At 38.1% G+C, this 144,179-nt stretch overlaps 2 protein-coding genes across 2 annotated transcripts; one reads left to right on the top strand and one right to left on the bottom strand.

The window, feature by feature from the left end:
* The first annotated feature begins 8,520 nt into the window (after positions 1-8,520).
* On the top strand, positions 8,521-60,603 carry lpar1 (lysophosphatidic acid receptor 1). The gene is made up of 3 exons (XM_033976228.2): positions 8,521-8,887; positions 34,833-35,587; positions 54,039-60,603. Exons 2-3 carry the CDS (start codon positions 34,849-34,851, stop codon positions 54,356-54,358), a joined length of 1,059 nt encoding a protein of 352 aa, XP_033832119.1. The 5' UTR covers positions 8,521-8,887; positions 34,833-34,848; the 3' UTR covers positions 54,359-60,603.
* A 5,574-nt stretch (positions 60,604-66,177) lies between these two features.
* Positions 66,178-113,402, bottom strand: musk (muscle, skeletal, receptor tyrosine kinase). The gene is made up of 17 exons (XM_033975897.2): positions 113,315-113,402; positions 105,130-105,256; positions 104,885-105,036; positions 103,705-103,832; positions 103,486-103,627; positions 102,619-102,743; positions 96,880-97,039; positions 95,073-95,079; positions 92,141-92,404; positions 90,957-91,150; positions 90,416-90,439; positions 90,253-90,341; positions 78,020-78,188; positions 75,577-75,760; positions 74,664-74,855; positions 71,643-71,791; positions 66,178-66,971 (listed from the first exon to the last, which is right to left on the bottom strand). The coding sequence occupies exons 1-17, from the start codon at positions 113,394-113,396 to the stop codon at positions 66,226-66,228; spliced, it is 2,934 nt and encodes a 977-aa protein (XP_033831788.1). The 5' UTR covers positions 113,397-113,402; the 3' UTR covers positions 66,178-66,225.
* Between the last annotated feature and the right edge of the window lie 30,777 nt (positions 113,403-144,179).

Here is a 144,179-nt window from a genome sequence, read left to right on the forward strand (position 1 = left end):
ATTGTAAATTGCTTTCCAAAGTGTTTCTGCATCCACTTAATGTCAATTTAGCTTTGAGTAAGGAATAGTTTATATCACTTCGCTCATGTTAACTGTTAAAATGAAGTCTTTTTTTGTTATTTCAATCTTACTGAAAAATACACAAGTAGCCTGGCAGTTTGTGGCAGAGACTCTAATGAATGGTACAAGTACTTCAAGATAATTATTGAGCTCCCATGGATTATTGCTGTAATTATGTGGGCTTGTTTATTCGAAACACCTTCGTAAATGTTCTCAGATGTGGCACAGGGGTGAGGGTGTAACATTTCAAAGAACACCAGATTTGTATATAACTGTTCGTCTATGCTCCTCGCTTGGGCACGATTGATGAATGGCAGATAATCAGGGAAACACGTTAATTTGGTATAGTTAAAATATTGAGGAAAAACATTGCTCTTAAGATAAAACATCCCAGATAAAAAAAAAAACAAGTTGATTTTTGGCACATGCACGTTAATGGTAGCTAAACAATGAAATGCTGTGATAATTTTGAGTAAAAATACCATGATTAATGACGTCATGGCCAGTTAAATCTGTTGTGTAATATGGTGTGTTGTCATGTTCATGAACTCAAACGTCAAGTCAATTAATGTGACAAAAGTAGGTATCTAAAAAGCACTTGAGATTGGTACGAAATGACCTAATTTTGCTTCTAACATATGTTTTTCAGTTCTTAAGAGTAACCAAATAACTCATTAAATGCACTGTAAATGGTCAATGGTCCTAGTACGCAGACACTGAGGGCAAGGTGGGTTAATTGTCCCGCCCAAGAACACGACAACAGCATTCATCTGTGGGACCTCAACCAATGATGTTTACGTTGAGAGCGGGATTTGAACCACCAACCGTCCGGCACCTAATCTTAACAGCTGCAGAGGTCCAAAGTTATTGCTCACTTACCTTAGGCACTCCGAGTATCCTAATTATTCACCATGACGAGTTTATAAATGCTTTTCACAACTTTCAGAGAAGAGTTTTGTCATCACGTTAAAGCTAACAGCAACTAGCATGCTAACTGCCAACTTCCCGATTCTCTGACAAGTAAATGCTTTATAATTAGATGCAGACAGTACACAGTGGACTCATTTTGACCTCAAGAGCTGCTTATACAATGTATCTGTACTGGTTTAAGACAGATTTTGTATGGATACATGGTAAAATTTGAATAAAGGCTCTTGAATTAAGTAACTGAATAATCTTGACATCCCTATTTTTGGTGATACTACCCAACAAACAGATAACCTCTTATTTGGGTATCCTATAGGCCTCCAGTCTATACTTTTAATTGCTAAGATAAATTAATTTGGTTTAGAAGGATATTTCAGATGCTGGTTGGGGAAAAAAAGTCAGAACATTTTGTGTAAATGAGTAAAAATATGTCAAAATTATGCTCAAGGTGCAGTTTTAAATAGCAAAATAAATAGCTCAACCTTCAGGTGGGAGCTAGTTTATGAGTTTTACATATAGTCTGGCCTGAGCGTCTATGTTTACATCCAAATGTGAGTGGGGCAGTGTTAGCTTGACTCCCCCCCTTGTATGCTAACGTGGTAGGTGGGATTCTCCTCTGGCACACGCTCCATATTTGCTTTCCATTGTGGCGCACCACAGTTTAAATATGGCCTGTTGAACGTGCGCGAAACAGAGAGACTTCTATCACAACAAGAGCACAAACGGAGCTCGGTGGTTCCTCTCACGTTTTGACAAACCACTTTAGCAAATAGAGTTCACCCTCACTGGGATATGCGGTTCTCTGCTCCAGTCTGCCCAATACTACGCTGCAAGAAATGGAAATCTAGTCCAACAATCTCGTCTTTTTTAGAATGCTTATCTTATTGGGCGACATTACCTCAGTTGGTTGGGTGTTTGTCCACTGATCTGAAGTCTGGCAGTTTGAGTCCCGCTCTCGACATAAACATCATTGATTGAGCGGTCAAATCCACTGACCCAAAGGTTGCTGGAGCGATTCTTGCTCCCACAGATGAATGTTATCGTTGTGTCCTTGGGTGAGACACTTAACCCACCTTGCCTCCGGCGTCTGCGTACATTTGTGTGTTTGTTTGTGAATGGGTGAACGGCTCCCGAATGATGCCAACGAGCCAAGCGGCAACCACACATCCAGCGAAAACGGGAGCAGAAGGCAAAGACGTGCTATGCTCTTAATGTAAAATGCTTCGAGTGCTTTGAAGGTAGAAACACGCTTATATAAAAATGTGACAATTTACCATTACTAATATAACCGAGATCAGGGGTGTCAAACACATTTTCCCCGAGGGCCACATCAGCAAAATGGTTTCCCTCAAAGGGCCGGATGTAATGTAAAATAAAAGCAACTACTTGCAACTTGTTAATTAACTGTTTCTGAATCTATTACTTACTCAAGTTACAAATATTGCATATGTATTTCCATAGATGTAAAAAAAAAAATATGACTGTGCAACTGTGTATCTCCTGGTAAACTGACATTTTATACCTTTTTATTTACCTTGTCACGGGCCACATAAAATGACATGGCGGGCCACATTTTGCCCACGGGCCTTGAGTTTGACACATGACATAGATCGTCAAATTTCACTCAAAAAATAATGCTGATAATAAATGTCCCACGCCTTTGTTTTCATCAGAAGAACATATTGTGCTAAATTGACTTTTATGAGCTTTTAAAACATGTTGCGTAATTTTCTTACCAAGAGTTGTATGTTCATGCATATTTGAGTAATCCTGTATCAGAACATTTCTGTTTGCACCTACCTCACAAACTCACTCACAACTCTGTACTTACTTGGTGTTCTTTGTACATGTAACATTCCAAAATAGAAACAGTATAAATGGGAATCCTTTGCGTGCTACAATGAAAAGCCAAGTTTAGTTCTGAACATGAAGTCAATGAATTTAGATGCTAAATCAATGTTATGGTGTACATGGAATGAAATGTAAATTAATGTTCTATGAATGTGATCATTTATAACTAAATACAAATGCGAAAAAAATGTCATAAAATCCCCAAATTTGCTTCTGAATGACATAAAGCATAAAGGTTCAAAAATACATTTATTTATGGGGTAGCTTCAAATAATTAGTAATATTTCGAAACACGTCAGAAATATCTTCAAACAAAAGGCTACTCTAGGCTAACTAAGCTAATTCAAATCAGAATAATTATTGAAATGAACTCATTTTGAAACCATTAGATACACAATTTTTACAATGCACCTTTGATGTATTTTTTTGATTTATTTACATATTTTTCCCCTATTCTAAAAATAAAAAGAGATTCTTGTCTTTTGCACATGTTGTACTTTCCAAATTGAATATTGGGTTCAAAAGGATGTGGTTGTCAGTTGTATGGGAACTGAAAGTCTATGTGTGCGGTGGAGCGACTTGAAAGATAATACTCCGTTCTTATTGGCTCTTGCAAATTATAAGTTATAAGCAGCCGCATGTCCAGATACTGCAGCTGACACGTCAAACTAGGTGGTCGTTTTGAGTTGAAATCCCACTGTTACTTGCCAGCAGACATGTCAATCAACCCCACAAATCGCTCTCCCAGAATTCTTGGGTTCATGGGTTGAATAGGACAAATATCATGTTCTCTGTACCAGCCTAAGCCAATTTTAGTGTTTATGTTAGAAGCAATCAGTCAGGTTTAACACTGTTTTGGCTGATAATATGGGGTAATGACACAGGACCTTGACAGTCTATAGGAAGGAATAGAGTAGAACGAAGTAATGTGATGCCATATTGGTGCACTGTGTTTTTTGTTGCCTGTAATATTCCACACTATGGCATTAAACCACAGACTGTATAAAGAAGTGGACTAAGTAAGTATGACGTCACCCATAGCTTTAGGTTCGAGCCAAATGAAAATCACCGAGGCTGCCAGTCACAGGGGCAAATTTAGAGCCGAGTTCCATATTTGGAATTCCAACCGCCAGTCGCATCCAAAACACTGATCTGGAGCGAGGCTGTCCACACCGCTGGTTTGGCAGGCGCTTAGCAACACTGTCAATCAAACCTGTTGCTAATGCTAGCGGGAGTGACCTCGGGGAAAGAAGGCGCCTGTCTGCTATTAATGTTCAGATTTTAATTTACAGACACAATATTAAATGTATATACAGTATATCTCCGTGGAGACAAGCAGGTGTTGCCCTCAGGCCAAGTTACAGGTCAGATCACTGTACAGGTGACCCCACACGTTAGGATGGTGTTCAACATTTTTTTTCAACAACAGAATTGGCTGACATCGAATACATACATATAACTTTAGGGGCATGCTGTGTCACATTACAGGCAAAGTTTGTCAATGGAGACCAGCGGATTGAGGACGACACGCTTGAAAAGTTACACAGTGCACCTTTGAAAAATGTCAAAATTTTAAGGGCCTATATTACATTGTTTTCTGGTCTATGTTATAATGTTGTTTCTTCATCACAAACAGACCTCGTGTTGTGTTTCATTCACAAATGTTTAACACACAAACCCTGCATATTTAGGCTTAGTTCTTCTCAAGCAGAAAACACTCTGTTCCATCATGTGATAACACAGGATGTGCTCCACTGTGTTTTTAAACTCTATCCACCTTCACTAGAATCATGATGATGACTGGATGATTTCAACCCTGGAATGGCCAGTCTCTACTGAACTAAAGGTAAAAGGTAGTGGTTAACTTGAAAACTTCCACTACATGATATCACAAGGTGGAATAGAGCATTTTGAGCTTTGGAGATGTAGATAGAGTTTAGGGCTTTAAGCATCAGCAAGACAGGTACATAATTTCATATTTAACCAATTTCTCCAAGCAAGATTGTCGGTTTTATATGAAAAGGGAGATTCCATAACGTTGCAACTTAAAAGAAAATTGCTTTTTAGGAACTTCACCATAACCCTTTTTTCTCATTTTTGTTACTTTGTTATTAGACCCAAGTTGGTTTTCCTTCTAACCACTGCTGTGATCTCTACTTGGCCTTACAAAAACATACCAGTTTGAGCAACTGCTAATTTTTCCAGCCAAAGTTTTCAAGCCACACAGTAAAGCCTATCTTTCATATTTGTTCTTTTTGTTCATTTTAGTATATTACCTTTGGCTTGGTAAGACTTTCACATTTGTACCAAATCTTCACAGTCATATTATCTTAAAATATCTATGACAGCACTGTTTGCAGCTACTGGATCCACATTGCTATTACTGGCAGCCACAATAAAGTTCCTTTCAATGGTGGAAGGTAACGAAGTAGAAGTAGTAAAGTACTGTATTCAAGTAGATTTTACAGCTGATAGTTTTTACTCTTACTTCACTACATTTGAGAGCAGGTATCTGTACTTTCTACTCCACTACATTTTTTAACTGGACTGAGAAGTAAGTACTTTTCATATGATTTGAGGGATTATTTTGATCATGTTCGTGGCAACATCCTGACTAAAGTTTGAACAAACAAAAGTAAACACATTAAATTCATGAGAAAAATTAAGAAATGGACTTGTAGTGTTACTGTTGTCCAAAATATGTATCATTTTTGAATCAGCATCACCACATTTAACATTTGAACAAATTAACAACACTTGGGTGAAATAGTTTTACTTTTTACTCTTTAAGTACACTTAAATGGATACTACACGATACTACTACTTTTATTTAAGTAGACTTTGTCATGTGATACTTTTACTCGAGTCACTTCTTACCTCTATATCTGCACCTTTACTCAAGTAACAAAATTGAGTACTTCATCCACCACTGGGTCCTGTGTACTCGTTTGAATTGTGATCTCAGACTGTTTTGCTATTTAAAATGTATGGAAAACATCTTACGGTTGAAAAAATATCTATTTTGGATAGCTTTTGACATTTTTATTCAACCGCTTCTGTTTTATATCCTTACTATTGCAACACCACAGTTTCTCCATTGGGACAAATGTTTTTCCTATATGATTTAGTGAACTAGAACATTCAGTTTCACAAAAAATGAAGAATCTTGGACTATGTTTTTCTACTTGCTCCGTGATTACAACAGAGATGAGTCTAGCTCTTCCAACTTTACATCCAATTTAGGTTTATGGCTTTTGTCAAATTGGCGTTAATAGATACATAGATCATAGTGAATACAATTTAAGCAGGAGACTAGCTTAGTTGGTACGTGTTATGTGCTCATTCTCTGATCAGAAGGTCAGAGGTTCAAATCCCACTCTTGACATAAACATCATTGACAGAACAGCCAGATCCACTGAACCACAGGTTGACGGTCCAATTCCAGCTCCTACAGATGAGTATTGCTGTTGTGTTCTTGGTCCAGACACTTAACCCACCTCGCTCCCAGTATCTGCGTACACGGGTGTGAATGGGTGAGTGGTTCCTCGATGTAAAGCGCTTTAAGTGTCTTGAAGGTGGAAAAGCGCTATATAAATGTGACCATACATTTTTTACACTGCCTGGACTTTTTCGTAGTAGTACTGTGATAATACTGAAATTTTAAACTTGATTTCGATGCTACAGAATCAACGTGATACTCCATAGCGATTCTGACACCATGAGTATAATAAAAACAATCTTTCGATAATAGAATGTGATTTTCAACGTTGAATCATGGTACTTTATTTTACATGACCTTATTATCTGTGGCCTTATATCTGCGCAATCCCTCAATCATCCAAGTAGGTTCCATAGTGATCCATGGGCGTATACTAGTCTCCGTGGGCTTAAACTTGTTCTGATACAGCTCAAGATCATTCAGGAAACGTTCATTTCTCTCCTGTGAATGTGACTTTTTAAATATCGATACCTGCTCAAATGCGTATGTAGTTTCGATACTGGTTTTAGTATCGATTAGTATCTGATTTTCTACTTTTCACACCCTAGAGCCAATTCTTTACATAGAAAGCTTACACCGATTGAAGTTTTGGAACCCATGAAATGAAATGGCGTGATTCAATGTGTCACTGTTGTAACGCTCCATGGCCTCCCCAGCTGCAGCGCTTGCTTAGCTCCACACACCTCGCTAAGTGTTCACAGATGGACCCAAAATGGCCGCCTCGAGTGTCCCGGCTAAATAGTTTCTCATCACCGGAGAAGGTGCAGGAGGGAGGACGCTGGCAAAAGGGCAGACGGGAGGCACATATTTCCGATGCATTATGGGAAGGTTAATTAGTTAGGAATACAATATGTCTTTGAGTGCGGGGGTGTCAGTCTCCTGCCCTCCTCCTCCTCTACTCCTTCATCTCTCACTCCACCCCTTTCTCTCTTCCTGTCTCTCTCGTAACAAGTCACTGAAAAAAAAATGTGTTTCCAATTAGCCACAAGGACCAAACAAGAACGGCACACTCCAGGAATGAGCAGAGGGACGACTTTAGGAAAATGCAAAGTGCTAAACTAGATAGGTGAATTTAAATATATAAAAAAAAAAAAAAAAATGAAGCAATATTCTTTCTTGTTTGGTTGTTTATTTGTTTGTTTATTTATTTATTTATTTAGTGGACTGATATTTATCATGTGTGAAATTGATGGTAACATCTTCCTGTTCTTAAGTATTGTGCTTTTATATTCCATCTTTTACATAGAAATAATCTAATCTTATGTAATTTAGAGTAAAATTTCTGGCAGTACATCATAAAAAATTAAAATTAATAATAATAATAATAATAATAATAATAATAATAATAATAATAATAATAATAATAATAATAATAATAATAATAATAATAATAATAATAATAATAATAATAATAATAATAATAATAATAATAATGGTCTATTTGTATAAGGTGATTTATTAAGGACACTTTATTTAAGTAATTGCCCAGAATGTTCAAAAGCATCATTTGGACAAAATCTCATTGACATAGATCTGTTTTATGTCATACTGTGAATTATTATAGCCAAAGGAACAACATATCCATGGAAACAGGCAGAAGAAGGTCATCCTGCAGCCCAAATAACTCAGTTTTGTGGAGTGATAGGATGCATGTTTTTCATTGTTTTGGTGCAATAAAAACAGACTTTTAAAAACAGGGCTGAAAGTTAGACAGTGGGGTTTTAAATACGCATTTTATTCATTATCTACTATGTACTCTTGACCATGAAGGTAGAGCTTATGTTTTGGATAAGGGTCCATGGGTGCTCCACTGGGCAGCCACTGCTCCAGACAGGCTACCCCAGATGACACTGAATTGATGAATCTATTTGTGTGTAACGTCTTGTTTAACAGAATACGATTTTTGAAAAGGAATCTCATACCCACCTTATACCCACATTTACAAAATAACCTGGCAGCTGTCTTATCTCACAGTTAACATAGTCATAGTCATAAGATTTAGCCTCTGACTTATTAAAAGACACCAATCCAAACTTAATCAAATGTTTACGAATGGAGATAGACCATAAACACGCTTCAATGCCACTCTTTGTCATTTTCTGCAGCGCGAGCAGCCCAGCCGTTCGTGTGTGCGTGAGAGTGACGTCATGCGCAGACAAAGGTCCTCTCGTGTGCGGAGAAGCGGGGAGGCAGTAGTGAGAGTGAGAGAGAGAGAGAAGGGAGAGAGGGAGCGGAGAGCCAGCGCAGAGCGGCACTGACGGGACATCATCTGGACCAGCCAACCAACCAAACAAACCATTCCAACTCTTCTCCAGCGGGGGGAAAAAGCGTGAGAGCGGATTGGATTCACGCACGGACCTACAATGAAAGGCTTACCTGGCTGTGTTTTTGTGGCGTTTTCTATCACACCAATCCCGCTTTGACACTGCGCTTTGATAACTTTTTTCCTTTAGTTTTCTTTGGAGGAATTTTGGGGACAGCAAGTCAAAATCATCAGACATTTACAATCAAGTTTTGGACTAATCTGCTCTACTTGTTTGGATAAACGCTGTAAGTACTTGCACTGTTTTTGTTTTAACCATTTCCTCACACTCTGCTCCATAAATGCTTAGAATCACATGCGTAAAGTGCTGCAAAGTGTGCATCTTTACATAATCCAAGTATATACCTGCCACGTAGACGCACAAGTAGGGCACCGGTTGCAGATAAAAACGCGTTGATGGGATAAGCGGGTGCGCCTTCTGTGCGTCCCCGTGCCGTTATTTGGATAGGACGCGCACCGTTAATTGTGCGTAAAGAGAGGTTTACGCCTAGGACGCAGCAAAGCCAGATAGGTTATTGCGCCACGGTTGGGTCTTTTTTCAGGCATTAGGATGTTGACTAATGTTTGTAGAAGCGAGTAGTGGAAAAAGCAGCGCTGTGCAAAGAGGGAAAACTTTCACATGCGTCTTCATTTGAGTTTGAATGAGCTCTTCACTCCGGCACTGACCCCATCTGGTTCACTGCTGTTCTGGGTTAGTTACCGAGGAGGAGACAAACTGTGACTTGGTCCTTTCTTAGGTTGCTTTGGTTCTAAGTTCAGTATTAAGTCTACGTTAAAGGTGGACTGTGTAACTTTTCAGTGTGAGGGTCTGCCACCTGCTTGTCTTAAGGGAGATGTTTTTGCTTAGTCTGGAATGCTCCACAGTATGAGATAGAGTCTAGCCAGCTCACAGTTAGAATACCTGCTTTTCTATGCGTTTTAGGTAAGATGTTTAAGTTCAATGCCATACTGTGGAACATTCCAGGCAAAGTAAGCACGCAGACAAGCAGGTAGTGAACCCTCTATCTGAAATGTTACATAGTGCAACTTTGTAACTAGATTAGTACCAGTGTTGACCAAAAGTACTGTAAACATAGCTACTTGATCTATTACATTATTATTCTATAAACCTGCCTTGGAACCATTTCTGCTTTTAATCACAGTGGTTTTAAATCCAAGACTTAAGACCCGGATTAGTGAGCCCCAGTTTGTACTTGGTCTTTATTTTCCCTTATAAATAAACATATTAATCTTTCAATAAGCACTTTTTTTTTTGAGTCATTCTCCAAAAGTAGTAGTAGTAGTAATAGTAGTAGTAGTAGTGATGGTGGTAGTAGCAGCAGCAGCAGCAGCAGTGGTAGTAATAGTAGTGGTAGTATGTGTATTATTGTGAAGAGTAGAAATGTCTAGAGGATTTGGACTTGAACTTTATTTCCCCATCTTAATAAACACATAAATCTTTGTATGAGCGCATTTTATCTTGATTCATGTAGTAGTAGTAGCAGTAGTAGTAGTAGCAATAGTATGGTTAAGAGAGGAAAGTATTTTTTATTAATAGTGTTCAAATATTTCAAATGGATATGGACTGGCCCCAAAGTACACGCTTTGACGCTGCTTACTATGACTAGAGTCAATACCCCGTGCTGAGTTCTGGACATGCCTGTGAACATTGGACAACTATTTTATGAACTGGTGTAATTTTCCACTGGTTCGGATTTGACACAGTGAGGTCTGGGGATGTGGTAAACAAACTAACGTATAAAGATACATTATGGTAAAGCTGCACTGTGTAACTTTTCCGGTGGAGGGTCTAAATGGAGATCGTATTGCTTTATCTGCAATGTTCAACCGTATGTATGCCAGAAGGTCCAATTACAGGTCAGGTTTGTGGAGAGGCGAGCCCACTCACAGTTAGATACAGTGGTTTTGCATTGTAGTTATTTTGTCAAAAGAAACCACAGAACCATAGATACCATAGAAAACAAAACATGCCTCCTTATGCTGTGGGCTCGCCTCTCCACAAACCAAGAAACCATAGAACCATAGATACCATAGAAAAAACATGCCTCCTTATGCTGTGGGCTCACCTCTCCACAAACCTGACCTGCACTTGGCCTGGTGGCAATCCTCCATGGAATTGTTGTTCCTTTGGCTATAACATCTCACAATATGGCATAAAACAAATCTTTCTCAATGGAGAATGTTCCAAAATATGGTTTCAACTTTCTATTTCCACGGAACTTGACTCTAAGCCTCCAGAAAGTCACATACTAAAGTTCTGCATTTATATTCATGAATTAGGTATTGAACTGATTTGAAGCTGATTATGAGTGTTGGCTAATCTTTCTTACGACCTCATAACTATTGGATTAGATGTTGAATTGTAATATTGTGTGGTCATAAAAGAAGTATTTTCATTGAGCAATGGAAAGAGAATGAAACACACTGCGGTCAAACATGGCTGACATGAAAACACACATGAGGGAGGCTGTATTTTGGGAATATCAAGTACACACATGCGAGTAAATACATTCTTGCTTTTCTGTTTTAGCAACATAGACACAAGTTCTTTTTTAGTTGGTAATGACTTTATCATGATGGAAAGAGCTACATTTAATTCCCCTAGTTGTGTCCTTGAGCAAGACACTTTCCACGCCTCATGTGAAACTGGCAGGAGGGAGGTGTTACTATGAGAAATTGTTAATACTATTACATGCAGTATTTCATCAACATGCAGGCAAGGTGATTTGGTTAGTAATGAATATGAGTATGAGTCCTGCTTTTAGTTGCGTCCTTGGGCAAGACACTTCTCTTTCCTTGTGTTATTTTTGTTGGATTGGATAGTGCGATACAGTGAAGGGAGGTCAAACATAGTCATGCTTCTGTCAATCTGTCCCCGGGCACCTATTTTTTAATGTATTTTTTATTTATTTATTCTTTTTTTTTTTTTTTTTTTTTTTTTACAATATTTGTTAGTTTCAAGTACATCCAACCTTGATATTAGTTGTGCTTTGGACTAAAACGTGTCACAAGAATTTACATTTGCCGTAGTTTGTAACTGCTATACATGGGTTTCAGAATGATGAATAAGTAGGATTGTTGCTATGGCACCGGTGTCCAAACTTTTCTCATTAAGGGCCACATATAAAAACACAGACAAACCTGAGGGCCGATTGAGGGCCACAGACTTGTCACCAGTACAGTGAATACTTCAAATCTGTGTTATTCTTACAAGTTAGACTGAACCACTAGACCTTTATTCATGCTTACATCCTCAATGGGACACATTAAATATTTGATATGGGCTTTTTAAAGTAGATTTTCAGAAATGTACAGTAAAAAGTACTGTTTAAGGTAATATGGGGGAATTCACCTCGAAACTTGAGAGCCAAGAAAAATTGGTCTTAGGGCCACAGGTTGGGCAAGTATTACATAAACACATATTTATTGAATGCGATAAAAAAGTCCTCAAAATGTAACACATAACAGGAACCTGAAAACAAATATACTAAACCTCCTATTACTTATGCAAATACTAATATAACTACACCGCTTCTCTGCTACAAAACTAAACCAAACTAAATCAAAATGCAAATTATAACTTATTTTCCCTGTGTCCTCTTGGTTCAGCTTTTGGTAGTGCGGCCATGTTTCCCTCGCCGTAGCATTGCCTTTATTTGATGTTTTGACCTAACCCTCCAAACTGCTGCTGTAGTTGGTGAAGTTGACAACTGTTAAATTAGAATAAGTTTTTTGTCATTATAACTGGACCAAAATTCACAAACTAAGAATATGCTTTGGCAATATGGTGCAACATAACACAATGAATAATAATAGTCGATTCAAGCTATGTTAAAATAAAATAAAAGCATGCAAACGATAAGGAGAAATAGACTAAGACTGAATATAAACACAAAAGACACATTATGCACAGAACAGTGAATCAGCTTGTTCATCTTTTCCTATCATTAATTCTAACGGAAACACTCAATACCCAATTTTATCCTGTGAATTTGAGCACAATTTCAGATATATATCGTGGGCTTATAAGCAGCTTCTGAGGTCAAAATATGTCCGCTGTGTGTTTTATTATCCAGGAATCAGGAAGTACATATTACCATGCTAGTTGCTGTTAGCTTTACTATGAAGGCAAAACTCGGTACTGGTCTCTGAGAGCTGTGAAAAGCACTTATAAACTCATCGCGGTGAATAATTAGGATGCTTGGAATGGATAAGGTAACTTAATAACTTGCAAAATGAAATAGTTTTGTTTTTCACATTTTTGAAGACAGTGAAACCTATGTTCAGTGCCTGGTTTGTTTCTCTGCTACGGCTCCCAAACGAATTGAATTGCAAATTATAACCCCTTTTGCTTTGTCCTCTTGGTTCAACTTTTGTTTTAGCGGGACGACGTTGCATTGCTGTTTTGTTGCTTTCTTACTCTACACTGCAAAGTCACACATAGCTGGTGTGGTTATTCATCAGTGTTACAATTTATAGAGCTGTGTGCTTGGGTTTATTTGTGTACCGGGGTAAAGTGAGAACAGTGTTTACCTGTGACCTACTGCCACAGACCGCAGGGGTGCTTTGATGATACAGGTCAGTGTGAAACCCATTTGCACTTCACTAGACCAGGTGCTTTCATGCTGTTTGCTTTAATTACATTTTACATAATATCTAATGTTTACCCAAGAGACTTTGACAGATTTAAGATTTAATTATTTTTTAGTGTTTTAGTGTCAATTATGCCAACTGGACCAAAGTTTTGCCGCTTCTTCAGATTTCTGGTGGACGCTGCCTTATCTGAAGGGAGGAGTTAACTACATTGAAACTACCAAACCAATTTGAGCAGTTTCTGTTTGTTAGCAAGATCTATTAGGCTACCTTCAGTGAGTGTTATATTGGAGAAATAAATCAGACATGCCATAAGAGAATGTACCTCCACCGTTACGAGAGCACCCTGGGACCCCAATCTGCCATCTTAAAGCCACTAACCACTCCTTTGAAGATAGTGAGGTACTGATCTTAGCCAAAGTAAAGAAATGGTTTGAGAGGGAAGTTAAAAGGTGATTTTTGTCAGGAAAAACAATTCATCTTTGAACAGGAATGGGGGCTTAGACATAATTGATCTCCTATTCATAACTCCATCCTCAGACCTAAATCAAAGAAGGAAAACAATAGTATTAGTTAGTATGCTAATAGGCGTGACAGCGCCCATTAGGGAACTGAATGATTATATGCTAAACATGACTCACACATGTAGTTTAATGTTAGTCAGTTAATTTTAAACGATTTGCAAATGTATAAACACTTTTCACTGGTCAGAGACCAGAGTGAAGTTTTGCCATCACGGTGAAGCTAACAACAACTAACATGCTAATGTGCACTTCCTGATTATTGGACAATAAAATGCTCTATAATTAATACCGACAGCATGCAGCGGATATATTATGACCTCAAGAGCTGCTTATACAATATATCTATACTGGGACAAACATTTTGCTCAGACACATGGGAAAAATCAAAGGCAGGGCCTCTACGTGTAAAAATTGTGATTTGTCTTCATTTTGGGGCGTTTCTCTCACTCACAAGTATTATGCAACAGAGAACAACAATAATCCTCAGAGAGCTGTGATTTGGGATAGCACTTAACCCAAAGCAGATCTTTTTGAATCAGAGAGAAACACAAATTGGAAGCATGCATATTCATGCATGTGTCACACATATGTCATGCATGTGTCATGCATGTGTCAATGGGTTAAACTTGGAACTCACATAATCACTTAAGCTTGTCCATAAAGACTGTGTTTTAATTCAATTTAATTCAATTCAGTTAATTTGCCTTAATGAGAACAATCAGTTCATACAGGCCAAGTTACCATGCAGATCTGTGGAGATCCTGCTCACAGTAAGAATACATGTTAGAAAGACCCTTCATTGATGCATGCAGATACATGTAATGCAATTCTTTGGAATAATGCAGGCCAAACTATAGTATGTACATGGTGGCAGATCCTCCACTAGAAAAACATTTACATAGTACAGCTTTAGCTCTCTTTTTTGGTGATGCACTGACTATGGCTAAGATTAGATTCAGCTCAAGATAATATCAGAAATACTGTGCTGTATTGTATATAGGTAGAAAGTAATAAAATTGCTGTGTATCTTAAGCCAACATGCTTCACCTACTCCCCATGTCTCCAAAGTCACTCAGTCCAAACATGAACAAGTGTAAGGTCACATTCCACATTGGGTCACCCATTTGCAAGCCCAATATTGACTGAATCAGTCATGAACACTTTATAATATTTATACTTACTTTTTATACTTACTTTATACTACACTTTATAACACCGGTCATTTTAATAAGTCATGTCTGCACTGTTGTTCTGATGCTGCTGTTGTATATATTTTCTACCTTTAAGTATTTTATTTGATTTTTAAGCATATCTTTTTTTTTTAATCTTCGTGCATGCCCTTATTTGTATTTGTATTTATTCAGTGTGTTTTATGTTGCACTTTATCACCAAAATAAGTTTCTAGTTTGAACTGTGGTCACAAACGATGGCAATAAAAGGATTCTGATTCTGATTCTGATCATGTATCACTGTAGACAATACTGACACCAAATTAATTACTTACATTGTCAGAGACGTGGCTATTCCTAACGCTGATTGTGCACTAGCCACTTAATATTCATGTTATAAAGTAAAACATTTTTTTTTTACCACAGTACAGGAAGATTGTAAAACCAGGGTCTTAAGTTTAAAATGAGGCTGTTTATCCTCTGCGAACCAGGAAGTAGCAACAGTGCATTGTTAGTATGTTGGTTGTTGTTAGCATTAGAGTGACTGCAAAACCCCACTCTGGTCTCTGAAAGAAACTCATGAGTAATTAGGATGCTAGTAATGCATTAAAGTGAGGAAAATATTTGGACCACTGCAGACTTATCAAAATGTTTTAAGATGGTAAGAAACAGGTACTGCACCTTTAAGAATATGTTTGAAAATACTGTATAAAAAAACTTAATGAGTGATATTATTTACATAATTTCAGAATATTCTACCTAATTTGTAATTGAATGAACAAATAATTTAACTCATGATTGAAATGTATCTTATGATTAATTGCACAGCCCTACATCCAGGTATTTGTTGATGAAAAATCGGACCAACAGTCTTAAAAAGATAAAACGCTGACCCACAAAATATACATGAAATCTTGGGCCACCCTGGAAGCACCCAAATGCCACCCATCACCCATTCCAAGGCCCATTGTAAATACTCCACGCTTTACGCCTATCTGGACTGCACAAACATCGCAATAGTGTAATTTAGTGTCCCTGCTAAGAGCACATCGATCTGTCACCATGGCTATGACGCAGCACCTCTCCAAATACTGGGATTGTTCTCAGGGTCTCTGCGGTCGCCTCGGTAACCAGGAAGACCAGTGAGCCCAGACTAATAAACACACTTATCCTAGCAGTCATTGTACGGCTTTGGGCCATGCTTGGGAAATCCATCACGGGATGAAAGTGAAGTGAAGGGAGAGGTGGCTGTTCCTGACTTTTTGACCTTTGGAGTTAAACCTAAACTAAACTTCGTGGACTGAGACATATGGGTCTGCCCTGAAGATATAGCGGCTTTATGTTGTCCTACTTGAGCTCTGACATCCATCAAAAGGGAAGGGTCCTTGGAACATCTGTATCTCCCCCACGTCCAGACCCTCCTCCCAGCGCGACCAACGATCTGCATTCCTGCCATTCCTTTAGACTGAAGGTCAGGTCTGTGCGGCAGCAGTCAGGGCAGGTAACTGTGTCACTCTTATACAGGCAATAATTCATGGGTCGATTACTTGGAATGATAGTGATAGCTGACTAATAAAATAATCGTAAATGTTGTTTTTGTTAGATAAATTCAATTTCTGTGGTATACTGAGAGCGTTTACTGACAACTCACTCCATGTTATCTTAGATTGTATCATAAGAGGTATAATACTCCCTACAATGGAAGCGTAGCCAGACTGGACCATAGTAGACTGGATTGGACAACACTATCATAATGTCATCATCAGGTGCAGGGTCCTCTAAATACACTTGCCCTGCGTTATAACTCTAACATCATGCCTCTTCTCTTCAATTCTTGGGTTACAACAGTTTATTCTACGACTGTTTTGATAACCGTAGTCATTATCTGGACAGTGCAGACTCTAAAATACATGCCAAGTGACGTACTATAACAAAAACAGCTGCATTATTAAAAAGCACAGTACGCAACTTTCTGGATGTGGCACTTCACCAGCATGATTACACGGAAATTGAAAGTTTAAACCATACTTCAGAACATTCTACATGGAGATACATACCGGTGGAAGGTTATAGCCAAACAAACAAACAAACAAACAAAAATTCAATAGAAACAAGCAGGTAGAAGCCTTCTTCCAGGAGAAGCAAGTCAGGTTTGTGGAGATGCAAGCCCACTCACAGTAAGATTTTTTTTCATTTTTCAGAGCAATAAACGACCAGAATGAATTAAAATTAGCTAAAAGTTAAAAGTTAGTTTAAGTTTAAATCAAAATGTCAACAAAAATAAAGCAATTCTGATTTTCTTTTCTGTCGCCAAGAATGTTGCACAGTATGGCATTAAGAAAAGTTACTGGTATAGCAATGCCAAAATGATTCGTAATTATCATCAGGCATGAAATAAAGGGGAACTTTCTGACCCATCCCACCAGTTCTTGACTTAAGCCTTAAGTGGAAGTTTCATTACTTTCTAAAGAAATATTTGCTACATAAGTTAGTGCCACACCCAGCTTTGAGCCAGTGTTGTGGACAAACGTTACGCAGTATTAGAAAATGAAGTTTGACACCATCGGATAAACTTTAACAGTGTTTTGTTTTGCAAGATAAGAGGAGCGATGTGATGTTTAACGTGCGATTTTTATGGTGTTAGAAATGTAAGAAACATAGTTGTTACTTCGTTTGCAGAATCTTATCTCCAAATGTAATCAGTGCATGACAGAATGAATTGCTGAGAAGGTCAATACTAAACTTTTCTTTTCTTATCTGCCATTCTGCTCTTTGGTATTTGCTGGCCTCTGGTTTGGGGTAATCAGGAGTTGGTCACATTGAGCAGTATGTCCAGTCTCATGCTTCAGGCACAGATTCGATGTGTGGGTTTTTAATAAACTCTGCAGGCTAATGTGAGACTGCGCAGAACTGAGGAAGTGACAGTTTGGTGTGTGTTTTCTGCTAAATATATTTAGCTGACAGAGACTGTTTCTGAGTAGTGTATTGCATTTCAAGTTTCTCAAATGTAATTTATTATCCTTATGCAAGAAGGTCCATGATTAGGCTCATGGAAGACTCTTGACTTTCTGTGAGGAGTTTGCATGTTCTCCCCGTGTCTGAGTGGGTTTCCTCCAAGTACCCCCAATACCCCCACTTTTCCCCATGATCCTATAAGATGCACAATAAGCTAATTCTAGACGAAGCCTAAAATTCAAGATCTGGACTTGAGCACTGCTGTTGCCTTCTGCTCCAGACAGGTTACCCCATTTGCACTGAAGGATGGGTCAAATGCAAAGGACAAAAGTCTCTACAGAAATAAAGTTAACATTTGCACAGGCTCCATTTTTGAGTTACTGATTATTGATCAGTTATTGGATACGTCTGAACTTAATAATGTGTTTTTTATATTGATTGACTGCAAATTATTTTATTTTGTCTTATTAAAAACAAATAAAATGGCTTTCAGTATCCACTTTCTGAACATAAACTATACCAACCTTTAGTAAATGACATTTGTTCCCAAAACTATTGCTTTTACTGACAGAGGTTTGGCTGTGAATCTCTCGAAAGACCCAAATTGAGCATTTCATTAAGTTTCCCAAATGGAATTCTGTATTCTTATTTAAAATGTCTTTGTAGTACTTTGTATGTGTAGTACTTTGTAGTAGTGTGGACGCACTGCAAAAATTTCAAACTTGATTTCACTACTCAATACTGATTTTGATGCCTCAGTGATAGTAATAAAAAAAAAAAAAACAAGACACTTTTTTTTTTTTTTTTTTTTTTTTGAAAATAGCATGTGATTCAATTAAATAGTAATTCCTTTTATATTACCATGTGGTGTTATATCTATGTAATCCCCCAGTGGTCCTGGTAAGTTCCGTAGTGATCCATGGGCGTATACTAGTCTGTGGGGTCTTAAACTTGTCCTGATGCAGCTGACACGTTATCACATGAGTATTTAGTTTTGGTACTGATTTTAGTATCACTTAGTATCTGATTTTTGATACTTTTGACAACTCTACTTTATATACTTTTGCTCATTTCAGCATAGGGCTTTGTCCAATATTAAGCAGACTGGGTGGGTTTCCTCCAGGCACTCAGGTGTCTTCCATTAACCTAAAACATGCACAGCAGGCAAAATCTCCCTGATAATATATCCCTGACTGAGCCAAGTTCAATATCTAGAGATGATAAGTCAAACGTAGAGGACAAATGTCTCTACGGATACATAATTTACATCTGTAAATGCTCTGTTTTTGAGATATTGATTTATCGATTTGTGGCTAGTACTGAACTTACAGAGAAGCGTTATATGGAGGACTCCTGGATCACTCTGAAGAATGTTTGATGAGTCAGATCCCAAAAGACCACGCTAACACACTCCCACCCGAGTCTCTGTGCACTGTGCTGAGGTAATAACGCTATCTGTGTCCAATAAAGTGATTTCATCTGACTGCAAACAAAACCACACCCTGCAATAAAGAGCTGAGGCCTTACACATGTGGCACAGCTGTGAGCTCATTGTCATTGTTAGTGGTAGCGTTTGTGAAAGATGTTTAATGGAACTGTGAACGTTTCAAAGCTTGTGGCACACCCAGCTTTGAGCCAGTGTTGTGGGCAAACGCTGCACAGTATTAGAAAATTAAGTCTTACATCATCGGATAAATAAAAACCTTTTTTAAACAGTTTGTTGCCTAATAAGAGGAATGGCTGGTTGTTCAAAGCGGGCAATGGCGTGTATACTGTGTTTTCGTTTTGAGAAAGAGCTGCTTTTAAAATATATCATTTCTACGGCAAAAACTATTGAGTACAGCCCTTTTAATATTTTCATAATGATCAAAATTTGCCATGTTACACAAAGGTCTAAATTGGCTTTGTAGTTTTGTTAATGGAAAATATTAGTCAAATTAAAGGTATTTTACTATCTAAAACTTGAAAAACAGAGCTAGTTCTTGAAAGTGTTTGAAGTGGTCCAAAGTTGTTCCGCACTTACCTTATGCATTCCTAGCATCCTAAGTATTCACCACGATGAGTTTACAAGGGCTTTTCACAACTTTCAAAGGCCAGGGCGAAGTTTTGTTGTAAAAGAAAGACTAAAAACAACTTGCACCTTAACTTCCCTTTTTGATTATGAGACACTAGACATACATCATTAAACACTTTATAATTAGACGCAGAGAGCATGCAACGGACATACTGTGACCTCAAGAGCTGCTTAAACAATATGTCTATACTGGGGCAAGACAACGTTTGCTCAAATTACACATATAGTTTATTTGTACTGTTTATCTTATAGGCTAAACATGTGAAAGTATGGATTTTCAAATGGATGTGACTATGATGTTTTCTTGGTTTCTTAGAGACAGACAAAATAGATAATATCCTCCATGCATCTAACTGTCAATGACATCATTTTCACGGAAGGAAGGAGGATAAATAAACTAATTTTCCAGATAAAAGTAGCCTTATAGGGCTTAATCTCATCAACCACTGGACGGATTATGTCATTTAAGTTGACATGGGCCTAAGTGATTCACCACAACATGGTAAAGATGTGAAATCCACATATCCTACCCCACCTTCAAGACACTCAAAGCGCTTTACATCAAGAAACCACTCACCCATTTCCGCACACATTCATACGCCATTGTACACAGACAATGGGGGCAAGGCGGGTTAAGCGTCTTGCCCGAGGACACGACGATAGCAATCATCTCTGGGAGCTGGATCTGAACTCTCAACCGATCATGTTTATGTCGAGAGCAGGATTCAAACGGCCAAACTTTGGATCAGCGGAGAAATACTTTACCAACGGCGTTACTGTCAGAAGGGTAAAGTGTGGGTGTCTACTCTGAGGTTGGTAGTTTGACCCCCACTCCTGTCAATATAATGTTGTTGTGTCAGTAAGCAAAACACTTCCACTTCTCATATGAGATTACAGCATTGCAACTGTGTAACTGTGTAATTCTTGTATCATTTAGCACGTGAGACCCACTAAATCGGACATACCAATAGATTTAGTTAAAACTCTGCATACACATGTGCCAGAACTTATTTCTGTGTCGCATTTCTGGAGGATTTGACCGGATTGTCTTCAGATTTTTACCTCCTTAAAACCTCTTGGACTCAAACATGTGGAACAGATCATACATGCTTACCCAACAGACATGTTCTCTAATGAAAGGCTGCGATATGCCACTTTACAGATAATTACCCAGAAACAGGATTTGAGTTGTCAACAGTCGCACTCGAGCCATGATCTCTGGGGATTTATAGACAAATTAAGATGTGATTTATGAGTCTGGCTGTTATTTGGAAATAAAACATTGCTTCCTGTGGTCAATGGACAAACCAAAAGCCAATTGGGAATATGGTCACTAAATTTGCTAAGTGACAGCTTCAAGTTGGTCTTTTTTCCAAGGTACTGTTGAATTCAAAACTGGAACTGTGCCTGATTTTTACTGTCTAAAAAATGTGAAAAACAGCACCATTTCATTTGTTTATTTAATTTTCAGCATCTAGCATCTGCTAACGGTCACGCTTTATAATTAGGTGCACACATATTTTGATCTCAAGAGCTGCTTATACAATATATCTGTACTGGGGCAAGACAAACTGCCAAAACATATGTGAAAAATAAATCTGGTACAGGGCCTTTTAAGATCGAAAATGAGTAAAATGATCAAAATGAGATGTACTTCAACTCTGTGTGGCTCTGTATTCCTGCCCTTTACAAACAAGAACTCTGTCCACATTATATCCACTCATATCAATGCACTTCATTTTCACTTTTTTATGTTTAGTTGTGTGTTAGATCGTAGAAATGTCTGTGTGTAATGCTCAGGCTGCGAACAACTCATTTCAGAATTCAGATGTTTTAGAATATTATTACTCTGATAATGCAACACAAAATTCAAATTCCTCCATGATTGTAAGCTATATGTTTTCTTAAATTATTTCTTCTAAAAATATGACTGCGGGCCATTAATATTTATGAGGAGATTTGTAGAGCATGTGGTCTATTTGATCTAACAGACTCTACAGATTGCAGTGACAGCCCCGGCCTGTTCCAGCCTCAGTGCTCTCCATATGGGCCACTATTACATCCTTTCACCTGCACCCCACACCCCCATCACTCTCCATCACCAGAGCGCACTCGTATGCATATACATATACATTTGTTTGTGAATTAAATGTAAATGAGTGTGGTGGTGTTTGTAGCTGGATGTTGGTAAATTAGGTGCAACTGTCAAGAAGAAATTTGGCTGCTTAAGAACATGTTGTGAATCTGGCGCAGAGTAGCATCTTATTAAAGTTTAAGTTACGGAAATTTTTTTAAAGAAACCATTCATGAATAAGGCCCATAGATTTTTGTTTTCTATTTCTCTGTCTATGACCTCTGCCAAACTGTTCAAGGCTCAGGTTCATTCTCTCTCCATTTGTAAGTTGTTGTTTTTTTTGCCCAGTGCTTTTCATATTTTTATGCATCATTTAAAGTGCTGTATTATTATTATTATTATTATTATTATTATTATTATTATTATTATTATTATTATTATTATTTTATTTTTCCATGTAATAAAATAAAACTGTTTGTCCCCAGTGTATTGTAAAAAATAGCTTTTAGAGTTCAAATGAGACCACTGTGCGCTGTCTGCATCCAATTATAAAGCGTTGTTATCTTCTCGGAACCAGGAAGTAGTGAACTTGTAATAGTTTGCAAGCTAGATGTTTACAGCATTAGTCTTGTAGCAAAACTCAACTCTGGCCTCTGAAAGTTGTGAAATCACTCTGTGGTTACTAATTAGGATGCTGGGAATGTATGAGGAAAATTACAAATAACTTTGGACTTCTGCAAAATAAACTAGTTGAATTGAGTATGAATTAAAAGTCATCACTTGAACAATATGTTAGTTCTTTATAGCAACAGTCAACATTGTCCCCTATACCCCTCATTCTTTTGTGTTGTTAGAATCACTTGGATATTTCACCTTGTTTACATATAACATTCTGTACATACCTTAAGAAAAAGCCACCCATGGTTTAAAAATGGGTTTAAAATGAAACTTTGATGTAATAAGCAGGTTGAATATATTGTGTAGGGTCACACTGGGTGAAGCTTGTGGTCCAGTGAGGTAGAATGGAAACAGAAAGGCCTTTTCTCTCTCTTCTCAGATAGCATGCGTTTGGGATTGGGTGTCGTTCACAGGAAAACAATGACACGGCTGTTGCACTCTGAAAACATGACCCAAGACGAGCGCCACTTAAGTTTGACTTTTGAGCGTAGTTATAACATGGTAAAAAGAAATAGCTTGGTAGGTGTGTGTAGCCTAATTATGAAAAGTCTGGCAATCCAGTTGACTTAATAATCCTCGCTATCCCAGTAGTAAATTTCCTTCCTCTGTATTTAATAGAGACGAGGTCATATAAGGCACTAGCTTTGGTCGTAGTGTGTGGTTGGGCTGCAGGAAAACAGATTGACAACTGTTTTGACCCAGCTCTGCCAGGGTTAGCGGAACTAACAAAAAACAAGATGTTAAAATGGTACAAAGTTGTTATTTAATGAAAAGGAATGTAAAAGATAAGATAACACAATATATAATGGAATATGTGTCAGTAATAACAAGTTCCATAGCTTTATATACAGAAGAAAATTAAAACAAGACGCATAAAGCACAAATAAACAGTAAACTAGTGTCTCAAAACATACAATGCCAGACGCATAAGTGACAGACAAGAAACACGGACTAAATGGCGTACTAGGGAAGGTGGCTGCAGGTGTGGCACAGGATTGGCCAGGCGTGAGCTCGATGCACCAATCAGGGGCCAGAAAGCAGTAGCCAATCAGGGTCAGCAGGGAAATCTATACTCCAATTTATAACAAGGGCTCGCTTAGCCAAGATAGAGAGAAAGTGGACAGGACTTAGCCACACACAAAACATCATGGACATATACTACAAGGGGAAAGAGCTAAGGGCCTGGGACACGACAAACACACCGACAGTCTGCCCCAGGACAACTGTGGCTAAAAATATAGATACACAGCCTGGCCCAAAAAAAAAATAAAATAAAAAAGTCACCACCTGGATTTAACTAAGCAAATAGGTAGGAGCCTATAGGTACGAGTCAGGTCTAGGTTCAGCAACAGTCTGTGCTCAAAGAATGGGGTCAGCTGGCTACAGGAATATACTGAGTGACCAGGTTATTCCATCAATGGATTTTTTTTCTTCCCTGATGGCACGGGCATATTCCAAGATGACAGTGCCAGGATTCCTTGGGCTCAAATTGTGACAGAGTGGTTCAGGAGCACGAGACATCATTTTCACACATGGATTGGTCACCACAGAGTCCAGACCTTAACCCCATTGAGAAACTTTGGGATGTGCTGGAGAAGCTTTGTGCAGAGGACAGACTCTACCATCATCAATGCAACATCTTGGTGAAAAATGAATGCAACACTGGATGGAAATAAGTCTTGCGACATTGCAGAAGTTTATCGAAACAATGCTACAGTGAATGCGTGACGTAATCAAAGCTAAAGACAGTCCAACAAAATATTAGAAAGCTTCACCTTTTTTTTTTTGGCTAGGCAGTGTATATACATATAGCAAACTAGAAACAGTACAGTTGCTGAGAGTGACTGCACAAATGAATGATTCCAAAGTGCCAAAGTCTGAGTTTGAACCAGTGAGGCTTGGATTGAAATGGTTGTGGTGTATCCACTAAACTACCACAAACACAGGAGATGATTGACTGTTGGAGCTCAGTTAAACCACAATCAGTAAGAAAAACAAAACAAAATCAATCAATACGGCAATTTTGAGTGTTTAGAAATAGCACTTTATAAGATTAATGAACGGTCTGAATGGTAAAACTGCAAATATGGAAGATATTTATTGTAGTAAAATGTTGTTGTTTCCTTAGAAAGGCACGCAACAACCCTCAATCAGCCCCTGGGCAGCTGTGGCTACAGTTGAGATGTCGAGTAGATGTTTGTATGTGGCGAAAATCCAGGAGTTTGCCAAAAATTCACAATTTATACAATTAATTTAAATAAACATTAGTGATTCTTAGCTGCTGGTTAGCATTTAGCATTATACCGGAGTGTACATGTGTCGTATGTCTCTAAGCGCACGCAGACAAACTTGTAGCTCATATGTGGAAGTGCTAGCGTGCTGTTTCAGGGCTGCTGCTGTGTGCTATGGCCTGGGAGAGCTGGGGAACAATGGGGGCATTGTACGGAGCTGGCAGAGTGGAGAGTGAGACCCGGGGATACAGGAGGAGCACAGAGAGGCAGTCTGCAGAGAGGGGGGGACCAGCCAAAAGTGAAGGAATTACAGACAGGCGGCAAAGAAAAAACAAGGGATGAAGAGTGATAGATGTAGGGCAGGTAAAGTAGGCAGGGAGCAGGTTAGATATATGGCAGAAAGTGAAATGAAAATGTACTGCAAGTTCATACAAAAATACTAAGATGTTAAGTGAATCACGAGGTCCACAAATGCACAGACAGACAGCAAAGAAAAACAAGGGATGAAGAGTGATAGGTATGGGTCAGGTAAAGTACAGGTTAGATATATGGCTGAAAGTGAAACGAATAACAGACCAAAGTTCATATGAAATCAAAAAGAAAATGTTGTGGTCCAAAAATGCTCATGTTTTACTAAGTGTCTAAAAAAAGCTATAACTGTACATGATGCTACTTGAATTGCTATTTAATGAAGTTAACAACATTATTTTGTTGTTCCTGGCATTCCCAACAGGGTTTTACGTTAGCCAACAAGGCAAAATGCTACTTTGTTTCAAGCTCGTAGCTGAATTAACTTGAGAATGCCCAGTCTCATTAGATAAACAGGGTTGGGTCTGGTTAGTACTTGGGAGAATGCTTGGAATACCAGTGTGCCATGCCCAAGGATACAACAAAATGTATGAAAAGATTAGAATTGAGAATCTACCAACCTACGGAGTGACCATTCTTTCACTTGAGCCGTAACATATAATATAATCCCTACTTTGCTAGAAACATTTAGGATAGAAGGACTCATAACATGAAGATGCTACTTTGCCTAAAAAAGATAACATCAAGTCCTGCATACCAGCGTTTCATTATTATTTGAATGTACACAGAGTAGTTTTTACGTTGTTTATGTTAAGTATTTAAACAGACTTGAAACAGTGCAGATGAGCTGACACTATGGCCTGCAAATTCTCAGTTGAGAGTTAGAACTGCATTGAAGTATGCAGCAGGTAACCCAATCAAAACCACAAGCCAACCTTTCCCAATAAACTTCATACAGTTGTTTTTACTTTTGCCATTTCTACTTTTCCCAGAGCTGTTACCAAGTCTTTGTTTAAGTCAGTCCTGGACCGCTCAGTTTGGGGAAAAAAAAGTGCTTCTATAACTTTCAGATGTGATGGCTTCCACTCAAAACCTGCAGACTTCAAAGTGTGGAAGAGTCCTGGTTTAATATGTCAGAGAGGTAGGACGAATGAGCCGAACCTACGTACAGCGACGGAATACAAATGCAGGTATTGTGCTTTCAGTATAGGGTGTGATCATTTGCTAACAAGTTTGGGGACTTCAGCACTATGAATCATCTTTTGTTGAACCGAAACGTTAGAAAGTCAGAAAAACCAATAACTGGACTAATGTTATGACTTGGGTTTTGCTTAAATCTAATCCTTTCTTCCCAATAAAGTATGTTAATATCACATTGCCAAGATCAAAACTGCTCCAGTACTGGAAGCTGGTTTGTCCAAGACCGAAATGAGTGTAATAAATTATGCATGGATTATTTTTCGAAAAAGTTCATTTTAATGTCAATGTGAAAACCCAGATGCTGTGTGAATAGATATTTTTTGTCATATATTTTTTAGCAGTTGGTCACATAGTACAGAGGAGTATTCTGCTGTTGGGCCCTTGGGCTTCAGCCATCTTTGCTTATGTATGAATGTGTGAATGAATTTGAATTTTTGGACAGTTTCAACATTACATGGTTACTTGATCTATCTACTCGATCAGATATTGTCTTAGTGTAAGCACTAGTTGTCAAGGTATTTTTTCAGAGGTTACAGAGTTCACTTTAACCAACTTAGGTGTGGCTAGTGTAGTGGAGTAGTAAAAGTGTTTCTTCAGTACCACGACCCCTTGCCTGCATGTCCATGAATACACGCTTCCCCAAATATTTACAAAGATTCTTGGCACCGGTTTTATTTCCCCAAGTTCAGATGCATGAATGACAGATCAATTAGCCAATCAGGGACATGCATGATCTGTAAAAACAAACATGGCAGCTGTCGGGGTTTGGCCTTAGACACAAGGGAGGGAGTGGTGTCCAAACTGAGAGATGCACTGTATAGAATATATATAGAAAGAACCAGTCTGGATCCCAGGCTACACGCCCCTCAAAATATCATATTAAATCTTGTCCTGCTAGGTTTCAGATGACATCACAAGTTTCTATAGGCATAAAATATTTAATACAGATGAGGACAGCTACAGTTAATTTTGCTGAATGTTGATTTTTGGTGCAATCTAGCAGTTTCTTGATTGTCTAATATAGGCCTGTTACAATACTTTGTGTGTACTTTTACTGGGAAATATTTGGTTATTTTATAATATTTAAGTCGTTAAAGGTTGAATTAAGGGGAGTGGGCCCCGGGGAAGACCCAGGACACGCTGAAGGGACTTTGTCTCTCGGCTGGCCTGGGAACGCCTTGGGGTTCCACCGGAGGAGCTGGAGGACGTGTCTGGGGTGAGGGAAGTCTGGGAGTCCCTGCTTTGACTGCTGCCCCGTGACCCGTGGCCCTGGATAAGTGGAAGAAAATGAATGGATGGATGGATGTTGAATGAATAACTTCTATGACTCAATACAGACACACACTAAGAACTAAAGAGTTTCATTCTCCTATTTATCTATTGCAGCTCATGATTTTTTGTGGTTTAAATCTGCTCATGGATTTTTGTGTCAGTGCCATAAATTAGTTTCAGTATTTACTTCATCAATATAACGCACTTCAACATGTGTTTTCATGACAGGCCTAGTCTAATCAAAATAATCAGATTCAACATTTGTGCATTTAAATCTTTTATGGCATTGTACAGTGTAATCAACAGGAAAAACTGACTACATCTGGCATTATCACATCATAACCTTTGAGATCATACCATCTGAAAACCATCACTTAGAACAATTTCACAACATATTACCAAGATATTTGGCATTTGTGATCCTTAATAACCCTTAAAATCTCCTGTCTACTATAGAGCATGCAAACTATGATACTATATTGAAGTAAAGTTTGTGCATTTGTCATATATGCTCTACACTCACTACTACAGTTACTACAGTATTTAAATAATCTCACACATAAACTACACTGTGCGTTCATATGTCTCATAGAATTAGCACTTAATCCAACCTAAGTATGTGTGACATGCTCAAATGTATCTCCGTAATCTTAAAATTGGTTGGCTCTTCCTCGGGGCGGACTCTGCAGCTGTGCAACCTCACAGAGCAGGGAGCAGTCTGACACTTGACAAAATAACAAATGTTCACTTAGCACAGACTAAACGCTCCTTGACTGTAAGAATAACATGCCAAACCCTAAACCCACCACTGTAGGGATAAGACTGATTCCTGCAACCACTACAGTCTCTAAGTACCCTTATAAGTCTTTAGCTACCTTTACGTTTAGCCGTAGGTGGGAGTCCTAATGAATACTTATATAGTGTATGGTCGAATGTTATGATGTTATAATATATGGTATGTTAGCAAGTTTAATAATGTTTTTTTCTGCTTGTTTAATGGAGCACTATGTAACTTTTATGGTGGACAAAGATCATTTTGATTGCTTGGAATGTCTGTGTAATGTCTGAGGTCTGAGCCATAGCAAAAAATGTTTAAATCTTAAGCTGAAACTGGAGACAATAGCTGTTTACAGTTTCAGTGTAGTTAGCTCCTCCCTTCAGATAGATATAAGTCAGTGTCCACCAGCAATCTAATCAAAACTGAAGAAGCGGCTTGGATGAGCAGCGAAACGTCTTCACTCTTACAACAATTTGTCCAGTTTATAGATTCAAACTTCGTCCTTTGCTATTTGCTAGGAAAATATTTCACAGTGTGGCATTAAACTGTGCACTTTTAACCACAGGTGTTTTTATAGCTCAGTAATACAATGAAAAATGTGATTTTATAATTTATTGCCTCTTCACACTGTCACTTGATTTAATAGTGTCACTTATTGGTCGCCATGGAGATAAACAATGCTAATGCCATACAGTGTGCTTTTGAACCATGAACACACTCAAAGCACTTTATATCAAGGAACCACTCACCCATTCACACACACACATACATACATCAATGTACGCGGACAGTGGGGGCAGGACAGGTTAAGTGTCTTGTGCCGAGGACATAACCGCATCATTCATCTGAGGGAGCAGGAATCACACCACCAACCTGCGGGTCAGTGGATCTGTCTGCTCTACCAATGATGTTTAAGCCAAGAACAGGAATCAAACGGCCAACCTCTGGATCAGTGGACAAACAGTTTACCAACTGAGCTCATGTCACTTGTCATATTTTAGTACAGTTTCTCAATGTATACTTATGTAGTGGGGGTTAAAGATCAGCCAATTCAATCAGCACTTCAACAGACTGATAAAATGAAAATATATGTACAGAAGGGTAAGAATACGACAAATCCTAGGTTGAGGCTGTTGACATGTTTAATTGTTTAAAAAAAACAAAAAAACTCAGAACACGCAGATGGCCAAATGGACGACTGAGGGATTACACAGATATAAGACCATGTGATAATATAAAAAAGTACTATGATTTAATGTTAAAAATCACATTCAATTGTCTAAATAAAGAGTACTTTTTATTTTCATCGTGGTATCGGGATCGGTATTGAGTATCAAGTCTATTCTTTAGTATCGAAACACTAATAAAGACATTGATGTGCGTTTTCTGTTCAAATTTCTGTTCAGTCTATAAACCATAAATGAATACATCTTCCATTCCCTGCTCCAAATAGCGTCCAGACCCTGAAAACATTCCCAGTGCAGGCTCATCCTAATTGCGAAGTGTCCATGTTAATTAAGCGTGTGTTATGTGTACATACGGATGCCTCCGCGGTGCCGATGTTTGCCTAATGACCTCACTAATGCAGACTGCAGGGTGGTCCTCCCAGAGCCCATTAGAAAAACACACACTCTTTAGTTTGCCCCTTCACACCAGCTAAGTTTATCACACATTTCTCACTCGTGGGGGCTAACAGTGAGCATTTTGTTCTGCACTTAACACTCTGGACACATACACTCCAAAAATGTTTTATAGCTTAGTCGGTCCAACTCTTCCTCACACGCCCAGGTGCAGAAAAAGAAAGTAGAAATCCCCAATTTTCCAGTTCAATCTGTTCCCAGTGAAGTCGCACCCTTGAGTTATTGCACAAAGAATGGCACGCTTTTCCCTCTGCTGGCTTCAGTGTGATGATGACAGTTTTAGGAATGTTCTGAGGCCAGTGACACTTCCTCTACTCTCTAGTAATGGCCTGGAAACAACACTGCATTTTAGAAGCATTTGAAACAGATTTGAACAACTATGACATTTAGAGCGAATCTATTATGCAAAATCGACTTTTCAGAGCTTTTAACCATGTTATAGTCCTTTTCCCTCTCCATTTACTCACCCAAAGTTGTATTTGGAGTGATCTGTGCATATTTGAGCAATCTTTATTCACTTATTTTCAAGACGGCATATTGCTGATCAAGTCCTGTTTTCACCACAACCGGCATACGCCCACTGCTCTGTACTTACTTCGTTCTCCGATTTTATTGTCTTAAATGGTGATGCTCATAGGATTCGGTAGCGCTGTATAAAAAAAAAAAAAATAAAAATCTACACCTATCCATTGGAGGTGCTGACTCTTTGTTGTGGTGAGGTTTATGGAGACCTCAGCTCCCATTGGGCAGTGCAGTTTTCTAACACGAAAGCCGGTGGACATGTTTATGTTTTTATTTTTTTTTTGGTAATTTTAGATGAATATTGTGATTTAATATAACACCATACAACATAATGATCCACAATTTACATGTCAGACCTATGGAGGCGACTGTTCACACAAAGAATACATGCTTTCAATGTAGTTTGGGGGCTTTCAATAGTAAGTTTTCTCCATATTGTGATAAATGTTCAGAGAATGTGATTGGTACTTTTATCCACATGTTTTGGGATTGTAAAGACGTCAATATATTTTGGAAAACTGTACATTCCTATTTAGTTAAAATGTTAAACAAAGATTTTTGTTTTACCCCACTTATCCTTTTGATTAATGATTTTTCGATGTTATCAAATTGGTCCTTTTTTCACAAAAAGATTTTACTGGCAGGGTTGACAGCAGCGAAAAAACTGCTGGCCCTTCGCTGGCAAACATCTAATAACTTGACTCTGAGTCACTGGATCAATACTTTTCGCTACATCATCAACATGGAACTATCAGTAGCTAAAATGCATGGAGCCAAAACAAAAACTATCTCATTATGGAGTAAAACCTTATTGGAGCTGGATAATCTTAAATAATCTTAAATAATCAAGTCTGTGTGTATGTATGTATGTATATGTGTATGTATATATATATATATATATATATATATATATATATATATATATATATATATATATATATATATATATGTGTGTGTGTAAGTGTATATGTAAATATAAGTATAGTAATGTATAGGGGTATAGGAATACACATATAATGTGCATGCATATACATATTGTTTTGTTTGTTGTTGTTGTTTTTTTTTTTCAATCTTGTACATATGGAGCCCAGGGAGGGGGGGTAGGATATCACCATGAGCTCGGGATGTGTGTTTTGTTTTGTTTTTTTTTTTTTTTTTTTTTTGGTTTTTTTTTTGGGGGGGGGGGGATTGTGTTTTTGCTGTTATTATGTAAACAATAAAAAATTTGATCACAAAAAAAAAGTAAGTTTTGTCAGATTTGTGCTGACACCATGACTCTAGCTTGAGATAATGTACTGGTCCTGTTGTTGGTGTTTTGTAAGTTTTGATTTAAGTACATTTATAACAAAGAATATTCTTATATATTACGCACCAAGTTATACCCAAAGCAAACAGTTGTAAGACAAACTGAATACTCATTGAAAAATTGTGTCCTAAATATATTTCTTCTGAGTGAATGTTAAATGGTCTCATTTATACAGTGGTATTCTATATTCAAGGCACTAAATGCGCTTTTCATTAAGGAACATGGGGATGGACATATAACAGTGTTGGAACGTCTTCAAATGAATTTCGATACTAGTTTTAGTTTTGTTTAGTATCTGGGTATTAATTAATTTGCAACTCAAATTTCTTGTATATTTCTTGACATCAAGCCATTGTACTGCTTTGTTGCCTTTTGAAATGGATACTTTTTTGTATAAACACCTTTCCCAAGCTAATTTAAAACATGGAAACAGCTATTAAATAGTAAAATAATGCACATAGTAAGTATTGCTTTGACCTGAGCTGAAAGAATTCTCTAATATTTTGTGCTGTTACTTGCTGTCATGATTTTTCTACATTATGCAACAGCCTTATTTATCATGTATTCCCAAGCTGAACCTAACCCCAATGCTTCCCTGCAGCTGGGATGGAGCTCATGTTTTTTGGCAACGTCTTTGTTGCTTTGAACTTTGACTGGAACTGACAGATTTCCCAGGAGTATCCCTAATTTTTCACATTACTGTTTGAAATGTGAAAGTTTGGACAATACTTCCAAGATTGCAGTTAGGGCTGAGAATCAAAATGAAAGGTAATGATAAGGTCTGTTGACATTATTCTGTAAGTAGCCATGGACGCCGCCATCATCACCTGGGTTGTGTTATTTTGAATGGGGCTGAGGATCTTCACAGCAAATAAATTCTATATGGACTACAGAGCCGTTTAAAGCCTCTCAGAGAATCACTGCAGTGTTGACTTGTTGGTCACATGACCACTGAGCATTTTACAGAAATCAGCTTACTTCATATCAGATTGTTAGCGGCACAACTTTTATCAAATTCTCAGTTGAAATAAATGGGATTCCTGTTCAAACAGAAGTGCCACCAGAAAGAAAGTTTGGTGCATTTAGAGACAAAAGTAGGTGGGGTGGAAGGTCAGTACTCAAATATTACAAAAATAAACATTTAATTAATTTTACTACTACTCCTACTACTATTACAACTAATAATAATAATAATACTAATAATAATAAAAACTAGAAAAAAAGTTTCCAAAAAATGTTGGAATGGCAAAAAGCAACTAAAAGGTTTCAACACTTTCATTAAATAATTGATATACTCATGTTTTTCCATTTTTGTTTAAGGAATTCTAGAAAAGTAAAAAAAAAAAAAAAAAAAAAAAAAGATGGAATGTTTATTTTTTTTATCTTTTTTTTATTTTTAATGTTCCTTTTAACCCCAGCCCTCTATTGATTCTTTCTTTAAAAAAAAAAAAACAGGTGCGCAGACTACCCAATTTGCATGATGGTCTGAAAACCCACTGAGAATATGAATGACCTTACCGCTAGCTAAATCAAAGGAGAAGGGTTACCCAAAAGGCCATTGAACTTTGACCCTGAACTTCTAATATCTCATTCTTCCTCCATATCGGCCCCTCTTTTTGGTCGCTTCCCTTTTAGCTTTTGTTTATCCCACCAGCACACAGACCCACAGTACTGCCTCGGGCCCTGTTTCCGGTCTGGTATGGGCGAGACAGAGCAGCCAATATATTTGCGTCTAGAGACATTGCATCTGTTCTTATGTGCATTGTTTTGAAGTGTTTGGGAGTGTGCGCAACTGTGAATATGGCTAATGGTCTGGTCTGGAGTGGTTCACTAAGTATACCCTTTGTCCTGTTGGTGCGGTTTTCAAATTGGGACAGGTCATAAAGTTTAACCAGATGGTATAAACATGTTGAGTTTCATATCACACTACCCTAGGCAAGTATCACACTAGCCTTTATTCACTCAGGGATAAGTAGATGTGGGCCACAGCTGTACATGCACAAATACTAGCATATGTCAGAGCATGAAAGACAATATGGTTTTGTGCTGAGTGATGCTGCGTGGATTCTTTGAAGTAACAAAGCAACTGCTCCCATTTCATAATAGTCATGTTTTAAATACACAGATGATCATTAATCAGGGGAAAATCAAAGGGAGATTTGTTTCGTCATGCTCCAAAAATCTGGTTCCATCTAGCATTGAATTGTCTGCTGATAAATAAGAGATACGTTCAAGGGTAGAACTGTACCAAAGCCACTTTTTAGCCAAAAAAGATAGAAACTTAAATGAAATCTTGCTTTTTTTTCATTTTGGTTGTGCTTATTCCCTTGAAAAGCTAAGAAAAAACATTCATCTTCCTGACCGGGCTTGCATCTCCACAGACCTAATTCTTATTTAGCTTGAAGAAGCGCCTGATCCTGCTTGTTTCCATGGAAATGTTGTTCATTTAGCCAGTATGACATACAACTTAGCTATCACTGTGAAGAATGTTTCGAAATATGATTTTAACTTTCTATCTCCATGGAATCAAGCAGGTGTCGTGCCACCTCCAGAAAATTACATACTGTGCTTTAATTTGATCATTATTTAAGGAATTCCACAAAGTGTTCTAAAACTTACCCATTCACAGACACATGCATACACCAGTGTACGCAGACACTGGGGTGAGGTGGGTTAAGTGTCTTGCCTAAGGACAGAACAAAAGTATACATGTCGAGAGCGGAATTCGAACCGCCAACCTTCAGATCAGGGGGCAAACACTGACCTACTGTCGCCCATGTATCTAACTGCTAATATCTAACTATAATATTATGCCAAATTAATCAATTGTTTTTCTGTTCCACTTAGAACTCCAGTCGGCACCATGGACGAGGACCAGTGCTACTACAACGAGACCATTGCCTTCTTCTACAACCGCAGCGGCAAATATCTGGCTACGGACTGGAACACCGTGAGCCGCCTGGTGATGGGTTTGGGTATTACCGTGTGCATCTTCATCATGCTCGCCAACCTCCTCGTCATGATCGCCATCTACGTCAATCGCCGCTTCCACTTCCCCATATACTACCTAATGGCTAACCTAGCTGCTGCCGACTTTTTCGCCGGGCTAGCTTACTTCTACTTGATGTTCAACACGGGACCTAACACGAGGAGGCTAACGGTTTCAACATGGCTACTACGGCAAGGTTTGATCGATACTAGCTTGACTGCTTCCGTTGCTAACCTGCTAGCCATCGCCATCGAACGCCACATCACTGTATTCCGGATGCAGCTACACACGCGCATGAGCAATCGGCGAGTGGTGGTCGTTATCGTGATTATTTGGACAATGTCGATCGTCATGGGCGCCATTCCGAGCGTTGGTTGGAATTGTATCTGTAGCCTAAAGTCGTGTTCCAATATGGCGCCTCTGTACAGCAACTCCTACCTGGTGTTTTGGGCAGTGTTCAACCTGGTGACCTTTGTCGTCATGGTAACGCTGTACGCACACATCTTCGTTTACGTGCGCCAGAGGACCATGAGGATGTCGAGGCACAGCTCCGGACCGAGGCGGAACAGGGATACGATGATGTCTCTGTTGAAAACTGTGGTCATAGTGCTAGGTAAGACATAAACAACATCCAATACTCAAGTTTTAATGCTAATTTGCTGTAAAGTGGGGTGTTTTACTGAACATGGGTGGATCAAAACAGCTTATTTCACCAATGTATTTGTTGTAGTTCCTTTAACTTTTAATTTTGTGGAGAACACTGTTTCTAAATAGTTGTAATGGCTACTGGGTTACTGCTCTCGATCTGTTTTGAAAAGTTGAATAATACTAACAGAGCATACTATTTAGATTGCTATGTTACCTTTATTGTTTTAAAAATGCTATATTCCCTAAAAACAACATATGGACATGTTTCACTTTCGCTTTTGTTGCTCTGAGTCTACCCTCCCTGCTGAGCATAAGACAGAATCTTACAGCTAACCAGTGTTTGAAGAGGTGCCAAGGAGAGATCGCTAAATTACTGAAACATGCATGGATGACATGTTTTTGATGAGGGAGCAATGTTTTAACATGGCCTAATACCCCCTCTTTAATGCAGCATTTACTTCAGCGATAAAGGGACAGATTTTGCTTGTAAATGAAACACACCGCAATAATCAGATATAATTATTGGGTTATCTGATTACTCTAGTTATCTGATTTTACTGGTCATGTAAATGTACCCACTGTTATACCATCAAGTCATTCTTTCCCAGTGGTGGAACATAACAAATTTAAGTAGTAAAAGTACTGTACTTAAGTATACATTTTAGGTATCTCTACTTTACTTTCAGCTTTCAAGTGGATACTTTTTACTTTTACTTCACATTTGAGAGCATATATCTGTACTTTCTAATCCACTACATTTTGAACAGGACTGAAAAGTAAAAGTATTTTTATCTGAGACCTGCTGAAAAGGTTGAAGTTTTTGTTGTTGTTTTTTTAGTTTTGTTTTGTTTTTGTTTTTTTTGTTTTTTTAGCACATTTATAGTTTGAGCTAACAAAAATATGCAAATATAAACACCTAGAAAAAATATCAATTCATTTTTTTCAGCACAAATCTTTATCAAAATCAAAATGTCTTATGGCTTTATTAGACCTCAAAATATGTGTGAAATACTTTTACTTTTTACTCTTTAAGGACATTAAGTACATTTTTTCATGTAATACTTTCACTTGAGGATGTTTTTGTCCCGGTATCTGTTCTAAAATTCAGTACTCCACCCTCCACTGTTCTTTCCTCACTCATATGTCTACACACCAACAAAAAATGGAAATAACAAGATATACAATATGCCTCAAAACCTTAACACCAATCTTATGTTACCAATTCTAATTTGTCAAGTTGGCTCTTTGGATTTCACTTCTAAACAGATCAGTCCAACCTTTGCAAGTGTAGGTGGTGTACATGTACTATATAACGTTGCAGTATCACAAGCATCTTCTTATCAACCTTGGCAGGCTAAACGTTGCTCCCGTGGTGGGCAGAAAGTGGAACAAGCTGAGGTCTTCCACAAACAATGGTGCTGTTGAATGGTCAGTCATTCTAACCGCCGGTTTCCCCTCAGACGATAGAGTTCCTCACAGCGATGCCTAGATGTCTCCTGCACTGCTTATACAACCACTTAAGAGAAATATATCTTCACAACTGTATTTACTGGTGTTTTAACATAATAATCATCGTTTCCATGTTAATGTTTACAGAATTTTTAGACTATGGCATCTCATAAATGCTGACCTCTTGTTGTAGGCAAAAGAAAAAACGACTGAGTACTTATTTTAGTACCACTTATAACTGCACCTTTATTAGCCTTATTAAAGCATGACCATGAGCTCCATTCATAATTAACAAACAGGGATGGGGTATTAAAGTAGTAAAAGTAGTAGTAATAGTAGTAATAATTTTTGTCCAGTCAAAAGTTTGGATACACCATCTCATTATATGCTTTTTTTCTACATTTTATACATACAGAAGACAAACATATGGAATAAGATATATGCAATTACATAGTTAAATAACTATATTTTTATGTTATATATGACACTGAATGAGAGGGTGTGTCCAAACTTTTCACTGATGTTGTTTAAACATACACTACCAGTTAAAAGGTTGCACACACCCTCTCATTCACTGTTTACATACATATGGAAGACATCAGATATATGAAGTAAGAATTATGTAGTAAAGAAAAAGAGTTGGCTAGAAGAAGTGTCTGGGGTGAAGGAAATCTGGGAGTCCCTGCTTAGACTCCTGTCCCTGTGACCCGGCCTTGGATAAGCAGAAGAAAATGGATCGATGGAGAAAAAAAGTTATAAGTTTTACCAAAATGTCCATAATAATAATAATAATAATAATAATAATAATAATAATAATAAGCTTATTGTTTCAAACATTTTGTACTAGTTCCTATTTATTTGATATTTTTGCTCGACTTCATGTATTTATTTGACTTCCTTCCCATAAATGTTCATGTTCAAACACAAACTTATTCTACACTTCTATGGATGTAAAGGAGGAAAATTGTTTTTATCTTGAACAAAATTATATCCCTCCGTCACCAAACCCAAGCATCTATCTTTTAATATTGCCGCTCCAACACACAGTTTTTGCTTTAACTCATCTTAAGGAAATAATTTTACATAAAAAGCTCTGCACTATCTGACAGTTTTACTACTTAGGCTTTAGCGTTGATGTGTTTTCCGCTGTTATGTTCCTCAAACTCCCCTCCTCTCGTGCACTATATTACACTATATAGATTTCAGTATTGAGTTAGTTCTTCAAGCACACTTCAGTCGCGCCCTAACAAAGTATCAAGTGTGGGAAAGTAACTTGGGTAATGCCTGAAGGCAGGATGTTTCGGCCCTAGACAAAACATACCAAGGGATTGCATGTGATCTGTCTCCTATGTGCAGTGTTATCTCATCCCGCTGCCTCTGTTGTCTTTGCTCCGTGCCTAACAGAAAGCAGCAGACACTTGGAGCCTAGAGTGTGAATGAATAAGAACAACCTTAAAAGTATGTGCAGGTGTCAAATGGAGGGGTTGGAATCTGAATAGTGCAGTTAGGGTTGGGCAATATGGTGGTAAACATCGCTAGCGCAACCTGCAGCTATCTGTCTGTACCATCTCTTTGTTGTGTCATGACTTGTTTCTTTTATTAAGTGGTTTACATGAATATTGCAATTTAAAATGTGCAAATTAAAACATAATGATCCCCAGGTGTCATATATTATAGCTATGTAGCAGACACAAGCACAACAGGCCTTTGTTAAAACGTAGCTCAAATTAAAGTCTGACTATAGTAACAGAGCTTCACACCCGCAGGGAATGTTGATGACATCAGCTGCAGAGTATCAATACATTGCACCCCTAGAGCATTATACTTATTTCTCTTATTACACTATATTTCTCGAAAGCGTAATATTTGTTGTTGCACACTAAAATCAAAATTCGATAAGGTAATAAAGATTTATAGACTAAACAACTATCAAAAGCCTCTATAAGCTGTACCAGGTGTTTTGGAGTTAGTGATGAAAGATTGGACCCATTACCCAAGAATTTCATTCAAAACAAAAGACTGTCTCTGTTGACGAGCAAAAACATCCTCAAATAGGATTAAAATATTGGACATGTACCGTAAAACATCATTTAGATAACAACCCTATGTTGCCTGCACAATCAAAGTTAATCTGAAATCAGTTCATGCAGCGCAATTACCCGAAATCAGGAGATATTTTGGCGTTCACGAACACAATGGGGTTTTTGGTCCTGCTGCGTAAATGTTTTCCATGTGAAAATGTTAGCATGATGCAAGAGGCATTAAAATAGCTCCCCACTGATTTCCATTCAAAACTTTGTTCACATGTCACGAAACGGTATGACTTGGGCTATCTGTGAGCTGTTTTAGTATCCATTGTGTTCTACTCGTAACGATAGCTCACTCAGGGCCTCGGTTATCGTTCCAGGTGTTAAACGGCAAGCGCAAACTGAAAAATAGCTTGTGCAATTTGTGGGCGCGTTGCATGTGATTTACTATTGGGAAGTGCGTGTATTATTTCAACCGCACAACTGACACATAAATGAGAGCACTGAGCGAGAGCGAAGGAGTGTGTGCCTCTGCGGGATATTGAATTGTTGAAATGTTGTTGAAAATTAATGTTTGTCCCTACTGCTGAACATTCTCGCATAGCATTTAGACTAAGGAGCATCTGACAGGGACCCATTAAAACTTAAAGCAAGTCATTTTCGCTATGGATGCGTGAAAGCCCAGTTTGATGGACAGCTGCTGTGGAACGCTCATAGACTGTATAAAGTAGTGGACTAAGTGAGTGTGACGTCACCCATAACGTTCAGCTCATCAAGACTAGCAGTTATAGGGAGACAAGTTTCATATTAGGGATTCCAACTGTACGTATCATAGCAAACAAAGAGCCAATCCGGAGCAAGGCTGTTGACGGTAAAAGCCTTTCCAGCCCACATCGCTGGTTTAGCAGGGACCTGTTGCTAATGGTAACGGGAATGACCTCAGGGGAAAAAGCAGCTTAATCTTTTATTAATGTTCGTATCTTGAATCACAGCACCAGGCACCAAGCAGCAGGATCACGTAGAGCAAGTTAATACAAACATTTTAAGACCAAAACGACGAGGCTCACTGCAGACATTACAGAGGGAGGGGTGATTTTTTCAATATAAAGAGATTTGAAGCAAGAGTCGATGAAAGAGCACCCATGATCACTTCCTATTTGGAACGTGCCGCTAGCGTGTTAGCTATGTCAATTTATATATACAGTCTAAGGCAGGGGTGTCAAACTCAATTTCACGGAGGGCCGCATCAGCAAAATGGTTCTTCTCAAATTTGCAAAGACATAAAAAATGTCTGTGTAACTGCGTAACTCCTGATGAACTGACATTTTAAGACAGTCATACATTTAAATTTACCTTGTCGCGGGCCACATAAAATGACATGGCGGGCCTTATTTGGCCCCCGAGCCTTGAGTTTGACACATGTGGTCTAAGGGAATGCTCCGATTCAGTGGAAGACTTGTGGGAGTCAAGGCCAAAGTGTCACGGGTGAAGAGTTTACATTTTATTACTGCTGCTTTGAAAGCAACATGGTATTATCTTATCTGTCCTTGTGGGTAATTTTAAAGCATTTAAAATAATTATCAATTGTCCTATAGGTACATAAATTGTAGCAGTATTCTGTGTAAAAAGCTTGCATCTGTTCCTCCAACATACTCTATTAACATGCAGTATTTGCTCTCATAGTTCTGATAAATCTGGCAGCATCAGGTAGACAGCTTCATTTGCATTTTTTGGAGTAAAATTGTGCGGCATCTTTTTTAGAGTCTCTGTGAGAAATTGTGCAGGGTTTAGCTCCACTTTTGGCATGGTAGCCACGTGAGCAAATGCTTGAGAAATGAGGTCCTTAATCCACTGGTGATAATCGATCCAAGTTTTTAAGAGTGAATACATTGAATTTCAAATCTAAGTAGCTTCTTCATTTCTGACAGGGTTCTGATGAGTCACTGGCTTATATATGTCTGAAAAGAGGAGCTAGTTAAAATGAAACTAACACATCTTAGTTGTTTACATTACCGGAAATATATGTAGCCTGTGCACTTACAATCTTAAAACGGCACTACAATCACAAACTGAACCTGGGTTGCCAGTGGCTCAACCTGCAGATAGAGGACAGAAGGTTTTCTCTTTCTCAGTATATAGACAGGCCATGTCTTACGTGAAAGCTCAGAACCTCCAGAACCCACTGACTGAGCTGTAGAGGCTGCACTCGCACTGATTAATGATGGGCTGCGCGCGCTGGACTGCTTTTAGGTTTAAACCAACTAGATGTAGGTGTAAAAAATGGAAACCCAAACGAGATGCTCATGTGAGGCCCAGTTTGCTTTCTGATTGGATCATTGTCGTGACACCAAACTATAACATGGACAACTTGGCCATAATATCCAATGTTTTGGTAATGAATAAATCAACATTATAGTTGTTATCAGTAAAAGCTATATTGGATTTGAACATGTCTACCGCATATCATTTCAAAAAATAAAAATCTTACATACAGTTCTGTTAAGGAGTATCTGTTATTAGTTAAACCCATTAAAGTATGGTGCGAACTGTCACTGAGTCATATTTTACAACATATTCCTTCCTAAAACACTTTCTTTTGCTGTGGACCCTATCTGGAGAAGAGATTACAAAGATAAGTTCTTCAACAGAATTTAATATGTAAATGTTTGTTATCGTGGGTCATAGCCTCAAGACCAACATTTTATTGAAACTATTCATATTTTCCTTATCACTGACATACAGTGATAGGGAGAGAACACTTGGAAATAAGTCTCATAATGAAACGCAAACATCCCACACATTTTGACAGGTGGCTCTATCCAGGAACAGCTGAGGCTTCTTTCAAACTCAAACACATTACGTCACAAACTATCAAAGTGACTATGTGCGTTTATCTCATTTGGTTCATGTTTTCTGAAGTAACTGTCTTGTTGAGAAAGTAGTGAAAATTGGCTGTAAATGAGTCTGGCTGCGCTCTGTATTAATCACCCAACAGCTGTAGCTAATTTTGCAGTTGTTTTAATCGAGTGTTGTGACATTCAGATTCACTCTTTCTGGAGGATATGACTATAAGAAGTACTATGTAGGGGTTTCTGCCAACTGCTTGTCTTCCTGGAAATGTTTTAGCTTTGCACATAAACTGTATAACTGAACTTTAACAGCCACATTACGATTATCGATTAGCCTAATAATCTTGACAGCTCAGATTACGTCACAAGACAACTGTTTTCCTGCGACATAACCATTTCCAGTATGATGGATGCTCATATCTAGGAAGTCTTTGTCTTGTTTTAGCGCTTTAGCCACGGTTTTATCTACTTAATCAGAAATCCAAATGCAGCAGCCTCTTCCTGCCCATGTGCGACCCAGATGACAGTAAGTGCTCCCCTGCTGCCTGCCCATCCTCTTCCCCTGTCTCTCTGAGGACACTGTAAAACCATTTGCCCCGGACATTATTTATTAGCAGTGGTAGGGATGGAACAAATAACACAGGGCTGGTTCCGCACACTTGCACGCACATGTCCACAAGGGTACACATGTGGGCTCGCTCAATCTAACTCCCAGGACTAGTAAAGAGAGTTTCACATCAACTCTTGACATGATGATAATTTGGTCTAATGGTGGGAAAGAGCAACCTCAAAATCCTAAAGTGACAACACATGCACTGTATCCTCCTGGAGGCCTTTATTGAAAACAAACAGCTGTTGGTTTCTTTAAATGGGTATAACTATGTGCTAACTAGACTTGATTATAATCCATTAAATTTAAGGTGCTCTATAAAACGTTCGTGTGATTTCTGGTGGCTGCTACCTACTTGTCTCCATGCAGATGTTATTGGTTTGTCTGGAATGTTCCCTAGTATGGCACAGACCATATCCAATTTTTCAGTTTTTTAAGTGCAGGTGTTTTTATTGCTCAAAACATGCCTCGAAAACATGGATTTTTTTCCATGAGCATCACCTCTCCATAAGTCTGATCTGTAACTCGTCCTGGTGCTGCCATATGCCTGCAGATAGATATATTTTATGCCATACCATGGAACATTGTGGGCAAAGCAAGAACGTTTCCATGGAGATAAACTAGTGACAGACCTTTCTGGAAAGTTATGTGGTGCACCTTTAAGAGAAGAGTTGGATATTTAGTCAGTGGAGATGGTCTACTGAAACACTTCGGTTTTCAGTAAAACGTACAGGACTGTACAGTTAAATATAAAATAATAAAATGTATTAAAAAGAAAAACAATAATATACAAAAGTAGTATACAAATTATCATCAAATGTCAAAGATAAAAATATTCAATATCTCTGATTTGAGCTATTATATTCTTTTCAATTTGAGTCACTTTTGAATTTTGTATCCTCATGACCTTCCATCAGTTCATCGTTCTGTCTGGGCCAGGGCATGGCAAGGTGCCTGGTGCACAGTTTGCATCCCACCTGTTGCCTGTACATTTGTCGGAGCATAGATGAGTGGGGCTGGGTATAAAGTATGGAATGAAACAAGTGATTGTATGTGCTCCAACATCTAGAAACCTTTTACAATGCAGCATCTGTTGTTTTGAGTATCATTCAAGTCTTTACATCTGCCACTAGATGGGTGTGTTTTGGCTTAATCAACTTACATTTGTCCAAAAAATATTCAATATTCCTCTATCTATCATTATGTTGTTTTTTGTATTATTGACAAAACTTAAAAGGTACAGTATGTAACTTTCTGGAGGTGGCACATCACACGCATGATCCGTGAAGATAGATAAGTTTTATGCCATGGAAAGTTCCACAGAATGGCATACAACTTATCCTTCTCCTTGGAGACAAGCAGGTAACACCTAACCTTGTACAGCAAGATGGATTTTTGCAGTATTTATGAGTACCAATCCATAACAATAACAGTATTTATGATAACAATCCATCGTGGCTGGTTGGTGGACCAATGACAGATCAGCTTTGATGTTTGTGCGAAAGCCAAAGGTGAAGCACCCAAACAAACTAAAACAACCATAGCAAAAATACGGTTTTGTTTGTGCATTTGTGGACAGGAGCTTTTGTCTCACCTGCATTTAATGAAAGTTACATTTTTCAGATTTTTTTGTCGCTTAGCCCAATCAGATTCAAATATTTGTCATGACATTCCACCTTTAGGTTTAAAACCATACTGTAATAAAAGATTAAAACCATACAGTGACACATTTCAAGCAGATGGTGGATCACCTTTAAAACAATGTGGCATTATCCAAAACTCAGCAAAACAAAAAAGTAAGTTCATTATAATGTCGGCACTTTAAGAATAACATGGAAGCATTAAGACCACTGGCGTCTGGCCCACTGGCTGTAATTGAGAATTCAAACTTGCCTCGTGTTTATAAATCTCTCAGTGTGCCTGTTGCCAATTCTGTCGCTACAGTGGAGCCTTTATATGTCATTTTAAAAGACACAAATCTTCATTAAAGCCATTTGAATAGGCTTGCTGTACTCCCGGTTAAGAGCCTGTTTCTCTCAACCATTAGATCACAGCAACATTAGCACCACTCCACTGTGCAATACAAATGTTTTCATCAATAACGTCAAACAGGGCTACTGAATGGAATCTGCAATGTGAGAGGGATGATGTGGGAAATGAGAAAAAACAAACCCATTTGTGGATAGAGTGAAAGTCTCCAAGGCATTCTGGAATATGGGTAATATCCGATGGCTAATTTCAGTGGGTTCAACTAATGGTCTGAGGAGGAGAGGGGAACTGAAGACAAGGCTGTTGACAAGCTCATGACAGCTGGGAGGAAAGACTGGAGCCCTAAAGATATATGATATTTCTTCATATATTTTGCAAAAATAAGTGAAATATTTTTGGAAATTTTTTGTCGTCTTCTCAAAGCTGTCGACACCAACTGTATCACTGATTAAATTGGAATTGCTACAACTATATAATACATTTTGAGATTTTTATTTTTATTTTATTTTTTTATTATTATATACATAGTGATAATATTTGAGAGAGGCAATGAGCACAATACATCCCGTTACTCCTTAAACATTCTTTACAATGCATAACCAACAGTTTTTTGTACTATCAACCATATTATAACTTCATGTGGTAACTTAGATTAGAGAATAAAAACAAAATGTATTCTAATGTAGTAACTTATCTACAGTTGTCTCTGTTTTATATACACATAATTATCTTATTCCTTTCTCTTGAGAGTTCAAACACTTGATCACACTGGATGATGTCATCGAGTGGTTTTTCACATCCATTCACCTTGAGCATATTCATTTTTCTCATTCCAGTATTCAAATTCCTATTGTTTGAAGCTAACCAACGTGTTATCAAATTTGAAATCCCAAAGTTAAGGTGTCCCGACGCAGCTGGCATTGTGTTTGTTTACTGATCCGAAGAATGGTTGTACGAATCCCGCTCTTGACATAAGCATCATTGGTAGAGCAGTCAGATCCACTGACCCACAGAATGGCGGTGCGATTCTAGCTCCCACAGATGAATACTGTTGAAGTGTCCTTGGGCAAGACACTGGTGTATGAATGGGTGTGTGAAGGGGTGAGTGGTTCCTTGATGTAAAGTGCGTTGAGTGCCTTGAAGGTGGAAAATCGCTTTATGAAGATGTGACCATTGACCAACTTTATTCAAAATTGGAGCACAACTGTTAGTTTTTATGCCATTTTTTCTATGTGTTGTCTCTAGTTTGAGTGTTATGAAAAATAACATACCCATTTCCTGCAAATTTGCCCTAAATAAACTACCAACAACCACCCCAACTCATTTATCTATAGCGATAACAGTAACATTGAGTATTTGTGGACTACTTCATCCATCTTGCTCGGAGAATGTCGAGAATGCATCATATTCTTGGACATGGTGTGGAAGAGTTGTGAGAAAAAAAAAAAAATTACAAATAGTGCAGAGGAGTCCAGGAAACAGGCCGCACCAGAGGAGGGAGATGCTTATGGAGAGATTGATAGCGCGAGGGAGTGGGACTTGCAGAGAATGAGGAGGCTAATTCAATCGCTAGTGTTTACTCCATTCTTCAACCCTGCATGGGAGAACTGTACATTAGAAGAAACCCAAGCCGTCATTAAGATATATGAGAGATATTAATGATTGGTCTATAGGGAGACACAATGTATAGAGTATACAAATACAAGTGCAAGAGGGACGAGGCTATTTAACAGTGCAGGAAGAATGGATTTAGAAAGTGTTGACGGAAGTGATGACAATATAGCTTTTGTTCTTACCGACATCATGGACAGGAGACTTTACAACCTTCAAAACCAGTTTGTTACTGTTGTATTTTGGCTCAGAGATAGGTCTGCCACCGAATTTAACTCATCAGTGTTACTCACTTGGTTATTTTTATCCAGAGAAATTAGATTTTCACAGCTATCCCTGGCATGATAATTAATATATTGACTTATCGTATATGATAAATGAAACAATACTAATATTTTGAGGATCAACATTTATCATGGGTACTTTTTCTTTGTACGAGCAGGGAACTTTTTAGTATTTTTCTGTTCTATGATAAGGTTTGAGATGTACAGGGTCGAATAAATTTATATGACTCATTATAGATATAACTAACTACTAAAGTGCTTCATTCTATTAACGTTATGCACCTCATGTCTTTTGAGAGTAGTTTTTGGGTGTAATCCTGCTTTAGGGTTATTGTATCAGTGGAATAAATTAGTTTCAATATTATCGTTTATCGTCTATATTGTCTTCACCAATATATCATCTTTCAAAATTTCATATCGTGACTGGCCTGAACGTTTAAGGATGTACAGCATAGCGTAATGTGGACCCTTTATTATTTCATACCATACCAGTTAAGCAATAACATCTCCATAGAGGCAAACAGGAAATTCACATAGTGCACCTTTCATCTTTTTGCTTGTGGGACCCATTGTACTAAAACATCCATATTCACTCCATTCATTGTTTCAGTTTCAACCTGTTGCCTGTAAAAGTCCAGCCGTTGACAGCTCCACTGTTGGCTGTTATCAGACTCATTTGAATTCATGACTTGCTAAAACAACATTGCAATGGAAACTTATCTGCCCCAAATCACCATTGGCAACAGCACATTTTGTTCTCACATCTCACATTCTTTTCTGTTTCACTTTGTAGTAATACAGTCTTTTCTGTAAATACACCAACACAAATCAAACGTAAGTCTTGGATTCAAAGTTAAGGACAAGCTAGTTTTAATATGGATGCAACGTAAGTCTCTCAATGCCATAGTAGTGTTGTTATGATACTAAAATTTCAAACTTGATTTTGATACTAAGGAATAGACTCTATATACTGATCCCGATACCACGATGATAATCAAAAACACTTTTTCTTTAGATAATACATTGTGATTTTTAACATTAAATCGCAGTACTTGCTTTTATATTGCCATGCAGTCTTATATCCATGCAATCTCTCAGTTGTCCAGGTAGGTTCCATAGTGGTCCATGAGCGTATACTAGTCTGTGTGGTTTTATACTTGTTCTGATACAGCTCAAGATCATTCTAAACATATTCAGAACAGGTTCATTTCCGTCCTGTGAATGTGACTTTTATAGTATCGCTACTAGCTCAAATGCGTATCCAGAGTTTATACTAGTTTTGAAGTGTGATTTTCAATACTTTGGACATACCTACGTCATAGGCCTATTTCTATACAGCCAGCATAAAAATAGATACTATGGCAAGGTCGACGACGTTTGATTGATGATGTATTACTCCGTAGGGACAGGACAAACTCAGAGGATTACAGAGAAGCGACTGTTTGAAAAAGGCCCCAAGTGAAGTTGCATTCCTACAACGGCAATTCCCTGTCTAGTTTACATTGTCATGACTGTAATGATAACAATGGGGTAATAGTGTGAAGTGCTTCCTCAACTTAGTCTAAACTTTGTGGTTGGTTCGTCGGCATGTAAGGCTATAAGCTTTATGTCTTTCTTGGGGTACCTTCCTGTAGTCTGGTCCCACTTATTTTGCCAATTTTCTTCTCATAGCTTGAGGTTTCTCCAGAGTATCTGTGGCTAATTCCAACAGGAAACAGAGAATGACTTTTTCGGATGGGTTGGGGGTTGAAAGAAAATAGCTTTTTTTTTGACAATCCTCTATCTGTACCATTTCCCAAGAAAATATGGAAGACATATGGAAGACATCATGAGTTACGGTACTGGCATATAGGAATAACATTTATTTTTATTTCCAAGTGGCATGAACTGTCAAGAGCAGTAGGGACCCCTCTGTAGATCTAGGGGCCAGGATATGGAAGATTACCCTACTATGCTTCTTGTAGTTTGATGGGGAAAAAAGACTACCCTGAGGAAACCCGCTCAGAAATGATGAGAACCAGCAAACCCCACACAGTCTGGGATCAAACCAGAGACCCTCTAGCTATGAGAGAAGACGACAATTGTGCCACCAAGACGCTAACTAATGCTATTGCTAGGTTCCAGATGATAGGCCAATAATATTTAATACGGGAGCAGATAAAATGAGTATTGTTAAAACGCATATTTTTGTTGCAATATAGCAATTTGTACAGTCTAGTCACTAACTGAAATGATCAGGTTCAACAGTTGTGAATTTACCATTTGGATATTTCATAGGGAAATCTTGCTCTTGTCCTCCATCTGGCAGTATGACGTAATCACTTTCTATAATCTGAAAACTACTAATATGTGAAGGCCCGGCTTTATATTTCCAGCCATAGTAGTTATTTTCAACAAGAGTAGCAACCCTGTCTAAAAAAAACACCCAAGTGGTACGGTACGCTCCACACCACTTAGCACCGTGAATGTCAAAGTGCATATCCACTTTTTTCAAGATGTTCTGATTAGATACAGACTATTTATTTACTTTTCCTATGACTTAAGTACATTTTCCACTTGTTGTTGTTTTTTTTGTTTGTTTTTTTTCCCACGTGGGATTTATGAGTAGTGACAAGTGACACCGACTTGCTACCACTGCCCAAAATAACATGTTTGTTCCTTCCTTAAACTTAAACAGTACAAGTCCTGTTTCTCAATGTATGTTTGGCTGAAGCAAGGTCAAGTTGTTGTTTGTAATGAAAGACTGGATGCTGGACTGGATTGTGAATGAGAAAAAGTAATTTCAACTGTTTTGAAAAGACTTCGGGGTCACACAATAGTCACCTTATTCTGGAAGTTGTCGTGGACGGCGTCATCGTCATTTGGAGCTACTGATCTTGACAGCAAATAAGTTCTATAAGGATTACAAAGCTGATTTAAAGTCTTCCAGAGCGTCGGTGCAGTGTTAGCTTGTTGGTCACATGAACATTCTACACAAATCAACGTTTATATCGTATTTCAGTGGTAAAACCTTTTCCCTAGATTCTTCATTGAAGTGAATAGGCTTAACTAGAAGAACCACCACAAAGAAAGTATTGTTTAGTAGCATTTAGGGGCAAAAGTTGGTTGGCACCAGTGGACTGGGCGGGAATCAAACTGCAAACCCTTCAGTTAAGGGAAAACTTGCTCATATTTTTTACTAATACTTAGGCGATGGCACTTATAATGAGATGTCCACTCACTCAAAGGTTGCAAGTTGGATCCCCCCTACTCTCAATGCACAATGCTTTCTATAAAACTGACTAAAATATTGCGTGACATTCTATCTTTATATAAGTAGAAAATGTGTTGAGAGAGGGAATACATCCGGAAAACATGGTCCAGCTGAAATGAGATGTCAGCTTGAGAGACAAATTCTTGGGATAGTTTCTCTGCTGGGTTGCTATCCTTTCGAAATCTATCTAACTGAAGGGTCTGGCTGCATTTTTGGCCAGTGAGGTCAAGCCTATGCTGCAGCTGCCGCCCGCTAAACACTAACAGATAACAGGCCTGCATGTCAATATGGCGTCTCTCATCACCACGCCGGACAAATACCCAAGCCTGGACTGCGCAAAAGACGGCTCCACTGTCTCGTAGTTAATACAAATAGCATCTGTTGAGTGAAATCATCGTGCTTAAATGTGACGTTCGTGACTAATGGCATATTGGCCCGGGACAATGTGCTCGACTTGTTCTAATCAGAGAAATGATGATTCACTGAACTGCAGAGGAGGAGGTTGGAGGGTTGTGAAGATGACAGAATGGATAGAGGAGTTTCAGCGGAAGGTCAAGGTCAGTTCAGTTCAGTTCAGTTCAAGGAAGTCATTCTGAGAACGAAAGTAAATGGGACACTTCCAGTTAAGGCTAAATGATTTTTGAAGGATATATCACTGTAATTTTTGTGACCACTTGAGGGTGTATTATAACAAAATATGTAAAAGACATTTAAATGCTATTAAAACTTCCATGGCAAAAAAAATAAACAAAAAAACAAACAAAAATAAATAAATAAATAAATAAAATCACAATTATTAAAAATAAATAAATAAGAGAACATTTCTTAACACTGCCAAAAATGTTGCAGGTCTATATACATTGCTGCTGTAGAAATGTCTTGAAAAGCTAGTGCCAAAATAGTTAGCACATGTAACAAAGTTTAACCATTATTCTCTTATTGGTAATGAGTAAACACTTGCTTATTTTAAGTTGAAAGTGTGAAAAACTGGTCAGAAAATTATCTTAAAAACATGTCTAAGCTACTAAGCCTAGTTTTTTGCTTGCCTCCTGTGTTCACTTATCACTAAAGCAGACAGTATGAGTCAAATGTTTTTCCCAATTTGTGACGTTCAATGGCCCAATCCTAGCATTCTCATTGCAGGTATGAAACAACAAAGCATATTCTATCCATGTTTTTGTTGGTCTTTGCGTTCTCAGTGAATATCTTTGCATTCTAGGGACCAGCCAACAAAACATTTATTAAGGGCTGGTAGCATCTTGAGGCATCTTGGACACCCTAAATTCTCTCTTTTCTCAGTCTTTTGTTACTAATTTCATGTTTTTCACACTTACAAATTGACACATTTTCTTAATGCAGACAACTTTTACTTGCCACTATTGTTTTTAGAAAATTGTATTTTTATATTTCACCCAACTAACTGAATACTTGTTCATTTGTTGATTATAATAGACCTGTCACGATAAACACTATATCAACTTATCACTAACAATAATTTATATGTTGTGGGTACCTTTTCTTTATACTAGTTGGAAATATTTGGTTAATTTTCTATACCGCGATGAGATTTGAGCTGTAGAAGGCTGAATAATGGACTTCTATGACTCATCATAAACACTAACTTAACTACTTAAGTGCTGTTATTTATTTGTGGTAGTTCACATTTTTTTTAACCAAATTGTACATTTAGAATACTTTTTTGGGAATAATTATGCTTTATGGTTTGGTTTCAATATTATTGTCTATTTACTTCAGCAATAGGCCTAGTAATATAAAATTGGTTGTTGAAAGCAATTGTTTTTTAACTGATGGTATTATTTATTCATGCTCAATATGAACTTGATTGGACTTTAAAGAGGCATTTTCGAGACATTACCGCTTCTGTCTGCCCATGATGGTTTGTTCGTGGCGGCGTCAACCAAAGTTAATTCTGCGCAAGGATAGAACTTGTGAGCTAAAACGTTTCAGAAGTGGTTTGGAGGCTGCAGTGATGTGTTTTTTCCTGTTGACAAATGGTGGTGTGGTTGGCAAGTGATGGTCGTGTGGTTGTCGAGGAATTTTTTCTCTTTCACCATATACACTGAGCACAAACAGATCAAACTCCCAGAAAGTGTTATAAAAATGTTAAAGGAGGATTCCAAATGTAAGAGATCAAACCATGACCTACCAGAGCCTCCTGAACAATGTCTTTCTCCCTAGATTTGATCATTTTGTCATTTTAATTTTAAGTCAATGTTGAATCGTTTATGGAAACAACTATCTGTATGTGCACCAGACTATTTTAGAAACGTCTTCCTGTATTGGGTTGTTTCTAACTGAAAAGTGCTTATTATAGCTATCTGTATAATCTTAGCTTTCCTGCCTTTGTTCAAGTAGAGTGTGTCAATCAAACCATTTCTGTGCAAGCAGTTTGCAGAAAGTCTGAGCAGAGAGTATGGAAAAACTGTGTTGTTATCATAAGGGTGCATTGGTCTAGTTCTAGTCTTGGTTTAGTCCAAAGCATCCTAAATGTTATGTGTGAAATCTAGACATATCCTGAACTGTGGTTAAGATGCAGAACATTTCCTGAGCTCTGTGCTGGCTGTGTACAAAATTATGACTGATCAAGATAAAGGGGTATCGGAAGTGATTCACTTTGTTACGAAACAAATTTGCTAGAAACAACATTCTTATCCTTGAATCAAATCAAACGCAAATGCTTAAATTGGATTAAAAATGTAAACAAAGCCTCCCCTCACTGCTTTTACCGTCAGATTAAATTACATGGCGATATCTAATCATTTGGTACAGTGTTTGGACAAAGGGTTGTTTTCATGTTGGCTGATTCTGAAACAACAGATTGTCTGAATCAGAATAGTTAACAATCCTCATAAATGAAGAAATAGAAGAATAAATCCAAAATTGAATTAGTGAAAGATATATCCAAGGGTCAGAGTGATAAAAATAGCATGGTTGCCATAGCTATCAACAAATCAAAATAAAATATATCTTCTGAATGAGCTAAAGTTCTCAAAATGTCATCAATAGAGGTTATGCGTTGACATAATTTTTTGAGTGTCACTGAGGCAGAACTACGGGCAGCCTAACAGACAAAATGTGTTTCTTTGCTTTTTTTGGTCTCATTTTTATCCATGGAGCTATTTTATTAAGTATGCTTCAGTTCGCCCCACTACAATTAACACACACATGGACTTAGAAACATACATCTTATCTAAGGAGAGAAAGGTTCAGTTCAACTACATCTGATCCCAAAGTCTGTATCAGTGATAAATGTGAGCATAGTCTGCAGTGTCCCTTAACTGGTTTTCTACTACTATTTACTTGATTTTCTTGTTTTAAATGTTAGGTATAAACAAAATATTTAGCAGATTTGTAGATTTTCATATTTGTTATTAACAGGCCCATATTACAGTATTTTCTGATCTATGTTATAATGTTTCCTCATCAAAAACACACAAACCCTGCATATTTAGTTTGGTTATGTGGTAATACAGGAAGTGCTGTGTTTTAAAGTCCATTCACCTTCCCTAGAATCATGTGGATACTTTCAGTCCTGGAATGGCCAATCTCTACTGAACAAGAGATAAAATGAAGCTGTTAACTTCAAAACTACCACTTCATGACATCACAAGGTGGAACAGAGCATTTTGAGCTTTGGAGATGTAGACAGACCAATAATAAAGGCTTACTCAAACATGTGTGAATGAAACAAAACACAACTCCGGGTATGTTTTTGATGAGGTAACAACATTCCAACATGACTTAAATCTCGCAAGAGTCAATTTTATGTAATACCTTTAACCTGTGGCAGCTCTTTCACATTTTAGATGTGTTTGTACTTGAGCTGACAAAAAAATGCCATTACTTACCATTGACACTGATATATTGTTGCTTCTCATTCTAAAGATTGGAATGTTGTGATGTCATCCGCGTAACCTCTATAAACAGGAAGCTGAAACCCATGAATACCTGTAATATGTTGTTATTTTGCCTGCATATTAACTAGGGATGGAACAAGATCTGATGCAGCGCGATCTTACGAGATCAAATTGACACAATATTGTGCACACATGAGGAAAATTATCTTGTGAGATTTTTTCCCCCATGTGTTTACTATTAACTTGGACAATAAAAAGGGTTACACCTCTTGAGAAGCTGTAGTTCCAAAAAGCAGTGCTACAATGTGAGAAAAAATATTAAATAGGTCAAAATTGTGAACTCTATCTGCACAATTTAATCACTTTAAATTATGTCTCATTTTCATGGACGCAATTTCATTCCTTGTCTTGTGGAAGTTTTGTTTCGTCCCATCGCTAATACTAACCCTTTACCTCTCTCCTCCAGGTGCCTTCATCATCTGCTGGACCCCAGGCCTCGTCATCCTCCTCTTGGACGTCTTCTGTTCCAGCTGCAACGTCCTCACCTACGAGAAGTTCTTCCTGCTTCTGGCCGAGTTCAACTCCGCCATGAACCCCATCATCTACTCGTACCGCGATAAGGAGATGAGCGCCACCTTCAAGCAGATCCTGTGCTGCCAACGCCAAGAGAACGCCAATGGAACAGTGGCGGAGGGCTCAGACCGGTCGGCGTCCTCCATCAACCACACAGTTCTGAGCGGGGGAGCGCATCACCACAACCACAACAACGAACATTCGGTGGTATAAAGCGAGGTTACTAAATGGACTGTGAACAGATTATAAACTAAATTTCAGTATCATGATGAAGAGAAAGACCAATGGAGAATCAATAACACCACATGGAATTGAGATTTTAAAGGACTCCAAGAGGCTGTTAGTGTTGTCGTGTTACTGAACTATTTAAGAGTTATCTGTGAAGTGAAGGTTATGCCAGTATTGTAACTTCTAATATCTTGTTTATATTATTCAGGTTAACTTCCAATAGTGTAACATAACATCCGCATTACGTGATTTTAAACAGCTGCCTCGTCTTGTTTGACTACAGATAACAACTAAAATGACTAGTAAAGCTATTCAAATCTTCATATTTTATGTTGGTCAAAGTGAAATTTATAGATTTGGGGTGGTACATTTGCAGCGTTACACACTCATTTCAGTAGGTGTTGATATTCGAATTCTATAGGTTTACTACACAAGTTAGATCACACAATTCTGTGCACTTTTTCTGCCAATGTTCTGTTAGGAATTTTAGTGCAGTTAAGGTTTTGAGTCTGATTTTTTAATTCCTGTTACAATCAGCATGCATATTATGACCAACGATAGGTTTGGGTTTGAAAATGTCGCCCGTGGTAGAGCAATTATTAAGATTATGGCTCTAGTAAACTATTTAAGTTGACACAGTACAGTACGTTTGATTCAAAAGTTGCTATACTTGATGTTTACTGTCTTAAAAATGTAGAAAACCTAGTTAATTTTAAACAGTGCATGCATTTCTAGCATCTGAACTATCCACCGAGATGAGGTTATAAGCGCTTTTCAAAGTAGAGTTTTGTTGTGTCAGGAAAGCTACCAACAACTATGCTAACACACACTTCCTGTTTAAACACTTAACATAAAAACAAAAACAAAATTTACTCAAATACATGGTAAAAAATCAGGCGCAGGATCTTTAAGTCTGGATAAGTGGTATCATGGGGTAGACGTTTTTCTAAATAAACATATCAGCCCTATACTTCACTTCACTTTTAAAAACTTAATAATACGAATCTAAGTATTTGGGTAGAAGAGTTGCCAGATCAACAAACAGCTTAGCAAAATAACTGCCATTGTCTTGTCTGAGGTTGTTGCTCGGTCAGTGGGATACTCGCCTCTATTTAAGATCACATGAGAGACCATGACTGTGTAAACCCAATGTTAACCATGCTAACCTAATTTAGCCCCTGAAGTGAGGAACACTGGTTAGAAGGGAAAATGGACACGAGTCACCACTTAGCAACAATAGAAAAACAGTACTTTTAGTGACATCGAGCGGACTTACTCATTGCACGGTTAAATCACCGTTGTATTTTTAGACCAGCCATCTACTTCATCTGTCATCAGTTCAAAGTAAAATACAAGGAGGATCTGGAATTGTTTATTTGCCCAAAGGAATTAGAGACAGGCTGTCCCGGAGCGTACCGAGACACGGAGGAGGATGTTTGTAGCCTTTTAAATGGAAGATCTTGTGCCACAGTGTCACGCTACGATAAGGTTAGGGTCATATCTGGTGAGCGTTAGTGGGCTTAAGAGATCTTGACTTAGAGCTCGTGTCCTCAGTCGGAGTAGGTGAAAGGGCACAATTGAGAAAGAGCAAAGAAAAGTGTGAGAACAGTTTATGTAAAAATGTCTCCCGGTGACTAGAATGTGGTTGTGTAAACAGAAAAAGCTAGACGTCTTGGCTTTCAGCTGTTGGAAGATTTTAGATTTGTTACATCATGTTTGTACAAGGCTGAAAAAATGAAGTCTGGTGTGGTATGTCCATTTGTAAAAGAAAGTGTTAGTCTCCTTGTATAATTGAGAATTTTGAAGGCTTTTGGGTAATAGATAAGACAAGACAAAACAGACAAGAGGATAACTTGCGCGTTTTTACCTTTGAAAATCGTTCTGATTGGCTGACCGTTGTCACCAAATATCACCTACAGATAGGGTATGTAGAGTAGAATGGGACAAAAAACTCAATTTGGCCAAAAATGTATCTGTAGGACCACGCTAATCGAACCAGTTTCAAGGGAACGAATTTACACTTTACCAATTTTGCAACACTGACACACATTTTGAACTGGTCCATGGTTGTGGTCTGTGCTCATAAAGTTCACAACTAGCCCATCAATTTTAACTCTTGAAGAAAGCTAGACCATGGAATACTTACATTTTCAAATAAGTGTGATCAGATGTTGCTAAGGAGCCTTTTGATACCCTTTATCCAGAGTTCTTCATCGTTCAAGGCGCCAAATTTTGGAAGTAAAGTAAAAGCAATGTTGCAAGATGATTAATTATGACCTGCTAAAAACTAAAATAAACAGATGAAGGCCTTGTTCTCAGTTTTAAACCATGAGTGCAGAAAGCATGTTATAACCCCTTAGTCCTTTCTCCTGATCTTATGTTGAACCATGACAGAGGAATAACCATCTATTACAGTGACATACCAACAATGAAAATAGTGTCCAAGGTTGTTGCTTCTGTATAGTTCTCATCCAACTAAACAATTTCTTTTAAAATGCAATGGTGAGATAGCAGACTCTTTATTTCAAATAGCTGCTTTTACGCTACAGCATGATTAAAAGGGCATGTCACCTGATCTATAACAAACACTATATGTGACAGGAAAAAAATAAATAAGAATGTGTAAACAAAATATCTTGCTTTCCCATAAACATTTAGAACCAAACATGACCTTTTTCGTAGCAAAATGCCCAAATACACAAATATCTCATATACTTCGCAGCTCTAGATAATTTGTACCTCTTGGTAGTAATAGATTGGTCAGGAGAATTCATGGCAGAGTCCAAAAACAACACGCCTGACTTATTAACTGCTGCGTGCACAGAGCCAGGCGTACGCAGCGACTGTACTGCTGAATTCACACTACAGCATCAAAAACGTACCAAATGCTTCTAATTGGACACGTTTTCATTGGAGGGCAGGCGCTTGTAACTCGCTGACGTGCAAAAGTTGAGATTTTCCAACTCTCTCAAGATACGCTTGAAGTACGGCACGGAAACGTTGGATGCGAAAAGACACGCATCGCCCATAGACTTTGCACGTAAATCTGGTCAGAATGTGTAATGTCTGGTTGGGTAAGCTTCAATGAACGTTTCATGAAGTGGGCTAGTCGAATGGTTTATGACCCGAGTAGAGTAACATTGCCCACACATGCCCCTCACCCGACATACTAAATTTGAGTCTAGACATGCCATGGCAAACACTACCAAAAGTCCATCAAAAATGTCAAAAAAAAATGTCAAAAACAACTATGGTTTGTAGCTGTCCAAAGTTATTCCTCACTTCCTCAATCCTAGCATCCTAGTTATTCACAGTGATGACTTTATAAGCACGTTAGGCAATTTTCAGAGCCCAGAGCAGAGTTTTGCAGAATTAGCATGCTAGCAGTTCACTTCCTGATCATAATTAGATGCAGATAGTACACTGTGGTCGACTCTAAGAGCTTATACACTATATCTGTACCTGGGTAAAACACATTTTGCCCAACTACTACTAAAGTACTTCATTCAGTCACTTTCGTTTTCAAACCCATGTAAGAGTAGTACTTGTGGTTAATGCGATGGAGTAATGTCTCATTTCTGTGTTACATCATCACGTCTGCCTAACTCATTGAGAATCATGCTAAAAATAGTCTAATTTAGCGTAAATCCACTTTTCTTTGTGTTTACCAGTCTTTTCCGTATTAATTTAACTGAAGTATATTTTAAATGTCCAAACCAGTATTATTATTATTATTATTACGTTTTTTTGTGCACTCTTAAAACGTCTGGTATTCATTATTGATTTGAAAGTCATTGTGCTGTGACGTACACTGTTAAAAATGCCAGTTGAGTGCTTTGTCGTGACTTGAATCAAAACACATGTTCACCAAATACATGAACGTAGCCCGGAACAGCTGACGGAACAGTACGCAGCAGGGCCAGAGTACAGTGAAGTAAGTCTCTGCAGTGTGTCCAAAAAAATGCGTTCTAGCAGATTTTTGATTAGCCCCATGTGTCATCGCTCATGACGGGGAACTTAACTTCTTTGATCTCGAGAAGGCTTGTCAGAATCAACAAAACCATTTTTAACATGAAGGGAATTCAAATAACCGACTGTGCAAATATGAATGGCATTTTTAAACTTTTGGCTTTGTATATAAATGAAATTAAAACATCTACAGACTTGTACAAGAAAAATACAGCTATTAGTGAATGCATTGTGGTCTCATAACTTTAGATTAATTGTAACAAAACTGCAAACCTGATCAATTACAATTTACTGGTGCCATGACGGCTTGCATTGGGGTGCTTTGACAATTCTTCACTATGTAACTTTTCTGCTGGTCTCCATGGTGATGGTATTGCGTTGCCTGGAATATTCCACAAAATGGCAAGGAGTGACGAGGCGATAAAGGTATAAAGAAATGCAGCTTTCAATGTACTTTTGAACAAATGTAATTGAAATAAATGCAAGGTATGCGTTTAGATTTATTTGATTTAACGCCATAATGTGGAACATTCCAGACGAAGCAGTAATATCTCCGTGGAAACAACAAGCAGATGGCATACGCTGCACCTTTTATAGATCACAATGCATTTCAGTTTAGCGATTTTCTACCAGATTGTGCTAAACATGTGAAGTATACATGTAACCAACTGTTAATGCCTGGGTTGTGAACATTAGCACGTGGGATTAGCATTTGGCTAACATGCTATTTTTTTTATTTTTTATTATTATTTTATTGTCATTTTAAAACAGCAAGCACCACCACAATGCATATACCCAGTCTCTTCAAATCATGTTTTAAACTACATTCACTGTTATCGTGCATTCAGGTGACATCAACTTCATGCAATGTATACCAATGTAAGTATATGTACAGTGTGTGTATATAAATATGTATTATTCCATTATAATCACCAAAGGGAAGTGTTGTGGTCTTGTAAATGTGTGTTGGATGTACTGTAGTGTTGCCCATTTTTGTTATCGTGAGCTCTTTTTGTATTGTGAGCTTGTAAAGAAGAAACTAAAACAAAGTATCCAAGTGTGCAGTGCCTTATAAGTACCTGCCTTAACTGTCTTTACTAACAACGTATTTAATATCAGATGCCTTAAAATAGAGGTACAATTTGTCTCAAAAAACAGTAAAATTGCGCAGGATGTTTTATCAATAAACATGTAATGATAAAAAAAAAACAAGTTATAGAGAGTGTTCAAATATAATGCTTATCCATGTTGTGCCTTTTCATAATACAAACGATGAAATATAATATGTGAAATATGTTTTATCTAAATGAGCCCTTGAATTACTGAGGTAAACATTTTGAGAAAAAAAAAAACACAAAAAATGAAAGAAAATATTCATCAACAAATTAGCAAATTAGCGAAAACTTTGGGAAAACATATTTCTTTTAATGGGACAAACAAAAATATACTATCCATCATCAAGTATTTGGGTCAAGTGCAATGTTTATATGATCTCATGACTGGCTAATTTGCAAAATACAAACAATTTAAAGAAACTGTATGTAGCCTGTACTGTAACAATTTGAAAAAGAAATCACAATCGCATCTGAAGCTGGGTTGCCAGTACCTTATCCTGCAAATAGAGGACGTACACAAGTTTTTCTCAGTGTATGTAAAGAAGGTACCTCAGAGACTGCACTAGCTCTGATTAATGTTTGGCTGAAGGTGCTGGGGTTTAGGTAGTGACGATTCAGAGTCCTTTTAGGTTTAAACCGACTGGATTTTTGCTTTGAAACTGGCAACCCAAAAGAGAGACTTATGAGAGGCTCATTCTGCTTTCTGATTGAATAATTGTCTTGGGAACAAAAATACCAAATTATATTAACATAAATAAATGAGACGCCATGTCCAGTGTTTTGTAATTAAAAATACATCAGCATTAAAGTTTTTAATAAAAGTTATATTTGATTTGAATAGGTCTACCTCATATCTGGGGACACATAGGTCATGTTTATGTAATGAAAAATGTACATACAGTTCCTTTAAATCATATTGTCATTTATCCATAGTCTGAATTCCTCATCTAATCTGACCTCCAGATTAGGACTCAATGAACAGCCACATGTGACAGGGGAAAAATATGTGTAAAGGAGATACCTTGTTTTCATACAAACATTTAGAACCAAACTTTGCTACCAAAAATGACCACATTTTTTCTTGCTCTCTGTAGCACAATGCCCATATCTAATGAAACATGCTGATGCTCCAGTACAAATAAAGACAAATGTAAAATGTATAAATTTGAGAGTTGTGAATCATTTGCTTGACAGACACTTCAACACTGATAATGCTATCTCTGAGATGTTTTGGTTGAGGCGACATGAGGAGCATGAGGACACGAGCTGAGTAAGGACAAACAGATGTGAACCAGACCGATAGTGCACAGTAAGTCCAATGGACACAGGGGTCCTTGGGGAGACCTAATCATCCATGGACCTTGATGTTACTGACAATATTTATACAGCCATGACTGTTAGCAGTGAATGAGTCATCTCATGCATTATCACTTCACATTAAAAAGAAAATTACACTCTCTTTTGCTTTCAGTGGCGCGCTGGATTATTTACCTGAATGACAGATTGATCTCTCTGTATTTTTTCATCAGTCTGGTCACCACTCCCTTCGTCGCCGCTAGAGCCAGATTCAGACAGTAGGATGCAATCAGACCTGTTTTTTTCAGTGACACGTGAAATGAAGGAGCTCATTGGTCACCTATGATTTACAAGTAAAAAGTAAAAAAAGTAAAAAGTTTAGTGCTTTACCCATTGATTCTGCAGAAATCTGTGATGGTTTTCAGCCCCCTGTGATATTTTTTCACCAGTGACCAGACTCACACTTTTGTAAAGTATTGGAGAAGTGAGTATTCTGGATCCCAGGCAACATGTTCTAGTTTAGATCTGTGTATAAAAACTTCATGTTTGTGTATCATATTACTAAAATGCAATGAAGCCTTCACCAACTGAAACCCAGTATACTCAACATTTCCATGGCAATGTTTGAGAAATCGAAACTTTTTCGGCTTTCATCTGGAGGCCACTTTCAATCTGGAGGTGCTAGAATTTATACTCCTAAGGGGATTTTGTTTTTTTTTTTTTTTTTTTTTATTTAAACAGGGACAATGAATGAGAATGCCAGCAATATAAAAAGACAAAATTCACATGGGGTTAGTAAAATAAGTCAACAATAATGACACAGGACAACCATATAAGACAAACTTCTATGGCAGGAAGCACAAAGGCAGCAGTGGGATGGGAGCTGGATTCAATTATTTCCACGGTATTCAATTATTTCCACGATATTGGTTTTAAAATCTACTTTGTGACATAATTGACACATGCATACTTTTAAATACTTCTCCTAAATGTCAACTATAATCCTGACCTTGCTCCTTGTAATCCATCTTCATTACAGAGTGTAACGTTATGCAACAGTTTTAGTGATGTGTGTTTAAAGCTACTGTCTGAGGATCGCGCCACTGTGTTTCTGACATGACAGGACTGAAAGAGCAGACCTAGCAACAAGGGCCAAATGTTTCCTGGAGCTGCATACGTGACTGCAACTATCAGTGTTTTTATAGGAGAGGGAGGCATAAATCAGCTGACACTAAACCAGACAAAACACAGATCATGGTCACTACATAAATTCACTGTGAGTAAAGGTTAAATCATTTTAATAGACTTGACTGGACAAGACTGGAATAGACTAACATATAGTGCATTTTTTTATTTTTTTATTTTTTGTGGTGGGGCAATATGAGTACTCACAACACACTAACCTCACAGGTAGAACATGCAAACTCAACACAAAAAGGCCTATGTCTGTTTGTCCTGGCTAAGTCTGGGAATTAGTCATGGTTTTTGCAGGAATGTTATTACTCAAGTACAAATGGGTCTTGGGCATAAAAGCAGCCAATTTTATTTTGCTATATTACCATTTCTTCCATCAAATTTTCATTTTAAAGCCCCACCAGCTCACATTTTAGCAAAACTGATCGCACTAGAAAATGTTGAAAATATGTCAGGCTTGCATCTCCGTAAACCTGACTCTTATTTGGCCTGGGGGAGGGCTTCCTTCTGCTTGTCTCCACGGAAATGTTGTTCTTTGGCTATAATATTCCACAATCTACATGCTAAAAAAATAAATAAATAAATAAGTACATTTTGCATAATATGTGTCCTTTAGCCAGTGTGTGTTGTGTGCATATTGACTGAACCTTGATGCATTCACGTGCACCCTTGGCCTTGTTTGTTGTTCCACAGCTCTGCATTGCCGGCCCCCAGCTGACTGATATATGGTGAGCTGCTTCCTGTCTCTGCCCTCAGTAGCCAATCATAGCACAGAGCTGGCAAGGCCACACAGGAAGTTCCTCTGGGCCAGTGATGAGTGAGTGGATTGGGACATCTCCGTCATTGCATCAATATAAAAATAATTTATGAATGTTGCAGAGGACTGTTATAAGGGTGTAAATCAGTATGTGTAAAACCAGCATTTTAGCTTTAAAGGCCCTTTTTCTATTTTTTTGAGCAAAATAAGTCTTGCCCTGTAGATATTCATAGGATTGGCCTGTAGACTTTTTTTTAATTTTGTATGGGTTTATCAAGGCAGAAACTTTTGGCATTATTCAAACAACCGTGCTATTGTTGTCAGTTAACTTTTTGACAAATTGGGGGACCCGTATAATAACATGCATTGTCTGTTTTGGATATTCCTTCATCTTACTGCTTCCAGAGTTATATGGGCCTCAGCATGTTGTCAATTGAACCTTTTGTAAAATTAGTTTATCAAGTGTCTATAATCCAGAGAAACCGATGGCCGATAAGCTCTGACAATATTTTTAGGACGATAAAAAAAAAAGATAAAAATACAACATTTATTACAAACTCTGGAGGGAGTTTGTAGTCAATTAATTAATACATTTTTATTCATTTATTTTTATTTTTTTTATCTATTATGTTATTTATTTATTTATTTATTTATTTATTTATTTATTTATTTATTTATTTATTTATTTATTTATTTATTTATTTATTTATTTATTTATTTATTTTAGCTCTTTTATACCACAAACCTAAAAGAGAGCTGTGTAGCCATGTTTTGTGTAGCTATCTCTTTGTATTAAAGTTTTCATATAAAGCTTTGTGTGTATGTGTGTATGTTTGTGTGTATGTTCTAAACAGCCGATTGACCAAACAAAATATTGGCTTATGCTAGAGACGATACGCTAAAACGTCCAAATATCGAACCGATATATCATTCTTTAAAGTCTCTTAAGTGAATATATGAGCTGGTGCTATAAAGTATGCTTCAAAGGGACAGTCTGCAGTGATTGGTCATTCAAAGTGATGAAGTTTGTGAACAGGAATAGGTGGATATACAGGGTTAAGGTTAAGATTAGTAAATGTTTAAGGTTAGAGTTTGGTTATGGTTAGGAACAAAGTGGGGCATATACCACAAATCATTTTCATTAGTTTCAGGCATAAGGATTCATTTGTGATTTTAAGGATTTGGCAGTGCTCTGTTGTTATAGTTATACTTGTTATAGTTGTTATATATATTTTGGATTAGGCAAAATCCTTCAAATCGGGAAGGAATGATTTCCCTGGAATCCATGAAAAGGGATTGCACTTTTGTGTTTTTTTCTCCTGTAATCCTATTCATAATATTTTGCTTCCAGATGTTCTTTGGTCTGTTCATATTGTGTCACTGCTTGTATGTCATTGTGCAAACATCTAAAATATAGTCACATAATTCATTTCTCAATCATAAGCTTTACAAATACTGTAACATCAATCCAATTCTGCGGAAATACCATAAAGTTGTAAAGTCAAATCTGCCTTTTTTATATGTGTCCCTGTCTAAACATCTAAATGGTTGTAAATGCATAGACAGGCGGAGTGGGAGGAGGAAGTGGGAGTACAGTGTGGAGGTGCATGCACAGTTTAGATGTAGCAGAAGACAGATGGAGCGTCACAAGCCAAACTGCGCTCGCCCTTGTCCAAACAGTTTACTCTGGTCATCCCCTGCACACGCACTTACTCAGAAATAAGCATTTTCAACATCGTCCCCCAACAAAAGTCCACTACAGATATGTTTAACGTGTTTGGGTAATGCAGCTATTGTAAGTGTCATGGGGATTCAACGAGGAAAGTAAATACAGTATGGTGTGTGAGTGAGAAATGCAGAGTGCCCCCGAGAGGGAAGTGGAGGAACTGCGGGGGATTACATTGATTGCAACAATATGAATATGAAGTTGTAAAAAAGAAAAAAAATAGACCTTTGAATATCATGACAACATAGTTTAATTCAAACATTAAATATCATGTTATGTCGATGATATAAAATGCATTATTGCCAAAACTGGACAAGCCTTTTCATTTAAAAGAAAATACACAACTGTACAAATCCATTCCCTTTTCAACTATCTGTAGGTAATTATTAATGTAACTTAATTTCGTCAAATGTAATTCAAATACAGACTAATCTATAATGTACAAATGTAGTAATGACACCAACAAATGTTTGTCCAGAATATCATATTTTCAGATAAATACAAACATCATAGATCATTATTAATACACTTATATAAAACAATCAAAGTAAATAACACAATACCCAACGATGGAATCAACAGCAACAATCCTAAAGTGATTGTGTGCCACTTTGGAATCACAAAATGTAGTTATTACGATTTTATAAAAACACTCATAATCACATAATATATATTACATATCAAATAAAGAAATCAGTGAAAGAAAGGATGTGCTTTATTGACCGATATAAGATTACTAGAAGGTTATTTGAAATGTAGTAGTTCGCAATAAAGTCAGATTATGTTACCATCAACTTGAAAAATCTGAGTCATTTCATCACCATCTGAAATTTAAAGGGCCGGTGTCTGATTTTGAACCATGAGTGAAGAACATGGATCAGAATAGTTAGCCCACATAGTTCCTTCTCTTCTGATAATAAACTATAAACCAATATACAAAAGTCTGTCTGTAACAAGTTTCCATTATCAACGTCTCTGATTGGGTTATATTATCCTTAAGGTTCAACAAAAATCCAACGTATAGGCAACATTCAGTCAGTTTTTCCCTCAAATAGCTAGTTTTACACAATATAGAGTAAAAGGGTTTTTTCCTGAGCTTCAAAAAATAAAAGTAAGGTACTGGCCCTTTAAAAAATTTAGAAATGAAGACTTTTTATAAAGCCATGCAAATGTATTGTTTATAGCACAAACTGCACATGCACATGAATGCTGATCACTGTTAAATAAAACTGCTGATGGATTGCATTTCAGTGAGAATTAAAGGTTTAAAAGAGACTAATTAATCCATGGTGAGGCTTAAATGGAGCTTTTCAACAGATATCTAGCAGTCCATGCAGCAATGTGGGAACTTGGAACAGAGAGGTAAAAGAAAAATTCAAATCTGTCAGCTGGACAAGAAGTTGTGGGAGTGAAGACATTTCACTGCTCATCCAAGCCTCTTCAGTGTAATCTGAGTAACTACACTGAAACTAACAAATCAATCGTTTACAGTTATTGTTTGTTGGCTTATTTAGATAGATATAAGGCAGTGTCCACCAGTAATCTGACCAGAACTGACGTCTTCACTCCTACGACGTTTTGCCCAGTTGACAGATTTGAATTTTTCTGTGGATCAAACCTGGAGGACTGAGGGATTACACAGACATCTTTAGCAACAAAAAAGTTTGAAATATAGATCACAATGAATACTGAAATATTGTTGCTCATAACATCAAATTAAAAAAACAATTTCACGAGTATAGATGTTCACCGCTGGTATTTAGAAGTCTTTAAGTGGTCACGTAGCTTTTTACCTTCAGCAGTCTGCCTCCTTCTCAGGGTTTGGCGTCTCAGTACTGATTTTTTCTGTGCTAACTACTTCCGCGTTAGTGTTGACCGTCGTCTGGTACATGCGCTCTAGTATTCGGTGGATACTGCTAAAGCTAGGCCTATCCGCCGGATGAGTGCTCCAACAAAGTCTCATGAGATTGTACAGCTCTACGGGGCAGTTCTCCGGGCAGGATAAAATGTGACCGTCCCTTACGTAGTATATGACCTCCTCGTGACCCATCCCGTAATATGGCTGCATACCATGTGAGAATATCTCCCATAGCACCACCCCGTATGCCCACACGTCCGACTCCGTAGTGTAGCGGTTGTAGAAAATGGATTCCGGGGGCATCCAGCGAATCGGAATAGCGTCGTTTTCGTTGGCTTTGTAGTAATCGGCAGAATAGATGTTCCGAGATAGTCCGAAATCTGCGATCTTCACAACCATGTCTTCCCCGACCAGACAGTTCCGGGTGGCCAGGTCACGGTGCACAAATTTGCGTTCGGAGAGGTAGGCCATCCCCGCGGCTATCTGCTTGGAAATGAAGAATTGTTCGGTGCAGGTGAGCCCGGGACAGTCGGACTCGGAGGCGAAGCTGCGGATGGACATGCTAGCTCGGCTCACGGCGCGACTGGACTGGGTGGGAGCGCGCCGCCTGAGGAATTCGTTCAGGTCTCCGTGGGCCATGTACTCGAACATGAGACACATGGGTTTGCCCACTGCACACACACCTGCAGAGAGGACAAAAGGTGAGGAGTGTTAAGGTGAGGAGCAATGGGGTTTTGCCACCTGCCGTCATATTGGTTCTAGTTGCTAATGTAAACAAAGGTGAAACATGCATTAACTGCGGAAATATAGAAATATATAGAAATAGTATTAAACCAATTTTTAGGAAATTTGAGCTTTCCTGTGTTGGATTAATAACCGGAAAGGCTAATATTATTAAAATGCTATTGAAAAGTTAGATAGTTTTCTAACCTTCTACAGACTACAGTTGCTCCATGCATTTTAATTTTCTGAAAGTGGCGTCTGTAAATTAAAGTGGGACTAAACACCTAAACTCCACTCACATTTCAAATATAGCAGCTAAACTGGGCTGTACCTCGAGGACTAAAGAAAAAAGTGAGGGAGGACGAGGGTTTAGAGCTATACAGTAAGAACCAGTGTGATTGGTTTAACAGGTATTCATACTTCAAACTCCACCCCTGCAGCCAGGTGTTTGACATTTAGACTTTTTTTGACCAGAATGCTGCAAATGTACCTAGACTGCACTAAAGTTGCCAAAAAAGACTAAGAACAATAGTTAATGCAATTGAAACACCATATACACAGTAGTGATGTATTAGGTGTTTAGTTCCACTTTAAGTTTGTTTTGATCAGAGTTCAAACTTGAAACTTTTGTCAATTTGGATAGTCATCAATCGCAATAAATACAACATTAAAATTTGTTGTAAATAGTTGAAGACTTGCGATTGGATTTATTCATAACTAATCAACATTATGGGGTAGCAGAAGTACACCATCTACTTAACACAACTTTTATAGCTGAGCAAAATGTGCCAAACATGACTGGAGTGACTACAATACACTCCATTATGGCTGTAATGACTTAACTGCTTTGTGCTTGGCACCAGTTGATATCAATCAGACTGACTATAAAACCCTTTGGATTCATTAAAATCTCACATTGGGCTGTCGTTCAAAGTTTCAAGACCACACAGCTTTGTTTTAGATTCTAGTCCTTTCTTAAAATGTTGCAAATTCTTTTGCCAAATACGTAAGCTATTTTCCAAATATATAATAAAAGTTTAATACTATTTTAAAGGTGGACAATAAAAATAAAAATAAATAAATAAAAATTGTGTTGATTTTAGATGTTTTATTTTGGTGTGAGGTTTATTTTTCTTTTATGACATACTATACCAAAGGGACAAAGGGGTGAATTTTCAACCTCTAGAGGGCAGTAAAGATGCAATCTACTTACAATTTGAATTCATTAGATTTTATGATGGGCATTGCACTACAGTACATGGGGCCTTGGAAGGCTGAACAAATATCTATCTGTGATTATTCTAACAAGCATTGCAGTTTAGATTTGATTAGATTTTTGTATTAAGTCTGGAATCCAATTCAAAGTTCACACTGTAAACACATCCAGGAGCATTTGAGAGAAGACTCACATATGGACAGCTAAACTAATATGATAATGTAAACGTATAATGAGACTTAAACTACAACTTCTATACATAATGAGACATCATGAGCAACAATGCAATAGCAGTCTTTGCAGTTTGAATGGTCACAATCAGCAAATGACATTTTCGATTCGACAGTGTTATATACTGTGACCTTAACGCCTTTGCAGTGGTCTGACTCCTATGTGCCTTTCATCTTTTATTACACTATACCCTCAAATAACTGTGCTTCATTTAACAGTACACATGTAAACAACTATATTACCACAAATAGCAAAGTTGTAGGTCATCAGTGTTAAACGTCCTTGGGGGTTTGCGTATGTCAGTCCCCCCGGGAAACGCTGTCTAATTATGGTTCCTATGTGTATCTCACGCATGACCAAGAGAAACAAGAGCGCGCTTCAACGGTAGCTGCCTCAACAAAAGGTCAACAGTGGGATGAAGAGTTTTGACCCATCGCTAAAACTGCAAAACACCAAGACTCCATTTTGAGATCTAATAACACATGCTCTGTTGGCTCATGGTGATATTTTTGAGGTGTAGTATTAGCGTCATAATTAGTGTCATAATTGAATCAACTCGTGTGTCACTGGCAGTTTCTAGATTACTAAAGAAAAAAAAATGTATTATTGAGTTACTTGATATTTCCTGTAAACAATCTCGGTTGATTAGAATAGATAGGCTACTAAAAACAGTAACAGCTACAACCACGTTTTTACTAACCTGTTTTCAACCATGCAGATCTCATTTTCTTTGCCTACATCTGTTTTTGCACTTGCCAATGCACTGATCCCGGGATTCGGAGATGCTATATATGTCAAAAGCAGCTGTGTGGGCTGAAGAAATGTTCCTCATATTAAACTAGTTCCAGGTAGGGTTAGGGTTATTCTAAGGGTAGATTGTTGCTACAAATGTTGCTCGATTGAAACAGCATTGACAGATTAATCAAATAAATGACTAAAGGCCTACAGCTCTCGCGATTATGTGAACAATGGTGACCAGTAACCCCGGTAACAATGTCCATCCTGTGTTTTCTTCGTCTGTTTTTACACTTTTCTACACTGGAGCCAATGCACTGATCCAGGGATTCAATGGTGCTATATAAAGGATGTCAAATGCAGCTGTGAGAGGATGAAATTGGAAATAGCTAATTCAGAGAAGGGATTAGATCATCGCAAAATCAGTGTTTTGATTGTGTGGGCTAGTCTACGTTCATGAGACAAAATACTCCAACCAATGATCATAGAATCATTTTTGAGTGTTACTATAGTTACTTTAGTTTTAAATAGGGTTAGGTAATGGGTTGTCAACATTTGTTCAACTGCACTTCAGAATAATTTGGGGGAAAGGATAATTTTCTTTTTTTTAATTTTGTGGAAATTTACTAGTTTTGTGTTGTATAAACTCTTGATTTGTATAAACTTGCTTAAAAAAAAACAAAACAAAAAAAAACTTCTAAAACATAAAAGCATTTATTTAACCAATGTAGTTGCTTCCAAAATAACAATATATTTTTTGATTAATTAAGAATGTATTTTGATATTCTGTTAAAGGTGCTGTACCTGACTTTTACTATAAAAAAAACCCCAAACTAGTTCATTCCAAATGGTTTGCAGTGGCTGAAAGTTATTCCTCCCCTTATTCATTCCAACCATTCTAATTATTCACCGCAATGAGTTTATAAGTGCTTTTCAGATTCAGAGACCAGAGCAGAGTTTTTCCTTGGCAACAAGCCTACCAACAACTAGAATGCTAATGCGCACTTCCTGATTATCGGACAATAAAATGCTTTCTAATTAGATGCAGACATATTTTGACTTCAAGAGCTGCCTATACAATATATCCGTACAGGGACACATTTTTCTCAAAAAACATGGGGAAAAAAACAGTACGGCGCTTTAATGCAGTGAAGTAATATGTATCAATATCCCTTTAATATGTCAATATGGCAACCACAAACACATTTTATGTTTAAAATATACTACTATATATATATACTTGTTGATTACATATAACTTATTTGGTAGTGCATTGTTCAGATTGTTAAATAGCTTACATGTTAAAGGTCCTAAATGTCACACAAAATGCATGAGTTGTGTTTTGTTCTTGTTTCTGTTCTTGTGATGTTATGTAGTGGTAGTTTTCAAGTTAACGTCACCTTTCACCTTTTCTTCAGTCTAAAATAATCCAAATGACCCCAGTGAAGAGATAGTAGAGCACTTCCTGTATTACCACATGACATCACATTTTGAGTTTGACATAAGAACATAGCCTAAATATGGAGGGTTTATGTGTTAAATATGTGTTAATGAAACAAACAAAACTCCAGATATGGTTTAATTCCCTTTAAGTCCCTTTAATTCATTGTTCATCCATTAGGTTTAATAGAGACATTCCAAGACTTTCCATTTCAGTGTGAGGGTCAAGTGAGCTCAAGGTTCAAACCAGTAGCAGGAAGTGCAGTGATTGCTAATATCGTTCTCGTGAGCTTGTCTTGGCAAATATTTATGTCTTTAAATTCAGTTTGCCTACATCTGTTTTTGCACTGAAAACTACACTCTAAGGATATGACAATGGTCTTGGGAATGTCTGCATGCAAAACACAGATGTAGGGACGTGCAAATATATCGCTGCTATTAATATTAGAAATACTGGGGGATGTTTTCATAGATTGGCATTGGTAACACTTCGATATATTGTAGGAGGATCATTATTTCTATTTAGCGAAGAAGTTAAGAGGTAGTTGTATGTTTATTTGGTCATTTTTAAAAGTACAACACATCTATATTATATTGTAGAAAACTGCATTTAGTTCAAATTTTGCCAAAAAGGAAACGTTAATCGGTGAACTTGACTACTTCTTCTCCCACGTATTTGATCTGTTAGACAAGATTAATCGCTATCGAATCAAAATCTCAACCTGAATGGACAAAATTAGCAAATCGCACCATAATATCTTCCTCACATAACAAAATCTCCTGTCTTATTCTGCATAAAAACTGTTAAATCTGTAGCTTAGATCTCTACAAGCTTGTTCTGAAATGTGATTCTTGTACTAGTTTGTCAGTTCGTATTTCATTTCAAAAATATTTGTACAGATATCGGCAAATATCGGGCACCACCAAGACAACTATCTGATATTGTATTGTCTGAAACACACACACCGAACCATTTCTACACATATTCTCTATTAAAATCCTAACTCACCTAGAAGCTTGACAATATTTGGATGGTCGAACTCGGCCATAAGCGCCGCCTCTCGTTGGAAGTCATTTTGCATATCGGCCGATGCTTCCTCCTTCAGCATCTTCACAGCCACCATCGTGAATGTCTCCATTGGCAGCAGTCCCGGAGCGCTGAAAGAAACATTAGTCAAGATTTTGAGCTATAAAGTGCTAGAATAGAACTGAGTGTTTTCTTTAATAACATTCCCAAATCCAGGAAGCCGGTATATGGTACACATCAGTAGGAGGATAGTCGCTTCCTGTCGCGTCTCACGAGAGGAATAAATTCATACCTGCAGTGTTGATGTATATTGAGTTTAGGTAGTACAGTACATGCGGTGATAGCGTATTCATATGGGGGAAGTGAAGATAGTAGACAGTAATGAACCAACAGGCTTCTTATATTTATACTTTGCAGTGACATTACGCTGGAGGATCCTGCATGTATGTCTGTGGTGGAATGTTCAGCCGTTACTGTTACCATGGTAACACAATGCATACATTAGCAAACACAGCCTGATTGTATTTTGATGGGAAAAAAATACAAAATTAATTTACATAACACATTTTTGGGAGACTCAATACAAGCATTCATGTGTGAGAGTGACTAACTGAAATCAAAAGATTAAATAAATAAATACATAAATAAATAAATAAACTGTTGGCCAATTCTATCTAGCATTGGACAGTAATGATATTTGAGAGTGACTTTTTAACAGCACAAATCAGTTCACCTGTTGCAGTTCCATAAGACAGTTCTTTATCAGACTGTGTTGAAACAAAGCCAGATCAAAGTCTAACTTTAGTCACAGAGATACAGACAGAGAAGTGCCTCGAGTTAGCTTCACTGGATTAGGGCCTCCTTTTTATTTGTTTAATCTTCTACAGCACTGCATTAATGGTCAAAGGTCACATTTTTATATATACGCTTTTCCACCTTCAAGGCACTTTACTTTACTTCAAGACTTTACATTAAAGAAACACTCACACACAAACACACATACACCGGGGGCGAGGTGGATTAAGCGTCTTGCCCGAGGACACAACAACAGCATTCATATGTGGGAGCTGGAATCGCACCACCAACCTGTGGGTCAGTTGATCTGACCGCTCAACCAATGATGTTTATGTTGAGAGCAGGATTTGAACCGCCAACCTTCGGATCAACCTTGGTGGACAACTTAGCTACTGTCGCCCATAAAACGAATCTATCTGCACGGAGAACGTCCCGAGGTATGGTTGTAACTTTCTATTTCCATTTAATCATGCAGGTGATGTGCCACATACCGTACATTGAAGCACATGGTACAGATCTATTTATTCTTCCCATCTCTTTAAATCTTTATGTAGGACAGAGCCTTGAAGTGTTGGGGACTATTTTAATATGTCTCATCAAAGTCACACTCCACCATGTGTTTGAATGCACTGTTCCCAGAGGGTCCATATGTGACACCATTCTACCCCTCACTTCTCAAGTATTAGCAGCTGGACCGGCCTCAGATCAGAATACAGGACATGTACTGCACTTGTCCTGTTCTGTTCATGACATTTTCTAGGTTCATTTGTGTTCACGTTGTTGAGCTTCAGTGTTGCTACCTCTCGCACTCGAAAAGCTCGGAAGCGTGGAAATAAAGCGCTAGCATTGCATGTCCGTTGCAATAAGTTTGGCAATAGCGCTCGTAGAGTCTGTAAACTATATTAAAAATGTGTTTTGAATTGTCTACAAAGGGATTTCTCAATTTTTTTTGACTTGTTTGTTTGGTAAAATGTCTGCTTTTCACTAAAATCTCTAAAGATGACAAAAAAAAAACTAGTGAATCAGCAAACTAAAACAAAAAGACACGAAATCAGCTACAGATATCTTGCCTGCTATTATAGATTATATCAAGATACAAATAACTTAAAGCCACAGTATGTAACTTGTTAGACAAAAAATAAATATATTTCAATTGTGTTCAAGTTGTGTTTATTGTACTGGAAATCTTGAAAAATATGTGTCCTTACAGTGACCAGGCTTGCATCTCCACAAACCTAACATTTTTGTCCTGGACGAGGGCCTCCAGTTTCTTTCTGTGAAAATGTTGTCCCTTTGATTAAAATATTCCACAGTAAAACAAAACACTGATCTATCGCTTTTTAGAATGTTCCAAAGTGTGATTATTCTTTCTATCTCTAAGGTGAAGTGCTATCTCCAGGAAAGAAATGCAAAAGGTACTTTTTTAAGCTTTTAACTAGGGCGGCATTTTTAAAATATTACTCATTTATTTATTTTTATTGTCGACTAGTCAGCATTTTTTTTTTCTTTTTTCTTTTTTTTTTTTTTTTTTTTTTGATTAGTCAATTGGTCAAGCAATTTCTCTTGTGCACTGAGATTTTTGAAATATATTTTTAAACATATAAATATTCAAATATAGCGACTGGAGGCTTCAAGATAGTGTATTTTTGTATTCTCTTTTTTACATTTTGATTTAATAATGCCATTGTATGTTATAAAAGGTTGTTTGACATGAGTTTAACAGTCTATTCCAGTTAACAATTACTGTTAAATACCATTATGATTGTTTGAACATAGTCAGCTAGTATTAATTATTATGATTAATCGTAGCAGCCCTACTTTTACTACTTTTGTCAAGGTATTCATTCTAAAGTGTGCTTAGAAATAACTCGTCCTAAGCATTTCTACACTCAAATGTGCTCACTACAAACACCATTTAGTTCAGAGCATATTTTCTTTCCATAATGTAAGTTTTATCAGTTTTCATGAAGTTCCCAAGCTGGCACAATTTGACTTCGCTTAATAATTCTGACCTATATACTAGATTGTTCCAGGGCCACGCTGACATTTGAAAGTGACACCTGCATGCACTGCACCGTGTCACTGTGTAAATGACGCAGTAGCTCTGAGTATACGAGCAGCCTGGCCTTGTCTAAGGCCTTCACTGGGTCAGAGCATTCTCAGTATTACACTGTACACTTGTGTTCTATTGTGCGCTCACTCACTCACCGGGCCTGGAAAACCCTCCCGAAGGCTCCCTCTCCGATATCCCGGACATACTGGATGTTATTGCGAGGGTATTCCAGGGCCAGCAGTTTGGAGTTGAGCAGGAGGGGCACTCGCTGGTACATGGGGTTTGGGTGAAGGCGGTCCAACAGGAGCTCGGAGGGAAGGGTGGTCAGCGTGGGGGTCTCCATTACTCTGGAAAACAAATTATAGATACAAATATTATAACAATTACCTGTTTTAATTGCATGCTTAAACTGTAATTCATTGATAAATTTTTATACTTAAAGGACACATATTATGCAAAAATTACTTTATTCCTATCATACATTCATTTACGCTTGTTTGATGAATCAGTTGTAGTAAAGTCTGCTCCCCCTGAGCCATCAATAAACACATGGTTTGAATTTCCCAACATTGTTGTGTCATAGGTAGAACCTGTGTCACAGGTAGAATATTTTAAGGCCAAAAATCAGACTTGTTCTAAGCCTTTCTGCCATCAAACTGTGTTCATTACTACTGTGTGATTTTATTTACATGTTGGGGCATGTTCCTTACAACAATATTAATTGTTTTTCCCTTTGGTAATTCCTTATGCAGTAGAGGGAGCCCTACATCAAATTACAGTATGGATAGTGCGAAAGTAAGAAAATAATGTTTGGGTCTTTACAAAGCCATTATTTTAAGTTCTAAAACATCAAATGCCAAAGTATAAATGTAGTCAAGAGTATGTTTTAAGGCCAATAACAATACAAATAATACATAACATGTGTCCTTTAAAGTGGTTGTGGAGACCAGAGCATGTGTGGGCAGAGCATACAAATCCAGTTCAATAAATCAGTCTGGGACGTGAAGTGAGGCAGAGGCCACCCCGGAGGGGATACATAGAAAATCTTATGTGAATGATTCCTCGTACCTCTTCCGATTCCTCCAGTGTTTCCTGCGTCGGTGACAGGCCAGTATGAGCATAGTGAGGATGACCGCAGCAGCCAGTGACGTCATGACGATGACTATGACAGACATGGAGTAGGTCGGGGAGGTGGTGGTCACCGGGGGGAAGGGGGGAATCAGCCGAGGGGGAGAGGGGTCCGGCTGCACAACTACAAACACAGTGATACACCATTTACAGTGTTTACTTTAAATGTTCAACATGTTGAAATTCAAATACTACACTGACAATAAGTTGCTTTTAAAACAGCTAAATTTTTTGCAACAAATTGTCAAAAATATTTCTTTGTTCTTGCAACCATCGTCTACAGATACTATCAATGAAAATAATGTCAAGTGGATATTATCAAGGAGGAATGGAATAATATTTTGATTGCAGTAAAATACATTTGGCTTTTGAAAACATTACTAAACAAAGAGTAAAGTGCAAGCCTCCAATGACGTTTAAAAATGGCAAATTACACTTGAACCCCACTTTGCATATTTTTGATTTACTTTTATATTGCAGAAAAAAAAAAATACTGGGACTTTTTCGATGTCTCTAAACTTATCTTACTTACTTACCCACTGAATTCTTTTTTTTCACAGTGAACCTCATCTTGTAAACAGAACAGCAAAACACATTTAACAAAGCTCTATACTTTTAAGACATTGGTAACCTGGATAATCACAAACCTAGAATAACCGCAGTGTTTTTTTTCAAGGTTTTCGGGAAAATAAAACTGCCTATGTCAATAAGATTTAGGTCAGTCATTCCCAACCTCAAGGGGGAGATTCTACATGGGTTCTTAGAAGAGATGTACTAGACAAGACAGTGTGAATGTTGATAAAGGCTGTGGACAATAAACAAATGGAATATATTTATTACTTTCTTACAAAGGTGCAAAACGTTCTGTTTCCCATGCAGCAGTGGCCATATATCACACTAAGGGAAGATAACAGCTATGTTCTGGTCATTTTGGTTAAAGCCACATTTCTTATCTGTAGCCCCTCTCATCTCAGGAATGTGTGACCCCCCCCAATCTGGGAGGGTTATAAAACACTCATATTGTTCCACTTTGCTTTAAATTTCTTAATGTGTAACTCTCCCTCTGTAACCCCCTGGGAGTAGTATAAAACACTGGTACAATCTCACCCTGTTAGACTCTGCATTAGACACAGCTTAAGACTCTGCACTAGACTCTGCTTCAGACATCGCTTAGGACACTTCTCACTTGACTCTGCTTTGAATTTTGCTGGATGCCGCCTTTAACCCAACTGTATTGCTGTAACTGACAATACAAATCTACAGAACGATCCCTGTGCCTCTGCGCCTGTTCTTCATGCAACAGAACAGAAACCGACAAGGGGTAGCATGTTAATTGCTTCTATAAGGTATTTTATGACCAGTACTGTCCTATAGCATCTTTATTAACCCGAAAACAAATAGCTTTCCTTAAAAGATAATAGTTTCTGCAAGAAGGATGTTAGGATCCCCAAAGTATCCACAGATAAAATAGGAGTTGCTGGGAGAAAGGCTGGGAATCACTAACTTTCCAAACCTACTAATTACCTGAGTACGGAGCAATGACACCTACATATCCAGCAGAGTTTGGAGAGGAGTATTGGTGATATGATTATTATACTCTCAGATGGGGGGCAAGAGACAGTTTTTCTTACAATAAATTGGTACAATATTTCTAATAACACACATAACCTACGTTCCAGTAACATTATCACCATGATCACCCCACGAGTCCGTACATCCTTTGGTCAATTATCATTCCAGTTCGCTGCACCCAACGACTGGAACAATCTACAAAAAAACTCTAAAACCTAGTACTCTGATACCAATAGCTTCATTCATCAACTCAATAAAATCTATAGTACGTGACCAATGTACTTGTTTTTAACTCTGTTTTTAAACTCTGCTCACCTATGTGTATATATGTAAATAGTGGGAAATAGGAACTGTCTTAGTGTTGTTGTTTTGTCTTGTCTTTGCCTGTACGGATGTTATTCTGTTGTATGTTGAAATGTCTGCCTCTTGGCCTGGTCGTCGTTGAAAATGAGAATTGGTTCTCAACCGACCTACCTGGTAAAATAAAGGTTAAATAAAATAAATAAATAAATTAGTGATTACTTTGTATTTTGCCATGAAATAACCAAAACTGACACATGTTGAAGCTAATCATTTCTATTAGGGACTAGACCCAAGAACCCACTGTATTACAACACAAATCTGCATCTTAACAATATTAATTTTAGCTGCCCACTATCTATATAAAATATTATTGGTCTATAGTATGTAGTAATGTCATCAGAAACCCAGCAATACAAATAACTTTGATCAGAAAATGACATAGGCAGACGGGGCATATGTGATATTCTGTCCGTAAGTACTATTTATGTGTCGATAGTTCCATTCGTACCTTTCTCAGTCTCTCCACACTGAGGCACAGCACAGTACTCCCAGCGGATGTTGGGATTGGCTGTAAAACACCAGGGTTTCTCACTGATGCCTCCAGGATTCCGGCAGAAGTTTTCCGAGTCCTTTAATTCAGGAATGACATCCACAGACAGTCGATGTTGATGGGGTTCCTACAAGACGACATAATGTATTACAATCAGTACAAATATTTCTCTACTAAGTTTCAAAAAGCATTGTAATGTAATCTGTTTGGGACTTTTAACTGTATTTAGGTTGGCTACAGAGCTAATCGGTTAACCTTAAACACACATGGAATAATATTGTTATAACATAAAGTCCTTCTGTCCTATATAGGCAGTTGGAATCCTTATACACTTTCTAAACATTTTTTTTTTTAACAGTAGATTTTGCTATATTTTTAGAACAGACAAAGTGATAAATTTTTCTTGGAAATCTAAAAGCTTAGCCCAGCAGATTTAGATAGATTTGGACTTCTCCTGGAACTCCCATCTCAATCAGAAGTTAAACAATGATCGCCTGCTTAAAGAATGACATTCATATTTGAACAGATGTGGGGAGTGCTCAGTTACATTTACTCCACAAACTTATAAAATAAAATTATGGTACTGTAGTTTTCAGACACCATACATTTACTTCTAACTGCGTGATATATTTTACAGTGGAACAGTACTCCTTCTTGAGTTGAGGTTTTATCTTATCTTGTGACTGTGAATAAGTCCATAACCAACAAAAGCTTGATGTTGACTATATTAAATGAGTTGAAGATTTGTGTTTCTTGCACTGCTCCTTCAGATATGATTCCATTTGTTATCCTTTGAAAATACCAGATTGTGTGTATTATTTAGCGTTTTTTCTTAAATCAGATGGTACATCCAGAAATGTACTCTTACAATTACACTTAGTAGTAGTTTCCCCAAATACTTTTTTTTTAATCATACTTAGTTGTTTCTTGAACTACTACTTTGTACTAGGTAAGAACTCCAATGTACTGTATACAGTGTACAGTCCTTTGCTTATTCCAGTTAGAGTTGAGTACACATTTCATGGATTTATTCGTGGCCAACAGTGTGTAAATGGTTATAGTCACATTTTTATATTTTCTCTTTACATCAAGCAACCACTCACATATTCACAAACACATTCACACACCAATGTACACAGGCACTGGGGACAAGGTGAGTTAAGTGTTTTGCCCAAGGACACAACGACAGCATTCATCGGTGGGGGCTTTAATTGCACTGCCAACTTGTGCGTCAGCAAATATGACCACTCAGCCACTAATGTTTATGTCGACAGCGAGATTTGAACCGCCAACCTTTGGATCAGTGGATATTTTACCAACTGAGCTACAGTCGCACCTACAAAGAGATGCTCTCTGCTTTTGACTTATCCAAATTACATTAGATATTTCTACAAAAAAAAAAAAAAAAAATCCCTCTTTTAACCCTTTAAGGACTGAGCACATTATAGACCAGTATAGCTTATTTTAAAGGAAGTATCAAAATGTATTGCATTTTTTCACACAACTACCTATATTTTACATATCCATCCTTATTTTTCTTTTGACGCATCGATTAATTGGGACTGGGAAAATCCCCTGCGGCACCTGCGCTCTGATTCGTCATCTTTGAGGGACAACGTAAGCACATTACCGTAATGACAGTAACATATTTAAAGAGCCTCATGCCTCTGCTTTGAGATGCCGTTTGAATTTACATGATAGCACAATTGGTTGCGGAGATACGGTAATAGAAAGTCCGCAACTGCGCACTATCGGAGACAATAGCATCCGACACTATAGGGTTTTAAGTATTTCTCTCAATAACACTTTAATTTTCAGTGTTCTAGAATGATATGTCCAGATATTTACTCTGTACTTCTACTTGAGTATGATTTTTGACTACCCACTCCATCCACCTGTGTACTTGAAAGTCTGCCAGTGTGGAGTTCAAAGTACAGCTAAAGTTCACTTCCACCACAGGCTGTAAAATGCTGTATTGTGACGGACATTGAGAACTGTCTGCTTATTTTCAGAACCTCCGAGCCAGCTCAAATACTGAACATCTGGCGCTTTCTTTGTGTGTCAAGATACTCATCAGAAGGAGACAATCCCAGAGAGGAGAGCGGAGAGATGGGCTGCACCGATTCACTCATAGCATGCATCATTTCCCACAGGGCTGCGGTCCAATTTAACACAGTTCTAATAGACCTAGCATACACTTGAGATTGTCCAAATAATTACTACTCCTCGGGTAAACAATAGCTCATGCTTCTGCCTTTGGTTAAATGTGCTATACCTAATTTTTACTGTTTTAAAAAAAAAAACTATTTGATTGTATTTATTCTTATTTATTATTATTATTTATTATTATTATTATTATTATTATTATTATTATTATTATTATTATTATTATTATTATTAGATTTTTTATTTATTTATTTACTTTTTTTTTTTTTTTTGCATTGATCCAAAGTCATTCCTCACTTAACATTATTCACCACGAAGCGTTTTGTAACTGTTTTCTCACAACTTTCAGAGGCCAGAGCAGAGTTTTGCTATCCCAGTAACGCTAACAACAACCAGCATGCAAACAGTGCACTCCCTGATTCTCAGAGGATACTTACCTCAAAAGCTGCTCGTGCAATGTATCTATACTGAGGTAAAACTCAAAAAAAAAAAAAAATCGTGTCTAGCCGCTTGGTGTACAGTACAGACCCATATGGCTCAAATGTCATGGTTGTGTCCTGCCAAATATTTTATCTTTACTATAAAATTATTGACATGTGTTTTCTTGGTAAAGGCTGACCTTGGACTCACTTATGCCAGAGTTCACAGTATAACAGAATGCAAGGATGATTTATGGCGTCACATATAAAGCAGGTGTGCTCGGTGAGTCTAGGTGAGCTCTGCAGGAGGCATGCAGTCAGAGTGTAAAATGTTATGGAATATCTAAGGGTAGAACAAACGGAAACACATGTCTTCAAAAGGTCTGTGTATGTCTACGATATGGATAGCGTTATCTTTACACAAATGGAGTTGGATTTTTTTTTTTCATCCATAGATTTAATAGGATGGTGTCGGTGTGGAGGTTTCTGCCCTGGGTGTTTTTGGCTTATATGGGAGTTTGGTACACAACGGCCAAGTTACAGTTAAGGTATAAGAGTGCAATTCATCCTCTGCATTTGACCCATCCTTCAATGCCTATTCTACATGTTTTGGGTTGATGGAGGAAACCGGAATGCCCGAAGAAAACCCACCCAGACATGGACAGAGACTTGGAAACTGCAAGGCCTCAAGTTCACTAACATTAACATTTACTCTCTGACTTTTAACCCTTAGATGCACACGTGGGGTCAAAAATGACCCCAGAGTTTGTTATTCTTCAAAATCTTTTAAATGAAAAGTTGTAATATATTCATATTCCAGGTATTCCTCAAAAAACATGTTTGTGACATGAGGCCATTTGCATTTTTCTTTACTTTTTCATTAATTTTAAGAAATTGCAGTTTTTGTATCACTACCCCACTCTTCCACAAGTGGGGTCAAAAATGACCCCAAGCAATTCCTATGGAATCTTCTGTGAACCTTTCATTCTTAGCAACTCTGACTGTGCCACTTACACATCTGATGTCATCTCTCACACCTGATGCAACTTTGACTGTCAATATTGTCTCACTAACACACCTGATGTCAGCAGTCTCACCACCCAGGAGGGGGGGGGGGGTTTGTGATGCACCCTATATGCAGTTGATGGGATCATGTACCTAGGGAGACAGCCAGGGGAAGATATCCAGAAGAATCTGGGGGAAAACATTTTCTGTCAGTTGTACAGCGAATTCAGACACACAGGTCACAACATCACCAAGGAGAACTTCTTCACCAGTGTGCCTCTTGCAGAGCATCTCCTGGAGAAGGGTCTGACTGTGGGAACTTAGCGACAGAACAAGTCAGACATTCCACCAATCATGAAGGCTTCCAGGTCCAGAGTGGTCCACAGCACTGAATTTGGGTTCAGTGGCAGCATGACCACGATCAGCTATGTGAGACAAAAGGGAAAGGCTGTTCTACTGTTTGGACAATGCACCACAGCAAGATGGTGGATGAAAACAGCCCAAAGGAAAAAACAAAACAAAACAGAAGTGATCCGCTTTTACAACCAGACCAAAGGAGGAGTAAATACTATGGACCAGACAATTGGCAACTACACCTGCAAATGGCAGACGCAGAAGTGGCCCATGGTGCTCTGAATGCCTATTTTTCATTTTTCAGGGCTCAGCACCCTGAATCTTGTATAGACATCACCAACGGATGACGACACTTCCTCACAAACGTCTCAAAGAAGCTTGTGACACCTCACATGAAAAGTCGACTGAAAGGTACACCGACTCTACCAACCTACATCACTGAAGCAATGGGAAGGAGTGGCGTGCCAAAAACTGAGAAAGAGGTCCCAGTTGTGTCCACAAAACAAAGATTACAAAGTCACTGATGGCTGTTGGAAATGCAGTACCCCTGTGTGCAATGGTTACAGCCAGAAGCAAGTAGCTTGTGACGGTGCACACAGTAAGATAAGATGCTTGTGTGTGTACATATGCATGGACAGTGTTAAGGTCTCTGGACCTGTGGAATGTTCTCTGTTTGTCCTTCAGACATAGGGATACACAAACATGTTTTGTCACCTGACTGACCTGATTGATTCATTATTAATTGCTAAAATGTGAATGAAAAGTAAAAAGAAAATGTACATGTCAAAAGGGAAATTACTCTTTTGTTTGAGCAAAAATATATCATCTTAACCAACATGAGAGAAATGTGTTTAGTTTATAGCAAAAACACACTGATTTCAATTGGGGTCATTTTTGACCCCACTTGTGGAAGTGGGGGTAGTGACACAAAAACAGCTATTTCTTAAACTTAATGAAAAAATAAATAAAAATGCAAATGGCCTCATGTCACAAACATGTTTTATGAGGAGTACCTGGAAAATGAAAATATTCCAACTCTTCGTTTTAAAGATTTTCAAGAATAACACCCAGGTTATTGCAAAAACGCATTGATTTTAATTGGGGTCATTTTTGACCCCACTCGTGGAAGAGTGTAGGTATTGGTAAGTTGTGCATCCAAGGGTTAACTCTGCATAAGTTGTGTGGTCCTCTGTTGTCTTTTATTGATTTGTTCCTATTGATTTTAATAATAATAATAATAATACATTTTATTTATATAGCGCTTTTCAAGACACTCAAAGTCACTTCAGAATACATACAAGAATAAAATATCACAAATTGATTATTACTATTGATTTTATTTGCTCGTTTTATTTGATTTTATTGTTTTATTGGTAACTGTTTTATTGCTTTTATATACATATTTATTATTTTATATTTGCTATTTGATTTTAGTTTAAATGTTCTTTACTTAATTAGTTGTTTTTATTTATAATGTATTTGTGCAGCACTTTGGAAACTGCGTTTGTTTGTGAAATGTGCTATATAAATAAAGTGGATTGGACTGGATTAACTGTTCACTTTTCCAGTTATTAACAAATATATAGTCACAAATGTTGTAAATACAGATGCATGCCAATTTATACATTGATGCACTACTACTAACTACATCATATAGACATTCTAATCTTTAAAATATATATATTTTTAGAAACTTAGAAAAGAAATATGAAATAGTGTAACTAACTCTTTCATAACAGTTTTGGGGCTGTTAACATTTTCTTTCAATTGCACCATTTACAAAGTTTCAGCCATGACCAACAGTGTGGAAAACTCCAATCCTCTGCAATCTACATCACTATGTTATTACACTTAAAGGAGGAAATTAACACTTTGATGTTGGCCTGGCTCTTAATCATCCAAATAAAGCTACAGTGTTGAACAAGGCTCACTTTTCCTCCTATGTGAATAAGCAGGCGTCTGTGGTGCTTCCTGGTAGCAGCTAAGAGTTCGTGCGCTGTGTGATGTCACTGTATTTTCTGAGTAAACCCAGACTCTAGTGGAGACAAATCATGAGCGTTCAAAGAGGGGATAAAGGGCTGTTACTACTGGAGCAACACCATTTAGAACCCCAATGAGGAGATTAGGTAAGAGGAGCGATGTAAATCAAAGGTCTATATTCCACAAAATTGACTCTTGTGAGCGTTTAGCCACATTAGACTGTTCTTACTTTATCAAAACATGTCTGGAGTTGTGTTTTGGTTTTATTCACACATGTTTGAGTAACCCTTTATTAGTCGATCTACATCTCCAAAGCTCAAAATGCTCTGTTCCACCTTGTGATGTCATGGAGTGGTAGTTTTACCTTTTACCTTTTAGTTGAGTAGAGATGGGCAATTGCAGTGCTGAAATTATCCAAATAATACTAGTGAAGGTGTGTGGACTTTAAAAACACAATAAGCCCTGTATTACCGTGTGACATCACAAGGTGGAACAGAGTGTTTTCTGTTTGAGAGAAGAACTCAGCCTGAATATGTAGGATTTGTGTGTTAAACATTTGTGAATGAAACAAAACAGAATTCCAAGTGTGTTTGTTTGTAACATAAATCAGAAAATAGCGTCATATGGGCACTTTAACAAATACTCCTTGGATAGGCTTGTACAGGTATATACTTTTCAGATTAACTATTGAGTTAATTGAGCTATAAAGAGTTAGTATTACATTATTTTGAACTGCCTTTTTTACCATCGTCTGCAAATATTATCATAAAAAACAATTATCTGTATTGCAAATGAAATCTCCTTATATTGCTTGCAGATATAATATATTGGCTCAAATAATCCTTCATACATTACTTTAACACTAAAATGTACTAATATCATAAACCAGTTCTCACGAGGAGTCTCAAGACGTCTAAAGAGCTGCTCGCCCACTAAATTGGAATTGATCCCACTGACTGCCTACTATCTGCTGCACTGCCAGTATACTCTGGGGCAAGAAATGTGTAGAAAATTGTCCCTTCTATCTCTCTATCTCTGATGTTGAACCATGACAAACAAAAACTGTCTGGAGCAGTTGTTTCCATATGGTTCTCAAATAACAGTCTCTGATCGGATAAAACTCTCTTGAATTTGCTTTATGGTTGTCATCCTACAAAATGTGAGCCAGGCAGATGTCCAGTTATGGTCACATGTTAGGACTTTTACAAATCTTAAAGTATATACGGTGCTTTTTCTCGAAAAGCTAGTGAACTTGCTGTAGCTCAGTAAACAAGACAATGCTTAAGAAACAAGCAACTCCGAAAGAAGAGCTTAAGTTCCACAATTGGACGAAGTTGGAGCTAGGTACAACAGAGTCAGGGCAACTTTACAGAGGAGAATGACGATGACACCCTGTTTGAATGCACCACATTCATGGACTAGTGCCAAAGTACATCTCCGACATGTTAGTGCCATATGAACCATCTCACACTCTGAGGACTTATGGGAACGGCTAGGACTAAACATGGGAAATCATTGTTTCAGTTTCATGCAGCTAAAACCTGGAACAATCTTTCTGAAGATGTGAGACAGGCCTCTACTTTGACAGTGTTTAAATCCATCCTCTGCACTCTTCCCTTTTAATGTTCATTTGATTATTTATGTTTCAAATTGTTTGTATTGTGATTTTAATGTCTTTCTTATTTTTTGAATTACTTTGTGTACGAACTGTGGTATAAAAATAAACTTGCATTGTCTTGCCTCACCACAGGAGAACTCACGAAATCCACTATTTGGCTTTCATGAGCAAAGTTTAGTGAGATGCTTTCTGCCATGCAAGAGATAAGTAATATCACTCAGACTCATTATTACGACAATAGCTTTTACACAATTGTAGCTTTAAGTGGAAGAAGTAAACGCCAGTAAGTTCTATTCTTTTTTCTTTCTATTTTTTTTAAATATTTCTTTTAGTGTGGTTCAACATCATAATGCAATATCCCATCACAAAAAACTCAAAGCTAAAAGTCCCTTATATTAAAATGAGAAAACATAAAATTAAAAAACCTATTAAAATTACCTAAATTACCTAATTATTTTTATACGTAGAATACTTGAGTTTGTGGTGTTGTTTTAATATTTATAATGCCTCAAAATGAGCATAAGCATTAGCACTGAAACACGAACATCTCTCTCTCTACACACAAGTGAAGTATTCATTTTATTTGTACAGTGTTTAACAAGTTATCAGTGACATCCACCCACAGCTCTCTGTCCACTGCCTGATCTTTAAATATTTATTCACTTTAGCGCGACTCTGCAAAACCCTCATCGAGATACAACTGGAGAGGAAGTAGTGACGCTAACAGTGCGCTTACCGGGCGCTGTTATGAATAGACCCAACTGTAGCAGCCAAAATGTGACTCTCATAGCGCTCCCCTAATTCATTCCTTGTTATATCTGAAACCACGCCAACACCATTACAAGATCATGTGTGGCCATTTCAGCACGTATTAAATCTTTACTCTTTTCATTCTTTCAGCTTTACGCACCAACGCAACTTTTACGATTCATGACCGGGGACTGGGAACATCTAACCCGGCGCTGAACGACTTGTCTGTCTAGCCTGGGTCTGATTGTGGATTGCATAATAGAACCTTAATGTTGGGTGACTTTCATGTCGTACTCGGGGGCTGCTAACACTACGGGGGTCTGTGCAGAGTATGCGTGTGAAGGCTAATTGCTTCCAGAACGAGGATGTGAGCAGAGCCAACCCCTTCGTCTCTGCTGACCTGGCATAGAAACCCGAAAAGCCAGTGCAGGGGAGCAGTAACAGCAGTTCTAGTAGTAAAGCTTAGCACATGTTAGCACTTAAGACATATGTATACATAGTCAAGTTTGTGGGGGAAAACATTGGGCGGTTAAACGCGAAAGTGCAAGCGTCCGTGAAGAAGCATCCAGAAGTGTCATCCTTTCTGGTCGGAAGGTGAGAGGAGACATGTGGATTGTAATGTGAACGGAAGTGTTTGAGTCTATGCGGGGTTTTTGTGGAGTCACTGTATTTTGCTGAAGAAATTATAGATGATAAATGTTAATACTGAAACTAATCAATACCAATATCAATACATAAAAAACCCAAAAGCAGATTTATACCACTATTCAAAATCAAGATTATTGTTAAAATGAGATACTTTAGTCGTTAGTTTGCATCTATAACGAGTCATAGAAACAGTGGTGGATGAAGGACTCAGTTGTGTTCACTTAAGTAAAAGTACAGAGGTAAAAAGGTACTCAAGTAAAAGTATAAGTATCACATGAAAAAATCTGCTTAAGTAAAAATATTTAAGTACCTGTTTAAAAATGTCCTTTAAGAGTAAAACATATAAAAGTGTTGATTTGTTTAAGTGTTAAATGGAGTGATATTGTTTTAAAAATGACACATATTTTGGTCAACAGTTGCAATACGAATCAATGTCTTATTTATTTATTTTTTTTAAATTTTGTGTATTTATCTGTTTGTTCAAAGCCAACGCCTCAACATGAAAACTTTAGCCCCTCAGATCATATAAGAAGTACTTTTTACTTTTCAGTCCAGTTCAAAAATGTACTGAAGTAGAAAGTTCAGATACCTCCTCTCAAATGTAGTGAAGCAAAGTAAAACAAAGTATTCACTGTAAAATGTACTTAAATAAAGTACAGATACCTAAAAATTCTATTCAAGTACAGAATTTGTACTACTTTTACTTCGTTACCTTCCACTACTGCATAGAAGTTATTCATTCATCGTCCCACAGCTCAGTTCTCATCATGGGATCATGCCTGGGATCCAGAGTACACACTTCTTCTATACTTTACAAAGGTGTGAGTCTAATCATCGGTGAATCTGCCTGTTTTCAAATGGATGTGATTGACAGGTGGATTAGCCAATCAGGGACATGCATGGCTGGCCTGGTTGAAAAAAAATAAAGCAAAAAAATATCACAGGGGGCTGAAAAACATCATGAATCTCTGCAGAATCAATTGGCGAAGCACTAAACTCTTAATCTGAGGTGAGAGAAAATTGATTTTATATGTAAATCGTAGGTGACTAATGAGCTCCTTCATTTCACATGGATCGCTGAAAAAAAAAAGAAATCTGATTGCACGATCACATTTGAACGGGCTTGAGACACAACTGAGGACATGAGGACCAGGCCGATATCAAATCATACAGCCAAAATATCACAAAACACTTCCCAATATTGCAAAGAAAATGTACACACAATAAATATTGACCTTGTTCCATCTTTCATATACTGAACGATAAGTCAGTACTGTAGAGTAATTCCAGTGACAGGCCTATGTGGAGTTCATGCATTTTACTAGTGTTTATAGAAATGACTTCAGTTGGATATCTGCAAAATATACAAGAATATCATATCACATTTTGAAGCTGCAGACCATTAAAGCCTTGTAGCATAATTGCCTAAGTCATTTTGTAGATTTTCAGAACATACAAAAATAAACTAAGCCATTCTAGGTTTTTTGGCAGTAAAATATTTCTCTGAGGATGCAGCCAATAACACCTACAGAGACAGCAGGGTCTGGAGACTCAATTTGTCCAGAAATAACTGAACATGTTTATCGGGTATTCATTAACACATTAAATATTTAGATCATCATGTTACCTTGTATTGTTTTGAATATACGGCATTATCTGAAAACAACATTTTAAAATGTTTAATTAGTTTCAGTTTCATTTTTGACACCCTTCCCTTTGCTCTCACTCACTCCCCTTCAGAGCGCTACCACACCAGAATCAACACAGGTTTGTGAAGTTGTAGTATACCGTGTTGCATCATGCTTGTATATTTATGAAAAATTGCCGTGCTGGAGGATGAATAACATAAGTTTATGGGTTGAGCATTGGACAGGATTGTACAGCTAAACGTAAGGAGGGTTGAAAAGGGGTCCGGGAGAGATGACTAAATTACTCCAACATGCATGGGTGAGAAATAAAACCTCTTAAGGTATGTTTTTGATGAGGAAACAATATTATAACATAGTAGAACGCTACAAAAAGTCAATTTTGTATTTTGTATTTATTGTTTCTATAAGCTGTGGTGTGGCTGGGTGTTTTTTTGTTTTTTTTTCTAGCAAGGGACAAAGGATGAAAATGAGCACTGGCTATAATCCTGCATATTTACAGGTGTGGGATTGCATATTTACAATATGTGACAGCGACTGAAGTGGTGGCGTGTCCTTAAGCAAGACACTTTACCTAAGTTGTAAAGCTGAAAGAAATTATATTATCTCGAGAGCAAAATACATTGTCTTCTATAAATGCCCCATGTATTTATGAATATGTCTCTAGTGTCATGAGTTCTTCTGTAAAACCCACTTGCATAGCCGTTACAACGCTATACTCTATTACACAGTGCATCTCATGCTCGAGCATAGTCCAACTGGGAAAAACTTTTGTACGTAACAAATCTTAGGAATACTGAGTGAAAGCTACACAGCTGTATGGCAATTCAGTGAGTCTAAGAGCTAATGCCTTATGTGCACAGTTTAAGGTACAGCTAAGTAGGTTGGCCATCGCTCTCTGTCAGAAGAAAACAACATTGTATAAACTGTATTTATAAGGGACTACTTGACAGACTGCCTCAATATCCCACTTGCTTGTTGAACTTTGATACAGCAACTTTTAATACAAGATCTCATGATTGTCTGGCCGCACTAGAACTGAAATGAGAAAAAAAGCTTTTGGTTATTTTGCTTCCCTAACATGTGCCACTAATGCACTTTAATAATCTGGTGATAAACCTTTATAATCACACCTACAAATGTTTTTAATGTGTTAAACTGACTCATGTAGTTATTTGTTTTGTTTGTTTTTCTTAGTGTTTTTTTATATTTTAACAGGGCGCCCATGAAAAAGCTATACATACATACACACATACACTGACGACTACTTCTACTGCTACATCTTAGTCATTATATATCTCCATCTTCATCTAGTTCACCCTAATTTGTGTTGAAAATTGTAACGCTGAGTCCCTAAGCTACTGCACAATACTGTACTATACTCGGGATAAACTGTGTTATAAAATAGGACTAGACAATTGCTATACTACTTATAAACCAGGATGACAAAAATGCAATACATATTTAAACTATAGAGGAATACCGTGTGCCACCTGGAGTAGCTCTTGAACCACTAAATAATAACAATAGCATCTCTTATTATAAGCAAACATCCACCATACAAAGGCAAAATGTACGTCGTTTCATACAAAGCTCTGAAACTACCTGCTGGCTCCACGCCTGACATGGTATTCCTGATCTGGTCACGTTTACATCCCCCTGGTAAAAACGCCCTCTCTCGTTGTAGCAGAACGCTGTTACAGACAGTGAGGATTAGACAACTAGTAAACGACATTATTCAAATTTGTCAGTGTAAGATGTCACTCACCTGTAACTTCATTTCTCTTGATGTCTGAAATAAAGATAAAAAGTAGGATTTTGAACTAGAATTGCACTTTCATAGTACTGAATATAAACCATAGGCATGTAGTTGAGTGGTACATATTGTGGCAGTATTGGGTGCGTTCACTCTTTTCACGATTTGGTCCCGGTTTGAGCCCAGTTGTAATTTGTAAACTTGTTGATGTAGACTTGGTTTGGTCCTGTTGTAGTCTTCTGGTCTAGTCCAGGTTTTGAGCTTTCAGTTACATGGCTCCTCGACTTTGGAGTTCATCGATGGAGTCCATAACCCAGTTCAAATCCCTGCTCAAAACTCACTTGTTCAGACAAACTTATTCTACCCCCCTTTGCAAATGTGTATTTCAACATAATGTATTTTATTGTAGCTATTTTCTCGACTTTTTTTATTGTGTTTTGTAGTTTGAAACATCTATTCTGTGATCATGATAAAAGGATTATACAGAGATCTGAATTATATGGTGACCTTGAGTGTCTTAAAATGTATTAAATCAATAAAACATACTACTTACCGACAAAGGGAACATGTGTGCAGGTGTCGGGGTTGGCGTGCAGACTGGGTAAGGCCAGGCAGTTGGGCAGGTGTAAAGAAGGAGACAGAGGTCCACTGAGAGGACCATAAAGGCCAGACTGTACTGAGGTGCTGCTCTCCAGAATCATCCACTCCTTATGGCAGTACAGCTCCTTCACTGCCAGACAATGCTCCCTGTTACACACAAGACATCACAAATCAAGGGTTTAAAGCTGAACACGTTTGGTTTGTGCAGCACATTTTGAGTATTGGAAAAGGGTTTAAGGCTAAATTTAGTAATGAAAGCTAGATCAGATACGCAGACTCAACGAAACTACAGAACAAAGTATGGACGACAGGGACAGTGTTAGACGTTCTTAGTCGCCACATTCTCTTTCTATCTGAGGAAATCATTGATCCTGTGAGTAAGGTGTATTAAATGAGGTAAAAAACTTTAGAAACCACTGAGAACAATAGAACAAGTCTGATGAAAATATCTTATTAATTGCCTTTGTAATAAATGTTTTAATTTGTGAAGAGACTCTATGGACACCCTGTATATTAAATCACATCATAACATTTTAAGATACCAAAAAGTCTACCAAATACTAATGCAAATGATAAAAGATTAAGGTTACATACATTTATACATGCACTCCTCTTGTGTAACAAAGCACTCGAAACGCTTACATTGGAGGCAAGGTGGTTAAGTGTCTGCCCAAATGCAAAAAAAAACAATATGTACTGATGGGAGATGGAATCAAACCATCCATTTAAACATGGATGTGAAAGCTCAGAACTTCCAGGATTCACTCCCTGAGCTGCACAGGCTGCACTAGCACTGATTAATGATTGGCTGTAGGTGCTGGGGTTTAGATAGTAAGGCTTCAGATCAAAGTGAGTCCTTTTAGGTTGACTGCAACTGGATTTCAGCATTAAATCTGACTCATATGAGGCTCATTCTGCTTTCTGATTGGATATTTGTCTTGAGAACCAAAACACCAGATTATAACATTAACATGGCCATAATGTCCCAGTGTTTTTGTAATAAAGAATAAATCAGCGTTACAATAATCTTTAAGAACAATATTTGATTTGAACATGTCTACCTTGTATATGGGGACACAAAATCTTCCATATCGTCCCTTCAAACCCTTTTTGAATGCCGGCTCTTCCTTGTCTCACCTGCAGACTGGTTTGGGAGCAGGTCCTAAGCCCGAGGGGTTACAGTCAGGAAACGCGGAGTGACACAGCAGGGATCGTACCGCCGGAGCGCACGTGCTACTGAGGCCCTCCAGGTTGTTCCACGAGCTCTGCACCAGGTACTCCTGCGTGTCCTCAGGGTCTGACAGAGAAGAGTTAAAGAAAACCAGGGAGTCGTCTCGAAGGATGCCCCGACACGCATCACCACGATAGGCGCTGCAGTAGCCCGTTACCCCCTTGTAGAGTCTGGAAGAAAAGAACAGATTGGACTTGGGTTATTCATTGTTGTTTTGATGTTATTACTGTGCAGAACTGGTGCATGTTTTTGTAGAATTGGATCATAAAAAGTATTTTCAAAGGATATCCCATTAAAGTAGTGATGTCTGAAATGCACAGTATTATTGCAATATGAGAAAATGAGATTTACACATTACAAGAACGTTTATTTACTGATGTCATACTCCCAGATGGGGGTAACAGTCAAATTTTCATGATTAAATCGTATTCAAAAAGTAAATTCACATATTTAAAAGTTGAAACAGATCATTTCAAATAGTGACCAGACCCCAAAACCTGATATTTTTCCAACAAAAATCTGCATTTTAACAATATTCGTTTTAGCCGGCCCCCATGTGTACTAAACATTATTGATACAGACAGAATGTTTCGATGTCATTTGAACGTATTTAAGGGTCTAATGTGTCCAGTGTCGCTTAAATACTTTTACTTATCTGTCATATTGGTTCATCAAAACACTGTCCATCATATATGTTCTTCTATCTATATTGCATATCCCTAGATGCTTAATTAATTTGGAAAGGAATTTAAATCAAATTTGTAGACACAACATTGGACTTTATACCCAGGAGGTTAGACCGCTATTGTTTAAAATGACCTTAATATAGTGAGACCAGTTTGTTAAATCACTAAGTACCACCTAAGACAATATTTGGCCTTCCAAGTACTTCCAGATCTAAACCAGGTCTAAAACGATTATATAGATCTAAACTATAGGAGCTAAAACAGGACTACATACTGTTCTAAACAAGGATCAATCCAAAGGAGGACAAAAGTGTGGATTAAATTGACTCAAAGCTATAATATTACACTATTTTCTCATCTGTTATAATGTTGTTTCCTCATCACAAACATACCAGGAGTTGTGTTTTGTTTCATTCACACATGTTTAACACACATTTGGACCATTTCAGACCTGGAATGTCCAACTACCACTACATGACATCACAAGGTGCAACAGAGCATGTTGAGAATTGCAGGTGTAGACAGACTAAGGGTTTCTCAAACATGCGTGAATGAAACAAAACACGACTCCACGTACTCTTTTCAGTTGCAGAGGATTCCACGTACCAACAGTGGAACACATACCAGAAACACTGCACTCATGTATTTACATTATAAACTTCATGTACAGACTTGAAACTGCGTATAACTTGAAATAACATGAAATAATATGTTCCCTATGGCTTGAACCTGTTGTCCACCCATACTCTGGTCCACCTGTCCCACACTTTACTAGTCCTATTGTGAGTTCTCCCAGTCCAGATGTGTCTATCTGTAAATCAGTCAGTCCTTCGCTTGGCTGCACATTCACCTCTCCTTCATCATTTGTTCCTCACTATCACACTTTTTACATGCTGAGGTGATAAGCTCCAGATGTGAGGGCGGGGTTTGAATATGTTTGGAAATGAGCTCTATTGTTCAGCGCAATCGTAACATATGTGTACCGCGACAAGTCCTGCTATGGGGTTCAAGGTAATTTGTCAAACTCATTAATTTCAGATTCAAATTTGATCTAATTGATGAACAACAGACTCTACGGATGATGAGAGTGTGTTTGAAAACACTAAACAAGTTCAACCAACCCATAGACTGCCCTGCGTGAAGAAATAAATGGGTGCCAGCAAATAAACTGTGGGAACGCTCTTTGATTTTTAAAAATGTGAAAGACCTAGTTTGTTTTAAACTGTAGTTGTCCAAACTTATTCTTAACACCTTCCAAGCATCATAATTATTCACCAGTTTATAAGCACATTTTCAGAGGCCAGACTGTAGAAACAAACATTCGCATGATAACAGCCCTACTTTACTCTAAAAACTTTTGTCCGATTGACAGATTTGAATTATTATTTTACTATGGATCACGAAAAAAAAAAAAAAAAAAAAAAAAGTAGAAATTTTTACAATGTGTTTTTTTCTTTTAAGTGCAAAATCCAAATAATAAAATATAATGGGGAAAAATAAAAATCTTCTAGCACTACCATTTCACTGTCACAATGCATTTGTGTTGACTGTGAACAAATTATCCTGAGCTATTCAGTCCAGCATTTTTAAACAGCATTAGTCACTAACTCAAATTAGATAAAACAGTACTTTACTTTAAAAGCCTTTGTCCAGTTGACAGATTTGAATTCTTCCTTACTATGGATCATACCTGGATGACTGAGGCATTACACATAATAATAATAATAATAATAATAATAATAATAATAATAATAATAATAATAATAATAATAATGTATTTTTTGTCAATAAAAATAATAATATATACATAAATAAAAAATAGAAATCTGCACAATGTGGTTTTCTTTGTATCTTTGGATTAATTATTATTATTATTATTATTATTATTATTATTATTATTATTATTATTACTATTTATTAATTAATTTATTTATTTTTAAGTGCAAAATCCAATAATAAAAAATAAGGGGAAAATAACAACCCTGTAGCACTACTACTCCACTTTGGCAATGCACTTCTGTTGACTGTAAACAAATTAGCTTAAGCTATTCAATTTGACATTTTTAAATAGCATTACTCACTGACTCAAATTAGACAGGGCAGTACATGGAAAATCAACACTGCAAACCAGAATACTTAAGCAAAACCTTACCTCCACTCTATGGGGAAGTGGCAGAATCCAGACGACACAGGTTGAAGAGGCAGGGGAAAAAAGATAAACAAAAACATATCAGTTAGATAAGAAATTGTAAGCTTGGGTTTAAAGCTACGACTCGCCATGTTGCTTCTGTCACATAATACAGCTCAATGAGGACAGTGACAGACAGACCAGACAGTGTGTGTGTGGTCCGTGACCCAGGGAGGTGAGTGTGTCCTGGGCACATGGTCGGAGGGGGTGGGGGTGAGGTGTGGGGGTTTTGGCTGTCAGGGCAAATGGGGAGACCACAGCTGAAGCCCCCAAAGAATAACACAAGAAGCAAAGAATGTGATATAAAATTAGCATTGCAACAAAAAAGATTGTCGCTTAAGTAACATTTTCAGCTTGTCGGTGGCTCTCAAAATTTTCACACCAAGTACTGCCTATGATAATATTTGATTTTCCAAGTACCACCAGATCTAAAATCATCAAAAATGGGACTAAACTCGGTCTTATATGGCACTAAACCACAAAGGTAGTTCTATAATTAACCCAAAAAAGGACAAAAGCATGAATACATTTGCGTGTTTTATAAATGCATTGTCTATTCTTCTTATGTTATGTCTTGTGTTAACATAGGCGTACAATGAGCTAAAAAAAAGGGCGCAGTGGGTTAATATGTAGTAATGTTGTCAAATATTACTGCACAACTATAATAAACAGATATTCATCACATTGCGAGGACCTTTTAATTTGTGAGGACCAAAAATCAGGTCCCCAAAAGGTAAATACTTCAATATTGGACACACAGAATCAGCTTAGGTTAAAATTTTGGTTTAATTTAGGTTAAAAATGCACTATGTAACTTTTCTAGTGGTGGGTCTGTCACCAATTGCTTTGCCTGGAATATTCCACAGTATATATGTATGTATTAAACTTCTATTTATTCCACTACATTGCTATAGGAAATATCTTGGAAAACATGCTTTCTCACAGTAAACAGGTTTGTCTCTCCATAGATCTGACCGGCTTGTCTCTTTGGTGATAGATAAATTATAAATGCCATTGTGTGGAACTTTGTAGGTAAAGCAGTGACACCTACAGACAAGCAGGTGGCAGACACTCCACCAGAAAAGTTACTTAGTGCATCCTGAATGTTGCGGTTTGGGTTAAGGTTAGGAACATAGTAATTATGGTTAATGTTCAGGAAATGAGTGCGAGTCAATGTCACTACAAACCTGGAAACCAAAACATGTGTTTTTTGGACAGAGGTGGGTAGAGTAACTAGAAATATGTTATTTTAAAATAATATTACTCAAGTAGAAGTGCAAAGTAATGGTTCAAAAAATTACTCAACAACTTAAAAGTAACAGAAGTATTTGAGAAAAGTACAACTCAAGCAAGAGTAAATTAAAGGGTAATGTTTGGGATGGAATAATAATAATAATAATAATGCACAAATCTGCTATTTTCAAGGGACAGACACAAAAATTTAAAAAAACAGAGCATGAAACGCAAATGTTCAAAGGATTTTCTCAACATACACCTTTTGCCACTTGCAGTCTTAGCGGGAAGAGTCAACAAAACCTTTACTCAAGTCAGACGGCTGTTACTTCACTAAAAATATGACTCAAGTAGGAGTAAAAACATGTTACTAGATAGATAAGTACAGTTTCTCTAAAAAGTTACCGAAGTAAGTGTAACTGAGTAAATGTAAATGAGTACGGTACTACCCACCTCTGCCTGTTGTTGTTGACCTACACTGAAAGCATCTTCGAAAAATGTATAATGGAACACACACGATTGTTGTTACTATAGTTACCTGCAACAGTGACTCTGGCTGTGGCTTTGACTGTGTTGGCTCCAGCGCTGTGTTTGTTGGAGGCCAGGCAAGTGTACAGGGCCGGTTTAGTTACAGTCACCTTCAGAACAGAAAGGATCACGTCTGCTACCAGGGTTTCATCCACGGAAGCACCAGAGATCTGAAAATAAATACATAAAACAATTATCATGATGAGAACACACTTGGTAGACATAGACATTCATTGACGCTACAGTTTACAAACGTCATTGTCAAAGCTCGGACTCGTCACATCTCTGTTCTCCCAAATATCTTGTATATATGGAAGAAAAGAGATGTGTCAGTGGCAATAATAGTACCGGTAGTTTACCATCACCAAGTATGCAATGAATGAAGAATGCACAAAGTTATAAAGCAACTTAGAGCGTCTGGAAATGCGCATTATTATCATTCAATCAGTTTTGTAAGCTTCTAGTTAACCTAAGCATCTCAGAATATTTTTAACACACCCAGTTGCAAATCAGTTATCTTAATCATCCAAGCTGTCAAGTGGATAAAATACAGTGTACATTCATAGCTGGTGATTAATATAGTGTTGTTTTCATTTCAGACGTGCTTGTATTCACACACGGTCAAAGATAGGCAAGAAATGTACATGTTGCTTTTAGATCCTGTTTTGCACTTACAAAAATATACAAGATATATGGGAGAGCCGGCAGAGTGAGGAGGTGTTGATTGGAGATATGGCTAAATTTACAGTTGCATTGGTCAGTCACCTGTTTAAGGCATATTAACAACCTTGACGCTTTGCCAAAATCCTGATAACAGCATGTTGTAAATGCAGAAGGAATGCGATTGTATTATAGCAGCATGGTGGCTCTGTGGCTAACGCTCATGCCTCACAGCAAAAGGGTTCCTAGATTGCGTAAAGAAGTGGACTAAGGGAGTGTGACGTCTCCCGTAGTGTTCTGCTCCAGTTGAATGAAGCTCATAATTTCTAGCAGTTATGTGGAGACAAGTGCCATATTTGGAATTCGACCGCAAGTATCATAGCAACCACAGAGCCAATCCAGAGCGAGGCTTTTGAAGGTAACGCCCCTGCCCACCAACACTACTGTCAATCAAACCTGTCAATCAAAGCAACACTGTCAATCAAACCTGCTGCTAATGTTTATATCTTGATTTACGGACACAATTATTAAATTAAAACACCAGGATCATGTAGAGCGTGTTAATCCGACCATTTTAAGACCAAAAACGTGAAGTGGAGGCAGAGCCGATGGGGCAGGAAGCACGCCCAGTTCCTATTTTCAGCGGCTAGCAGGTTAATTATGTTCATTTATATGTACAGTCTATGGTTTCCCTTCTGTGTCTGGGTGGGTTTTCTTTTGGGCACTTCCCCCATCAACCAAAAACATGCAGCATAGGGACAAACCTCCAGTGAAGATACTCCTGACCAAGACTAGCTCAAGAGCGCGGGTGCAGCACTGTGGCACCCTTTGCTCCTGACAGGTTGCACCGGTGACATTAAAGGATGGGCCAAATGCAGAAGACATATTCTCTACAGGGATAATAATGTGTACTTTTAATCATAACCTTATTACATAGAAGGGCAAAAAAAGGAGGGAAACAGGACTCTCAAAGGGTCACATTACATGGTCACTTCTATATAGGGTTTCTCTGCCTTCTAGGTTCTCAAAGCGCTCAACATTAACGAACCACTCCCCCATTCAAATACACTTTCACACACCAGTGTACACTGACACTGAGGGCGAGATGGGTTAAGTGTCTTGCCCAAGGACACAATGACAGCATTCATCTGTGAGAGCTGGAACTGCACCGCCAAACTTTGGGCCAGGGGATCTGACCGCTCTACCAGTTATGTTTTATGTTGAGAGCCGGATACAAACCACCAACCTTTGGATCAGCTGACACTGAACAACTGAGCTACTGTCGCCCCAACGAAATCCAAAACTGTCCCACTTTGTTAACATGCAAGTTCTTTTTTTAATGGATTGGTTTTATATGCAGCCTTTCTCCATCAGTAACTCTATGGTCACACTGATATGCAATAATCAGTGAGTGTAGTATTTTAGACCTTGTTTAATACTAACTCAAACAAAACTTTTACTGTATATTTTTAACTAAATATTTTAAGATAACGCAGAAAAAGATTTCTCGCGGATTATGAACCATTTTCCCTAAAGTGACAACAAAATGGCACACAAATGATGACAGACAGATGAACGAAATAAATCTGATTACACAAAATTGCGTTTCAATGTGTGTGTCCGCAAACGGAGAGTTGGGTGTTCCTAATCTTCACTGTTTTAAGTTACAATGAGAAATGATTAAAAACAGAGACCACACAAGAATTTAATATCAAGTGCGTTTTCGATAAATCCATTCAAAACACTTTTAATCGGATGACAGGACCAGCATCGTGGATCTTCATTTCAAATAATAAGTCAATAATAGCTAATAACCCCGTGATAACTCCGTGCATTAGTGACTAAATGAAACACAAGCTCCTCAATCCTCTGTCAACATAATGAGAATTCCAGCCATGTTTAGATAACTGATCCTACAGCTAAACCACGGAGGGGTGTGGAGGTGCACCCTGGACAGAAACACCCAAATAAAAATATGTTTAAATTATTTATTCTATATAAATACAATTATATATGGGTAATAATGAATGGGATTATAGGATTAACAGTGACTAAAGAGTAGGTTCGTATTTTGATTTGGAAAATTTGATTAGCATCGTTTCAGGTTACATTAAGGCTGGATGGCATCACATTCTCTTTTTCCGTCTCAGATATCTTGATCGTGATTTTTGATTAGCAAGTTTTAATTAAAATAAATGAATATGCACATTAATGTTGAAGTTCATACTAGACTGTCACAATACAAACATTTCAAACTCTATTTTGACACCAAGAAATAGACTCGGTACTGATTCTGATGCACGATGATAATAAATAATAAATAAATAAAACATGCTATGAGACAGTAGAATGTGATTTTCAACATTAAATCATAGTACTTTGTTTTATATTGCCATGTAGCTTTATATTTGAGTCGTCCACGCATGTTCATGTAGTGGGTGTATACTATTCTATGAGCTCTTATACTTGTTCTGAAACAGGTCAAGATCATTCTAAAGATATTCAGGAAAGGTTAATTTTTGTACTGTGAAAGTGACTTGTTTAGTATCAATACCTGCTCAAAGTAGTATCTTGTTTTGATACTAGTTTTAGTATTGATTAGTATCTGATTTTCGACAACCCTAGCCAGTGCCTTCAAAATATCCAATTTATTCCTACAAAGTCTGAACAATATTGTCTGAATGTAGCATCTGCCATGTTTAACTACCAGACAAAATTCAAAGCAGTTTACTTTCTGATCTGATTAGAATACACGTCTTAAGTATCAAAACCAACGTTAGCGTAAAATGTTCAATTGAATAAAGTATGTAAGGGCACAGGTAACAGCTAAAGCGGCAATGGCAAAAGGAAGGATATATTCTAATATTGGCTCGTGACAGATTGCACCAGTGGCATTAAAGGATGGGTCAAATGCAGAGGACAAATTTCCCTCCAGGAACAATAATGTGTACTTTAACCATAACCTTATAAAGTACAAGTAGGGCAAAAAAGTATGCAGACATGACTCGCAAACGGTCACATTATATGGCCACATTTACATAGCATTTTTCTACCTTCTAAGTCCTTTACATCAAGGAACCACTCACCCGTTCACACACGCATCCACATACCAGTGTACAAAACAGCAACAGCATTCATCTGTGTTTGCTGGAATTGCACCGCCAACCTGTGGGCTAGTGGATCTGACCGCTCTACTAATTATGCTTTATGTTGAGAGCAGGATTTTTGAATCTGCCAACCTTCAAATCAATGGACGAACACTACCAACTCAGCTACTGTCGCCGGACTGAAACCAAAACCAGTTCACATTGTTAACATACAAGTTAATTTTTTCAGTATTACTCATAATGGATTGCTTTTATATGAAGCTTTTCTCCATTAGTCAAACTGTGGCAAAGAAATGTGTATTTAGAAATGGATTTTAAGTGCGCTGTGGGCTACACTAGATTGTCTGATGGACCCGATCTTGCCCGTGTGCCATCATTTCGATTTCGATTTTAGACCAAATGTAGTCTCTGCTTATCGGGTACTGTAAGCAGGGAGATGACTACATTGCACATAGCTACTGGACAGTCTATGCGCTATTAGGTGACATATGTTTCTTAATGTTATTGTCAAAGAACCACAATATGAGGTTAGTGTTTTGTAATGGAATTTATATTTTTACTCTAATGACCTGATTCCACCCCACCCACTTTTGCTGTAAATGAGACTAAACCCTGCTTTCTTTGGGATGGTAATTCCGGCTAAGTGGGAATCCCATTCATTTTAAAGGAGAATTTGGGAATAGTTTTACTGCTAAAATCTGATATAAAGTAGGTTGATTTGAGTAAAATGTCCAGCGTTCGCGTGGCCAACATGTCAACAATGCAGCGATTCTCCAAGAAGCTTTACATCGACTTTATAATCCGTATAGAACTTCTTTGCTGTCAAGATAGGCAGCCACATGCGAAACAATACAACCCGAATGACGATGGCAGCGCTAACCTTGAATATACATGAAAAAATATGCACTGGCAATGACAAAACAACAGATTGTTTTATAGCAACCACTTGTTAGCATCCCTACGTTAGCATTATAAGGCTTTAGAGCTGACAATGTGTGATAATGTATGCTATGTGACAAAATGCCTCTGTAGCAAGCTGTATTAAGTGACAACAATGGTGGAATGTAACAACTATTGTCCACACCCGATCCATGCTCAGATTTCCAGATTGAGCATGTATACTTGTTAGTTAAACCATGTATGATTTTTCATGTACTTTTATTTCTAGGTAGAGGCTGGAAATTAACGATCTACACGCAATTATCTAAATGGATGTTAAAGACATGAATAGAATATCAGAGTATCAAATATAGCATTTGTGATCATGGTATTTCGGATGAATGGATACACATGATAATGACTGCCATCATAATAAAAATAAGTAAATTAATTAATACAAATTATAAAAAATAAAAATAAAAAATAAAAAATACATAAAAACTAAATAAAAAACTAACTAAATAAAACAATTAAATAAATAAATACATAAATAAATAAATAAAAATTAAAAATCTAAATTAAAATATAAAAAATAAATAAAGAAATAAATAAAGAAAGAAAGAAAGAAAGAAAAAAGAAAGCAAAGAGATTTTTTCATTATGTTATTGCCCAAAGTTGATATCTCTGGAATTTCCGTGTTTACAGTCCACACACATTTTGTGCAATTCTTGAACCTTTATTAAGACAACTACAGGCAGGATTTTGCACATTTCTGTTGCATTCCAAGACTTTGACATAACTACATTTATCAGAAGAATTACAAAATTGCTATGTTCATTAGGGCTGTAGGTCTTTTTCTTGGTATTATTCGGCTAATCATTTTACATTATAAGGATTTGTATGGGACAACAGCAGAAAAGAGAAGTTAAAAAAGAGGGAGTTAGCTGAAGATGTGGTATTTTTGGTATTTATGCAAAAAGCCAGATTAAACTCATGAGTCGCAAATTTAATCTGTCTTTATATAAATACATTGTTTCCTGTTCCTACTTTTTCTGCATCAGCCCAAATGTTCACTTTTATCACCATCCTCCACCATTACTTACAGTATTTCCGTTCTCCAGCCAGGTGATGGTGGGGATGGGGTTGCCCGTTGCATTGCACTCCAAGGAGATCTGGCTGCCATATGCGACCCTTTTCTCTTTTGGAACACGCAGGATCCGCGCCGGCGCTGCAGACACACACAAATCACAGGCAGACGATGGGGGACACTTTTATGTGTTGCACAAGGCATATGCTGATCCAGAAGGTTCCACGCTGAGGGAGGGTCCATAACTTATCACCCCTGTGGCAGTAATGTGTCTGTGGGGGGGGGTGGGTAAAGGGTTTGAGTGGTTAGATTTGAGACGATAGGCTTTTTTTTTTTTTTTTTTTTTTGCAGTAGCTTTGTAGACAAGTAATTGATTGAACTGGAATTGGATGTTGATGAGTGTGCTCTTTTTTGACATATAATACTAATAATAATGCATCTGAAAGAAGCTTTATAGTGCAATTTTCATTCACGTCATACTTGTGGCCACGGCTGCCCTGGGATTTTCCTAGGGCAGACTAAAACAAGGATACCAATCTGTGCCACTGGCCCCTCCAACCAACACACCACATCCATACAAGGTGGGTGAAGTGTCTTGCCCACTGTGGCCCTTGTTGTTCTCAGCGGTCTCTCATCCAAGTACTAACCAAGCTTTGTTGGGCACTGACAAGCAGGTAGAGCCCCAATTAATTGTTTATTTTATAGATTTATTTGCAATATTAACTTCTTAGCTACTGTGCTGAATGACATTTTATATACTTTTATTTCTTTAGATTTTGTATTCATTTTCTTACAGATACCTACGTTTGCATGAACAATCAATCTAACATAAATGCCCCAAATTTTGAGCAAATCTGTTTGTTTAAAGACTGAAGAAACATACCTTGCACTTCTATGGTGACTGGTTTGGAGAAGGCCAATCCAAAACTGTTCCGGGCCACACACCGGTACTGGCCTGCATCCTCTTTCTGAATGTTGTGGATCTTCAGCGCTCCATAGTCCAAGATGGTCACACGCTCACTCAGCTGGCATAGGCAGAAACAAAAGTCAATAAAACAGCAAAAAGTTTAATGGTTTGTAAAATGTAACAAATATTGCACACCTTGATAAGCTCATCGTCTTTCAGCCAGGTGACATCGGGTTTGGGGTTGCCGAACGTAACGCACGGCAACACCGCTTTGGAATCAATCAGCAAGGTGACGTTGGTGGGATGGCGCTTGATTTGTGGTTCTGAAAAACAAAACAAAAAAGTTAATAATTTTGCCCATAATTTTTCAGTTTTTTTAAACATTTTAAATTGTTGCATGAATTCTGTCAAGAATACTACTCTACTTTGTCTTATACCTTCTATGTTATTGTTACGTTATTATTACAAGTTAGACTGAACCACTAGACCTTTATTCACGTTAACATCCTCAATGGGACACATTAAATATTTGATATGGGCTTGTTAAAGTAGATTTTCAGAAATGTACAGTTAAAGGCACTGTTTAAGGTAATATGGGCAAATTCACCTGGAAGCTTGAGGGCCAAGAAAAATTAGTCTGAGGACCGCATTTGACCCCTGGGCCACAGTTTGGGCATGACTGGTCTAGGCCAATCGTGGTAACACAATAAGATAAACTGTTCAAAGTTTCCCTATATTCTTCCTAAGTAACTTTTACCACATTGAAAAAGTTATGAAAAGACTGACTGTATAAAGAAGTGGACTAAGGGAGTGTGACGTCACCCACAGCGTTTGGCTTCAATCAAATCAAGCTCATCGAGGCCAGCAGTTATGGAGCAAATTTATAGCTGAGTTCCATATTTGGACTTCTGACCGCGAGCATCATAGCAACCAAAGAACCAATGTGGAGCGAGGCTGTTGGAAGTAGCGCCCCTTCACAACCGCACAGGTGGTTTAGCAGGAGGCGGATGCTAGCAATGCTGTCAATCAAACCTGTTGCTAACGTTAACAGGAGCGACCTTGGGGAAAGAAGGCATCTGATTTGTCTGTTATTAATGTTCATATCTTGATTTACGGACATAATAGCCAAATAAAAATACCAGCATCACGTAGAGCAGGTTAATCCGAACATTTTAAGACCAAAACGACGAGCCTGACAGCAGCAGATATGGAGAGAGGGGTGACAAGTTTTTCAACAGAAAGTGAATTGTAATTGGAGTCGCTGGAGCCAGAAGTGCACCCATGCTCACTTCCTCTTGAGAAAGTGGTGGCTAGCAGGTTAGCTATGTACATTTATATATATAGTCTGTGATTTGCGCCTATAGTTTAGACCTACTCATTTTTAGCTGCAGTGCTCCACAGCTCTTGGCCGGTTCTCCGATACCATTACTAGCAATACAGCAGTACTCTCCATTGTCCGACTCTCTCACATGTGGGATGATCAGCATTTGACCCTGCTCCTTGGTTATGTAGCGCTGCTCATAGTACCTGGTGGGACATAGGAAGAAGCAAAACAACTAAATAAATGTATAATTGTTTGAGAAAAAGATGATATTTGTTGAATATGTGGTGATGGCGTACATAATTTGATGGTTGTTCTTGGTCCAGGTGATGTCAGCAGACGGGCGGGACTCCACTTCACAGATAAAAGTGGCATTATGGTCCAGTAGCACGTCCACGGTCTCCAATAGTGTGATGATCCGAGGAGCTGCAGAAGATTGAACACATTAAAGGCTTCAAACTGTTTACAATGGTCCGAAGTTATTCCTCACTTTCCTAGCACACTCCAAGCAACCTAATTCATAGTTTATAAGCGCTTTTCACAACTTTCAGAGGCCAGAGTGGTGTTTTGCCATCACGGTAAAACTAATAACAACTAGCATGCTAACCGTGCAACAGACCACACATCACACACAGCAGTTTCTTTGACCTAAAGAGCTGTTTTTACAATGTATCTGTACTGGGGATAAACAATTGTTACTTTATTATATGGCAAAATAGAGATCAGTGACAGATAAAGTACTCACTTTTGTTACTTAAGTAAAATACAAGATAAAAAGTTACTGAAGTAAAAGTATCACATAAAAAAATCTACTAAAGTTAAAGTACCTGTTTAAAAATGTACATTTCTGACATGTTAGTGCCATATGAACCATGTCACAATTTGAGGACTTCAGGGTCCGGCCTCCTGCTGGTGCCCAGAGTCAGGACTAAACATGGAGAATCAGCTTTTCACTTTTATGCAGCTAAAACCTGGAACAGTCTTCCTGAAGATGTGAGACAGACCTCTACTTTGGCAACGTTTAAATCCAGGCTCAAAACAGTTCTGTTTAGCTGTGTGTATGACTGAAAGGTTTTTATTCTGCACTCTTCTGTTTTAATATTAATTTTATGATGATTATTTGTGATTATTTATGTTTTGATTTGTGCCATTTTAATGTCCTTATTCTGTAAAGCACTTTGAATTACTTTGTGTACGAATTGTGCTATACAAATAAACTTGCCTTGCCTTAAAGAGTACAAAGTTAAAGCATTTCATACAATTGTTAATTTGTTTGAAAGTCTGATATTGAGTAAAGATTGTTACAGATTTTGGTCAACAGTTGCAAAACAAATGTATTATTTTTTTCTCATGAAATTTGTGTATGTATATGTGTTTGCTCAAAGCTGAAGCTTGAACTCAAAACCTTTAGTCAGGATGTTACTACGAACATGGTAAAAAATAAGGCCTCAAATCATATGAAAAATTATTTTTATTTTAAGTCCAGATCAAAAATGTAGTGAAGTAGAAAGTACAGATACTGCTCTCAAATGTAGTGAAGTAAACTGTAAAAAGTACTGAAGTACAAATACCAAAAAGTTTACTCTACTCTACAGTACTTTACTAAACTATAGTACATAGTATAGAACATAAAACATAGTTTCGTTAAAGCAACATGGCTCCACTGACCCTACACTTTATAAACACACAGTTGCCATCACATATTCAAAACTCAGTTGAAACCACATATTTCTCCTCTAGGCTAATGGAATCCTCCAATTATGGACTGCAAAACCCAGTTCAGTCCACTGTAGCACCTTTGACATCACCCACAGCGTTCGGCTCCAGTCAAATGAAGCTCATAGAGACAAACAGTTATGGAGGCAAATTTGGAGCTCAGTTCCTTATTAGGAATTCCAACCGCGAGTATCATAGCAACCAAAGAGACAATCTGGGGAGAAGCTGTGGAAGGCAAAGCCCCTTTCTGCCCGCACTGCTGGTTTGGCAGGGGACGGGCGCTTAGCAACGCTATTAATCAAATCAAACCCTAGGGAGAGCAACCTTGAGGAAAGAAGGCAGGTGATTTGTCTCTTATTAATGTTCATATCTTGAGTTATGGACAAAATAGCAAAATAAAGAAACTAGGATCATTTAGAACGGGTCAGTACAAACTTGGTGAGCCTGACAGCAGCATTCGATGGACCCAGAAGCACGCCCATTTCCATTTCTATGGTCTTGCCTCAGTAAACATATACTATATAAGCACCTCTTGAGTTTCAAAATAAGCCTGCTGTGTACTGTCAGCATCTAAGTAGAAAGCATTTTATTGTCCACTAATCAGGAAGTGTGCCTTAACATTCTAGTTGTTGTTAGCTTTACTGCCACGACAACACTCGACAATTGTGAAAAGCGATTATAAGGATTAAGACAGTAAAAAGGTCCAGCGCCTTTAACTATAATTGATTCAACATTCAGAGATAGTATTTGTACTGTTTCATCAAGAATACATTTCATGATAATGCATACCCAGGGTTCAAAACCAGGTTATATCCCCTTATGAGTACAGTGACTTTGATCATATTTCAGCACTCAGTGGAGGAAGGCTGAAGTACTGGTTTGAAGTACTCTGTTAAAGGAGTCAAGCCACCTGGTTTGCTCATAAGGATCAGGTAGGTTTGTGTAAATCAGTGGGTTGGGAAGTAGGAGCTTTTATTTTAGATACGTGTGACAAGGGTTAGAGGAAAATACATTTGTCAAGAAGAATCTGAAATATATTTATGGTGAAACATCGGGGGAAAACATTTAACAGCACTGTAACAGATGTAATGTTTTTTTTTGGGTTTTTTTGCTCCAACAATACAGCCACTTTATGACAAGGAAATACCCTGGGTTATATTGCATACAGGTATAATTTTACACAAAAGTGAAAAATGTAGTTGTAAATTGTGTCTGTATGTCTAAATAACACAATGCTGCTGAGTTAAAAAAATAAAAATAAATAAAAAATAATAATAAAAAACAAAACATAAATAAATAAATAATATAAGTACATTGAATTACAGTGCATTCTGCTATTTCAAAACTATGAATAAGTTGAAATTGTTTCATATATGCCAAGACAAGATGTTCTAATATTGTAATCTATGTGTTGACACATTTTATTTTACAGAAAAAGGCAACCTTATTCAATATAAAATGACACTGTTTATTTTATTATTATTTTTTTTATCGTTTAACACGTATGCAATGTTCTGGGGGTTGAAACTCACCTTCATGATTCCATAGAAATAAAAAGTTAAAACCATACTTTGGAATATTCTTCAAAGGGAAAGATAAGTTTTATCCCCTACTATTGAATATTATAGCCAAAGGAACAACTTTTCCATGGAAACAAGCAGGTGGAGGACCTCCTCCAGGACAAATAAGAGTTGCAGACATGGAAGCCTGCCCACAGTAAGGATGCATGGTTTTCTGTGTTATTCAATGGAATAAAAAAAATAAAAATAAAAAAAAAACATTCAAAATGAAAAATAACAAACAAACAAAAACATGCTTTTATTTTGGTGAATAAATAAATAAATAAATACATAATGGGTTTTTATTTATATGATGACACACAAATATGCTGACATTCATAGCTTTATGTTGAGGACAACTATATAGTGGCCTCTGGTGGCCCATTTACAGAACTGCATAATACAGTATACTATATACCAGGGGTGTCAAACACATTTTCACTGAGGGCCACATCAGCAAAATGGCTGCCCTCAAAAGGCCACATGTAAAATAAATCTAACTACTTTTTTAACTTTTTAATTAACTGTTTCTGTATTTATTGCTTATTCAAGTTACAAATATTGCATATGCATTTGCCTAGATGTAAAGATATGGCTGTGTAACTGCGTATCTCCTGATAAAATGACATTTTAAGACCATCATGTCTTTTAATTTACCCTGTCGAGGGCCACATAAAATTATGTGGAGGGCCGCATTTGGCCCCCGGGCCTTGAGTTTGACACATGTGCTATATACCATATACCAGCATCTATTTTTAGCTGTAATCTATATAACCAACCAGATATAATTTCTTTCAAGTCCACTGATATGTAGAAAGACTTAATGTCATACCATGTTCCTATGATTGAATCTTTCTTCATCATTCCCAAAATCTAACATACAGTTGAAACCATATAAACTTCTGGTTTCAGCTGTAAAAAGATGCATACACTTTTTTTTCCACTGTCTGACATGAAATAAAACTAAACTTTTAATGTTTTAGTTCAATTATGATTACCAAAATTATTTGTATTTGTAAGTTTTTTAAGACAATTTTTCATTACTTTCTTCAAAGTCTGAAGTTTACTCACAGTAAGATTACTATGACTTTAAACAATTTGGGAAAACCCAGATGATGATGTCATGTTTTTGGAAGCTTCTGATAGGTTTATTGACAACATTTGAGTTAATTAGAGACACACCTGTGGATGTATTTGAAGACACACGAAACACACTGCTTCTTTGTGTAACATCATGGGAAAGTCAAAAGAAATCAGCCAAGATATCAGGAAGAGAACTGTGGACTGGTTTATCCTTGGGTTCAATTTCCAGATGCCTGAAAGTCCCATGTTTATCTATTCAAACAATTGTACACAAGTATAAAGACCATGGGAATGTCCAGCTATCATACTTCTCAGAGATGACCATGCTTTTGTCCGAAAGGTGCGCATCAACCCAAGAACAAAAGCAAAAGACCTTGTGAAGATGCTGCCTGAATCTCGTAAGAGTGTATTATTATCCACAGTGAGTACTGTATCGACATGGGCTGAAAGGCCACTCAGCCAAGAAGAATTACTCCTAGAGAAACATAAAAAAGTATAGTATAAAAAATAAAGTATAAAAGAGTACAGTTTGCACATGCAAAAGAAAAAGGGCGAAGCTTGTAAGCCTAAGATCACCATCCCAACTCTAAAATATGGGGGTGGCAGCACCATGTTGAGGGGTTATTTTGCTGCTGGAGGGACTGGTGCACTTCACAAAATGGATGGCATCATGAGGAAAGAACATTATGTGGAAATACTGAAGTAACATCTCAAAACATCAGCCAGGAAGTTAAAGCTTGGGCACAAATGGGTCTTCCAAATGGACAATGACCTGAAGCATACTGCTAAGCTGGCTACAAAGTGGCTTAAGGATAACAAAGTCAATGTTTTGGAGTGGTCATCACAAAGCCCTGATCTCAATCTTATTGAAAATTTGTGGGCAGGCCTGAAAAGGCATATGCGAGCAAGGCGGCCTACAAACTTGGCTCAGTTACACTAGTTCTGTCAGGAGGAATTCCTGCCAACTATTGTGAGGAGCTTGTAGAAAGATGTCCAAAACGATATATAGTGTATGTAAAGCACTGGTTTTAACTGTACATGACCATTCACACAGACTCCTTTTTTTCTGCATCACTCAAGAAAAAACAAAAACTAAGACTCTGCCCAGTCAGACAGTCTATCTTTCCCATAATCAGAGAATAATTGAGCTCCATTACCATTTGTTTTATTTTTTTCAAATATTTTACAGAAATAGACAACAATATTGAAATCTGGACATAACTTTTTAAAACTGCTTTCAATTCAGAACCAGGTCCAGACGGCTCGTTCTACTTTTAGCACTTTCAGTTGGACAACACCATAAACTACCATCATAACAAAGGTTTTGTCTCTCAGCTCCTTTGCACTGCACCTACATAAATCTTGACGTACGGCAGACATTTTGGCGCAGGTATTATTCCCAAATATCGACTGCATGCTCTGACCTTGTCATTGGCGATTGTCCTGTCCAGCATTGGGGGCAGTAAATCTGATCCTCCATGTTGGTTGCCATCTGTTTGGCGCCGGGTTACTTAAATGTGAAGTTGATAGTTTGACTGTTGGGTCATTTGCTTTTCTCAGTATATTGCAAACAAAAGTATGCCCAAAAGTATTCAATTTATCCATGTGTTAAATTGGTGGATTAAGCTGCATTGTCCTTGATCAACCTCTTTGTAATTTTACAGTAACAAGTGTAACTTTCGGGTGAAGAGTAGCCAATCTTCCACCAGAAAAGTTACACAACACACCTGTAAAAATGTCATATTTTGATAGCATTTTATTGTTCTGTATATTTGGCCTGCTTTAGTCAAATGTAAAATAGCTTTTGTTTAGTGTCAGATATGAGTTTATATGTACACTGCAAATGGACAATGCTTCAACTTGAATTGTATATTTCTATGGAAACTAGCAAATGAGACATATTCCACTTAAACCTAACCTGTGACCCTTGTCCACCTTTAAGTACAGTGTTATGTATTTGGTATTGCTTACATTGCACATTTCTTAAACTGTATTTTGATGTCTACGTGATAGTTTACTGTAATTTGAGCATCACATGCAACAACCTATTTTGTACACTTACAATTTGATACCAACTTTGTTACAAATGTCTTCTTTTAAAGTGCACCAAAGCCAACAGCATGTCTTTTGTATTATGTTTGTTTGTAAACAGTGGGACAAGCCAGAGTCACGCTCTAATCTGTCAGAGCACATCTATTGTCTGTGTGGAGACACAGTGACAGCAGGAGACAATGTGGGTCATTAAATATGAACAGAGCTCATCAAATCACGAGCCACGCAACTATTTAGTAATGGGTGTATGAAATGATGCTGATGAGGAGCAGATGAGGACAAACATCACTTCAATTTAATTCCAATTAAATCAATCTGGCATAGAAGCTAGGTGCAACATAGCACAGTGACACTGTGTTATTATTATTATTTTTATTTTATATTAATGAAAATAGTAGCCATTATGAATGTAATAGTATAGATGCACTATGTAACATTTCTAGTGAGGGTTCCACCAATTGCTTGTCTCCAAGCAGCTGATGCCTCTGGGCCAAGTCAGCTCTATGGAGAGAAGGAAAAGAAGACATGTTTTCGGAGATCCTTGTAATCCCATTCATTCATGTTCCATGTTAGAAAAGGTTTCAAATGGCAGTCAAATGTCTCAGTAAAAAAAACAAAACAACAACTTCCTTTGAAACCTTTTCTGCTTTGAAGAAGTGACTGTTCACTTTAACTATGATACTGTGACAGAATGGTCCTATATGTTGAAAAGGTAGAAGTAATAACATGGTGGATCATAGTTCTGTCTGTTTCACCATATATATGCACACATGGAGATATATATACATCTTTGTCAAACTGCAATGCAAGAATTGGCTCTCAACACACTCTTAAAACACAAGCTGCCTCCATGAGAGATGAACCTGCCTCACGGACCGATAACAGTGTGATATGATGAGTCAGCAGGAGGAACTTGCAGGTTAGTGGGCTCTTGGGTGTGCTCTGTGACAGGATGCTGTAAAGTGCACTGAGGACATGGGCTTTGTCACATTTACACAGCACCAGAGTCTTATAAACACCTCCTGCTCTCTGGCTCAACACAACACAACAGGTGAGTGCTGCTGTCCATACTCCATACAACAAATGTAACAGGAAACAGTGTATGAATTCTAGGTAATGTAATGTTATCTTATTGGGCATTTGGTTCTTCATCAAAAACATGCCTTGGGTTTCAGTCATGAAAAGTTATGTATACATACAATTTATGCCTCAAAACTTGAAATGTTGTTGCTAATATATCTAGAATGAATTTAAAAGCATCAACTACATTGTACTTACTGTCTGTACCCCCTTCCTGTATTTTATTCCTACTTAAAGTGCGTATATTACAGTATTTTCTGATCTCTGTTATAATGATGTTTCCTGAGTTGTGTTTTGTTTCATTCACACATGTTTAACACACAAACCCTGCATATTTAGTCCAATATTCAGCTCTTCTCTCAAACAAAAAACACTCTGGTCCACCTTGTGATGTCATATGGTAATACAGAAGTGCTCCATTGCCATTGCCTGAACAAAAGGTAAAAGGTAGATATTAACTTGAAACTTACCACTTGACATGACATCACAAGGCGGATCAGAGCTTCGGAGATATAATAATGCAGTGTCAAATATGTGCAAAGGAACAAAACACAACTTCAGGTATGTTTTTGAGGAGGTAATGGCATTATATCACGACTTATAGTTCACAAGAGTAAAGTTTGTGTAATATAGGCTGTTTAATTATTAATAAACCAGCACATCTGACATAATACATGCACTTCTTGTTTATGATTGCAAGCATTTTTGTCTTCTCAGATGACAAAACAGACCCAAAAATACATAGCCAAGTGCAGTATTCATTCAACTTCGTATTCATTTTACTTTGAGATCTTTTATATGGCAACATTGCTTAGTTTTCATCATTCTAAAACCCATGGATACAAGAGGACTGCACGTACGTATTTACAAGCAGTATCTTCACTCCGGAACGATATTACTAAAAGGGTATCACTTTCTTACTAATTACTTCATACTATTATTTGTAATGTAGTACTAACACTATAACCAGAAAATGCAAGCTTAAACCACTTACCTCTTTGTAGTGCACAACTTGGAGTGACGACAAGCAGCAAAGAAAAGACTTCCAAAACTAAAGTAGCTTGAATAGATTTCATTTTACCTCAAAAAAAAACTAACCCAAATGTTTATATGTTCCTTCCTTGTTTTATATTCCCATAGCAGAGGACAGGGGACAGGGCAGTCTTCGGTAGCGTCCCTCACCAGTGGACAGTCATGCAGTTTTGGCTCGGACACTGCTGTACACTGTGAGCGCACTGGTCATGGTGATGGACAGGGACAGCTGGGATATGTCCTCGTGTACAGTCACTGGCTCTGAAAGCTAACCTCAGCTAGCGTCTCATACACACACGCAGGCTAGGTAGTATGCACTCAAACACATACACACACCGCCGGCTAACAACATTCCAATGCTACTGCTGAAAACATGTGTAATAAGAGAATGTGAAGTTTTTGTTAAGTTTTTATTGTGCTGTATAACTTGACAAAACACCAGCGAACAGTTATTTTCCCAAGAACCACATTAGCAGAGCAACCACAGGACAAATCCCAAAAAATAAAAAAAAATAAAAAAAAATAAAAAAATCCAACACCTGGGTATATTGTGTTAACTAGAGACAAGGCAGTTAGTAAAATTTTAACAATACCCAAAGTTAGGCTAGGTACTTTAAAGGTCCTATATTACGCAAAATTGACTCTTGTGAGCTTTTAACCATGTTGGAATGTTGTTACCTCATAAAAAACACACCCAGAGTTGTGTTTTGTTTCATTCACACATGTTTGAGTAACTCTTATTAGTCTCAAAATGCTCTGTTCCACCTTGTGAGTTTTCAATTAGTTAACAGAAAACTTTTACCTTTATTACAGTAGACACAAGCAATTCCAGGGCTGAAATCATCCAAATGATTCTAGTGAAGGTGTACGGAGTTTAAAAACACAGTGGAGCACTTCCTGTATCACCACATGACATCACAAAGTGGAACTGAGTGTTTTCCGTCGGCCTGAATATGGAGGATTTGTATGTTAAACATGTGCGAATGGAACAAAACACAACTCTGGGTATGTTTTTGATGAGGAAACAATAACATAGATCAGAAAACAGTATAATATTGGCTTTTCAAAGATAAAATTAGACCATTGTGCACCATATCTGCATCTAATAACGGAGACTTTGATCGATTGTAAACGTGGTATACTACGTTAACCAGAGACAAGAGAGCCAGTAACAGTAAAATACCAAAAGTTCAAACGATGAGATAGGTACTTTATGACCAAATTGAAACCACTGCACGCTGTCTATCTGTTATTAAGACTTTTATTGATTGCAGCCTTGGAAGAAAGAGAAGAAACCTGTGCAGATGTGGTGAAATTCATGCATTGGATAGAAGTGCAAAAGGGTTTGTGAGAGCTAGCAACTAGTTACAGATTCCTTTCACAGTTTAGAACTTACGTAACCCCAGCTGAATCTACTTTCTTCATATTAAAGTGGTCGGTCACTGGTTAGAACGTTCATCCACCAACTCCATGGTTGATTTGAACTTCTTACAGTTGTTTTTTCCCCCCACAAGCAATCAGACTTTAAAATGATCATGACTGTAACTAGTGCACTTGTCATTATGCACTTAGGGCTGATGTCTTTCTTAGTATAAGTCACAGTACCAGTTTATTTTTCAAGGAAGAATTGTATTGCATGTTTTCACTGTGTGCATGACAATACATTTATTTGAATCTTTGAACCTTGAATCTATAAACAGGGACAAGGGGGCCTTTTTACTCTCACACACCTGGGATACTGTCCTGAAGAAGTTGTCCTGCCTCCACTGTAAAGAAGTTATCATCAAAACCTGTTTAAATCAACCGACTGGACACATTACAGCAGCAACACATGACCACTCTGAGGAAGATCGCTAGAGAGCAGTCGAAACTGTCAGGTATGAAAACAAACTAAACCTTGGTCTGAAAAAGAGACTATATTAAAATAACATACCAAAAGCTAGGAGATTTTTTGACCTACAGAACAGAATCAAAAGGTACAAAGTGTATGCTTTCTAATTTGATATATTGTGATATTCCAGCATTTACTCCAATAAGCAATGCAACTGTGCCTATTTTTCCTGGTGTGATATTTTGCTCAATGAACATGCCACAGTTAAGGTTGCAGTTAGTTTAGGCTTTAAATCCAGGGTCAAATCTGTTCTGTTTAGCTGTGCATGATTGAAAGGTTTTTATTCTGCACTCTTCTCTTTTAATGCTAATTTTATGATGATTATTTGTGACTATTTATTTATTTGTGACTATTTATTTTGTGTGATTTTAATGTCCTTCTTATTCTGTAAAGCACTTTGAATTACTTTGTGTATTGTGCTGTACAAATAAACTTGCCTGGCCTACTGTTCACCAGCATATTCAATTTAGCTTTACGTTCTAAAATATAGGCCTTTCTTGTGAGTTTTTCCTACCTTATTTTTTACTTATGTATTTGTAAAGGGACAGCACATATTAATGAACATTTAAAAAAAATATAAATATGTAAAGATTATAGCGAACGCGGCTTATTTCCATCTTCAGTCCCTTGGCAGGTCAAACGGTCTACAGGACAGGGAAAAGAACAATCACACAAAAGCAAATGTAACACACCAGCACACTCATTATACACACAACACACTCACTATACATACAACACACTCACTATACATACAACACACTCACTATACACACAACACACTCACTATACATACAACACACTCACTATACATACAATTATTGAACAGTTCATTTAAAGTTAGGAGTTTAAAGTTAAACCAGCAACCCCTCAGTATAAAAAAATGTCATTTTGTTATAGATTGTTATATATTTGACCCTAAAATAACCACTGTTTTAAAGCTTTTGAAAATGTTGCCAGTGTTTCGAGCTTCCGTATATGAGTAGGCAGTGTGTTCCACCTCTGACCTGCTCGATATAAGCAACATAACCATTATTTGACTCTAAACATGCTTATGTTGTTGTGGAATGTAGAGATATTATTAGGCTGCACCGGACCCACACTTTTAGTTAGACATGCTAGTCCAGTTTTAGTGGTTAGCTTCGTAAACACAGGAGTCAGTGAGGAGGCCCTTTGTCACCTGTCACTGCAGCCTCTGTGTCTCTGTGTGTCAGACTTATTTTGGGAAAGGAATGGCATTTCACGTCATTTACTCGACTTCCATTCTGCTGCCAGCGGATGTGGACAACTATTGTGCTTCCCTAGTGTACAGTAACCACTGCACAACACAACTTAAAAACGAAAATAGGTACAATGTTTTTGACTCCATATACTCCTAATTGAAATCATACTATGCAACTTTTTAGTTTTTTTTTTTTCTTTTTGGTCGTTTATTGCACTGAAAAACATAGAAAAAACATGTGTCCTGCGCTGAGTGGGCTTGCATCTCCACAAACTTGACCTCCTCCTGCTTGTTTCCGTGAAAATGTTATTCCTTTGGCTATAGTCCTCCTGCAGTCTGGCATAAAACATGTCTATCTCCATGAGTAATGTTCAAGTATGGTTTTAACTTTATATCTATGGAATCAAGCAAGTGACGTGCCACCTTCAGAAAGTTAAAAACTGTACTTTTAAGTAATAGGGTTAGTATACCAGTATTTTTACTTGAGTTCAAGTTTTGGTTATTCTTCTCATAGTGACAAAACAATATATCGAAACTTTCACCTGACGAGCAAGACAATGAGTAAGGACATAATACTGGAAGTTAAATAAGTGCGACAGGACCACAGGATGCTACGCCTGAGTCACGATCATTACTATCGACTTATCGTTTAATATATGGAATCTGGAACAATATTTTTATACATTGTGGGTACTTTTTCTTTGTACTAGAGGAGAACATTTGATATTTAGTTGATATTTTTCTGTTCTACGATAAGATTTGAGATATAGGCTCGAATAAATACTACCTATAACTCATCATCTATATAAACTAACTACTACTACACTATTTGTGGTGAAGCTGGCCCGAAGTGATCACATAGGAGGCAGACTCAAAAGAAGTCCCATTAGACAAAATTTATTATCCGCATAGTGGTACCCCGTGAACACAAAAAATAATACATATTTACAAAAGGTGCTCAACGAAAACTAAGCAACAAAACTTAAACAACTAAGGAAACCGCTACGTGTGCCCTGGCTACACTGATGTCTCTCATCTGTCTAATTAGCCCTGCTCAAATACTCTCCTGCACCGGAAGCTCCTCCCCCAGTATACTCCATCTTTTCTCCAGGTGCTGTGGGTGTAACATTAGCATTTCCTTCAATATAAAACCATATCTCAGGGCCCAAGTCCCTTTACTAAAGTGTTTAATAAGATAAACTATAAACACTTATATCATTGAAACAAAAATACATAAGACATTAACACAAAGAAATAAACAAACTAACCAGTTTTCCCCTCCACATGGTCCAGCCCACGACCCCACTCAAGACTATAAAATGGCTGACCATGATCGTTTGGACCATGTGGAGATGCAGGTAAGAGGATTGCTGTATTGAACTGAATTGACACATTTAACTAAATAAAATATATTTAAACTAACTAGCGTGTGGTGATTTGATATGGGATGATGATACCTCAAGGAGTGTATTGATACATTACACAAACTGTATTGACACTGTATCGACACTGTGTTGGTCACTCAATAGTGACCTCTGCTGTAGATGTAAAATCATTGCAGGGAAACAAAATGAAAATAAGATGGTAAAACGTGCATGCTGTAAACCCAACATTAGCCTATGAAATAATATTTAATCTTTATTCACTTGTTAGTCTTTTACTTAAAATATGATCTCATCTTTGTATCATTTCAATTGGTCCATTTGCTTGCTGAGTTAAGTTGTTTATGACAGTGGTCCCCAACCTTTTTTGCACCACGGACCGGAACAATTGTAGGTTTTATCTTCACGGACCGGCCTTACTATACGTTGCAGATAAATATGGCAAAAATAAGTTAAATGCATAAAAAATACAACTCACCAAACCGCCGCATCAGTGGGAGCCCTGCACTTGTTTCTTCTTTCCTTCTTGCTTGCGTTTGTTTCTTTCAAAAAACTCAATCTTATCTTTTAATCCAGGGTACTTAGTCTCAATGTGCCAAAGCAGTTTTGAAGGTTTCATTGCCTCTTTTGCTTTCCCCACATATTACGTAGAGCGGACTCTGGGCGTGAGACTCACCTGTAGAGACAAACCCAGATTTTAAGTAGGACTCCTGGTATTGTCTGTTAAATTGATCTTTCTTATTTCTTGGAGGTCGTAGTCTCCTCTTCTGGCTCCTCAGTTGGACTTTTCCCCTTTGTTAAAAAGCTCTCCAAAGACTTTTGTTTTGGCTCATTTTCACTCACTTGTGGCTCTACTTTTGGGCGACATGTCTGATGTGTTATACGTGATACGTCATCGTGGAGACAAGAGCAGATCTATCACAGATATAATAAACTTGCCACAACATCAAATGCACTCGGCACAGTGCTGACACACCAGTGTTGTTCATCCCATCACTAGATTTAACTGATTGAAAAACTAAACAGAACCAACCCGGGGTAGTTCTATTTAGTTTAGTACTGAAAAGTTATTGCAAATGAACAGACATGTGCACAAACCAAATTATAGTACTATTAAAAAGGGACAAAGGCCCACTTTGTCACACTATTAACTATTTCAATATGGTTCACATAGAAGAAAAAAGAAAACGTTTTACTGGGGTGATCCTGCTTTAGGGTTATTGGGTCAGTGGCATAAATGAGTTTCAATATTATCGTTTATTGTCTCTTTTCTTCTGCAATATCACACTTCAAATTTTGTTATCCTGACAGGCCGACAGGATGCAGCAGCCTTAGTTAATAAAATAAAGGCATTTACATCAGGACTATATCACGACTACATTAAATGATTAGTACATTTGTGTTTAGCAGCGCTCAGACCAGTTTTTGTGGTTTCATTTGAAAATACCAGATATGTTGCATTATTGAACGGTTTGTCCTTCCTGTTTAATCAACTTCAAATTATAAAGCAAATGTTACATCCAGACCGTTAGTCTTTCTTGAGGAAGTACTTGGATATTTAATTTGATGTCACTGTTTTACTTGAGTACAACTTTTAACTAATTTACCTCACTTATGATGTTTTAATTTTTTTTGTTACATTAACCACTAACAACAGTCACAGACATAAAAATAAAGGTCATGTTGGGCTGTGTAATGCATCAGCAGCACCCATAGAGGGGACTCTTGTAGAGCTTATAGACCTCTTTGTAACAGCAATGCACTTCTGCCCTCTGCTGGAAAGATAAAGCACTGCAGTACACTATACAAACACATGTATATCTTCCATCTGTCTGTTCTCTGCACTTTATTTGTCCTCTCAAACTTACTATCCGCCCCCATTGGGCAGACACCGCCTTTGTCAAATTCAAAACTTTTTCTAACATCTCCTCAGGGATATTGTAGCTTTCCGTTGGCTCGATAACGGCTGTCGATTTGATTAAAAAGCAGACGAAAGACATGAACTTATTTACAAAGATTGATTTTAAAGTAAAGATTATGGTTTCCAGAATACAGATCACTCATGAAGCATAACATTATAACACTTGGAAACTGAATAATAAATACTTCATGTACCAGTAAAATCTCAAAGGCTGTGTCCAAATGTCCACACTATTCCCTACCAAACCCCAGGGCTTAAACATGGCCGCCTATTAAAGTCAATGGGCCGTGCTTAATTGCGCATGTTGTGAGTTTAGCCTTAAGTGGCTAGGTACATCCGGTCCTGCCCATCGACCATGCGCAGTTGAGCGACCCCCCCCCATGTAACTTTGTGCAACAAAAGCAAGTGGAGTGGCCGTGAAGGAGGCAAGGGAATAATAAATATATTATAATTCGCTCATGTCATACCATGTGACTGCTCTAACCAATCAGCGCTTGATCATTAAAAGCTAATCATTAAAAAAGTGTTTTTTTAAAACAACAGACAGATTTTGAGCTGAGAAAAAGTTTATGATCTGAAAATAGCTAAAAATCACCACAATATTCGACCTTTGTGAAAGTTGTAGGTGCCCTGTCAGCTGAACACAAACAGTTTGTGATTACATTGTGCTCTATGAGAAAAAATCTTTTCTGGACAGGAGGGATTTTTTTCATTGCAGTACACTGTTCTCTCGCTATATTGTGGTTCACATTTTGCGGCCTCGCTGTTTGTTTGTTTTTTGTCCAATTTTGCATGCTTTTTTTTACAGCATATGAACGTGCATTGTGCTCTGCGTCCTAATTGGCTAAGGGACTGTAGACCATTGTCAATCAATCTCTTCCGTGCTGTGTCTTCTGAACAGTACAGAATGCATTCAGCCAAATTTATTTAACCTTTGATTTATCTGACATATATTATTTTATGTATTAATATTTATTTGGGTTATTAGTATTTTGTTTATTACTTTGTACTTATTTCATTAGCAGTGAATATTATTCATTATATTATGTTGGATACATTATTTATTTTCTTCATAATAATATTGGCTCCTACTTATTGTTGCGGTACAGCACATTTGAGGAACGCACCGACAGAAATGTAACAAAAGTGAACGTGCATAGGGCATGCATGAGATGAGTTGTTGAATAAAGAAGAGCTGTACACTTCCTGCCGTGTTGGTCTATTTAAACAAGGAAGACAGCAAGAAAATACATCATATTAAATGTAACTATAACCCACCAAACCACAGCCTCAAGAGACTGGTGAGAACAACATATTAGGGTTACATTTACATAAATGTTCGATGCTAGCAGTGTGACTCTGAAGTGCTGTATCTTTGCAAGTTTTCTGCCTGACAAAAACCCGCAATGTCGATGAAACGTTCTTCACCGACAAATTTCAGGAACACTTTGGACTGAAGTGTTTCTCTGCACGGAGAGGCGCCTCCTCAGATACCGATGGAGCAAAGGCACGTGAACAACACATTTAAAGCGATCAATGCGGAAGGGGGATATAACATACGAAGGTTTGAACTTTGAGAGTGTTTAAACAAGAGAGAAATGTGAGAAAATGTTAATGCCTGTGTGAGAAAAGTGTATAGTGTGTGGTGAGGGGTTATACAGCCTTAAAACATATATAATAACTGTAAAAAATAAAGCTGACTACTTTGTGGATTTCACCTATTGCGGGTTATTTTTAGAACGTAACCCCCGTGATAAACGAGGGACCACTGTACCAAGGAATGGCCACTAATCCAACTCTAGACAGCTCTAAGCTAACAATACCCTATCCAGTTATTTTAATAGATCCATGTTCCCTCTCTTAGGGCTCAATTTAGGGGTCATGCCATTTTAGTGGAGTACTCAAAATTTCCCACAATGCACCTTGAAAATTAGTGTCCAATGCTCGTCACTAGATCACAATGCATTGCGATAAAACTGAATGAAACCAGATAGAAGTGCTAGTTTATCACACTGTTGATCCCTGATTATGATTCTTTTAAAACACTTTTAAATAAACCATTTCTGTGTAGAGTTGGTAGCATTAGTGACTTCCCTTAGCTGAGCTGTTAAAAGAGCGATAATTTCCACAGACAAAAAGCTGATGAATCCAGTCGGTCTATGTAGGATGAGTTCCATCTTGACATAAACATGTATGGTTATTATTAGTCCATAAATATTTGTGTGCCAGTCAAATTTGATCATTATGATGATTTATGACAGAAATCAAGACTGATCAGATTTTAGCCCAGACCCAGAGTCACGTGACCTGAATGTTGTGAGATGCATGTCCGAATAACTCAAAGTGCACTACATAGTCTGCTAAAGAGAGCCCAGCTATGTAGTGAATGCGGGATTAGGAACTGGCTGGGACATTCAGGCACAGCCATAAACAACAAACTGTGATTATTGAGCAATTATATTTGACAGTGGCAGTCGGTTAGACATGTGCCCACTAAATAGATGGCTAGTGGCAGGGTCGTCAGTAGACCTACTGCTATACTGGGGACACAGCCCCTTTCATTTGTACTTACAGTTTCCTCAAAAGTGTAATGTAGGGCACCTGTTTCAGGCAGGGAGGTTTAGGGATCCCCCAGTAGGAAATAATGCACAAAACAGATATAATTTCCTATAATCTGGTAGATTTTAGATGAATAAATGCATGTAACAGCCTAACTGAGAATTATCTCCCAAGATAAGCTTTACCTATTTTACCTATGTATATTATACTTTTTAAACATGTGTTTTCAAAAGCTACTTATCACTTGTGTCCAACTCCTGCCCAATGGTAATGGATCCCCAGGTCTCTGCTGTCTTCCTGTTCTCTGGCCCTATTCTCCAGCACACTGAGTTGCAGCCTGTGGACAGACCCTCCTCCCTCAAACATCTGTTAGGACACCTAGCTTCACATTTTATGTTGCATTTAATCCAACTTCACACTATTAAATCCACAAGGCTATTTTTTTCATTTATGCAGCAAACTACACAAATATGAGGTGGACTTTCTAAAAAAAAAAAAAAAAAGACTAAATCTTGGGCTTTGTAGAACATCTTCATGGGCTCTACATGTTACCCAGAGCTGCTTTAAGAGCATGAATAGGACCTAGGTCATACATAGTGGTGCTGGTCGGGGCATGGTTTTAGGACTTGTTTGAAATGGTACACGCACACACTGGAAATAGTGCAAAATCTTTTAGGAGTGTGGGACTAGCAGCCTGGATCATGTAGGAGCCAACCTGACACAGTGTGAACATGCTCTGGACGTCCAGAGGTCCAGGTGAGGAACCAGACTATGTGCTCTGTGCACAAGCAGACTTCGTTCTGTGACTTGTATTTTTTTTCATGCTGGAGCGTCATGTTTGTAGTCACAATGTGTGTTTCTCAATTCCCAGAATCCTTCCTCCTTAGACCACTCTGTAGCACTCCTCTGGAGTGGGCTCCTCCAAAGCAGAGCCAGCTTACACCTGCTTACACCACCTGGAGCTCACATGGAACAGGAGGAGGGAGCGACTGTGCTGTGTCACGTGACCAGCTCAACTGAGATAGCACTCAGAGTTTTAATAAAAATGAGTGCTTCTATTCAGAAGTGTTTATGTGTCAACATCCATTCAAAACACATGAATAATGAAGGCCAAATGGATCATTAACTGCTGATTCAGACCACTAGGGTCCGAACGCAGAACGTACAAATTGTTCTATTTTTTTCGTTTGTTCACACTACCTCCCTCAAATCCAAACTATCGGACTTTCCCTGGTGCTGTCTCTACTGAGCGTGCCCCATGATCGATCTGATAATAGTGTTATCTGGCAAGGCACGGCAAGTTTATTTGTATAGCACGACTGGTACACAAAGCAATTCAAAGTGCTTTACAAAATAAGAGAGACATTAAAACCACAATAAAACACACATAAATAATCACAAATAATCACCATAAAATTAACATTAAAGGAGAAGAGCACAGAATAAAAACCTTTCAGTCATACGCACAGCTAAACAGAACTGTTTTGAGCCTGGATTGAAACACTGTCAAAGTAGAGGTCTGTCTCACATCTTCAGGAAGACTGTTCCAGGTTTTAGCTGCATAAAACTGAAAAGATGATTCCTCATGTTTAGTCCTGACTCTGGGCACCAGCAGGAGGCCGGTCCCTGAAGTCCTCAGAGTGTGAGATGGTTCATATGGCACTAGTATGTCAGAAATGTACTTTGGTGCAAAGGCCATGGAGAGACACAAGCAGTGCTGCTTTAAAGTCTGGTCTCTGAGATGTTATTGATTGGATGTGGCTGTTAAAGTCCAAGTCTGAGTACATTATTGCCCCTAGATTTCTAGCCTAATTTGAAGGTTTTAGAGAGAGAGACTGGAGGTGACTGCTGACACTTTCTCTATATTTTTGTGGGACAAAGACTATGACTTCAGTCTTGTCTGAGTTTAGCTGGAGAAAGTTGTTTTGCATCCACACACTGATCTGTTGGGTGCAGTGGCAGAGTGAATCCACTGGTCCATTTTCACCTGCTGCTAGTGAGACATAGATCTGAGTGTCATCATTATTTTCTCTTGGCACTTGCCTCATGCAGAGTGCATGGACTGGGTCTCTCCATACTGGAGCACAGCTGATTTATACTGGGATTCATCGCCCAATAAAAAAGGTCTAGTGATGTCCCTGACTTGTGGTTCAAACCTGCAAAGTATATGTTGTATCCCTTGGCAAGATACTCTCACTGCTTAAAATATTGTGGAAATGCATTATTACTGTTAGCGAGCATTCTCCACAGCATTTTTTTCCCCAACCAAGTTATGCCACACAACAATCACTTTGCATTGATGGCTATGCTAGCAAAAAGACTATTTTTTACAATATACACTACCATTCAAAAGTTTGGATACACCTTCTTTTTCATAGTGTTTTTTTTTTTTTTATCACTTTCTACATTTGTATAGAGACAGAAAACATCAAATATATGAAGCAATAAATGTGGAATTCTGTAGCAAAGACAAAAAAAAGTAATATTTTATATCCAAATCCCCAAAGAAGCCTCCCTTTCCTTTGTGGACAGCATCAAAAACCCTTGGGCTTCTCTCAATGAGCTCTTTGATTAATTCACATAAAATTATTTTCTGTTCGCATGTGTGCCATGTCAAGGTCAAGAAATGTCAAAATGCAAAGCAGCGGTGGGTGGCTATTTTTTAAATCTAAAAGAGGTTTTGTTTTATTTTTTGTTTGCTGTGAAGCTGCTTTCATTGAGAATCTACAATGTGAATAACCATAGAAATAAAGAAGAAACATAAATGAAAAAGCGAGTCCAAACTTTTGACTGGTGGTATGTTTTTTCACAATCAGATTAAGATTAGAGTTAGGATTAAGATTAGGTTGAGGAAGAGTGAATTTGGTTAAGGTTAGAGTGTAGGTTGCATTGCATTGGAGAGCCTAAGAGCATCACCTACTTGTCTTCAAATACAGTAAAATGCTACACTGGGAAAAAATTTCAGTCAAAGAAATCACATATCCATGAAGACAAACAGACTGCAGACCTGCCACAGGAAAAGTTACATAGTGCACCTTTTATATACTGATGTTAAAATGTCCCACTCAATATGTTCTGCAATATTGTTGACTAATGAACAGTAAAATGGCTGCCAACATTTGTGGGGTGAATTATTTGAAACCATTTTTGCAAGGTTCCGTGAAATGAATCTTTGCATATCAAGAAAATTACATAGTTGAACTGGTTTGTGCAAAGCAGCTGGGACAATTTGGAGAACAAACTGTAGCTTGTTCATGTTTACACCAAACATCAAACACATAGATCAATATAAAACATGGACCGCTTCCAAGTACATTCATCAAGACGTTATGGATGCGTTATCATATGAAGAAATAGCAGCTGTGGAAGTGAATGGGAAGGATATAATTTGGAAAAAAATTATTGCGTGGCGCTCAAGTGGTGGCTGACATTTTAATAAAAATCACATTGACAGCGACAGTTTAAATCTGCTTTTCATTCCCTTAGACCTGCGTGGAGCATGGCCAACATTATATTTGGTAAACGATGTGCTACATAAATGTTCATGTTAGGTGTCAGTCAATCAAATAACTGTATTTATCTTCTGGAGGTTATATAAAGTGCATCTGACAGGTGTTTATGTTTTTCAAATTATGTTTGGGTTTGCTGGGGTAGCACCTGTGGTAAATATTTTATATAATTTGGACATTAGTCAAGTGACAGTTTGTGAAGAAAAGTTGAATAAAAGTGCAACATACAGGAATACAATACAGGAAGTAGCCCTGAGTTGTAAAATGCTTGTCTGGTGTGCAGAATACACACTTATACTTTACACAGATGTGAGTCTGGTTTTGAAATGGTCGTGATTAGCTAATCTGGGATGTGCATGGTCTGTCTGTTGGAAATAATAAAGGAAAAATATCACAGGGGGCTGAAAAACATTATAGATTTCTGCAGAATCAATGAGCAAAGCACGAAAATCCTACTCCTGATTTCACCTTAATCTGAGGTGAGATCAGTTTGATTTTATGTCCAAATCATAGGTGACCGATGAGTTCCTTCGTTTCACCTGTGTCACTTAAAAAAAAGAGAAATGATCTGATTGCAGAGTCACATTTGACCGGGCTTGAGGGGTAACGGAGGATGTGAGGACCAGACTCATATCAGTCTGTATATTAAAAAAAAAAACCCAACAAAAAACAGAGAGACCTCATTCTGGATTTACCAGACAAGAAAAACGGAATAGCTCTATCTATCCGTGTCAAAGCAGGAAGTAATATGTCCTTCTTCTTCTGGGCATTTCAATCGATGTCCAGAATGGAGTAAGGATAATTCTTGTAACATAAGAGGAGAGGATATGGAGCCCTAATGGTCGTTTACCCCATTAATCGAAAACTCGCTGAAACAATAGGTCATGCAAGAAATGTCTGTCCTCAGAGACCTCCAACGGCTCCCCATCCCCCAGCGCATCTAATTCAAGCTCCTCACCATTGTGTACAAGTCCCTCCATAACCTTCTCTAAGCTGCTCCACCAACACAAAACCGCCCACCCACCCGTGTTCTCCGATCAGCTGATGCCAACCTCCTGTCTCTCCCCATCAGGACTAAACGCAAGACCTGGGGGGACAGGGCCTTCTCAGCTGCTGCACCCACCCTCTGGAACTTCCTGCCCAAGCACAGCAGAGACTCATCCACACTCACCATCTTCAAATAAGCCCTGAAACTCACCTGTTCAAAACTGCCTTTGAATAACTGCATCTCCTTTTATCTGATTTTTTCATGTATTTATTTTATTTTATGTTGTTGGTTGTTGTTGTTTTATGTTGTTTTAAGTTGTTTTAAGTTGTTGTTGTTGTTGTTGTTGTTGTTGTTGTTGTTTTAGGTTGTTGTTTTAAGTTGTTGTTGTTGTTGTTGTTGTTTGAGGTTGTTGTTGTTTTAGGTTGTTATTGTTTTCAGGCTGTTGTTGTTGTTGTTTGAGGTTGTTGTTTTAGGTTGTTTTAGGTTGTTGTTTTAGGTTGTTGTTGTTTTTGTTGTTTGAGGTTGTTGTTGTTTGAGGTTGTTTTAGGTTGTTGTTGTTGTTTTAGGTTGTTGTTGTTGTTGTTGTTTTAGGTTGTTGTTACTGAAAATTGAAAATAAATATTTGAGAATTTTTGCTAAACCTATTTGTCTTCTGTGTTGGTGTTGTGCTCTCAGTTTAAAAAGCTATGATCAATTTCATCCAAATGCTGAAATTAGAGGGGAAAAGAGGAAATTTCATTGCAATAAAGCAGCATGTATTTCACCGTGTAGTCGGCTTTGCTGCAGCTGTTGTCTTGGAAACCAAATATTTGATGATGATTCAATGATCAAATAAAAACGGTAATATGTTGGTGTAGCAGGTTGTCTTGGATGTATCCCAGAGGAGCAGCAATTTCTTTAACAAAAATAGTCAAATTTAGTAAGTTTAGTTCACAGTTGACACCTTTTGTTGTTCTTGTAACTGTTTATGTGTTGTTGTTAATATAAATGCTTTTGTACAGTATGTGACACTTGGTTGCTATGTCGATAAGTTGATGTGAAGGTTTTATTGGTCAGTTATGGGTCTGTTTTGGGAGACTGGTTCTAGTCAATTGAGACTGCTGTTGTTTTGCTCTAGTTTTGGCATGAGTTACAACTTACAGTAGCCCTTGTGTTAAAAAATAAACAATCAAAAAAATTCAGCGTGTTTCCTAAAAAACACTACAGTATTACGGTGTCATTTTATGATCTACTGAAGTCTGCCAAACCATTAATTTATGTTTTCTGCATGAGCTGGTGCCATTTTTTGATGTTATGTATTCATACAATCCTTACATATCATATTGTTTATACATTACATTTAGTTTGCACTGCCATCGGGTGGTCACTTGAGGTGTTGCAGCTGATTGATTTCAGACTGCATCCATACTAAATAGGAATTATTTTACTTCTATGGGATATTAACTGCTAACACATAACATATTTAGATCACCTTTTATTGTTTTGAAAATGCTATATTTGCCGAAAGCAAAGTATTAACGCGTTTTATAAATTTTACTTTCGTTTTTTGATGCTCCAAGTCCCCCCTCCCTTTTCTCTTCATGTTAAGTCACTCCCCCTCCGGAGCGTTATCAGAACACAATCAGCATCCTCGCAACTAATGAAAGTACGACTGCACATCACATCAGGTTTGTCAAGTTGTTGTGTACAGTTTTGTGTCATGTTTTCGTATGTTTATAGAGAATTGTTGTGTGCGAACATGGATGACATAGGCTTGTGGGCTGAACATTGGACAGAATCTTACAGGTATAGAGGGTTCAACTAGGGCCCGGGAGAGATTGTTAAAATACTAAAACATGCATAGATGACATCTAAAACCTCTTCAGGCATGTTTTTTGATGAGGGAACAACATTATCAAATGGTAGAAAGCAAAAAAAAAAAAAAAAAAGACTTAACATAATACCCCCTCTTTAAACTTTTGACCCAGAACTGAGGTGAATGCAATGTTGTTAAAACGTGTCCATTGTAGTTGTGATGTGCAGGCTCTGGTGTGGTCGTATGAAGATGGGTGTTTGGGTATTGGGTATTTTGGGTATTTTATGCGTTTAAGCAGTAAGGTAGTCAGTAAAGTCAACAAAAGCACCAAATATTGTGGAGTATCAGCACTGTGCATGTTCTACATCCATTCAACCGACCTGGTTCAGTCCTGCCTCCTCCAGAGCCCCTCCATAAGTGAGCGCACAGGTAGTCTTTCAGCCTGGTTAGTATGTGGTTGTTTTGGCGTCTGTAGGCCTATGGATAGTTATATCTGTAAATATGGGCAGCTGGCACAGGTCCTGAGGTTACAGTCCATCACTGGCTGAATGGCTAGTAAATTGTCCAGCATCTTAGTAAATTAGATAGCTATACAATTTTCTCATTGCATTCAAAATATAACCCTATGTGTTTATTTTTTTGACTATAAATTGGAGGCGGGACCAAACTAGTGAGTCATTAGGGAACAATCTGAGCAACAGTGTTTTCCATTTTAGAGAAGAGCTCAACCTAAATATACAGGGTTTGTGCGTTAAACATGAGTGCATGAAACAAAACACAACTTCGGGTATGTTTTTGATGAGGACACATTACATAGATCAGAAAATAGCATAATATAGACCCTTTAACAACACACACTTAATGCCATACTGTGAAACATTCCTGGAGGAACAATGCCATCTCCAAGGGTACAACAAATCAGATCCGCCCCCAGAAAAAAATTACATAGTGCACTTTTAAATTGTTATGACATTTTGTGAAACCAACGTATTGTGCCCCAGCCAGCATTTGAAAAAGTCCAATTCTTTCCCTACCTATCCTTCACTCGTTTGAATCTCCGTTTTGTTAGATTGGACCTGTCAGTTGTGTTCTGTTGCCCGGAGACGCTTGAGTTTTTGATGCATGGTTTTGATCGGCAGTTATTCATCTTGCTCTGCCGTGATAGAGCGCTGCGCTTGTCTGTTAACAGTTTCACCCCAAGGCAAAGCAAAGAGGTCACTGCGCCAACAGAACAAACATGGCCGACCCCTTCTCACTTTCGCCCTGTCACTTTTACTAAACTGCCTTTTGGATTCCAGCCCACACGAGCGAGCGTATAGGCACAATAGCATCTCTTCATACAAAACTGCATCAAGGTCCCGCAATGATTCAAAAGCATGAAAGGGAAGTCAAGGTGCTGCTTTGTCGACGCGCCTCTTCAATCTGCGGGCTGACTTTTTTGAAATGTTGCCATGGTGATATCGCTCTTTTACTGATTGAGAGCCTTGTAAATGCTTGTGTAAGTTTCTCAGGTGCATTACTTATGGAAATTAACATATACTGTTGGCTACATTCTTGCATATTCTATACGAAATACCCCATAAAAGGGACAATGTAAAATAGAGGTGGATGCGTAAAATTGTCTGATCAAATACTTGAAAAAAATAAAAATAAATAAAAATCCAGTTCCTTTGTATTGTTTAACATTGTATATTATGTTATACAGCAAACCAAACATGTCCTCATACTGCCACTATATTCTGTAATTACATTCTCATTGCAGCCACCAAAATTAACCTTCTGCACATAACTTTCTACGTAATAACTTTCTTCAAAAGCAGGTGGCACTAGTGGCTAAACTATACACTGATTATTCTACTTGTTGGCCACTTTCACCACAGTAAGTATTCTAAAGTAAATGAATGACAAGGCAGATTATGGGTGTTTAGATCGTAAGGAAGACCTTCATAAAGTATAGCATTAAATTTGTATATGTCCATAGACGCAAGCAAATAACACCATCAAGTTTGAAGAAATAGCCGTACCTCTCCATGTAATGCTCTTAAAGTAATCATTATCTTACAATCCTGGGCTTTTGAAAACCATTGTAGGAAGAATTAAATTGGAGAGATTCCAAATATTCTGGAGGTTCCCGGTAATAGTTTGATTTAAGAATGTTGCACAATTTGTTTTGCCCCAGTACAGATATTGTATAAGCAGCTCTTAAGGTCAAAATATGTCTGTTTTGCGCGCTGTCGGCATCTAATTAGAAAGCTTTATGTCATCTGATAGCCAGGAAGTGTGCATTAGCATGCTAGATGTTGTTAGCTTCACTGTCACAGCAAAACTCTGCACTCGATTCCAAAAAGTTGTGATATGCACTTCCAAGCTCACTACGATGAATAATTAAGATCCTTGGAATGCATAAGGTAAGTAAGGAATAAGTTTGGGCCACTGCAAACTGTTTAAAATGAACTATTTCTGTTTTTCACACTTGTAAGAGAGAAAAGCTGCTAGCAAAACAATTACACTGAGCAAGTAAACCAAAGAGACCCTGTGAGGAGCTAGGTATGGACCTCTGAAACGCTACAGACTCTTTACCCAAAATGTGGCTGCGGACAGTCCAGAGGAAACACGTCGAGGGAATGTCCTGTCTCAACACCAAAAGAAACAAAAGTGTGTAGTAAGAGCGAGGCGTAGAAGACGGCTTTTCGAGTTGTGTCTTCAGAGGACACTGACACTTTTGTCCAGTGGGCTGTTACTCTCCTCAGACTGCCCAGACATACAAACTGCTGTCCCTACCTGACCAAACCTCTTGTTAAACTGCACTTGGACTCCTCTATGTGTTTAAATGCACTGTACTTGAATTTTACTTTGAAACATAAAAATCAGAACTAGTTTGCAGTGGTCCAAAATTATTCCTCACTTACCTTTATAGATTCCAAACATCCTAATTATTCACCACAATGAGTCTATAAGCACTTTTCTCAACTTTCAAAGGCCAGAGTGGAGTTTTGCCATAATAGTAAAGCTAACAACAACTAGCAGGCTAATGCACACTTCCTGATTATCTGACCATAAACTGATTTAGAATTAGATTAAGCCATTTTGAACATAAGAGCTGCTTATACAAGATATGTGTACTGTGGCGAGACAAATTTCACTCAAACGCATAGGAAAAAATCAGATACAGGGCCTTTACATTAAACTCCTCTCCGGGATAAATAAAGTTATACTGAAAGAGTGAAGTAAAGATGATAGTGGTTTTGTTGCAGTAGACAGATTTAACACACTCATTGCTTCTAAATGACACTTACCTTATTTCTTCCCATACCTGGCTTGTTTGTTCAGTCTTCCATTATGTAGTGTAATTGTCAGGACAAAGCCTTGTGTAAGCTCCTGTAGTCTCATCTATCTCCCATAACAGTAGAGGGGTGATGGATGTTTGTGAGGCAGAATGAGACAGCACTCCGCAGCTCTCTGTCTCTGTCTGCACAAAGCAAACTCATATTATTCAGCCCACTCACAAGGATGACGGGGAGGAGGGGGGGGCAAGGGTCAAGCTCAGGCCACCGATACCACTGCTTCATTTGTCTGCAGTATCAATTCAGTATAGATGGAAAGTACAAAGTGATATATCAAAGCAATGTCAGTGTATCAGTAAAAGTTGGATTTGGTACCCCCGTTTGCAAGTTACATGGAACTCTTCTGAAGCAAATCTGACAAACACATAGTTCATCCATCTCAAAATAAATGTTAGTTTATGAATAATAAATAAATAAACAGCGCAGAGGAGTGAAGCACTGCAAAATCAATGTGAATTTGGCCTGATGAAGAGGAGACTGTATTTGCTAGGATACAGAATACACATGTCTCCAATACTTCCAAAGATTAGAGTCTGGTCTGTTCAGATGAGCGTGATTGACAGGTGGATTAGCCAATCACAGATATGCATGGTTCATCCATATCAAAACAAATATGGCTGCTTACAAGGAAAAACTCAAAGATTAAAAAAATATATATATATATATATATATATATATATATATATATATATATATATATATATATATATATATATATATATATATATATATATATATATATATATATATATATATATATATATACATTTTTTTGTATAAATTAAATTAAAGCAGCAAGCAGCATGGAACAACAACCTGAGGATGGAGCTAACGCACCACTTGTCTCTGTGTCATTGCAGCTTAGGGCTGTACTTGTTATTAAATAAACAGTCAACACACATTAGACGAGCTGATGCACTAACATAGGCAGGCATCGCCATGGCAACACCATGCAAATAAAACTTTGGCCCCCCAGACTTTTTTGACAGGGACGACCTAAAGACCCAGTGTGCCAAATTTTGCATTATTCAGTGAAGCTAATAAGTTGTTACATTACTTTGAAATTTAAGAGAAACAGGAACATTTCATATTAGGATAACATGAGCTCTTTCACGCATTGCCATGGCAACCCAGTGAAAAATATGACATAGGTCCCACTGACTTTTTTGAATGGGATGACATGGAGAGTCATTGTGCCAAATTTTACATTATTCCATGATACTAATATTTTTTGTTATGAATGAGAAATTTTGGGATCATTCCCTCTAGGATAACATGCACTCATGGTTGGGAAAGTGATAGGCCCTATGCCCTATAGAAGCTCAGTCCTAAAAATCAATGAGTGAAGCTCTAAACTCTGTTAATCTGAGGTGAGAGAAATTTTCGTTTTGTTCAAAATGATGAGTGACCAATGAGCTTCTGTTTCACATGCGTCACTGAAATAAACTCATTGCACTGTCCTCTTTGAGCCAGCCTCGAGACATGAACGGAGTGGTGACCAGACTCTCCAGCCTATCCCTCTGTATAGAAAAAAAATAGGAAGTATCATTCTGGATGTGCCAGTCAAGAGGTAGTTGTGACCAGACTTTAAATTCTAACGATTTTATCTACTGCCAGAAATGCAGAGCCAGGATGCCAGGATATTGGTCAGGATTACTGGTAGATCATTATTTTATCTATTTCATCCATTTTATGTTGTATGGGAATTTATTTATCTATTTTTTTAAATACTATGATAGACAAGAAGGATCTTAAAAAGACAATGCTGTGGACAGACTACAGTTATGTTTCTTGTTGTTCCCATTTCCCAAAAAAAGAAAATCCAAATCCAATGAGCGTACACACCATAACCATAACAACCAGAGCCTTACATAGTTTAATCCTGCACAAAACATTTCTGACTTCAACATGCTGCAAAATGCTTGTTACCTAATGTCTTCTGCCACGGTTCCTAATTGGCATAATCACATTAACCCTAAACATAAGAGATGACTGAACGACTAAACAATATCCTAGCAACACAACAGCTCCGCCAGTGAAACGAAAGGCAGACCAGATGGCTCTGTCTCTCCTCTTTTCGTCTCTCTCCCTCCCTCTCTTTTTCTCTCTGTGAGCGAGGATGAGGTTAGTTCCCAGTGGACAGCAGGGGGCAGTCTAGCTTCATTACATTGCTGGCTGGATGATATGCATTCTCTCCAGGGGGACACAGCCAGACGTGACAGTAACTGATTTCTTCCTCCCATGTTAGATTCACTTTTGTCTTTGTAATGATTGTGTTATTTTTGGATCTACAAAGTATTCAATGATGTTTATCAAGGATGTTCTTTCTGTACATTTCTTTAACCAATTAATTGTTAACCACCAGCTTGAGATCACTAGGGATGGGCTGATACCGACCTATATTGATATTTTTGCTTACCAGTGTGATTGATATCTGAAATATACCAAAATCAATATTTAACTTTTAAAATCCATAGCAAGATCCACAAATTTATCTTAGGTTTAAGTAAAGATAAAAAGATAACAGAATGTATTTGTTTGGTATGTGATGCAATTTGTTCCATGTTTGTGTAAACATACAGCCATATAACACTCTTCTGTTTCCATTGTTTCTCATGAGTCTGTTCAAACAGACAAATCTGATGCACTGAGGACAATCTGGGAATGACACATGGCACACAGAAACTGGGTCAGTCCCCAAAATATCGGTATTGAATATCATATCAAATATGGATATCTTTTAAAAATTAAATTGATATCAGCTGATAACAATAGTGGAACCGATATATATCGCCCATCCCTAGATATCACTATGCACAATATATATAATTTTCCCCTGTAATAATCATTAGGGATAATCAAAAAGGTTGAGTAAATATTTGCATAATTTGATGTTTTTTCCTCACTAAAGAGATATTTCTATGCTTTTACATTATCGTGACAGCAAACCCCGCTCTGGACTTTGAAAGCTGCGAAAAAAAAAGTATGCTCATAAACTCATTGCGGTGAATAATTAGGATGCTTGGGATGCATGAGGTAAGTGAGAATTAACTTTGGACCACTGCAAACCATTTCAAACGACCTACGCAGTAAAAATCAGATATAATGTTGTTGTAACATGTTGTAATCCTTTGTAATTATTTTATCATTAACTCCTCTCTAATTAATAATTTTAATTTTCTGTATTATTCATGTTACTATTTGTCCCAGCATATAATGATTCACTACAATGATTTTATTTATTTTTTTCATCCAAAATAAACTTGCATTTACAGTAAACATACCCCTGACTGCAGGAACCCTACAGGCGAAAGGGGGCAGTCTTGTCGTGCGGATTCCTTCTTTGACAAACAGGACCTGGTGCAGTGATGAGATGGGGAATATGGGTTGGAGGTCGGGCAGAAGGGCAGAGATTGTGATTAAAAAGGCCCGAGCGTGAGACAGGGATGAGGGGAGAGAGAGTCCCTGTCACGTTATCCATAAGCCTACAGGAGAAGTCAAATTAATTGCATTATTAATAGGCTTTGATTATACCGCGAAGGCTTTTGACGACCACCTCTTCCGTGGCCCTCTGCTCTCCAATCAAATGGCAGACATGCTTGTTTGTTCAAGTGAAACGTGCAGTACTTTACAGTGGAGGGGTTTCAGATGACATTGTAACATTATAGATCTGTGTTTTAATGGATAGAAGGGCAAGGGAAATTAGTGTTGTTAAAAGTAATGAGGTTGCATTGAGTCCTATTGAATTAAGACAGCACTACAGTTTAAGTGTTCAACTGCAAAACAGATAACTGGTATTTGAAGAAAGTATACATATATACTAACGTCTTCTACATTCTACATTGCCAATGAAAATATTGTCAAACTATTTGTTGGCATCAGGGAGAGGCCAATGAGAGCACTCAAACTCTTCTTTTCATAGACGCTGTGTTCAAATACAGAAAAAAAAAAAAATCAATAAATTAAATAAAAAATATATAAATAAATAAAATAAAATAGATGAAAAAAAAAATGAATTAAATAATGGAATACTATTTTGATTGCAGTAAAATGCATTTAGTCTTTGCTATAGAAAGAGTAAACTGCAAGCCCGCAATTACTTCTTTAAACGGCACTACCTTTTTTCTTTTTTCTTTTTTCCTCCAAACACACCTGAGCCATCTGGTGTAGCAACCTACTATAGGACTGCTTATTTTTATTTTCTATTTTTTATTTTTTATTCACCTTATTCCGTAAGTAACTATGGGCTCCGGCATCGTCTTTAGGTTGTATTATTTTGCTTGGGAGTGTTCTATAGTTCTATATAGACTACTAAGAGGTTTTAAAGCCTCTTAGAGAAACATCGCAGTGTGACTGAAATGATGGTGGTCAGGGTAAGGTCAGTTCTGAGCACTCAAAGAAAAATATGACTTTTATAACATTGCACATTTCATTTTTTACCAACGCATCCATAGACCTCTCATTGCTGATCTGTTTGCATATGATACATTAATCAGCGTATTACAGATTCCTACAATATGCATATTATAAACCATATTAAATTAAAAAATACTATTATTTGGAATCCTGGTATGTGTCAGTATTCTGTAGGTTTTCACGGAACCTTTCACTTCAACCAATGAAAACTCCGCAATAATCTCGACTGAATTAAATTGAAAGCTTCAGCACACTTGCACACACTAGCAGCTCTCACCTCACAGCGCAGAGAGTCACAGGTTCAATTCCCGGCGGCCATTCTGTGTGGACTTAGCCTGCTTTTCCCTGTTTCCCGGTCTGTATTATGTGAACTGCTGAATCTCATTTGGGCTGAGGCGTGGAAGTGAGCCTGACTGGCACTGTGCAAATGTCAGCCCTGTCGTTAACCACTTATGGTCCAGCGAGTATCCAAGCTCAGACCTGGAGATAGCATGGAGGGACTGGAGACACCGAATGAAAGAGAAGGATCATTTTGTTGACTAATGCTGCATATTCTCTTTATGTCAATACATTCAGCAAAGAAAACTATATAAAATGATTGATGAAGACTGAAACTGACTAAATGTCCAGATATTTTTTATTCAACTAATATTCAATCAGAGACCACTCAAAGAAATGCATGGTTTGTCTGTGTCAAAGCTAACTTCTGCAGAATCAATTCATTCATTTGTGCATTTGTAGATGAGAAAGATGTGCTTTTCACTTTTCCAGCTGTTGTGATGCTTCGACCAATCACATTCCAGTATTCATCATGACGTTATGCCTTTTCCTGACCGTTTCAGCAGACGCCATTAATAATGTGTTGAACTCACTTCAGAGTGCTACAGTCTACTATCAATCTGACCCAATCACCCAAGTTAGTTAATAATCTGAGATGAGAGCAGGCCTGTCACGACTTATCATTCAGTACATGATAAATGGAGCAATAATTTTTGGAGGTCAATATTTTATTTTACTTTTGCTTTGCACTGGTGGGAACATTTTGGTTATATTTCTGTGCTACGATGTGAATTGAGATGTAGAAGGCTGAATACTGAACTTATATATCATTATAGATGCAAACAAATTACTAAAGTGTTGCATTCTGGCATTTATTCATTACAGTTGAATTTTTTTTAACAATCAATTTAGCAAATTTTGAATATTTTTGGTGATAATTCTGCCTTTTCAATGTCATCGTTTATCATCTACATTTACTTCAGCATTATCAGACCTAGGTGAGAGGAGTTTGATTTTGCTATAAATCATAGATTAGATGACCACTGAACTTGTTTGTTTACAGCGTGTTGCTGAAATGATTTCTGATTGCATGCTTCCATTTGAGTTTAGCCCGTGACCTGGGGGAGGGAGTGGTGATCAGACATTCTCGCTATATATAGAGTACACCAGTCTGGCACTCAGGCAGTCCTTGCACCACAGTACCTCATCAAACTCTTGTAAACAACCACTGCAAACATCATCCTTTCTGTCTCGTAACAGATTCTGCTGTTTATGCAAAATACAGCATGTTCACTATCATGTCACATTTGCATACAGACACAGTACAAGCCCACGGTGAAAAAAACAAAAACAAAACAAAAAACAAAACAAAAAAAACAAAACAATTCAAATACCCCAAATGCAATCAGGAGTTTACTCAGCATGTTCCTCCATGATGTTCCCCGCATCAGTTACCCTGCCCCCGGCGCCTATCCATCCCCGAGAATGTGACATACTGCCAGTGTTGTGCAATTAACCAAATGACCTCTTAATCATGTCATCTCTGCCTCCCTACATCACTGACAAAAACAGGCAAATCTGATCGCTCACCGCAGCCGATCACCCAAAGCAAAAATATAATGGAAACCTAATGGAGTGTGCTAAATGTCTCTATATTATATTCTTGCATATTAACAGTAGCAGCTACACAACAGGGGCAAGCGCGGGGGAGACGTGCCGTTTTCAGAGCAAGATAAATGGAAACGGACTCAATTTGGAAGCACAATTGAATCTTGGCGATGCCTTTCGGTTTGGTGCATATAGATCACGGTGAACGGTAGTTAGACAATAGCCGTTAATGTGCATTGATGGAGGAAGCAGCTTTGGTGTTTCTATTCAGAGTCTGCTTAGGCACAACATTCGTTTTCATTAGTCGCTGTCACCAAGGCCCATTAACCAGCCCACAGGATAATCGTCTCCACGGGGAGTTGACCTGTTTATGGTTGCGCAGGTAAGGGTTAAAACCATAGACCGTATAAAGAAGTGGACTAAGTGAGTGTGACGTCACCCATAGCATTCAGCTCCAGTCAAATGAAGATCACTAAGGCTAGCAGTTACAGGGGTGAATTTGGAGCTGAGTTTCCATCGTGAGTATCACAGCAACCGAAGAGCCAATCCGGAGCCAGTTTGTTGAAGGTAACGCTCCTTCCTGCACACCACTAGTTTAGCAGGGAGCACGACCTTAGCAATGCTGTCAATCAAACTGGTTACTAACGCTAGCGGGAACGACCTCGGAGAAAGAAGGGACCTGATTTGCCTGTTATTAATGTTCATATCTTGATTTACAGACAAAAGAGCATTTTAAGACCAAAATGGCCAACCTGACAGCAGCATTTACAGAGAGAGGGGGTGACAATTTTTCTATGTAAAGTGAATTGAAGCCAGAGGAACGCTTATGCTCACTTCCTATTTGGAATGTGGCAGCTAGCAGGTTAGCAATGTCCATTTATATATACAGTTTATGGTTCAAACGGACTTCCCAACATCCAGACAATATTCAAAGTCCAGGTGTGAGATTTATCCATCCATCCATCCAATCATCCATTTTTTTCCGCTTATCCGGGCCGGGTCGCGGGGGCAGCAGTCTAAGCAGGGACTTCCAGACTTCCCTCACCCCGGACACGTCCTCCAGCTCCTCCGGTGGAACCCCAAGGCGTTCCCAGGCCAGCCGAGAGACATAGTCCCTCCAGCGTGTCATGGGTCTTCCCCGGGGCCTCCTCCCAGTTCCTCCCGGTGGGACATACCCAGAACAGAACAGAGGCGTCCAGGAGGCATCCTGAGCAGATGCCCGAGCCACCTCAACTGGTTCCTCTCGACGTGTAAGAGCAGCAGCTCTACTCCGAGCTCCTCCCGTGTGACCGAGCTCCTCACCCTATCCCTAAGGGTGCGCCCAGCCACCCTACGGAGGAAACCCATTTCAGCCTCTTGTATCAGCGACCTTGTACTTTCGGTCATTACCCAGAGCTCATAGGTGAGGGTAGGAACGTAGATTGACCGGTAAATCGAGAGCTTCGCCTTCCGGCTCAGCTCCTTCTTCACCACAACGGATCGATACAGCGACCGCATCACTGCAGATGCTGCACCGATCCGCCTGTCAATCTCACGCTCCATCCTTCCCTCACTCGTGAACAAGACCCCGAGATACTTGAACTCCTCCACTTGAGGCAGAGACTCACCACCCACCCGGAGAGGGCAAACCACCTTTTTCCGGTCAAGAACCATGGCCTCGGATTTGGAGGAGCTGATTCTCATCCCAGCCGCTTCACTCTCGGCTGCAAACCGCCCCAGTGCCTGCTGCAGGTCCTGGCTCGAAGAAGCCATCAGGACAACATCATCTGCAAACAGCAGAGATAAAATCCTGTGGTTCCCAAACCAGACCCCCTCCGGCCCCTGGCTGCGCCTAGAAATTCTGTCCATAAATATAATGAACAGAACCGGTGACAAAGGGCAGCCCTGGCGGAGTCCAACATGCACCGAGAACAGGTCTTACTGCCGGCAATGCGAACACAGCTCCTGCTCCGGTCATACAGGGACCGGACAGCCCTTAGCAAAGAGCCCCGGACCCCATACTCCCAGAGCACCCCCAAAGGACACCACGAGGGACACAGTCGAATGCCTTCTCCAGATCCACAAAACACATGTGGACTGGTTGGGCAAACTCCCATGAACCTTCAAGGACCCGATGGAGAGTATAGAGCTGGTCCAGTGTTCCAGGACGAAAACCACACTGCTCCTCCTGAATCTGAGGTTCGACTATTGGTCGGATTCTCCTCTCCAGTACCCTGGAATAGAACCAGGAAGGCTGAGGAGTGTGATTCCCCTGTAATTGGAACACACCCTCCGGTCCCCCTTCTTATACAGAGGGACCACCACCCCGGTCTGCCATTCCACAGGTACTGTCCCCGACCGCCACGCGATGTTGCAGAGACGTGTCAGCCAAGACAGCCCAACAACATCCAAAGACTTGAGGTACTCAGGACGGATCTCGTCCAACCCCGGAGCCTTGCCACCGAGGAGCTTGCCAACCACCTCGTTGACTTCAGCCAGGGTGATGGACGAGTCCGCCTCCGGGTCCCTAGTTTCTGCTTCCTCCTCGGAAGACGTGACAGTGGGATTGAGGAGATCCTCAGAGTATTCCTTCCACCACCCGACAACATCCCCAGTTGAGGTCAGCAGCTCTCCACCCGCACTATAAACAGTGTTGGTGAAGCACTGCTTCCCCCTCCTGAGGCGTCTGACGGTTTGCCAGAATTTCTTTGAGGCCGTCCGATAGTCCTCCTCCATGGCCTCCCCAAACTCCTCCCAACCCCGAGTTTTTGCCTCTGTGACTGCCCGAGCCGCGGCACGCTTGGTCCGCCAGTACTCATCAGCTGCCTCAGGAGTCCCTCGAGCCAACAAGGCTCGATAGGACTCCTTCTTCAGCCTGACGGCATCCCTTACTTCCGGTGTCCACCACCGGGTTCGGGGATTGCCGCCGCGACAAGCACCGCAGATCTTACGACCACAGCTACGAGCAGCCGCATCGACAATAGAGGTGGAGAACATGGCCCACTCAGTGTCCATGTCTCCAACCTCCCCCAGGATCAGGGAGAAGTTCTCCCGGAGGTGTGAGTTGAAGACCCCTCTGACAGAGGGATCCGCCAGACGTTCCCAGCAGACCCTCATGATGCGCTTGGGCCTGCCAGGTCTGACCGGCTTCCTCCTCCGCCAGCGGAACCAACTCACCACCAGGTGGTGATCAGTTGACAGCTCAGCCCCTCTCTTCACCCGAGTGTCCAAGACACGCGGTCGGAGGTCAGATGACACGACAACAAAGTCGATCATCGACCTCCGACCTAGAGTGTCCTGGTACCTCGTGCACCGATGGACACCATTGTGCTTGAACATGGTGTTTGTTATGGACAAACTGTGGCTAGCACAGAAGTCCAATAACAAAACACAGCTCGGGTTCACATCGGGGAGGCCATTCCTCCCAATCACACCCCTCCAAGTGTCACTGTCATTACCCACATGGGCATTGAAGTCACCTAGGAGAACAACGGAGTCCCTGGTTGGTGCACTGTCTAGTACCCCTCCCAGGGACTCCAAGAAGGCCGGGTACTCTGCACTGCTGTTTGGCCCGTAGGCCGACACAACAGTGAGAGACCTGTCCCCGACCCGAAGGCGCAGGGACGCGACCCTCTCGTTCACCGGGGTGAACTCCAACACGTGGCGGCTGAGCTGTGGGGCAATGAGCGAGCCCACACCAGCACGCCGCCGCTCCCCGCGGGCAACGCCAGAGAAATGGAGAGTCCAACCCCTCTCAAGGAGTTGGGTTCCAAAGCCCAAGCTGTGCGTGGAGGTGAGGCCGACTATATATAGCTGGTAACACTCAACCTCTCGCACAAGCTCAGGCTCCTTCCCCCTCAGCGAGGTGACATTCCATATCCCAAGAGCTGGTCTCCATGTCCGGAGATCCGATCGTCGAGGTCCCCGCCTTCGACTGCCGCCCGGATCTCTCTGCACCCGCCCCACCAGGATCATGTAAAATGGGTCAATATGGACATTTTAAGACCAAAATGGCCAACCTGACAGCAGCATTAACAGAGAGAGGGGGTGACCATTTTTCTATATAAAGTGAATTGGAGCCAGAGGAACAGTCATGCTCACTTCCTATTTGGAATGTGGCAGCTAGCAGGTTAGCAATGTCCATTTATATATACAGTTTATGGTTCAAACGGACTTCCCACCATCCAGACAATATTGAAAGTCCAGGTGTGAGATTTATGTAATACTTAAACAGGTTTTTTTGGGTTTTTTTTGCCTTTTGTATTTTTGTAAATTTATTTATATATATATATATATATATATATATATATATATATATATATATATATTATTTCTATGCTGAGGTAAGTCATAACAATGCAAAACAATACCCTCTCTCTGTCTCTTTGTAATTAGATAATAAATCCAACATAAATCCAAATGTCTTTTTCAATAACTGTAAACTAATGGCTGCGATAGAGTTATTTAGCAGTGTTTTAACCAATGTGTGAATATGTTGTGAGTTTTTATAGTACTCTTGTAACTCTAAGATAAATATACATGACATATGATAATGCTGAAACCAAACCATAAAGCAAAGTTTTAAAAAAGTATTCTAAATGTACAACAGTCATCACTATAATCCAACCTTCTGCAGTTCAAATTGTATCATAATCCAGAAAAATAACCAAAAAATTTCCAATTAGTACAAAGAAAATTCCATCTGTTATGTATTGAACAATAAGTTGATATAGTAATTATTGTGACAGGCCTACATAACTGTATTTATAACAGTTTTGCAGAGTTGCGAGACCATTTTTGCCTCCGGACCCAACTTTTTCTTTACAAAATACTAATAATTCAAAAATGAACTGTACTATATTGTATTATTTGTGTGGCCCTCAAAGTGGTACTCACAACTGCCCCCGGGGGTTAGAATCACTCATGTATTAAGCCTTTCTCTTCTGAGTTTGGGCAGTTCAAGTTCAAGAGTTCCTAGCTAGAGGATAAGCCAGTTGTGTATGTTTTTGATTGATGGGGAGCGTAAACCCAATAGGAAGAACAGGCACACTTCAATCAAAAACCAAACCACCAAACTAAAACTTGCACATATGGAAAATTTTACACTTGACCAAGAGCTGGGTCCTCAACCACTCCATTGTTGTAGCACATTGTTCTCAAAATGTTGCTCAATGCAGAAGTACATAATTATTTCCTCGAAACCTGCCACGAACCGGGGAGAACATTTATTATATGTCATGCTCGTCTGGATGCCCGACCAGCCGAAACCACACACGCGACACATCCCTAAGACTTTTGAGTGTGAAACCATATCCCGTGTCCAAGATTTCTGATGGGTTTGATTGAAAGGAAAAGCCAATCAGAGAAACAGATGGTCAATTCATGTTAAAACAAACGTGGTGTAAAAGGAACAAACAAAAAAAAATCCACTGAGAACTGAGAAACAGGCGAAGCGCTAAACTCTTCTGAGGTAAAACAAAAAAAGAAAAAGAAAAAAAGTTTGAAAATTCTTAAAGATAGATACAAGAATATTCTAGATGTGGTCTCCTGTATTTGTTTGTGATTGGCATGTTCTAAGTTAGGACAGTTGTTTGACACAATTTACGGTCTAGTTCCATCCACCGACATTTGAACAGAAGGGGTAACAGTGGTTCAAATGGACACCCCCTTGTGACGTCATTAGGTAATACATACAAGAAGTACTCCACTGTGTTTTTAAACTCCATACAGCTTCACTAGAATCATTTAGAAATACCACTTCATGACATCACGGGATGGTACAGAGAATTTTGAGCTTTGGAGATGTAAAAAAAACAAAAAAAACAAAAACTAAAAACAAAGGATTACTCAAATATGTGTGAACAAAACAAAACTCAACAAAGGTGTGTTTTTAATCAGGTAGCAGCATTATAACATGGCTTCAACCTCACATGAGCC

The sequence above is a fragment of the Periophthalmus magnuspinnatus genome, chromosome 12 (assembly GCF_009829125.3).
Source record: "Periophthalmus magnuspinnatus isolate fPerMag1 chromosome 12, fPerMag1.2.pri, whole genome shotgun sequence".
Lineage (NCBI taxonomy): Eukaryota > Metazoa > Chordata > Actinopteri > Gobiiformes > Gobiidae > Periophthalmus > Periophthalmus magnuspinnatus.

Bases quoted from the DNA above. Each gene is read 5' to 3' on its own strand.
- lpar1 (XM_033976228.2), top strand. From the start codon at position 34,849: ATGGACGAGGACCAGTGCTACTACAACGAGACCATTGCCTTCTTCTAC. The intron at 35,588-54,038 runs GTAAGACATAAA...TCTCTCCTCCAG, and splicing joins AACTGTGGTCATAGTGCTAG to GTGCCTTCATCATCTGCTGG.
- musk (XM_033975897.2), bottom strand. From the start codon at position 113,396: ATGAAATCTATTCAAGCTACTTTAGTTTTGGAAGTCTTTTCTTTGCTG. The intron at 90,440-90,956 runs GTAAGTAGTATG...TCTTTATTTCAG, and splicing joins CACACATGTTCCCTTTGTCG to ACATCAAGAGAAATGAAGTT. The intron at 71,792-74,663 runs GTGAGTGAGTGA...TGTTTCTTTCAG, and splicing joins GGGAGGGTTTTCCAGGCCCG to CGCTCCGGGACTGCTGCCAA.